At 37.2% G+C, this 144,179-nt stretch overlaps 2 protein-coding genes across 2 annotated transcripts; one reads left to right on the forward strand and one right to left on the reverse strand.

The window, feature by feature from the left end:
- Positions 1-13,051: 13,051 nt before the first annotated feature.
- Positions 13,052-114,408, reverse strand: LOC118259865 (translation initiation factor IF-2-like). The gene is made up of 4 exons (XM_050708771.1): positions 114,356-114,408; positions 113,122-113,961; positions 52,687-52,814; positions 13,052-13,466 (listed from the first exon to the last, which is right to left on the reverse strand). Exons 1-4 carry the CDS (start codon positions 114,406-114,408, stop codon positions 13,393-13,395), a joined length of 1,095 nt encoding a protein of 364 aa, XP_050564728.1. The 3' UTR covers positions 13,052-13,392.
- DSEL (dermatan sulfate epimerase like) lies at positions 113,438-119,103 on the forward strand. Its single transcript, XM_035569704.2, has 2 exons — positions 113,438-113,584; positions 114,262-119,103. Exon 2 carries the CDS (start codon positions 115,245-115,247, stop codon positions 118,893-118,895), a length of 3,651 nt encoding a protein of 1,216 aa, XP_035425597.1. The 5' UTR covers positions 113,438-113,584; positions 114,262-115,244; the 3' UTR covers positions 118,896-119,103.
- Positions 119,104-144,179: the final 25,076 nt, after the last annotated feature.

Here is a 144,179-nt window from a genome sequence, read left to right on the forward strand (position 1 = left end):
ACAAAGCTGTTTGCAGGAAAGTTTAAGTGAGGATGATAATATAGTTGGGACTGGTGAGAAAAAAACACTCCCTAAAAATAAATACTTGTTCATAGGTATTCTACAGAAAATTATGTAGCTTTTATTTGTTGATTAATTGCATTATTACTAATTATATGACGTTGCATGACATTTAACAAGTTCAGTAAAAATGCAGTATTATTGAATGTGATTATGTTATTTCATAGTTATAAAACAAGGACAACTTTATTACAAAAAAATATAGGTCCCCACTATCTTTCCAACATCTGTGTTAAAAAATGTTTGTCTCTACAGAGAAAACAAAGATTGCTATCAGGATACAAGAAATTATTGTAGTAATTTTAATCTTGAAAGTGATGTCTCTAGCATCAGAATACTTTCCATATATTATCAATGATTCTTTTGATCGCGCTCCATATACCATGGTGAGCTATAACCAGTAGTATATGGTTTGGGAAGACTGATAATTTTATCAATGTGTAGTTTCATGCTTTTTCATAGTCTATACCTGAGATTTCCAATCTATCATCAGTTGTACTGATATATCTATACTGCACAGAGAAGCCTTATTTGGAATCATAATTTCAGGCATTAACAAAAAATCTATAATTTGAACACTTCTTGACGTAAACATTGCTGTAAATATATATTTTATGAACATTTATCTGATCTTCAAAGAATGCTTATATAACAAGGAAAAGATGCTCATTGCACTATTATTGATGAGCTGAGATTTAAAATTAAACTCTAGGCACTACACCAACTATCATGAAATAATGGTAGAATATCAACCAGTGTATTCATGCAAGAAATAAAGACTTAAAAGTGAAAGTTATTTTGGAAAATCATTTTTTTTTCTTTGTGTATTTTAAAGATATGTGAAGTTAAAGCATATATGTAGATATACAAATTTTAATCTATGGGGGTGCATATCATATCTGTTTTTTAAAGAAAGTACTGCTCAATCAAAATAATCAGTGAATGTGTTTTATGCAGTAAGATTTCATTCACATTACAAGGAATATATATATATATATTCATCGGATTAAGTATCTGTTTATAGGGAAAGCATGAGTTCTGGAAGCATCTTAATTCTGCCAGAAAGCAACATAAACTAGAAAATGAAAAATGGAAAAAGTCACAAAAACCTTCTGTTTTAAAAGTGCTGTGAAATATAAGTGTCCTGCTACCAAGAGAGAAAAAGGCATCACAGTATAATAAGAAAAATAAGCTCTATCTCATTCTCTAATACCAAGGGAGGACTAAAAATCTCAGATTTATCCTGAAATAAATTTTTTAGTGACAGTGAAATGACCCTAAAAATATGATGGTGGTATGAATGCATTTTTACTCATTCTCTTACCTCTTGTGCTGTTACTTCTGTCCCTACTCCTGAGAGCTTTCATGCCTGTTTTCTCTCTATTTCTCATTATAACCCCTCAACAATTTCTGACAGAATGTATTCAGAGGCTTGATAATCTATTATGATGCAAATGCAATAATGTTGTAATAGTATTGCTAACAGCTGAACTGTCTGTGGAGTAACTGTTACGTAAGTTCGACTTGTAGTTATTAGCAGCTTACCAGGTATATCCCATCTTAGGGTTTGTCTGCTGTAACTTATAATTATCACACATACGACATTCAGGGTATCATCTGAAAAGCTTTTTAAGCAAACATTTAGACACTTCCAGCAGGTAGTTAATACAGTGAGCAGTGAGGACAGTGAACCCATGTATGGCAACTTCCATTGCCCCTGAAAATAATTTCCATTACTATGCTGTTTGGTTGCATTAAGTGGATGAAAGGCAGAATAAAAATAAGTTTCATGAGATATTAAAATATCACGTCCACCTATAAGGTAGAACAGTTGGTTTATATTGGTTCTTGATATCAGAAACAAATGTTTTAGTATTAAAAACTGGGCTTACAGATGCCAGTCACATCTCCGGGAAATAACTGAGAATATGCAGCCAGAGAGAGCAAAATCACAGTAATTTTATTATGGAGAAAAACAAACAAACAAACAAACAAAAAGACATTAACAAAATATAATAGTAATAATTCATGCATAAAGCTTAGAAATCATCAATTCGCAATGTTCTCAGTAGTTAATATTAAGCAAGGAAGGCTGAGTATGGTCTCAGAACTAAGATACTTCTAGCAATATCAAGAACAGATCATCAGTAGGCACTTAGAGAAGGAGCATGAGAACTGAATGTTTTCTTCACAGATGGCAGTGTCTCCCTGTACATGTGCCAAACTGCTTATATGATATATATAGAAGGTTCTAGAACAGTTACAACCTACAATTGTCTTTATATGACCATATATGACCATATCCTTTTCATTTTTCTTCTACAAAGAAGTGTAAGACAGTTTTTGTTACAATTTTCTTAATCTGATATATAATCAAGATTTGAATCTCATGGATTTTAGGTGCTGCATTATTCTACTTAGGCCTTCTTATAGGTGCTGTTGAATTCTCTTCAGTTTTGCATCTCAGCGCTTGTAGACGACATTTTTGTATAACACAGGTCATCAAGTAACACACATTTTCCCTGGCATTTAGTCCAATATCATGCAAAAAAAGCACATTCCAGAAAGGTATCAGTCTTGCTTTGAAGGAACTTCTCTTTAAAAAATGGAGTTCATAATACTTCCTTAGTAGTGGGTGTTTTGTTTTTTTTTTGTTTGTTTGTTTTCCTATAGATAAATCTCTCAGTTTAAAAGAAATGTATGGTTATTTCCTATTTGAGTTCACCTAGTTTTATCTTCCAGACATTGGTTCTTACTATGGCTTATCTGCTAGGCTGAAGAGCTCTCTACTAGTTGGCATTTTCTCCTCATGAAGGCAGTTAGAAGCTGCAGTGTAGTCACCTCTCACTCTTCTTTTTCATAAACTAGATCTACTGAGCACTATTAAAAAGAAAAAGAAATAATACTAAGGTGGAGATTCAAGCTGTTGTATTTCAAGTTTGATGTTAGTGGCAATCTAAAACAGTTTTTTTCTAACAGGAAGTGTCAAACTACCTTATCAGTTCTGCTTATAATTCGACAAATAGCAAAGTACAATTGATGTCCTCTAGAAATCATTTTTCCATTGATGGTCACAAGTGAATTGGGTTAATACTGAACTTGAACATTGGGAATTTAATTTCCTGACTTTCATGCATTTAATTTCCAGAACAATTATGCTTAGTTATATGCTTCTTTTTGTATATGTCTTTTCATTCTAGTACTAAAGAATAAATTTTGTATAAAAATAGAAACAAGCTCACAAAGGCTGAAGTAGCAATATATATCTATTGTTCCCATTTGAATGGTTACTAATAAAATGGTGGTGTGGGATGGGGAACTACAATTCTTATCACTGACCTGGGAATGCTCCAATGTAATGTTTCTGTAATGAAAGTAAGAGAATGCCTGAAAATGGTGTATTCAAATAACTTTTAAAAATAAGGCATTTTGCAGAGGTGGTTGCAATCACAGCATAAATAGGGAAGGAATGAATTTCTATTGCATTGTCTGGTCAGATGAATTTTTGAAGGTAAAATGGAAATGTTTAGGGCTCTTGTTCTGAAAACTCCATGCTTCTATTTCCTACCAGAAAATAGGATTTGGATGTTAACATCAGCGCTACTTTGATCTACAGCTACGAATGGATATATTTTGTTTCTTCTTTACTCTATAAAACTATATGAGACCAAAAAAAAAAAAAAAGAGAGTAATATTTTTCGATCTCATTGAGTCATCATTAAGTTATGATTATTACTGATCTGAAAGTGTTTGTAGTTTCCACATTCTTCTTTTGTTTTTAGTTATGGTATTTGCACCTATGCAAGAAGTCAGGCCCTAATATTCCAGTTTATAATGATAAATCATGATTCCTGCACAACTGCTACAATTAAAATGGTATTTGTTACAGCTATCAGCCCCAAAGTGAATGAGTTGATTGAGCAAATCATAGACATGCTTAAAAATTGTGGCAGAGAGAAGGCCACCTACATACTGAGGCTAGTTCAGATGGTTCATTATAAATTTCTGTAATGCTCTGGGGAGAATATGTCTTTCAGAATGGTCTTATTTAATTGGAACAGGCAGATTCCAAGTGATTCGCAATGGGAACTGATTATGATAGTTCTCATTGGGTATGGATGTAATTTTACAGTAATACCGCAAGCAGCACTGATTGCAAAGACTCAAGTCCCTATTCTTTGAAGTAAAATCAAGTAGTTATAAATAGCGCTAGTTTTGAAGGTGATATTTCACAGGGGACAGCTATTTTTATGATTCTCATTTGGATATGGTGTTTTTTTAGTTCTGTCATGTTTTTAATTGACATTTTAATGTGACTGACAATTAGCAAGCATGGTTTAGAGTTTACAATTTTATGTCTTATTAAAGAAAACAATGCAAACTTAATTCTGCATTATTTGAAAACCCAGAATTCCATTTAGTGCTCTGTGACTGGCCAAGTGATTTTTTAAGGGCTAGTCCTGACAGTGGGACATAACCTTTTTGTGTTTGATGATTGATTGGTTGGTTTTTGCTTTTGAATGTGTTTTGTTTTGAAGTGCTATTAAAAAAATAAAAAATAAAAAATCCTTTATAGCAATTAAAACTTTCAGGAAAGGGATCACTAACTACTAATCTGTTTTCCTGGATATTTTTCTCCCCAAAATCCTTCCAGGGCTTTAGGCTTTTTTTATTTAGAAGGACAATTTCCAATGAATTTTATCAGGTGGTCCACTTTTTGGACTTGTCTTACCAAATGCTCCATGTAGAAAGAGGGCAATTATCCTCAGAGGATTGCTCTACCTGGTGTCTTTCATGTACATTTAACTAATAAATAAGGCTATTTTTCCTGTTTGCTGTTTGCTTTTATTTTTGTTTGGCTGCTCTTGTTAACAATCATGGAGCAGGGCTTTTTTTGCAATACTCACTTAGCTGGTTTAAAATATAGTACAGATTTACTTCATCACATCTTGTGCTACTTTGTGGCTTAAGAGAAGGCTGTATTTCTTAAAAAAAAGGCTGGGAAATAAACCTTCCTAAAACCACCAGGCTTACAGACTTATTTCTTCTGTCATCAATGCAGAAAGCACTAGGTTATTAAGCTTTGCTCTGGTTTGTGCCCTCCTGTTGATATGATTGTGTCAGGTTTAAAATTCCTTCCTGTCATCTTGTAATACTTGATGCTGCCAGCCAGTGGCTTGTGTAGAGTTTAGGTAAGATATGTTATTACTTCATTTTGTTATATCACCGAAAGTGCATTTTTTCACACCGAAAGGAAGTTGGAGTAAATGTGAAATACCTCTAAAATTAATAGCAATCTTAATTTCAAGGAGACCTAAGATTTTTTTCTTGCATATTGATGTGTTCAGTGATGTTTATTTCTATTCACATTCAGATTTTTTTCTTTTCAATTGTTTTCAATTTTGATTTTAAATTTTAAATTTTCTTTTCTGTTATGTAGCTGTGAAGTCATCTACTGTGAAGTCTGAGTGTCAATTACTGATCATGTATGCATGAGTTAAATAACACTCTATAACATTTGTATGTAGTTGGTTGCAGTTCTTGCTAAAGTGTACAAGACTTGTCACTTTTAAGTTAATTTTTGTGAGTATATATTAATTATATATTATATATATAATTATTTATATATATATTATATATAACTATATTTATTTAGGAGAAAAAATGAAATTTAATAGCCAATTTAACACCAATAATTATCTGAATCAGATACTGAAAGTGTAGCACCTAAATTCAAATTCTCTTGACTGCTAATTTGTAGAATAGGAAGAAATAACTGTTTGTCTAGCCAGGTAACTTTTTGGTGCAGTGATTTTTATTCATGAAAAAGATAAAAATATATATATCAGAAATCAATTTTCTCTTTCTTCATCAAGTAATGTTGGTATCTATAAAAGTAAAGAAGGTAGAGAATACTTGGAGGAATAATTGAATCGGTAAAAATCCTTCAATATGAAGGAAGGACTTTAACTCGTGTTCTATTTCTAAATGTCAGAGGAAGTGTTGAGAACTCAGCTCTCTTATTTTAGGTGGAAAGTCTTCCTGTTTTCCACACTATAAAGTCCTAGAATGTAATGTCAATGAAAAAAGTCTAGATACAGCACACACTAATGGCATAGCTTTTGCAATTGCCCTTAGGCATACCCAAAAGGTTCATATAATGAAAAACATCTTAAACATTCAGTCATAAGGCCTTGGGCAGCAAGAGGAAGACAGCATGGAGTCTCAAATCAGATGTTGCCATTACACATTTATGTTCCTGTTCTTATAGCTTGTGATTACAGAAAAATTCTTCGTATTAGATTTGCATAGAAATCATTTTGTACAGTTTTTCATAAGTATTTACTGTGATAATTTTTTTACTTCATTTTGTACTGCTAAAAATCTCATGATATTGAATTGCACATGAAATTGCAACTTTCATCTGAAAATAAGAACTGCCTTACAATATCCATTGGATATTATGCACCAGTGGAGATAACAATTAAAAATTGATTATCTTGTTACAGCGTTGCAAAAGTGCAGTCATTTATGTTAAGATATGCAACCTTAACTTAATAAAATTACAAAATTACACAACAGTTCAAGTTGGAATGTACCTCTGGATACCATCTAGTTCACCCAGTCCTGTTCAGAGAAAGATCAATAAGAGCAGGTTGTTCAGGGCTACCTCAAATCAGGTTCTGAATACCTCAAAGGATGGATACTCCAATGTTTCTCAGGACAACCTGTTCCAGTGTGCAATCACTCTCAAAGTGACAAAAAAATGCTTCTTTTGTTGAAATTAAATTTCCTCCTTTGTGCTCATTGCCTCTTGTCCTGTTGCTGGACAGGCTCAGAGAGGTTGTCCTGTTGCTGAAGGGCTCTCTCAGCCTTTCATCATATGACAGATGTTCCAGGACCTTAATCCTCGTCATGAACCTTCACTGGTCCATGTCTCTCTTGTTCTCGGGAAGTCAGAACTGGAGCTAGGGCTCCATACAAGTGTCATCAGTGCTGAGAAGAGGGGAAAAATCACCTCCCTCAATCTCCTGGCAATGGTCTTCCTATTTCAGACCAGGGTGTTGCTAGCCCCAGTGCTGTAAGGCTGTTCAGCTCTTGTTCAACTTAGCACCCCAGGATCATTTCTGCCAAGTTGCTTTCCAGTCATTTGCTCCCCAATCTGTTCTGGTGCATGGTGTTGTTGCTACCTTGGAGCAGGACTTGATATTTACATCTGTTGAACTTCATGAGATTCCTCTCTGCTATTTTTTAGCCTGTTGAGGTCTCTCTGAATGGTAGCACAAACATCTGGTCAAGAAGTGACTAGTAAATCCCCACTTCCCCTGTTTTGGATCATCTGCAAACTGTATTCTGTCCTATTGTCAAGGTCATTATGTTTCCCACAGCACTCTCCTCAAGAAACTGGCTGCTCAAGGCTTGGACTGGCGTACGCTTCATTGGGTTAAAAACTGGCTGGGTAGCCGGGCCCAAAGAGTTGTGGTGAATGGAGTTAAATCCAGTTGGAGGCCGGTCACTAGTGGAGTCCCCCAGAGCTCAGTACTGGGGCCAGTCCTCTTTAATATCTTTATCGATGATCTGGATGAGAGGATCGAGTGCACCCTCAGTAAGTTTGCAGATAACACCAAGTTAGGTGCGTGTGTCAATCTGCTCGAGGGCAGGAAGGCTCTGCAGGAGGATCTGGATAGGCTGGACCGATGGGCTGAGGCCAACTGTATGAAGTTCAACAAGGCCAAGTGTTGAGTCCTGCACCTGGGGCGCAACAACCCCAAGCAGCGCTACAGGCTGGGAGATGAGTGGTTAGAAAGCTGCCTGGCAGAGAAGGACCTGGGAATACTGGTTGGTAGTCAGATGAATATGAGCCAGCAGGGTGCTCAGGTGGCCAAGAAGGCCAACAGCATCCTGGCTTGTATAAGAAGCAGCGTGGCCAGCAGGTCTAGGGAGGTGATTGTCCCCCTGTACTCGGCTCTGGTGAGGTCGCACCTCGAGTACTGTGTTCAGTTTTGGGCCCCTCCCTCCAAGAAGGACATTGAGGTGCTTGAGAGAGGCCAGAGAAGGGCAACGAAACTGGTGAGGGGTCTGGAGAACAAGTCTTATGAGGAGCGGCTGAGGGAGCTGGGATTGTTCAGCCTGGAGAAGAGGAGGCTCAGGGGTGACTTTATTGCACTCTACAGGTACCTTAAAGGAGGCTGTAGCGAGGTGGGGGTTGGTCTATTCTCCCACGTGCCTGGTGACAGGACGAGGGGGAATGGGCTAAAGTTGTGCCAGGGGAGGTTTAGGTTGGATATTAGGAGGAACTTCTTTACTGAAAGGGTTGTTAGGCATTGGAATGGGCTGTCCAGGGAAGTGGTTGAGTTACTATCCCTGGAGGTCTTTAAAAGACGTTTAGATGTAGAGCTTAGTGATATGGTTTAGTGGAGGACTTATCAGTGTTAGGTCAGAGGTTGGACTAAGTGATCTTGGAGGTCTCTTCCAACATAGATGATTCTGTGATTCTGTGATTAATGAAGATGTTAAACATTACTGTTCCCTGTATTGACCCTGGGGTACACCTGTAATGACTGTACTCCAGATGGGTTTAAGTACAACCCTCTGAGCCTGGCTTTTCAATCCACTTATCTAGTCTATCATTTTGTCTATCAGAATGCTATGAGAGAGCAGAGCTCAGTGCCTGCCCCTCCACTCCCCTCATGAGGAGGCTGCAGGTCGCCAGGTGGTCTCTCCTCAGTCTGCTCTTATCTAGGCTGAACAAACCAAGCAACTTCAGCTTCTCTTTATATGTCTTACCCTCTAGATGCTTCATCATATTTGTACCTGTTCTTTGGACACTCTCTAATAGTTCTTCCTGTTTGTTCCCCATGCTGTATGCACTGGAGTGCAGTACTTTATTTGGGCACCACTCAATGATTTTCTAGAAAAAGCATGTTCCTTACTTGAGAGCTTCCCCTGTTAAGGCTTTCCTCTTGAAAAGTCCTTATTTGTGTGCACACACTTGTGGTGGGCCCTATGCTACCTTCTTTTGTTATTGAACAAAGATGTACCATCTAATAATACATAAATGAACACAAAAAGCCAATGAATTACAGTCTCCAGAAGCATCAGCTTTTTTTTTTTTTTAATCTTTTTTTTTTTTTTTTTTTTTGCTTAAATATTAGAAGCTAGCTCCAGGGCAACTGAATTGGATTTTAAAATGTAAACCATATGTATCTGAATATTTTAATTTAGAGTTTGAAGTAATCTCTGCTAATAAAAAAAAAATAAATCTATCTAGGCTATGAAATAACATAGGAGCATATCAGGGTTTAAGGATATTATATACATATAAATTTATATAAAGGTATATGGGTATATACACATACATACAAGTACAGAACATGAGAGTTTGTCAAGCTGCGTTAAGCAGTCTGTCTGCTGAATAATTTATAAATACCAGACATAGCAGATCTGTTCAGTCAGAGAAATCAGACAAAACTAACCAGAGTGAGGTGGTGGTCTTCTGGCTGATATTGTATGCAGCTATAAGACAGTTCTTTTTCATGAGCTCTTTGACTTGAAGGTTTCAGAGCTTTTGTTCTCCAAGTAGATTATCAATGCCACCAACACAAAGATTATTATGTCATTTCAATACCCACAGACTCTGCAGAGTTCTTTCTTTTTCTACAGCATAATCTTTTGTGAAGTCATTGAATTAGATTGTGCAAATGAAATGTAAGACCTTCTGGACCTTTATTTAATAGCAGGTTTTAGTGTTACTAGGGTTATGGATGCTTTTCTCTCCATTGTAAATGGAATGGTCAAACAAACAAACAAACAAAAAAAAAAAAAAAAGAGATTTTTAAACTACATAATCTGGTGACATCAGGCTCATTATAAAGGAAGAAGTTCTTACAAAAATAGAGAACATACATTTAAAATATTCATTTTGTAACTGCTCAGACACTAATTGACAGGAAAATTGTTTAAAAAATGACTAAAATAATTAATCTAAAATAATATATATGTCAAAGTTTTTGCTGTTGGCTTTCAATACAATTTGTTACAGGTTTAAAACTGTTAAATGGGAATTTTGCAAGCAAGATAATTATGATTTTGATATGCTTCAATAGTTTTCATCTTTTAAAACAGGTACCCATACATAAAACATTTCTTCCCTCTTCTCTGCTCCTGGAAGAATGTTTTTTAGGTAAAGATTTATTTATTTTATTTTATTTTATTTTATTTTACTTTATTTTATTTTACTTTATTTTTGTCTTAATATAGTTGCTCATGATCTGTGAATACAGCTGGATGGTCTCAGTCAAATAGTTCATGGAATCATAGAACATTCCACATTGGAAGGGACCCATGAGGACCAAAGAGTCCAGCTCCTGCCTCCTGGCTCCGATCCACACCAGACCACCCAAAAATCAAACCATATGTCTGAGTATTGTCCAAATGCTTCTTGAACTCTGACAGGCTTGGGGATGTGACCACCTCCCTGAGGAGCCTGTTCCAGTGCCTGACCACCCTTTCAGTAAAGAACCCTTTTCTAACATGCAATCTGAACCTTCCCCTGTGCGGCTTTGTGCCATTCCCTCAGGTCCTATTCCTGTAGTTCCTTTATAGCGTGCCTGAAACGGAGGATGTTACCCTATCTACCACTCTAGGTAGTGTAGCCTGTGAAGTCTTCATCTGGTTTTTCTTCATTCTTATGTAACAGTTTGTACTGCAGCCTATACACGGAGTATTTACTGCACTTAGTTGTGGAGTTACTGACACTGAAACGGGAGAGACAGCTTTAGCCCTACTTTAACTCTCATCTTTTCGTCCATTCAATACTGTCAACACAATCCACAGTCTTCACAGAGAAAATGCAAGCTGTGCTACAACTACAGAAGAAGGTTAATAGCTAAGACATAAAACCTCAGTCTGTGACAGGTACCAGAACTCTTTTGTTCATAGAGGACTGTCTGCTGTTTCTAGAAGTTGGGGTAGGCCTGTAGTGGTCTCAGCCACCTGGAGTAAAAGAGTTGACAGTTATGAAGGTGCATGCTGGAATGACTTGGAATAAATGGTTTAAGAAAATCTGTCCCATTCCCATCATTTACTTTTTAATGAAGAGGGAAAACTAAGTCTTCAAATTAACATTAGTGCTCTATCAGTCCATCAAGGATTTTTCATGCTAGGGGAAGTCACTGATGCAAGATTTTCCTGTATTCCCCTTTTTTTCACCCTACTGTCTGTTTTGAAAATGTAATGGTTCTGAAATGCTTCATTTTAACATGGGCTGTGGAACAGTATGAATTATGAGTGGGGACTGAAGATATTCATTGTTGTGCGTAGACGGTGTTGACAATCAGAGTGCAGTTCACCATAACTGGATTTTTTTAAGTGTCGTTTAGTTTACTTTCCTATCCCCACCCCCCCACCACAGAGTACTACTCTATATTGTTTTTTTGTTGTTGTTGTTGGTTGGTTGGTTGGTTGTTTTTTTGCTTGTAAAAAGGTGTACCTTTGTCATAGTGAAGACATCAGCTAAAAAAAAATGGAAAAAAAAAAAACAACAAAATATTCTGCACTATTTTGCATCCTTTTGTTGGAATGATAGCAGTTTAATGAGAGAAAACTGAATGTGTAATTCTGCAACTATATGAAACCATCTGGTTTATATCATTTTCATTTTGTCAGTGACAAAGGAATCCAGCTGTGTTTAAAATACATTGAGGTCAAATATACTTCCTTCAGAAAATGAAAATTCAGCCATCGTAAAGTAGATCATAGCTAAAGCTATATATATACACACACTAGGTTTTAAAAACAGCTGAGATGAAATTTGAAAAAGCAAACAGCTGAAGATGTGAAAACAAATTTATTGCAACTGTATGAGATGCTGGATGTCTGCATCTGATACAGGAAATAAACTAAGTTGTTTTGCAGATGCCTTCGCTATTTTTTCATCCTATAAATGAGAGTCTTCAATGGTGCTTGTCACTGACAAATTTTCAGTAATAAACCAGGTTGGTGTAACAGTACAGAGGAAACAATGTTTCTAACCAGGGAAGAAAATTCCTCTGTAGGCAGGGTAGTAACAGTAATCTATTTGGTCTACAAATCATCTGTACCACAAACTTTCAAATGCTCCTACATTTCAGTAAAAGTCCCTTGAACAGTCAGAATAAGTAGGAACAAGTAACCTAGATCAGATTATATATGTATATATAATATATATATATATAAACTTTGAAGGACAAAGCAACTTTGTCCAGTCTCAGAGAAATATATAATCAATCTCTACAACATGGTCTGGAAACTGGATATCCACAGGTGGCTGGCATAGTAATCAGGTTTCAATTTCTTGCCCACCAAAGCTAATGGTCTCACTAGTGGGCTCTGCTTAGTCTAAAAAAGCTTTTATTCTTTCCAGCCAACTGGCATATTTTTGCAAAATGCTGATTTGAGACTACCTACCATAGCTATGCAAGAAGGTAGAGAAATAGAGAAAGCTAGTTCAGAGCTGTGGGAAAAAGAAATCAGTCTGAACTGGTAGGTCCTCTAGATACTGAACGGAGATTGTCAAGGGATATTTCTTGTGGAAAATAGATGGTGCCTATGAGCTTCTTGAATTAGGCTGCAGCACAAGAGGACTATCAAAGGTGAGCATTAATTAATTAATTAATCAGAGACTGCAGCATTACTTTCTTTTTCTTTTTCTTTTTCTTTTTCTTTTTCTTTTTCTTTTTCTTTTTCTTTTTCTTTTTCTTTTTCTTTTTCTTTTTCTTTTTCTTTCTTTCTTTTTCTTTTTCTTTTTCTTTTTCTTTTTCTTTTTCTTTTTCTTTTTCTTTTTCTTTTTCTTTTTCTTTTTCTTTTTCTTTTTCTTTTTCTTTTTCTTTTTCTCTTTTCCTTATTTTCTTTTCCTTTTTCTTTTTCTTTTTCTTTTTCTTTTTTTCTTTTTTTTTCTTTTTTTCTTTTTTTCTTTTTCTTTTTCTTTTTCTTCTTTTTCTTTTTCTTTTTCTTTTTCTTTTTTTTTTTCCTTTTCCTTTTCCTTTTCCTTTTCAGTGGTGAAATATAGTTGGCTCTGCAAATCTCATCTCTGAAACAGTGCATGTACCTCTTAAATTAAATAGTTTAGTCTGTTCATACTTGGGTTTAAGTGTATTCCTTGACAAAATAATTTTCATGTGTTTTGTTACATTATAGCAATGCCAGTGCAGATGGATCTTGGGGCAGGGTTCAAAGAGGGAGGAGAGGAAAATACAAGGCAGTTATTATTTGTTTGGCTGCTTGCTTGTGGAGTGGAGGATAAAGTAAAGCTATTCATCTCAAAGAGACGTACTATAGTCAAGGGCCTGTACATCACTGGCACTCTGTGATGAGGGAGTGTTCCCAACACCTCTTGCACCCATGTAATAATGCACAGCACCCCAGTCCTGCAGGGTGCAAACAGAAACAAACAGCTTTAAGAAATTACTCAACCTAACTGATTAAAATCATTACAATAAACCAAAAGCAGTTGTGTCCGACCTATTTTGGATGTTTTTTGCTCTTCTGTCAGAAGTAATGAACATGTTATGTCGACAACCACTATGACTTTCAAAAGGCATTGGCTGGCGTAAGAACAGATATCCTCTCTCCCTGAAGATCCCTCTCTATAAAGTAACAATGGTCCTAGTTTTTGCCTTTTTTATCTGTAGGGCCCTGCGGAAATCATTGCAGTGACATTACCGAAAATCAGAATTACGGAAGAAATGCACTCAGTCCCACCCCCACTTTTTCTTTTCCTCCCAGTTTGTCTCAGCCTCTGCAGAAACACAAGTGAGCCCACTGTATCTGCAGGATAGTTCTTTATTCCCATCCACAACTACTAATTCCCTGTGCAGTATTCAAGTTTCTGTCAATGGCAGTTCTGCAGGTGGGCAATGAGAGCAAAACATTCAAGAAGCTTCTAAAGTAGATCAGAGAAAAGAAGAAATTACCTATGGAATTAATTAAAATTTTGCACCTGCACTCTGAGAAGTATTTTTGTAGAAAAATGCTAGGTCTTCAGTTGTACAAATTTTTAATGCTAGGAAATTTCAAAATTGTATGATTTGCACAGAGTTAAGGTTATACCCCACCTGCTCAAGGTGATGCAAGTCATTTCCCTTTGTCCAAGATTCAGTTCACTATCCTGAAGGAAGCAAAAGTAATATTCTACATGTGCTAGTCTCTCTGTTTACTGTCAACTGAAAGAAAGAGGTGGTATCTTTAGAGAGTGATTCAAGTCTTAGATCCTTAGATCTGTTTAAATCTCCATGGATATAAAGTGATCCTTAATATGGTAAATCCAACCTGGGAATATGTTTCAATATAGTATTGAGGAACTACTGAAAATCACAGCTGATTTCTCCACGTAGGAATACTGCCCCATGTAAATTAGAGGGACTGTATTGGAGGTTTATATTATAGCTTGGCAGTTTCAATTACGTTTTTTTCCCATTGAGGAAAAGGTTAAAATACCTTAAAATCATATTGGTAATTACTTAATTATTCAAAATAAATATTTAGTTTTAATATGTTACAAAGTGTAAATTGGTATTTCTATGGTGAGATATTAATGTGTTGGTTGAAATTCAACATTTCAGAAGTAACAAATAGAAAATAAGCATTAAATGATATCCTACGGAATCATTTGTCATTAAAAATATTCCTTTCTCTCCCACTTTTAAATTTGGAAACTTATCAAAAACATCAAATTCATTTTAAACAAATCAATATTTATAGTGGAAAAATATGTTAATTATACAATTTATAATTATCCTTGTTTATTTTCACCTCATTAGCTGCCAGCAGACTACTTTGCTGCTTGAGGGAAAAAAAGAACCTTGACCAAATGACATGAAGGCTGAAACAATTCCATAATTAAGTGTTTGTGCTCACATACAAATCTATTTGTTCTGGCTTGATTTGTTTGGTTTTCTTTCAAGTATGACAGATAAACAAAAATATCTTCCTATTTAATTATGTCTGTCAAAACTGAATTTTATTTATGTTCTAAAATAAATCCATGGCATTAGGTTCAGGCTACAGAAGTACATTTTCATTTACTGAGCTCAATGTAAAATTAATGTAATTCCAGTGCTGTGGAATTTACTACATGCAGTCTGAGCTCATACATCTATCCTGGAGACAGAATACTGTTGTATGGTTTACTAGAAGTATTTTCATAAGTATTTTCATAAGCATTCTATTTTAGACCTTTCTAGGCTTTTTCTAGTCATTGGACCAAGAAAAATAACTGTTTCCTAGACATGGGAGGTAAGTTCTAGTCTTAAACATACATTTGATTTAGAAAATCCATTTACAGTTAACAGATAGATTTGGGATAAAATGATTCCTACTCAATGACATGCTGATTTATATCTAGCCAAAGACTGAAAGAGGCAAGGCAAGGTAATTAAATTGTATAAATACAGGTAGGAAAAACTGCTAATCTGTAAGAGTAAACTAGACAGTAAAGCTACAGAAATTATTGCTACCAATATTCAGCACAAACAGACACTGACTATTAAATATGGCTAATGGGAAGAAAAGCCTGAAAAAGTAACTAGTGTAATTGAAATGCACGGCTTTGAGTCCATGGAAAATACAGAGACTCAATCATTGATTTCCTAAGTCTGCATGAACTGACGTGAAAAAACAGGCTTTTTCTTTCTTTTTTTCCTTCTTTCTTTCTTTCTTTCTTTCTTTCTTTCTTTCTTTCTTTCTTTTATTTGTCAAATCAGGAGTAATAACGTCAGATTGGAAAATAAAAATATATGCAAAGAGTAAGGTAGATACAGAGTTATTAGTCTGAACTTATTTGTATAAAGACACCTAGAGAGAAAAACAACAAACAACAACAAAAAATGGTGTGAGAATAATTAAAATGACAAAGTTAATAGATGCTGAACTAAAATGCATTATGGTTTGCTGAAAAATAATTGTACTGGACTAATCTGTTATATATCTTTGACAAGATAATTCATTGTTTTTAGACAAACAAGGCTGGCTCCTTTCAGATATGGAATGAAGTAGTGGCTTTAATATACCACAATATAAGAAGCTATCTGTAGGCCCGGAAAAGATGTGGAAGATGTAGATACATGTGGGCAGGGATCTGTGAAATGAGAATTCCCCTAGCAATATGAGAATACTATGTAGGAAACTAGTATGGGAAATCTTCAAGTATTTGTCTTGGGCTTGTACGTACTATTTTGAGACCAGTGAGACTCTACAAAGTAAAAGTATAGTTATTAATAAATACCACTGATACTAAACTGGAATGTACTGTTAGTATGAAATAAAAGAATTTAACTTGACTAGATTACCTTAAAGATTAATATTAAGGAGAAGAGGAAAAGCTATACGAGCCTAGGGAAACTTTAAGGAGAGGAAATATATGGATAAACTGATTGATGACATCATAAATCTGATCTAATAAAATGAAGTAATCATAAAAATAGCTACTGTACACAGGAAAAAACAATAAAAAATTATTTTCAAGTAAGCCTATTTTGACCTAGAATAATGTCAAAAAGTTCTGGTAGGATGCTGAGAGTAAGGAAGAATCCATCATAAAATGTGCAACAGACTAAAAAACGTTGAGCTGATCAGTATGTTAAAACAAAGGCAGAAAACATCTATGATTATTCTTTATAAATGTTTATGAAAGCTAAACTGCAGAAAGTAAGAATGGATATTTAAGCTAATGGACAACATTGGCATAAAAATAAATATATATGAGCCATCTTGCAGTTATTTAAAATGGAGATTAAGAGATTCATGACTATCAGAGCAGAAGGACTAGTTCATATGAGAAAGAGATTCTGAAATACGAATGTCCAGTTTGGGATATTTGATGTGATTGAGAGGCCACTCTCTATAATCTTTACTCAACTGTGGCAACTGGGAAAAGTGCCCCAAGACTGGAGAAAAACAAATGTCACTCCTGTTTTCAAAAAAGTGCAAGAAGGAGGGGGACTACAGGCTGGTCAGCCTCACTTCAAGCCCAAGGAAGCTGGCAGGAACAGCTAATCCTGGAAAACATTTCCAGGCATATGAAAGAGAATAAAATCATCAGGAGTAGTCAGTATAGATTCATCAAGGGTATGTTATGCCTTACCAGCCTGATAAGCATCTGTCATGAAATCATCAGCTTGATGGATAAATGAAGAGTAGTGAATATCATTTTCCTGGACTACAGTAAGGCTGCATGACTACATAGTGAGGTTGATTGAAAAATGGCTGAATGGCCAGATTCAGAGGGTAGAAGTCAGTGCTGTAAACCATAGTTGAAGGCCTGTAAAGAGTGGAGTACCCCAGGGATCAATACTGGGTACAGTCGTGTTTAACATCTTCATTCATGATCTGGATGTTGTGGTGGAATCATAGAATATCTGGAATTGGAAAGGACCTGCAAGGATCATCGAGTCCAAATCATTGGTCTGCACAGGACCACCCCAAATCAGACAATACGTCTGAAAGCATTGTCCAAAAGCTTTTCGCATTCCTGTTCCAGTGCCCAACCATGCTCCCAGTGAAGAACCTTTTCCTAATATCCAGCCACCCCTGTCACAGCTTCTTGCCATTCCCTTAGTTTCTATGGCTGGTCACCAGAAAGCAGAGCTCAGCGCCTGCTCCCCTGCCCCCCTTCATGAGGAAGCTGTAGGCCACCATGAGTCTCCTCTTCTCTAGGCTGAACAAACCAAGTGACTTTAACAACTCCTCATATGTCTTCCCCTTTAGACTCTAGACCATCTTTGTAATCCTCCTTTGGACACTCTCTAAAAGTTTTATGTCATTTTTATGCTATGGTGCCCAAAAACTGCACACAGTACTCGAGGTAAGGCCACACCAGTGCAAAATAGAGTGGGACAATCACTTCCTTTGACTGGCTGACAACGCCGTGCTTGATGTACCCCAGGATACGGTTGGCCCTCCTGACTTCCAGGGCACACTGTAGGCTCATAACCAATATGCTATCTACCAAAACCCCAAGTTCCCTTTCTACAGGGCTGCTCTACAGCCTCTTGTCCCCCAGTCTGTACGTATATCCAGGGCTTCCCCTTCCCAGGTGTAGAATCTGACACTTGATCTTGTTAAACTTCATACAGTTGGTGATTGCCCAGCCTCTAATTTTCAAGATCTCTCTGCAAGGCCTCTCCACCCTCGAGGGAGTCGATAGCTCTTCCCAATTTAGTATCATCTGCAAACCTACTCAAAACACCTTCTAGTCCTACATCCAAGACATTTATGAAAAACTCATAGAGTGAACCCTCAGTAAATTTATGGATGACAAGAAACTGGCTGGATGAATAGAAGGATTGGACCAGATGACTTTCAGAGGTCCATTCCAGCTTTAACAATTCTATGATTCTAAAACTGAAGTTTGATCATCACCCATATTTTTGAAGCCCACACAAAGCTGAGGTACATGTGGCAATGAAATATTTTGCTTTTTACTTTCTAATTTTTGGGGGGAGACAGTTTAAAGGGAAGTAGACGTCTTATTGCACCACAGTCTGAAAGTGCAATGTTATCTTAAGACAAAGAATAAGATAAATCTATTGGCCCAGATTGTGAATCAGGAAAATCAACACAGCTCTACTGAAATCTGCTTGTATCAGTAGTGGAATCAGTTTGTATCGGCCTTTTTGGTATCCTTGATTTCATTTAAGGTTAAGTAAATAAAATAATAATAGAAAATCATATGGAATGAAAATATATGGTTATTCTTTTTTTCAACTATATAACAGCATGGTATGTGATAGACATCAATCACTACTGAAGGATGTCGTAATAAAGATAAGGGTATGAAGAACAAGGTTCAACATAACAGAACTTGGACAAATGCCTGTAATATAATAAGCTAAGCTAAAATTTTTAAGCTAAGAAACTGTCCTTAGGGACAAAGGAGTTGAGCAGAGCTGGCAGCTCTTTAAGGATGTTTTCCTTAGAGTGCAAGAACTCTCCATCCCCTTTTGTAAAAAAGCAGGCAGGGAGTGCAGACAACTGGGATGCCTGTGCAAGGACCTGCTGATCAAACTGAGGTGCAAGAAGGAAATGCACAGGCAGTGGAAGCAGGGACACATGGCCTGGGAAGAGTACAGGGATACAGTCCAGATGTTCAGGGATGGGATAAGGAAAGCCAAAGCACAGATGGAACTGAGCTTGGCAAGGGATGCAAAGAATAACAGGAAGGTATTCTATAGATACATTGCTCAGAAAAGAAAGGCCAAAGAGAGTGTCCCCAGTCTATGGATGAGAAGGGTGAACTGGTAACAACAGACATGGAGAAAGCTGAGACACTCAACAACTTCTTTGCCTATGTCTTCACTGACAGTCAGACTAGCCAAGTCTTCCGTTTCCCTGAACCCATAGATGGAGGCTGGGGGAGCAAAGTCCCACCCACTGTAAGTGAAGAGCACGTTTGAACCACCTGATGAGATTAAACAGATACAAGTCTACGGGACCTGAAGACATGCATCCCAGGGTCTTGAGGGAACTGGCTGACACAGTTGCCAAGACACTCTCCATCATATTCGAAAAGTCCTGGCAGTCAGGTGAAGTCCCTTGTGACTGGAAAAAGGGAACCATCATTTTTAAACAGGGTAGAAAGGAGGACCCGGAGAATAACAAACCTGTGAGCCTCACTTCTGTGCCTGGCAAGATCATGGAAAAGATCCTCCTGGAAGCAATGTTGAGGCACATGCAAGACAAAAAGGTGATTCAAGACAGCCAGCATGGCTTCACCAAGGGTAAATCATGCCTGACCAGTCTGGTGGCTTTCTACAGTGGGGTGGCTGCACCAGTTGACAGAGGAAGACCAACCGATGTCATTTACCAGGACTTCTGCAAGGCCTTTGACACAGTCCCACATGACATCCTGGTCTCCAAATTGGAGAGGATGGATTTGATCGGTGGACCCTTCAGTGGATAAGGAATTGGCTTGAAGGTCACACCCAGAGAGTGGTGGTCAATGGCTCTATGTCCAAGCGGACACCGGTGACGAGTGGTGTACCTCAGGGGTCTGTCCTGGGACCAGTACTGCTTAGTATCTTTAGCAGTGACCTAGACAGTGGGATAGAGTGTGCCCTCAGCAAATTTGTAGATGGCACCAAGCTGAGTGGTGTGGTTGGTACTTTAGAAGGAAGAGGTGTCATGCAAAGGGACCTGGACAAGCTTGAGAAGTGGGCCCACGTGAACCTAATGAAGTTCAACAAGTCCAAGTGCAAGGCGCTGCATCTGCACTGGAGCAATCCCAGACATGAGTACAGACTGGATGAAGAACTCATTGAGAGCAGCCCTGCAGAGAAGGACTTGGGGCTTCTGATGGGTCAAAAGGTCAACATGAGCTGGCAGTGTGCACTTGCAGCCCAGAAGGCCAAATGTGTCCTGGGCTGCACTAAAAGAGGACTGTCCAGCAGGTTGAGGGAGGTAATTGTCCCCCTCTACTCTGCTCTTGTGAGGTCCCACTTGGAGTACTGCGTCGAAGTCTGGAGTCCCCAGCACAAGAAGGATGTGGATCTGTTACAACGGGTCCAGAGGAGGGCCACAAAGATGATCAAGGTGTTGGAACACCTCTACGTAGAAAGGCTAAGAGAGCTGGAGCTGTTCATCCTACAGAAGAGAAGGCTCCACAGTGACCTCATTGCAACCTTTCAGTACTTGAAGAGAACTTATAAAAGAGATGGGGAGCAACTCTTTGCTCAATTGGAAAATGTCAGAACGAGGGGGAATGGTTTTAAACTAAAAGAGGGGAGATTGAGATTAGAGGTTAGGAGGAAATTCTTCACTCAGAGGGTGGTGAGGCACTGGAAGGTGTTGCCCAGAGAGGTTGTGGATGCCCCATCCTTGGAGGTGTTCAAGAACAGGTTAGATGAGGCCCTGAGCAACCTGATCTAGTGGGTGGTATCCCTTCCTATGGCAGGGGGGGGTTGGAAATAGATGATCTATGAGATATCTTCTAACCCAAGCCATTCTATGATTCTGTGATAGGTCTTACAGTTTAAATACATGAAGTGACAGCTTAAAACAATAAAATAATATGCAGTTTAATGGAGAAGATACAGGAGTACAAATTTTATACTCAGAGCTTTGAATGGGTGTTTTCTTGAAATTTTCAATAAACACAAAAAAAAAAAAAAGCAGCAGAAATTCAAACACTGAAGCTAGGAGGAATATTTTAATTGTTTAAATCTATTTTCTCAACTAATTAAAAAATCCAGTTTAACAGAAGTACTTAAAAGCTGTAGAAATTGATCTGGAAATAAACTATCTACTTAAAGACACAGTTTTTAACTTAAAACAAATAAAAAGACAAAGATAAAAATTGAAAATAGTTTGGTTCCTATGTTGATCAAAGGCAGTAAAATCAAACCCTCCTGTTTTTCTGGTGAGGTGTTTATGGCATTGTAGTCTCTGTTATAATGCCTCGTTTGTGGCTTCTTCAGTCACTGGGTCAATCCAGAAAACAAGAGCTAACTAGTGCAAACCATTCTATGATTCTATATATGAGTCATAGAATGGTTTGGGTTGGAAGTATGTTGTTCTTTTTCACAGAATCATAGCATGGTTATGTTTGGAAGGGAACTCTGGAGGTCATCTGGTCCAACTGTCCTGCTCAACCAGGGACACCTAGAGCAGGTGGTCCAGGACAATATCCAGATGACTTTTGAAGACCTCTAGGATCTCTAGAATCTCTAGACTTTTGAAGATCTCTAAGATCTTCAAAAGAGAGACTCTGCAGCCTCTCTGGGAAACCTGTTCCAGTGCTCTGTCATCTGCATAAGAACCACAGGTCCTTTTCTGCCAAGCTGCTTTCCAGCTAGGTTGTTCCCAGTGTGTACTGGTGCCTGAGTTTTTTCTTCCCCAGATGAAAGACTGCACTGCACCTTCCTGAACTTCTTGATTTTTGTCAGCTCAGCTCTTCAGCCCATCAAGGTCCCCTGGATGGCAGCAAAAACCCATCAACAAATTGTATCAGCCACTTCTCCCACTTTCGTATAATTTGCAACCTTGCTGAGGGTACACACTACTCCATCACTCAGGTCATGAATGAAGATGTTAAACAGAACTGAACCCAGTATTATTCCCTGGGATACATTGCTAGTTATTGGCTTCTGAAAGATCAACAGCCTTTGGGCCTAGCTGTTCAGCTAGTTTTCAATATACCTCACTGGTCATGCAACCTACAATTCATCGGCTTCTCTATGAGAATATTTAGTGGAAATTTCAGTCAAGTGAAAGTTTGTTGTCTGAGCTCGATTGAGCAAGGTTATCATTTGGTACATCTGCAGACCACTGTATGAATGCATATCGTTTACAAAATTTCCATTTCTCTGTTTTTGAAGTATGCCTTTAAATTATATTTTTTCAAGATCTCAGGTAACTTAAACTACCATCACATAAAATATGGAAATATATTCATCTGGGATCACACAGCATATGTTGAACGCTGCCTTAATAGATAAATTAAGAAAGTTGGGAATTAATCCCTTAGGCATGTTAATGTGTTTTTTGTTTTGTTTTTTGTTTGTTTGTTTGTTTGTTTCTTTGTGTGTTTGACAACAGTTATTAATTCAAGCAAGATATTTAAATTGCAGATATCCTGATGACTGAATATTTAAAAGGTACTTGACAGCCAATCGCCAGGGTCCCAGATGCATTTTCCTGTTACAATTTCCTGTGATTTTAACTTCAGGATAGTTTATTCAATCTTTAGTGTCTTGACATCAGAGATATTTTAACTCTCTGCAGAAGTCATAGCAGTTATATCTATAGCAGTTATATCACTAGTAATTTTTTTTTTTTCCAGATCATTTGTTTTGGAAGCCATAGAGCTCAGCATAGGTCCGTTTGGTTATATTGGTCTGTAGACAATTATACAGCAAACATAAATGCATATTATTTGTTTCTTACTTCTTATTTAGTTTTCAGACCATGAAAGAACCTTCCTAGGACAGCTCAAGTTATTTTAGGAATCACTAATTGGAAAACTTATGAAAAAATCTTTAAAAGTACAAAGACACTTGCAGCTACCATTAGCTATGCGAGTGACTAGTTTTGTCAAACATTGTTATTATGTTGGTGGGGAATTATCCTTTAAAATACAATATAGGCACTTCTACATTAGATCGTATAGCTGTATGTCTATTTGTTTGATCCTGTACATTTCTTTGTTTAATGTATTTTCAACTAATTGATTGATACTGAAATCTGACCCCCAAGTTTGTGGTTTGAATTCTTCACAAATCTGTTTTTGGTAACATCTTTCACTTTTTCCATTAGCAATTAATTTTAGTGATAGTTGGGCAATAGTCTGTACTTGAGTCTGTGGTTCAGAAATCTGAATTTTAAACTTGTTTCGAACTTGTTGCTAAAGATTAGATGGTTCTTTTTCGTTTGTTAGTTTTGCCTTGGAAGAGGGTAGGGGAATTCAGATGGTTGTCTTTGTGTAATGCTACCTACTCAAACTTTCTCTAATGCGTTAAAAGCACACAAGTCGTGTCAGTCTTGTTAGATGGGTATCCTGCTTTTTCTACTCATAGGAAATTATTTTTTCAGTTCTGTTGTAAGTTTGCTAGGTCACCTTTTTCAGGATCTTATACAGAAATTTTACATAAGTGAGAACAAATGCCTGGTAGTTCTTTGTGTGTGTGTGTGTGTGTAATTAGAGAAGAGATAATGAGTTTTCAAGCTGAGATCTCCCCTGACAGTTTGTTCATCATCAGTGAAAGGAAAGACAAAGAACTGAGGAATGCATGAAGAAAGACTGGGACTCTTATAGGGCATTAGCAATAATTTACTGATTCTGAAAGCTCTCCACTCTAGAACTGAAATATGGTGTGAAAGAAGTACATGGGCTCAATATGTACTCATGAAGTACATGGTCCAATAACATTCATCCTGCTACTGAAATTGTTTTAGTTAGGACACATCACTAAAGTCCACCTCTGCAGACTTCGTTTTTTTTTAACCGATTGTTTAAAAAATATATATTTCACTTTGAATAATAACCTTTCTGTTTATTTAAAATGCAGTGATATGTTTATAATTTATATATATAATATATAATTATAATTTAATATTGAAATATAAATATAATTTATATATATAAATGCAGTGATATGTTTATAACTTAGCCTTGGCAAGTGGAGAACGAAAAAGCAAATATTTGTGGTAGTAAAAGATAATCTGTACGCATCAGACAAAGATGATGTAGAAGGAAGGCTTTATGACTACTTCCTTTATGATTTTCAGAAAATGGATCTGTCCCTTTAATACATATATATTTTTGGCTGCCCTTCTTTTTGATCCCTAAAGAGAGAACTTTTATTTGGATTTCCCTATTATTTAGAGCATTTCTCTTTTGTCCAGTCACAGACTGCCCTTTTACTTAAAATTTTACTTAATCTTTTTCTGTCTCCTTACGTGGAAAATTAGAATGCAACATATGAAATATGTTTTATGAAATTTTATTAATAGCTGCAATGATGTTGGTCATTGACGGAGATATATGTGTATGTTTATTTATTCATTAATTTATTTGGAAAAACTATCAATGTGTATTATACCTTGTAAGCTATATGACAATTGTTTGTGCTCTCACAGATCTGTTGAAGTTAATTTAATTAATGATATTAAAACAATGGATAGTCTAAATTATACATCTTCCCTAACATAAAAATCTTGATTAAGGTTAGTGCTCTGCATTTATTAAGAGTACAAAATCATTCATACTGTTTCTGCTGCAAAGCTTTTATGGAGGGAGTAAAGAAAAGCTGACATGTCAATGACACTTGAAATTCATTTTGGGCATGTCTTAAACTAGGACAGCATGCTGTCATACGTTAAAGCTCGGGGACCAAATGAAATTGTCTTGCAGCTCACTGTATAGAAAAGCAGTGCATTGTCCCTTAAATAAATTTTGTATATACAGAGTAGTTTACTAGAATCATGATTAATAAAAGCAAACACAGAAAACAGATGTTGAATATTAAGTTGATTATCCTTTACTTGTGACAGAATGAGCTCTGAAACATCATAGAACCAAAGCCAAATCAAGTTAAAACCTCATTTTAAAGTTCAGGATATTAGGCAGCTGACATAAAGAAAGAAAGAAAGAAACAACAACAACAACAAAAACAACTCCTTAGTTTCAAATGAATATAATATTTGTATGAGGCTGAGCACTGCTAAGGTCACATATGGTTTTATAAAAACTGCTAAATACGTTCACAAACACAGCTTTCTCTAAAGAGAATGAGACATAATTTGTTAACATTAATATTTTTATTTTGGTTTTAAAGACTGAAAAATGTGATCCTCAAATCCAAAAAGCTCATTCATTAAGTTGTGCCAGACAGTTTTAGTGTTGCAGTTAAATGCATATCATTTCAATAGTAGCCTAGCTCCTTAGAACAAGAGACACATGAAAAGTTAGCTTCAGATAAAAGTTGATATTTATTGAATCAACCAGACCTCTTTAGTTTTCAAGTCAGAGTATTAATTTGATTGTAACTCGTTTTTTCTCATCGGCCTCCTGAAATCCTATATGAGAAATATTTTCAGCTTGATCCCTACAATAACCTAGAAAAAGGGTGAGAAAGACAATGGCAGTATGCAAGAGGTAACTGTTTTCACTAGTCTTGCAATGACGACTGACAGAAGTTACCAGAAGTTCCGATTTCCCTTTATGAGTGTTCATTAGTGAGCTGAACTACAAAGAAATGAAGTTCAGTATCTGACAGTTTTGCTGAGATAGATGAACTCCAGCAATTTTATGATGTGACCCCACAGCAAAATTCCTGACAAAACAAAACTTGTATTTTATTGGTCTACCAGCTTGCTAATTTATAGGAGGAAGGAAGCTGTTGAAACCAAACCATTACTAATGTAGCCTTGTTGACTAATCTATAAATATCATAATGTCTGTAAGTATTACTTTGTGAGGTATGTTCTGACTGTCATTCCAATAAATAGATACTCTACCGAATGATTACCTTCCTAGGGAGAAGATGAAAATATTTACTAGGCTATTTTGCCAGAGAGAGTATTTTTCTCATCTTAGGGAAATGACCAGCATACAGAAAGGCCCCTAAGCCATAGTTTATACCTACATTCTGGGGGAAGATAGAAGAGGAAGGTGTGTTAGAACATCACATCCCTTTTTGGCACATCAGGTAATAAAACAGGTATTTTATTGTTGGTGGTGGTGGCTATCATTGTCCCTCTCTTGAATTTTAGAAGAAGAAAGAAGATCCAGAATAAGCTTTTGCATAACAACTATTTTTTCATTTATTTTTCTTTTATATATTTTTTATTTCTTTTCCCGACCGTTTGGAATTCTGTTTGTAGGAAGGAACAGTCTGGTACTCTTGTTACTATTGTTTTGAATGTTTGTACCTATTCTCTTCTGTTATGCCCACAGTTACAGTTGTATAAGTAGGGGGAAATTTTACAGACCATATTTTTTATTGTTATATGTCATAAATAGTTAATATTATTTGTACTTGGACTGTTTAAACAAATCAACTCAATAATATAATGACAGCACTGCACTAAAATCACTGTCTAATATTTATGGTTTAGTTTCTGTTTTCCATTTTGCTTTGTTCAAGATCAACTAAATATGCTAAAATCATAAACTTTCTATGAATGTGATAAAAAGAAGTTTGCAGTATTGAAACACTATAATGAAACAGTAGCTGCATATGCAGGTTTGAAACAATCAGGTCAGGGTTACAGAGTTCTTGAAAGCAATAGAAAACTCCTTCACCATTTTTACAAAACTAAAAAAGTGTAGAAAAAAAGAGTGGCTTCAAAGCTGGTGAGTCTATGAAAGCACAATTAAAGTTGTTTTTGTGATCTTGGTTTAATATATCTGTAACTTAAAGCTCCAAGCTTAGCACAAATAGGCTTTTTTTTTTTTTTTTCCTGATTTTATAAAACATTTGTTTGTTCTGAAGTGCATTTTTATAAGCCTTTTTTTTCTTTGTTGCTGCGTGCATGCTCTGTTTCAAATAAAATTTTGTCTAGAGATATATATTTTGCAGAATTTTTAATATAACATAGTTCACCATATACTAGCATTGTATTTTTGTTGGGTTTGTGGTTCACTGCCCTCTTGTATCATTACAGAAAGCTCAAGTCTCTGACTAATAACTCTGTCTCCTTCCAACGCCCCTCAGAGATACCGATTTTAGATAAACTCATTCTTCTTGTTTTATTTGTTGGCTTAAATTTGACTCTTCTGACTCATCTGGCTTCTTGGACAAAAAGTAAAGATGAATTCATTAAATAAATATGGTAACTACTATTTCAGATGCTAATTGGGCAGTCTGAAGGATCACAGTTTCAATCTGTAAACACAATTTACAAAAGGACAATTGCTCTCCTATTCATAATCTCACAAAGCTTTTTTACATAAGTTAGCTTCCAATTTTCTCTCTTGAACACAAAAACAAACAAACAAACAAAAAACATATTTCATGGAAATTTGTACTCATAAAACATGGTATAGTAACAATGTAAAGGCTGCTTTCTGTCACGTAATGGCCCAGAAGCATATTTATTTCATACACTATGGCTATGTTGCAACATTATTTCAAATATACTTACTGCATGTTGTTCAGCTGCTTTGAAAAATGAACCACTGACCTGTAAAGGTCAAGCTGTTTTGATACATTTGAATAAGCCAAGCAATTTGTGCTGCTGCAATAAATTAAAATTGCATTTCACACTTGTGCACTATTTATTTTTAAACAGTATTTATACAATGATTTCTTTTTTCCATGTTGGTCTTTTTTTTTTTTTTTTTTTTGTGTGTGTTGCCAAATACAATACAGCTTCCATATTTTGCTTGATAGCAGGGATATTGGGCTATCATATAAGACACATAAGAGAGAGTTCAATCAGGAGCTAACCAGCCACAGAAAGACTTCCTATTTTTGAGAATCTGTAGTCAGGCATGTAAATCTTCTACACTAACTTTTTTCCTGACCTTATCTAAAGCTTGAGGCAAAATAGCCCCCTTGAGTTCTGTCTTCACAATGTTTTTGAAATCAGTGATTAATCCTTGGTCTGGTTTTACACAAACCCTAATGACACAATAATTCACAATCCATTTCAGTTACTGTGTACCTTCTTAGTCAATATTTAACACAGTCAAATAATTTTCCATAGTATAAGGCCTTTCAACAAAATAAATTGTTGATAAAAATCTGCTAGGCAATAAATCTTTTTTTTTTTTTAATTATTATTATTGTATTTATTTTGATTATCTGCTTAATTTTTGTTATGACATACCATTCAAACATATATGTCTTCAGTCTTTACAATTTTGGTAATAGGAATTCTCCAATTCTTCAATTCTCCAATTCAGCTTTTGGTTTGTCTTTCATTTATTTCACAGATTTTCTCTCTATCTAAAACATCTGCAGTCTCTCCACAGCTAACAGCAGTCACTAGGGTAATGATAACTAATACTTAGTCATCATTAGCACTTGTATATATGGTGTTTTATCTTGCTGGGCAGATGAACTCCACCACAACCTCTCTTTCACTCCCCCTCCTCAGAAGAGGAGGGGAAGAAGAAAAGGAAAGAAACAACTCACGGGTTGAGATAAGGATAATTTAAATAAGGGAAAAATAATTATTAAGGGAAAGTTGTTATTAATTAAATAATTTAATTAAAGGGAAAAAGGAAAGGGAAAAAGGGAAAAAAAAAAAAGGCTGTGTGGAAGCACAGAGGAAAAAATTTACTCTCTACTTCCCACCAACGTGCGATGCTTGACCATGTCCCTGAAGCAGGGCCTCAATGCATGTAGCCTTTGTTCAGGAGGACAGATGTTTTCACGAGAGCTCCCCCCTCCCCTGTCCTTCCTTTTTCCACCTTTTATTGCTGAGTGTGACATCATATGGTATGGAATATCCCTTTGGTTGGTTTAGGTCAGCTGTCTGTTCCCTCCTCACCTCTTGCCCACCCCCAGCCTGCTGGCTCTGGGGAGGTTGGAGGGAGTCATGATGCGGTGCCAGTATTGCTCAGCAGTAGACAAAACACTACTGTGACACCAGTGCTCTTCTAGCTACAAGTGCAGAACACAGCACTGTATGGGCTGCTTCAGGGAAAGTTAACTCCATCCCAGCTAGACCTAGTACAACCTATAAGCAAAAGTGCTAACGCTTGGGAACTAGATAGTATACTTATTTAAATCAGGGTATAAAACTATCTGAATGCTTTTGAGCAAATGTCTATACTGTCTCTTTAATTAGGTGTGCTACTGTCTTTTCTGCAAGTTTACCTGGAAGTTGGTTATGTGTTCCTCTCTGAAGGAGATACTTTCTACATTGATAGCTTCCTTCTTAAGTACACAAAATGATTTAAATGCTAAGACAGTTCTTGCATCACACAAATTCCCAGACCAAATTTCACAGGCGTGTCTTCAACAGCTCTGTTTGTGACCTGTTTCCTGAAACAGGGTGGTACAATTCATAAATGGAAAAAATGTTAAGACTTGCAAACTCCTTTCCTACAAAGAAAAATGCCTCTAATATCAAAATATGAACAAGGTAATAAGACAGACAGTAACTGTCAGATCTATTTTGAGAACCCAACATAGTACCCTGTCTTGTTTGTATGCATAAAGAGAAGTAATTCTCTATAGTTTCTTTGTAATGTTTTCAACCAAATATTGAAAAAAAAAATCAAATATTACTCCATGACCTGCATTTTCATACTAACTAGGCAATGATAAAATAACATCTTTGATAATAGTTAAATACCATTGAAACAATAGAAGTTTTAGGTTTTTATTTTTTGTTTGTTTGTTTAATTAATTAATTACTACAGTAAATCCAGTAAAAGCCTTCCTTGGAGACCACATATGCTATCATATAAGCTCCATATTTATTACCACAGTATCAGGTGATAAAGTAGATTACCAGTGAAGATAAGCTTTTTTTGAGAAAACAACTGTAGCCTTTAGAAAAAAATCATCATGATCGGTCTATAAGCAGGTGATGGATAGAGGACAATTCAGGTTTAGTTAATCCTACAAAATGCAATATAAATATAAAATTGCTAATAAATAGAAAAATACTAATTAAATAATAAAAGCAAACATGGAAACATTGACAACATGCTTTAACATACATTTGAAGTGGTGAGTAGGGTCAAATACATAAAGAAGATTTCTCCCACTGACTTGATTTTCCTGATTATTACTAGTTGGTAACTAGTGGTTTATGTAAAAGCTGAGAGCAAATTTAACTGTATATTTGCTCTCAGAAGGAAGTATTATATAAATGGAACAAAGTCATGTAAAGAAATCTTAAACCTTTGCTTTTCCTCCTGTTTTTTTTCAAGGACTGATAAGCACTGGCCATATGTTTTGGTTGTATGGAAGGGAAAAACATGAAAGGCTGCTTCTAGGAAACTGCAACTTATAAGAAAGGAGTTAGTTAGCCTATGTCTAGACTTTCTCAGTTGACAAGTTCAAGGGCTATGCCATTGACTGATCTATAGCCAACTAGAGCAGTCAGGGAAACTGAGATATGCCATTTATTTTCAGGGAAACAGAGCCTGTTGCTGAAGTTACTGTTGATTTATGATTTTTGTGGTCTGGATTTCTTCCTGATGAAAAATGTAACCACCATAGAAGCAGATTTTTCTGCACTTCTATTCTTTTTTCTCATTATATGAAAAATGAGAGCATTGCAAGAGTTAATTTTTTTTTTTTTAGACAAGAACTTTGTTTAGTTTAATTTAATTCTGTTCAACAGAAAATGTGTCTCAGTTGTCAGTCCTTGGAATGTCCTACTGCATATGGCAACAAAGTTCTTGTGTACATCTGGGGAATTTCTATCCTTCCTGTTTCCCACAGCTTTTCCTTAAAATAATTGTTCCCATTGGGAGACAGTCTGTTGAACCTATTCTCTTTGGGCTGCACTTACTTTATGACTTTATGCATTTTTGCTGCATAGCTGAAGAAAGGACAGATATAGATATAACAATGCAAAGAAATTGAGAGCTATAAGAGAAGGAACCGTATATTTTCTTCAAATATGCCCAAAGAAGACATACCTAAGGCAATACTTTTTTTACTATGTTTCTGTGTTATGTTGCTTTTTTGACAAAAAGAACAGATCTATGGCAGAGTCTAACTCTGAATTATTATAACTTAACTTAATACTTTCACAATTGGCTTCTACTAAGTGTTATATTTTTTGCATTGTTTAATTTCCAAACAATCCCTATCAGAAGGTAATTTCTACTTAGAATTCCATTATGACATAACAAAATTACATAGCTGCCAAAGTCAGATTTGATGTCAGGATAGTAATTTAAAGCTGAAATTCTGTGCTTCTATAGTCTCTCCTTAGCTAGCTGATTAAGATAGCACAGCTAGTGAAAAGATTCTAAAATCTGTGCGGGAATAGATTCCTTTGTGGGATCAAAGTTATATGAGTGCATTAAACCCAATCACCATTGCAATCTTTAAATAAATATTTAAACATTAAATAAACCATAATCACTTTAAACTGACAATAATTAAATATCTTAGGTACAGAAAACTATAAAGCAGCTGTATTCTATATAGCAATGCTAAAACAGGTTTTATTATCTTCCTCACATTCTGATACTTGGATATCATTAATACATGTACAAACGGATTTATCAGTGCTTTGAAGATATATTAAATCTAGCTATTGGTCTCTTTCTTTCTCTTCTGGTACCTTGACAAATAAGAAAGTGTTATATGTTTAATATGAGGAACTACAAGAATTACCAGCCTGGAATGTTATTTTTCTTCATCTCCAGTTTCATGAGTAAATCTTTTCATTCTTTTCTAACAGGAACTATCAAAGATTCAGAGGAAAGCTCATTAGTCTTCCTTCTTTACTGAAATGTCTTATTTTTACAAATTATAACTAATATTAAAAAGTGATATGCACTTAGATTTAATTAAACTGAAGCCATGTGCTCAGTTCTTTGCTTCACAAAAAACATGCAATTGAATAGAGGCTAGGATCTTGTTAATTTTTTAATTGTTATTATAGTTATTCATGAAAAAGGTTTTTAACATATATTGACTTTTTCAAGATAAGGCAAGGGCTTTGTGAAGTACTGCAAAGACAAAAGCAGATGAAATTCTCATCATAATGAGAGACTGAAATGGGAAAAGAAAGAAGAATAAGTGAAATTGCTATCAAACCTTTTTGGTATTTGCCTAAATACATTATATATTTTCTTCCATGTTTAAAAGTCTTTGGAAGAGGAGCTGTTTTACTTGCTCTTTTATTTATCTAAAAGTCATGCATGCTGTGTCACATAGAAAAACATGATCAGTGAAGAATGGAAGAGAGCAGAAAAGCTGGAAGCTTGAAGAAGAGCAGTGGGTTGTTTTCTTGCAGGCTGAGCTTTCACAGATGAGCAGAAGGCAGGAATCTGTAGGGTCCTGACAACAATTTAGAGAGGTAGGGTGAGAGGAAAAGGTTGTTGAAAGAGAGAGCAGAGTAAGTATTTTATCAGATGATTTAAGGTGTAATCCTCTTTCACATACCAAGGGTAAATAAATACTCTTGCTACCTCACTGTTTAGGAGTGACTGCTGCCTCTTTTCTTGTTACTTCTCTATACTGTGGCCTTGTGCTTGAGGATAACCTTTATTCCTCACTACTCTAACAATAAGCTGTGAAATTCTGTGAGCATTTTATTGTCCAAGCAGCAAGAAAATATTTTTTTTTCTGTGAACTTACAATGAAATTCTGCTTTTTCACTATTGTGACTATTGAAAAAATTGCATAGGTATCTTTCCAAATACTTGTTTGATGTGTATATGAGAAATATTCCTTCCTTGAAACATATATAGCACAAAGACATATTTTAAACACAGAAACTGAGCAACTTTGATAGATCTCCTAACAGAAAAAAAAGTAAAGTTTTCTGTTGGTAGAAACTGAAAATCTACTTTTTCTTTTATTTCAGTCTTCAAAGATACAAGTTATGAAAAAGATGAAGGCCATTAAAATATTTTGGTTTCCTTATTCTCCTACTGTCATCTTGAAATAGAGGAAATGGACAAGTTAAGACAACATTATAGGCACTGAAGCATAGATTACCTTTAGTTTGTAATTACATTGATATCCATTCACTCTTTTTTTTTTTTTTTTATAAATTGCTCTTTAAGTGAGGTTGAACAGAAAGTAAGAAGATATTTTTATTTGCCTTTTTTTTTTTTTGTCAGAGAGCTGACAAGTATGTAGCATGCACCACTTTAAATATTTAATATGCCCTAATCTTAACAGTGGCCAAGGAAAAAAACTATTATCTCAGAGTACTCTACCTGTATAATTATGTGGCAAAACCTGTGGGAGAGACATCCTGATAATAATGTCTCAATTTCATGTGAGAGGCTAGGGATAAAATAGCATTCATAGTTAGGAGGTAAGGGTTGTGTACTTATTACACAAATTTGGGTCTGAAGTGCATGAGATAACATTTTCACTTTTATTTACGGAACAAGATGTAATGATTGATGCGTCTCCTACTGTGAACAAGGTTGTGACTAGCCTGAAGAAGAAAAAACAAAACAAAAAAAACTATAGAGCTGTATTCTTTAACAACAGAGGAAAGTGTTGAGTTCAGAATAACTCTGGGAATGCTGTTCTGAGTATAGTTTCTGTGCCTTAAAATTTTCCATGTAAGATACACGCTCTGTTCTCATTACCATGAGCTATTATTCTTTTGGCAGGGGCAGTGGTGTTTTAAATTCTTGTCTATAATGCGCTTATTAGGAATATAATCAATCTAGTTACAGGCCCTCCACTATACATTAAAATAACTTTTTTTTTTTTTTTTTTTTTACCAAGTATTTCCATGTTTGGTGAATTGTTGAAAGTTTGGAAGTTTCTACAGAAAATCTAAGTCTTATAAAAATTAAGATTGCAATATTTAACTAAAAAAAATATACTAGATGTCTAATCAAATGTATTGACTAGATGTATATGTACACAGCATACTTTCAGTTTGCACTAACACATTTCAAAGGCAAAGAGGTAAACCTCAAAAAATAGTCAATGTTTAATACTACTTTCTTCTAAGACCATAATACGGTAAATAGATGACATCAAATACTAAGGGTCATATTCTTTGCTTCATTGATTACCTGCAGTTTTTAAAGTATGCAAACTAGATGGAACCTAAGAACAAAATTAAGAAGATTAATGCAAAAGATTACAGTTACAATTACATTTCACAGAATGTGAAAATGGTTAGAAGACCAGACACATATTCAGACTAACAGAATTTTGAAAATCCTACATTTGAATGAGTACCACAACTAAATTATTATAATATTGCTTATTTCAATAAATTTATTTTAAGGCAGTTAAGCTGTTATTCTACTTAGCAAATAAGGAATAGCATATACTGACCCCGTTAAATGTTTTATTCAAATATGTTGGCCTCAGGAGTGGTACTACTTAAGAAATTGGTATTCTCCTATGCCCACCAATTTGTTTCTATTTTCACCCCAATCTCCACATATGAAGATCTGAGTGTGGAGGAATGATCAATGAAAAAGTCCAATTTTGTGTTATTCTCAAAAAAATAAAATAAAAATAAAAAAGGGGAAAGGGAGGTGAAGGAAGCTGTAGGCAAATAAGGAAGGTAGTGCTTCTCAAGTTGTCTTTACCCTGGAATCAGTGCAACACAAATCTACACGTGAATAAACATTTCCTAGAAGGCATATATTTTTTCCAGAGAAAACATTTTGGTCATTCAAATGCCAATTAAAGATCACCTCAAAGGGATATTCAGTTTTGATGAAAAGAGAATAGGACTCTGTAATAATTTCTTACAATGATAATATCTCACAGATTGCTATTTATTATGCCTAGAGTGTTCTGCCTCTCTTAACTACTGAAATTCATTGTCTGCCAACTGGAAGTTATGACACCTTCAGCATCTTCTAATAAAAACTGCAGTAAGTACAAGCTGGAACTAGCTTATAGTGCTACAAAAAATTGTAAGTAGCTGCCTGTCTTCTTTAATACTTCTCCCATGAAACAAGATTTAGACTTTCTCTATTCTTTATGCTTAGTCTACATGTGTGTCCTAATTTGCTGCTTGTTATTCATCAACCTGTTCTGTATTGCCCTCTGATTTGTGACTTCAGACTTCAGCTTATTGGAAAAAAGGAGGGATGAAGGTTGTAGGAGACGTTCAGCCTTATATTAGCTTCCAATTCCCATTTAATCAGCATGATGTTGGAAATCAACGTTTCCAAAACATTTCCACATTTCCTCTTTGAGTCTTCAATCATGAATACCTGTTCATGACCTAGGAACCTGATTCTTAATGGTATATTATACATGTATGCCTCGTTCTGCTATACCTGACCTTGCTTATATACTGGGGGGACAGATTATGAAAAGTGGTACAATAAACCATTGCTTCCACCAGTTCTGTGAAAGCTTCTCCTACCCTTGAGTATAAAGCCAGGCAAGTTATTTCAAACCACAGATACTGGGTCTCTCCTTTTCAACTTCAAACTTTACACTGCAGACGTTAGTTTCTGTTTTGAGACACGAAAGCAGAGCTCTCTGTCTAACATGGAAACAGTGACTGAGCAGTCATATATCCTCATCTGTGTTGTTACACCCTCAACAAATAGAAGTCAGTGGTTTCATTTAAGGACCCAGGTATTTTGGATTTACAGATCAATTTGTACAGTGCTCCCAAGGCTATGTGAGGATATCTGTGCAGAAATTTAACATCTGTTTTTGGGACTCTGTTTCTTCTGAAACAGCTGCCAAACTAGTTTTGCTTTTAAAAAGGAGAAGATGTGAGTTTCATTCCTTTGAGCCTATTGAGAATAATACATCTTTAAAACAGTAATAGTGACCATTTAGTTGCAATGGAAAAAGGATATAATCAAAGTAAGGGTTTGTAGGAAGAGGCCTCTTTTATGATAGTGTATATTTTTTGGTGACTGTTATTTTAGATTTGTCAAATAAAAGGTCAGAGTTAAATTTGCTTTATAAAGTAATTTATTTTGCAATTCATGAGCTTTATCATAAGAAATATTACAGATAAGAGGTGCCACAAAATAAATAAGCTTTTCGGGTTGAAGTTTTGTTTTTCAGATGGGTAGTTTTATGAATCTTTTGTAAGATTAAGAAGGTGTGGAAAAATAAGAAAAATTAGTTTCAATTCTATTGAATAGCTTTAGTTATTTGAAGAAGGTGTCATATATACACTATTCATCAAATTGTCACTCATAACTATATAATTATAAAAAGCCTTCTCAGAGTCGTAACACCATATCCCACTTAAAGTCACCAATAACTTCTTTGTAAAATAAGTCAGGCTATTAAAATCTTGGCAAAACAGCACTGTGCTCTTAAATTTTCCTATCAGTTTAGGCAGCTGATCAGTTTAGAAAGAATAAAAAATGGTAAGCTTTAAATCAACAGGTATAATGGTATTAAAATATGCACTGCAATTCTGAATGAGCACCAAGATTATTGTTTTATTATGCAAATTAATTTATAACCTTCTTTATTACCATGAGATGTACTTGGAGGTTGATTTAAAAGCTGATATGAAAATGAAATATGTTCACTGAAGCATATCAAGGACATCTAACTGAAAGCTATACTATTTTAGTACCATTGGTGACAGTATCTTCCTGATGTTTCAATACTAATCCCATTAATTTTCAAAGTAACTGTCTAAGGACAATTTAATATGGATTATTGTTATGAAGGTATGATGACATGTTAGGGAAATTATTCTACTGGCTTTATGCTCCTCACTGAGATGGGAAAAAGAAGAAATATATATATATATATATTTCATCCTTTATATTGGTTCATTGAAGATATTAGCTTGATTATATGTATTCATTATTCTTCAAAGTTTTAAGTGTATATTTCATGGAATTTTGGTGTGGAGAAAAAGTCATTTAAGTTTTTTAAGACCTACTATTCTCACTTGGTAAATCTTCTAATTTATACTTTGCTGTCTTTGAGTCAAGGATGTCTTATAATGTATTAAGGACAAAGAACTTTAATCACACATGGAAATCCATGACAATGATAGATACAGATACAGACACTCTAGGTTGGAAGAGACCTCAAGATCATCGAGTCCAACCTCCGACCTAACACTAAGTACTCCACTAAACCATATCACTAAGCTCTACATCTAAACGTCTTTTAAAGACCTCCAGGGATGGCGACTCCACCACCTCCCTGGGCAGCCCGTTCCAATGCTTAATAACCCTTTCGGTAAAGAAGTTCTTCCTAACATCCAACCTAAAACTCCCCTGGCGCAACTTTCGCCCATTCCCCCTCGTCCTGTCACCAGGCACGTGGGAGAACAGACCAACCCCCACCTCACTACAGCTTCCTTTAAGGTAACTGTAGAGAGCGATAAGGTCGCCCCTGAGCCTCCTCTTCTCCAGGCTGAACAATCCCAGCTCCCTCAGCCGCTCCTCGTAAGACTTGTTCTCCAGACCCCTCACCAGCTTGGTCGCCCTTCTCTGGACTCGCTCGAGCACGTCCATGTCCTTCCTGTAGCGAGGGGCCCAAAACTGAACACAGTACTCGAGGTGCGGCCTCACCAGAGCCGAGTACAGGGGGACAATCACCTCCCTAGACCTGCTGGCCACACTGTTTCTTATACAGGCCAGGATGCTGTTGGCCTTCTTGGCCACCTGAGCACACTGCTGGCTCATATTCAGCCGACTATCAACCAATACTCCCAGGTCCTTCTCGGCCAGGCAGCTTTCCAACCACTCATCTCCCAGTCTGTAGCTCTGCTTGGGGTTGTTGCGCCCCAGGTGCAGGACCCGGCACTTGGCCTTGTTGAACTTCATACAGTTGACCTCAGCCCATCGCTCCAGCCTATCCAGATCCTCCTGCAGAGCCTTCCTGCCCTCGAGCAGATCGACACACGCACTTAGCTTGGTGTCATCTGCAAACTTACTGAGGGTGCACTGGACGCCCTCATCCAGGTCATCGATAAAGATATTAAAGAGGACCGGCCCCAGTACTGAGCCCTGGGGGACACCACTTGTGACCAGCCTCCAACCAGATTTGACTCCATTCACCACAACTCTCTGGGCCCGGCTATCCAGCCAGTTTCTAACCCAGCGAAGCGTACGCCAGTCCAAGCCCCGAGCAGCCAGTTTCTTGAGGAGAATGTTGTGGGGAACGGTGTCAAAAGCCTTACTGAGGTCAAGGTAAACCACATCCACAGCCCTTCCCTCATCCACCAAGCGCGTCACTTTGTCATAGAAGGAGATCAGGTTCGTCAAGCAGGACCTGCCTTTCATAAACCCATGCTGACTGGGCCTGATTGCCTGCTCGCCCTGCAAGTGCCGCGTGATGACCCTCAAGATAATCTGCTCCATGAGCTTTCCTGGCACTGAGGTCAAACTGACAGGCCTATAGTTCCCCGGGTCTGCCCTCCGGCCCTTCTTATAGATGGGCGTCACATTGGCTAGCTGCCAGTCAACTGGGACCTCCCCCGATAGCCAGGACTGCCGATAAATGATGGAAAGCGGCTCGGCCAGCTCCTCCGCCAGTTCTTTCAGTACCCTCGGGTGCATCCCATCCGGCCCCATCGACTTGCGCACATCCAAGCTTCTTAGCAGGTCGCCAACCATTTCCTCATGAATAGCAAAGGCCACATCCTGCTCCCCATCCCCTTCCACCAGCTCAGGGCACTGGGTATCCAGAGAACAACCGGTATTGCCGCTAAAGACTGAGGCAAAGGCGGCATTAAGCACCTCAGCCTTTTCTTCATCCTTAGTAACTAGGTTTCCCCTCGCATCCAGTAAAGGATGGAGATTCTCCTTAGTCCTCCGTTTCGCATTGATATATTTGTAAAAGGATTTTTTGTTGTCTTTAACGGCAGTAGCCAGGTTGAGCTCCAGATGAGCTTTGGCCTTTCTAATTTTCTCCCTGCACAGCCTCGCTACATCCTTGTAGTCCTCCTCAGCGGCCCGCCCTTTTTTCCAAAGATTATAAACCCTCTTTTTTCTGCTAAGCACAAGCCGCAACTCTCTGTTGAGCCAGGCCGGTCTTCTTCCACGCCGGCTCGTCTTTGGGCACGTGGGGACGGACCGCTCCTGTGCCGTTAAGATTTCCTTCTTGAGGAGCGCCCAGCCTTCCTGGACTCCTCTGCCCTTCAGAACCGCCTCCCAAGGGACTCGGCCAACCAGCGTCCTGAGCAGCTCAAAGTCAGCCCTCCGGAAGTCCAATACAGCAGTTTTACTGGTCCCCTTCCTGGCCTCGCCAAGAATAGAGAACTCTACCATTTCGTGGTCACTCTGTCCAAGACAGTTTCCGACCACCACATCTCCCACCAGTCCTTCTCTGTTTGTGAAGAGAAGGTCTAGCGGGGCACCACTCCTGGTGGGTTCACTGACCAGCTGCGTCAGGAAGCTATCTCCCACGCTCTCCAGAAACCTCCTAGACTGCTTTCTCCGTGCCGTGTTGTGTTTCCAGGATATATCCGGGAAGTTGAAGTCCCCCACGAGGACAAGCGCCGACGATTTTGCAACTTCTGTCAGTTGCCTATAAAACTCCTCATCCGTCTCCTCATCCTGGTTCGGCGGTCTATAACAGACCCCGACCAGGACGCTAGCCTTGCCGGCCTTCCCGCGGATCCTAACCCACAGGGATTCAACCTTATCATTCCCAGCCTGGAGTTCCACAACATCAAAAGATTCTCTAATGTAGAGAGCCACGCCACCACCCCCTCTGTGCTGCCTGTCCCTCCTGAAGAGCCGATAGCCAGGCATTGCAGCACTCCAGTCATGGGAGCGGTCCCACCACGTCTCCGTGATGGCAACCAAGTCGTAGCCTTCCTGCTGGACGATGGCTTCCAGCTCCTCCTGTTTGTTACCCATGCTGCGTGCATTAGTGTAGATGCACTTCAGCTGGGCCATCGCCTTCTTCCCCAGCCTAGCCATTGTTTCCCCCGGCACGGCTCCAACAAGCCTTGTTTGAGCCCCGTCCCCCTTCTCGCCTAGTTTAAAGCTCTCTCTATGAGCCCCGCCAGCTCCTGGCCTAGGATCCGTTTTCCCCTTGGAGATAGGGACCCATCTGAGGCCATCAGGCCGGGTGCCGAGTAAAGCTCCCCATGGTGAAAAAACCCAAAATTTCTGTGCTGGCACCAGCCTCTGAGCCACCTATTAACCACGTGAGCTTTCCATGTCCTCTCCGTGCCTCTCCCTCCCCCCGTAGGGATAGACGAAAACACCACCTGCACTCCCGCTCCCTCCACCAATCGTCCCAGCCCCCTATAGTCCTGTTTGATAGCCTTGAGGCTTCTCTTTTCAAGATCATCACTGCCAGCCTGGACTATCAAAAGCGGGTAATAGTCAGAGGGGCGAACCAGGTTTGGAAGCTTCCTGGTAACGTCTCTGACCCTGGCCCCAGGGAGGCAGCAGACTTCCCTATGCGTGGGGTCAGGCCGACAAATAGGGCCCTCCGTTCCCCTGAGGAGGGAGTCGCCCACAACAATCACCCTTCTTTCTTTCTTGGTGGAGGCAGTCCTGAGGCATGGAGTCAACTTCCTCACCTCAGGCATCCTCCTGGGCAGGCTTCCTACATCGTCCTCACCCACCGGTCTCTCAAGCTCCAGGGCCTCAAACCTATTGTTCAAGGGCACCTGGGAAGGCAGCGCCGGAAGGGGAGGGCATCTCCTGCGAGGTCGAGAGGGGACCCATCTCCATTCCTCCTCAACTAGCAGGTCCCCTCCCTCTGCCCGATGGCAACAGGGCAGGGGGTCCACCCCCCTTTGGGGCGTCTCACCCCGGTCCCTCTCCCTCCGGTCCTGCAGGGAGTCACTCCCTGATAGATAGATATCTATGAGATAGATAGATAGATATCTAGATAGATATCTATGAGTCTTTAAGTAAATGTACTCTCATCCACATGAGAAAAACAAAACAAAACAAAACAAAACAACACTGCACTCTAAAAGTGAAACTCTTGAATATAGCACCATGGAGTTTAACAGTGAAAATACTCATGTGCAATGTCTATACTGTCATACAAGTGTGTATACTATCATACCAGTTGATAAATATAGAAAATGATTCCAAATTGACAGAGTATAATTCACAATTTTGTGAGCTCAGTGAGCAGATGATATTTTCACTCAATATTTGTGTTTTCAATGTCTTTTAAAAAGTTGGAACATCACCGGAGTAAGACTACAGAAAGGTCTAGTACTGTTGAAGGTCTGGGTGTTAGACTCTCCTTTGGCGTTATCTGCAACTACATATGAATCAAAAGTTCTAGGAACTATTATAGATTTAAATGTAACTTAAATAGCATGAGCTTTAGGTTTAATTCATATACTTGTGTTAATTTCATCCAAAGTAGTATAACTTTTCTCATAAAATAAAATAGAAAAATAAAAAATAAATTCTATATTGTTCCCCTCAATGTGGTTATAAAATCATAGAGTGGTTTGAGTTGAAAGGGACCTTAAAGATAGAGAACAAAATGAGAAGAGGAAGAGAAAATGAGAGGAGAGGAGAGGAGAGGAGAGGAGAGGAGAGGAGAGGAGAGGAGAGGAGAGGAGAGGAGAGGAGAGGAGAGGAGAGGAGAGGAGAGGAGAGGAGAGGAGAGGAGAGGAGAGGAGAGGGGAGGGGAGGGGAGGGGAGGGGAGGGGAGGGGAGGATGTTCGGTTGGAAGGGACCTTCAAACATCACCTACTGCTTGAGAACTTCAGGGCTAACCAAAAGTTAAAGCATATTATTGAGTGTATTATCCAAATGTCTCTTGAAGTATCACCTATCTCCAACCTTCCTGCCATGGGTAGAGATACCTTCCATTAGACCATGTTGCCAGGTTGCCAAAGCCACATCCAGCCTGGCCTTGAACACTTCCAGGGAGGGGGCATCCATAACTGGATCTCCAGGCAACCAGTTCCAGTGCCTCACCAACCTCATAATGAAGAATTCCTTCCTTATATCTAATCTAAATCTATACTCATAATTTAAAACCGCTACCCCTTGTCCTATCACTGTACTTCCTGATAAAGAGCCCCTCTCTATCTTTCTTATACTAGAAGGACACTATAAAGTCTCCCTGGAGCCTTCTCTTCTCTAGACTGAACAACCCCAACTCTCTCAGCTTTTCTTCATTGGAGAGGTGCTCCAGCCCTTTGATCATCTTCATGGCCTTCTTCTGGACTCGCTCTAACAGGTCCATGTCTTTCTTATGTTGGGGGTCCCAGAGCTTAACGCAGTACTCCAAGTGGGGTCTCACAAGGGCAGAGTAAATGAGTAGAATCACCTCTCTTGCACTGCTAGCTATGGTTCTTTTAATGCAGCCCAGGATACAATTGGCTTTCTGGGCTGCAAGCACACATTGCCGGCTCATGTTCCGTTTTGCATCCACCAACACCCCGAAGTCCTTCTCTGCAGTACTGTTCTCTACCCACTCATTGCCCAGCTTGTATTCATGTTTGAGATTGACCTGACCCATGTGCAGGGCCTTGCAATTGGTCTTGTTGAACTTCTTGAGGTTCACATGTGCCCACCTCTCAAGCCTGTCCAGCTCCCTCTGGATGGCATCCCTTCCCTTCAATCTATCAGCCACTCCACACAGTTTAGTGTTGTCCACAAACTTGCTGACTCAATCCCACTGTCCATGTCACTGACAATGATGATAAATAATAGAAGTCCCAATACTGATACCTGAGAAACATCGCTTGTCACTGATCTCCAGCTGGACATTGAACCATTGACCACAACTGTTCGAATGCAACCATCCAGACAATTCATTATGCAGTTATGTTAATTGCATTTAGCATCCAAGACCTGGACTTCAACAGAGAAGTGAATTTCCCCACAAGTGATCATTTAGTTCATGAATGTTCTGTCCCATTAAAATACATATATTTCCAATTTATTTGATGGAAAAAATATTGATAGCTCATTTTTTTATTTTAAAGTCTTTCATGATTTTACCAAGCAAATTAAATTATATCATTATGATTCATACAGTTTCATTAACACCTAATATATCTAGCTTTTGACACAGAAATATATTATGCTGCCTCAATCACAAATGACAAGTCTATTATGGAATTAGGTAATTTAAGTGATATAAAAGATGGAAGATTATTGTTGATTACTTTTTGTTAGATGATGGTATAACTGGAGGTATTAAGAAAACTATAAGAAAAAAACTACTGTAGGCAGAAGAATAATGATTTTACTAAATATTTCTGGGCTTTGTTGTTATTGGAATTCTCACTGTGGTCAAGGATTATGCAAACATTTTCTAAGAGCTAATTTGGACAAAAAATCCTGAATAGGCTTTTAAACTTGTTTCTCACACTTAATCATTGAACTGAAGATATCATTTTGCATTCAATTCCCATCCAGAATAATATATATGTATAATCTAGTATATTTTAAACTCTTTTATGAAGGATGTAATAGGGGAAGGTGGACGCAAAATTCCAAAAGCAAATTGACTTTCAATAGAGATAGCACAGATTTAGTATTTAATGAAATACAACCTGCCAAGCAATTGCTCTAGAGAAGTCTGTCTTAATTTTTTATGACATTTTTAATTTCTCATTTTGATATCACTACATGCACATATTAGCTTAGACGCAAAATTTCAACACTGTACTCTCTAGGGGGAGAAAAAAAAATCATGCTTGATTTAAGTTTAGACGTCTCCAAGCAAATTAATATTTTAAAAAATCTACTAAGAAAATACATGCAAATGTTGCAATGACCTGCCTTTTCAAGCACAATCTGATTTAATATTTCAATTCTGTAGAAGTGTGTTGGTATTTATCGCCTAATCTGCCATCAGCAGCCTTAAAGACAATCTGTTTAGAAAATGATGCCCCATATGAGTCATTCTGATGGCAAACTGTGATCTTAAAAGTACCTATATTCAAATAAATATAAAAAATCTTGCTGATATAAACACTAAAAGATTAATCACTTAGAGTTAGATCTTTTTCTTTTTATTTCTGTGATATATTCCTGGTAGCTTTGATTTTTTTTATTATTATTATTATTTTTTAATAGACAAAGAATAAGGTTCTCTATTAGTTTTTTTAAATAACTTTTATTTTAAATAAAAATAAATATTTTTATATGATTACATGATATTAGTACTATACCTATGTTACATTTTTTTCCTCTGAAAGAGTGTCTAATAGAGAATATCAAGAGTATAGCCTTCAGGTGATTTTTTCATGATATCATACACATGTTAAAAGGAACCTGTTGTACAGAGCAACTTTTTCCTCAATATCTATCATAAGTTCTTTTGCAGTTCTGCAGAAGAAGAGATACTGAATCATGTCATGGTTCTCTTCCAACCTTCAGGTTTCCTTTCTCTTTTCTCAGAAAGCAGATTGGCGCTTCAGGTAAGGAAGATGGTGTGCATCCAGAATATGTGTGCACCCAGAGAAGGACTTGGGAGTACCAGAGAAGGACCTGGGAGTACTGGTTGATAGTCAGCTGAATATGAGCCAGCAGGGTGCTCAGGTGGCCAAGAAGGCCAACAGCATCCTGGCTTGTATAAGAAGCAGCGTGGCCAGCAGGTCTAGGGTAGTGATCGTCCCCCTGTACTCAGCTCTGGTGAGGCCACACCTCGAGTACTGTGTTCAGTTTTGGGCCCCTCGCTACAAGAAGGACATGGAGGTGCTCAAGAGAGTCCAGAGAAGGGCGACGAAGCTGGTGAGGGGTCTGAAGAACAAGGCTTACGAGGAGCGGCTGAGGGAGCTGGGATTGTTTAGCCTGGAGAAGAGGAGGCTCAGGGGTGACCTTATCGCTCTCTATAGGTACCTTAAAGGAGGCTGTAGCGAGGTAGGGGTTGGTCTATTCCTCCACATGCCCAGTGATAGGATGAGGGCGAATGGGCTAAAGTTGCGCCAGGGGAGGTTTAAGTTGGATATTAGGAAGAACTTCTTTACTGAAAGGGTTGTTAGGCATTGGAATGGGCTGCCCAGGGAAGTGGTTGAGTCACCTTCCTTAGAGGTCTTGAGCTTAGTGATATGGTTTAGTGGAGGACTTGTTAGTGTTAGGTCAGAGGTTGGACTAGATGATCTTGGAGGTCTCTTCCAACCTAGACGATTCTGTGATTCTGTGATTCTGTGATCAATTCACCCTAAAATCAAATCAACAAAACACTAGAAGGCCTGCTCCAGAAGTCTCAGAAGCACCCTGACTTCTACAGTGTTGAATAACACTAGAATAGACTAAATAGACAATATTTAAACATATGCATAAAAACAAACAAACAAACAAAAAATATGTTGGCCTGGAATTAGATAGTTATGTCTTATACTATAGATCAATCCATGTCTTGGTTCTGCTGGATTTGTCTTTTATTTTTTGCCTTTTCAGGATTTTCTTACATCACAATGATGGAATCCATAGCAAATCTTCTATTTCAAAAAAAGCACATCTTTTGATTCATAGAATAATAGAATGATATAATCATTTAGGTTGGAAAAGACTTCTCAGATAATCTAGTCCAACCTTTAACCTAGCACTGATCATCACTGATCATCAAGTCCAACCATTACTCAGGAAGGAATACTTTTTTTTTTCCTTTTTTCCCCTGAGTTACCTGTCTGTAGGAAGAGCACATATACATCACCATTAAAATAATTCTAGCACCAAATTAAAATAGGTTGAAAAAGAACTTCCATGGTTTTTTTTTTTAGATTACATTATTTTTGTGGTGAAATTGAGAAATATTTCAGCCCCAGGGTCCCACAGTTCTTTGCTGTTCAGATTGTATATACTACATCCAAGCACTAAATTCTCTCATGAAAAATACAGATACAATTTTTAAGGATCACATATGAACACAAACTGAGAATAGAGAAAGACACATAACAGTCTTTCCAGTTGGAAACACATCTTGCCAAACACCGAGTCAGTTACCCCATCCATCATCTGTCATTTGTGATAATCAAGAAAGACCTAAAAACCTATTGCAAAGGCAAACTTTGTAACTAAAGTTCACCCACCAAAGAACGTTGACTATATAAAGCTATGAATTTATCACAGAATATATTTTCCTCCCACTACTCATGACTCACAACCTAGAGACCACATCTCTCTTCCCAGAGAAAGTTCCTATCACCCTTCACTGCCCTCATTCTAAACTCATATCAACTTTCATATATGCCTTAGATACCAAATCTCTTTTTCTCTATATACCCAATTAAGGTCAGAAAAGTTACTCTTGTATTTAGTTTTAGAAGTTTTTTTCTTGGTTTCAGTTTCAGAACAGAAGATCTGGTATGTCCAAAAAGATTTCTATGCTTTCCAACTATAATAGTATTTTTAATAAAAAAGATTACTTTTATGTAAAAACCTTCCTTCCCTGGAACAGTTGTGCTGTTATATTTTCATTACCTGGATGTGTGGGTACCTGGCTATATTTCTCAGTCTGAAAAAACTAAGATATTTTGCAGCAGTTTTTCTGCTCGGATCAATCATAAGCCCAAGTTATTCTAATTTTCATCTCATCTAAAGGACTCTGAAAAGATTTTGTTTGTAGTTTTTGGGCAACCAAGGGACACGAGAACATGAAATATGGATAAGGTTCTCATGGATGCTTTTCAGTTGGGACATTTTCTGCAGTAATTTTAGAGATTCAGTAGACATGCAGAGTGCTGGGATAATGGAAATGTTGATATGAATACTGGCTAAAAATAAGTGAGAAGTATTGTTCTTGCACAATAAAATAGTAACTAGGATTTTCTATTCACCTATAGATCATATCCTTTGCATTTTCTTTTACTGAGAGTAAAAGCTGCTAATTTTTTTTAAACAATCTAAATATTTAAAATATGACATGCAGTAGAAAAACAAAGTTTCACTTCTATAACCTTTAAAATTATAGATAATAATGAAAAATATAATTAAATTTTACATAAACATATATTATTTGTACATGGATTCATTGTATACCAACTATTTGTTTTCCTTTTCCTGCCCTCAGGAACTATGAAAAATCTAAACAGGTCAAGTCCAGCATTACTGAGTTAAAATTTAATTTATCTTCCATTCCCAATTGAAAACGTGATATTATGGAATATTTTTCACTATTACCTCCCAAATTGCTTCTATTCTGTATAGTGTATTAAATGCAATGAAAATATATGAATTTAAGATTTCAATTGACTTCTCATTTTGTATTCCAACATAGAATAACAGATGGAGCATGGCATATTTTAAGTTAGACATAGGACTTGTGTGATGGGAAACTAAAGATTTAAATCACATAGAAACTATGAACAGATCTCATTATTTCATTTAGCCCAATATTTTCTTTATGTTTTGATCTTTAGGAATCCATGCTATATAAAAGCACACAAAATTGAGTCTAATTTCAGGAGGCAGTGTTCATTTTTTTTATGGACTGGTACTATATAAGAGAAATATCAGACTGCAATGAGAAAGGCTTAATTCCTCCAAGACTGAATATCTTCAACGAATAGTTTTGAACCTATAGGTATTATTGTATCATGATCATAACTAATATAATGAATTCAGAATGTTTTAACACAATAATTCAAGTTCTAATATTAGCTTTGTTAAATATATTAACATTACTATGAAAGATAACCTAGTTAGACTTCTTTTCTTTTTTCTTTTTTTTATCAGATATTACATTTCCTCAATAATTTAAAATAATGATCTGCATTGCAGCTGTTATATAAGCTTCCAAAATATTCTGAGAAATCTCAAATTTAAGTTTTATTTGAAGAGAATTGACAAGATCTGTTCTTATGAGTATAAAGCTGTTATTGCAGGAAAGATCCAAGTTTTGACATTCGGTGGTGCAGGAAGTTTGCCAAAATGGGAGGGAGAAGAGGAAGAATAGTTTTCTATGAGGTACTTAATCTGCATATAGATAAGCTTCTTCACTCTGTGAATCATAGATATCAATCATTCATGTTCATCAGTGTCTCATACATATTCATTAGAACAAACTGTTATGCATGATTAAAGCTGTTATAAAATGACAATACTGTGTTTTGTTTTTATCTCAGGTCTCTGTGTACTGAAAACTCCACTGGCTGTTTCCATCTTGTGATCTGAGAACACTTTCTGCTATCTATAAAGAACCAAAACTCCATATGAGCTTGCATGGATTTACAGTCTGCATTCAAACCACTTAGCATTTTTTAAGCAGTTATAAAGGAATCATGAAGGTTTTCTACTTTCTGAGCAAAGATTTCAGCAGTGTTCAAATGCAAGTTATAAGTTTTTAGGGATTAACAAGAAATAAGTGTATTTAATGTGTTTGCATGCAGATACGGGGAGGAATATTGCTAGATAGGAAAATGCAGGTACATATTTATATTTCCCCTAAATTTATTTTGTGATTTTGTAGCTGTTCTAATGCTTTCTGAGAGTCCATTTGGACTCACAGACTGACACTAGATTTGGTATAGGACTGGCATGAAGCAGGGACACAAAAACTAGCCCCTTTCTTTCATAAACTCATATTCTAGCACCTTGAACTGTCATTTATTTTCTACATTTGTGTCGAATATGAAGCTTTATTGATTCTACTAGAATTACAGCTAGGAAAGACAAGTCTAAAAAATACATGTGAAGTAGGTTTGTGAAACATTCAAAATATATTGTCCATATATGCTTAATCTTGAAAGATTAAAACACATTTGTTTAGTACCCAAATTTCTTCTGCTATACTATTTCTTCAAAAGATCATAGTACTTTCGTTGTCATCTGAAAATAGTAAGCACTTCAGCTTTTGGCTTGGAAACAAATGGTTTAAGGAACATGCTGGCTCTAAATATTCTCAAACATAAGAACTGGTAATCCTGATAAAATTAGAATTGAAATGTAGGTTTTTATTATTTCACTTAAATGAATGAAGAATACATCAATGAGTGACAGGTATTTCCTTGAGATAAAGACATGTCCCAGTTTTTGCCATTAGAAATCATTTTAACTCCCAGTTTTCATTTAATGATGACAACTTGCTCAGTGAGTTAGTGAGCCTAAATAGTGTGACTTGCACTAAACTGAATCCCAGATCAGAGATGTATTTATTTGGTTAATACTCCAGAATTAAAGTGGAAGAACATGCTTTTCCCTGAATTTCTAACCTACGAAACAGGAACATGAATAGAAAAAAATAAACATATAGAAGACTATGAAATATTATGGCAAAACAGTGAGTTGGTCAAGGAAGGATCATGTGACATTATCAACACACATAACCACATCTGGCTATTTGAATTTTCTACTCAGCCTAAGGAATCATAGTTTTCTACTCTGCCTAAGGAATCACCCAACTTGCAACAATAGTTTGAAAGCTTTTTCTCATATCTTATCTAAATTTCCCTGTCTACAATTTAAGGCCATACTTTCTTGAACTATCAGTTGAGTACATGAAGAACAACTTATGACCTAGAACTAAAAAGCCTCAATTCACTCTCACTAGACTTAATAAGTTTAAGTCCTTCAAGCTTTCCTTAAACCTATTTATAACCTATAGGTATGCCATAGCTTTTCTCACTGTATTCTAAATCTTCTTGGAAAGATGACACCTTGAACAGTACTTCACAGTCACATTACTCCAGTTCCTTCTTTACTTGTGAAGATCAACATTTTAAGATTATTTTGCGTGTTTTACAAATAAAGGATCATTCTGCATATCTTAGCATCTTGTTTGTCTTCTTCATAACAGCATGGTACTGTGATCTCATACTGAACCATTAAGTTTGTTATGATCTGCATGTAATTCTCTGCAAAACTGTTAAATTAATGATCCTCCATCTTGCATTTATTTGTATAAGTGTAAGAAACTGAATCTTTTTCTAATTATATTTTGTATATTATTTTTCCAATATATATATAATTATGAAGCCTAGTCCTGTCTGCCACTAGACCTACATGGATTTGCTTTCATCTGCAGATTTAACATATATTTTACTAATTCATCAAAAGTTTTAATGATATTTTGATTGGTATCAGATTTTAATCCCAGAATTCCACCTTCAGTATCCTTTCAGTTTGTCAGAGAAAAATAATGGTAACTATTCTGGACTTGTTTTTCAAACTTCTGCCTATTCAGTTATAGATTCAATAGTCCATGTGCCTGTAAAATGCTTGTGGAATCATATGAGATAGTTTCAAAAGCATTGCTATGGACAGTCCATATAAGACTAGATATTTCAATGTATCTGATATCATAGAATCATAGATTCATACAATCATTAAGGTTGGAAAAGACCTTCAAGATCATCTGGTCCAACCATCATCCTACCACCAATATCACCCACTAAAGCATGTCCCTAAGCACCAGGTCCAGACTTTCCTTGAACACCGCCAGGGATGGTGACTCCACCAATTCCCTGGGCAACCCATTCCAATGCCTGACTACTCTTTCTGAGTAGAGATGTCTCCTAATTTCAAATTTAAACCTCTTCTGGTGCAACTTGAGGCCATTCCCTCTAGTCTTATCACTAGTTATCTGCAAGACGCCGACCCCCAGCTCCCCACACCTTCCTTTCAGGTAGTTGTAGAGAGCATTCAGGTCTCCCCTGAGCCTCCTCTTCTCCAGACAAAACAACCCCAGTTCCCTCAGCCACTCCTCATAGGACTTGTGTTCCAGCACCTTCACCAGCTCTGTAGCCCTTCTCTGGACATGTTCCAGTGCCTCAATGTCCTCCTTGCACTGACGAGCCCAAAGCTGAACACAGTACTCGAGGTGCGGCCTCACCAGAGCAGAATACAGGGGGACGATCACCTCCCTGGTCCTGTTGGCTGCACAATTCCTGATCCAAGCCAGGATGCCTTTGGCCTTCTTGGTCACCTGTGCACACTGCTGGCTCATGTTCAGGTGAGCATCAATCAGCACCCCCAGATTCTTTTCCTCTCCCCAGCTTTCTAGCCACTCTGCCCCCAAGCCTGTAGCGCTGCATGAGGTTGTTGTGACCAAAGTGCAGGACCCAGCACTTAGCCATGTTGAACCTCATCCCATTGGCCTCTGCCCATCGACCCATCCAGTCCAGGTCCCTCTGCAGGACCTTCCTACCCTCCAGCAGATAAACACTTCCCCCCAACTTGGTGTCATCTGCCGACTTACTGAGGCTGCACTCAGTTCCCTCATCCAAGTCGTCAGTAAAGATATTGAAGATGATGGGCCCCAACACCGATCCCTGGGGAACACCACTGGTGACTGGTCGCCAAATGGATTTCACTCCATTCACCACTACTCTCTGGGCCCAGCCGTCCAGACAGTTTTTTAACCCAGCAAAGTGTACCTGTCCAAGCCATGGGCTGCCAGCTTCTCCAGGAGAATACTGTGGGAGACCGTGTCAAAGGCCTTGCTGACGTGTAGGTAGACTACGTCAACAGGCTTCACCTCATCCACCAGAGGGGTCACCCGGTCATAGAAGGAGATGAGGTTGGTCAGGCAGGACTTGCCTTCCATGAACCCATGCTGTCTGGGCCTGATCCCCCGGTTGTCCTGCATATGCTGTGTGATTGCATTCAACATGACCTGTTCTATTACCTTTTCTGGCACCGTGGTCAGGCTACCAGGTCTGTAGTTCCCTGGGTCCTCCTTATGACCCTTCTTATAGACGGGCGTCATATTAACAAGTCTCCGGTCATCTGGGACCTCTTTAGGTGACCATGACCGCTGACAGATGATGGAAAGAAGCCCAGCAATCACATCTGCCAACTTCCTCAGCACCCTCGGGTGGATCCCATCTGGCCCCATGGACTTGTGACAGTCCAGGTGGAACAACAGGTCTCTAACTGTTTCCACCTGAACTGTGGGTGGGTTCTTCTGTTCCTCGTCCCAGACTTCTAGTTCAAGAGGCTGAGTACCCCGAGGATAAGTGGTCTGGCAGGTAAAGATAGATACAAAGAAGGCAATAAGAACCTCAACCTTTTTCTTATCCTCTGTAGTCATGCTCTTCCCTGGGGGGAATAATTTTAATCTATATTTTTTAAATATGCATTAGTAGATAGAAGTTTTGACAATGTTAAAGAGCAATATGTATTTAATTTGAAGAGGAAAAAAAAACACACAACAAAACAGTGAGGACATTAAAAAGGTAGAGGAGGTAGTGATAGATGAAAAAAACGTAATGGAGAAGAAGGAGACATGGTCTGCTCTGGACAAATATTGGTAGTATGTGACTATGGCTACCAAATCTTTACGTAACTCAGTGCCAGCAAATGATACAATTATTCAGTGAATTATTAATTAGAGGTGGATAAATCAACCAATTAATTGTATAAACACAATTAAGTGAGAAAATCATGTAGGTGCAGAGTCAATTAGGTTGCAGAACTCATTATAATTAAAATACACAGGCAATGGAGTGGTATTAAACAGGCAAAGTTTAAGGATTAATAATTAGCTAAACAAAATAAATAAGTGAACAATCAACAAAGCAGTGAATCAGTCAAGCAGGATAAAAAGTAATTTCATTATAAAATAAGACATCAATGAATCAATAAATTAATTCTCCAGAGAATGATGTGATCAGTAAGTAAGGACAAACATTGCAATTATGACTAGTAGGCAGTTAAATGAGCATGAGAACACCTACCTGGAGAAGGTTTAGTGGGTGTTCTGGGTACCATCAGCAGCCACAGTGAGAGTAGGCTCCAGAAATAAGCCTTTCTTACTGTATTTGTCACTGCAGCATTCTCAGCATTCTCTGTGTTAGGAATCATACTATATTTATGGAAAAAAAAATCCTTTTTAGAAAAAAAATATATATATAGGTAAGACCATTATACTGGCAATAGCTCTTTACATATTTTAAATAGTATGTAACCTACAACATCCCTTATTTTTGTAATGAACAAACTTACTCGATATTGAAATTATAATATGACAATTCTGCTTAGTTGATAACATCATGATTAATAATAAATTAAAACAATAATTAATTAATTAATAAGCAATTAATTATTAATAATAAATTAAAACAATAAAACTCATGATTGTTTTAGGAATACTTGCATTAGGTTTTCAAGTCTTTTTATTATAAAAATCAGATTTGTTGTTTCTACTATCTTATGAGTCACCAGAATGTCTTTTGCAATTACATCTGTGGACATTAAAATCATAATAAAAAGTTTTATGTGAGCTACTAAGACCATAGTTGCTTTTACTTGTGTACAACTATTTAAAATTTGTTTAAATATTACTACCTTTTTTTTTTTTTTACAAGAATGGCCTTGTTAACAGAGGTAAATAAGTTGCATATTCTAAATGTACTATTTTGCATTGTGTCTTTATATAAAAGTTATGTAAAATTTTGAAGTAAACTAAGTACACTGTATATTTCATGACAGCATTAAGCAATAAAGGTCTCAAATGACTGGGAAGGGCTATACAAATTCCACCACATATCTCCTCCACTTGATTTAATTGCCTGACTTTCAAAACTCTTGTTATTCTCTTTGCTCAAAAAAATAAATAAATAAATAAATAAAAATCCAATGAATTGACCTACTTTCTAAGGAAGTGAAAATCTGCCATATTACTGTATATTGCGGCTCACATAATTTCAAAGCTTTAAAATACCATGAACCAGGAATTAAATCCTCGAGTACGTACTTAAAAGTTAGGTTTAGAAATATTGCAAAAGTGTTGCAATATGCCTCAAAACAAGCTTTGCAAAACTGTGAAATTCAGAGCTAAGGTTAAAGTGAAAAATAATATAGTAACATTAATCTGAAGAAATATTGAGCTAAAGTATAATCTTTGCCTTGCAATGATACCTCTAGCAGCTGGTAGTCAGAATATATATAATCCTCTGGGTATTGCATGGAATCACTACAGAAACACTACCTTGCTTCATGAATGTCAAAAAGCAGTGAAAATGCTAGCATACTGCCCTGAAAGTGTAAGAAGGACACCAGAATAAATAAGCAGGAAGAGATCTAATAAGGAACTTTCTGACAGATTTTCTTTTTAGGAAAGTTTCATCAGAAAATGCTTTCTTGTTGAACCTAAAATGTTTCAGTTACTATACTCCAGGTTCTTCCTGCATCCGAAACGGGTTTTGTGCATCTAGAAAGCTGTGACTCTTATGGTATGGAAGGGTTTCTCTAGGACAGTGCACCTATCAGCTCTGGCCACAAACTGCAAAGCAAGGACCACATAAGCTTCCTTGTCTGCAAGGTAACCCAGAGGATCAGGACTCCCAAACAGTCTGTAGGAACATGAAGTCTTAAATGTACAGTCAGAACCTGGTGAATGATGACTGTCGACATACCACATAATTTTGCATTTGCACAATTACAAATCAAATAAGACAATGACAAATGTTATCTAATATTTTTTATAATATCAAGACACAAATAGATATTGTTTCAAGTATATTAAAATAAATAAATAAATAAATTACTCATCTTGTGATTTCTTAATGTCCTGGATTGAAAGTTCAAATATATGTGCTCTATTTAAAATTTATATTTTTTCTCAACTTTCCAGAAATGCTTGTTTCATCATAATTGTAATTATATAATGTATTTTAAATACCAATAAATATCTCCAGAAATATGACAGAGTAAAAAATTATCATATGCTTGGCTATATAAAAATATATGTGTATGTCTATGTAAAACGTTTAGATTATAAGTGTCTTAAAAAAATGTAAATAGTTGCTGCAGAATAATAATAGCTCAAAGTTTTGTTATGAATCACAGGAAATGTAGCTCAATGATTCACTATGATCCACAGAGCATGTACTTAATTTTTTGAATATTTTAGGTGTCCACAGGTAATTTAAAAGATAGAATCAGCTTTAGCAATTTGTAGGTCTTCTCAGAGGATTATGGTTGCATCAGCTGGTGTTTGACATATTAAATTCTAATTTTTGTTCCACAATATTATTAATTATGAATCACAAACAGTTTGAAAATTACATGCAATATGTTTCAGTATACAGTTGTTCCAATTAAGGATTGAGACATCAGTAAAGAAACAAAAATTAAGTAGAAACCACCATAATCCCCTCTAGGTTTTACACAGCACTCTCCTCTGCTACCAGCACATCTTGTACATTATGTTCTACAGGATTAATTCCTACATTTTTGACAAAATGTAGCACACCATTGTTTTTAACATCTGCTAATTCCAAACAGATATGGTGCAGAAAAAATATATATAACTCAACATTATACTCAGTATGCATAATGTATTTACATATATATTTACTTGGCATATATAATTCAGCATATATAATACTCTGCTTCTGAAGAAAGAATATTTTAAAAATAATTGGTGTTTATAACTTCATATCTGTTCATTCTGACAGTTACCAGCTCCATCTGTTTTATTCCTCCTTCAGTCACTGAGGTGGGCTAACAAACACTTTGGTCCATGACAGTGCCTTCAAATTTTATATATGGAGTCATTTATAAAATGTTAAAAGTTAGTAAAAATATAAATTGTTCTGGAGTAACAATATTACTTGGATATACATTTCATGCTACATCTAAGAGACAAAAGTAAAAGCAATGTATTGGAAGATAAAACAAGGACTCTGAAAGGGAAGGTTTGTTTCTACAGAATCATTGGTCTTCTGTAAACACAAGTATATATGTTAAAATATGTGTGTAGCTAGGTATTTAAACAATGACAATTTACCCACTCAAGTAAAGATACTATACTGCCAAACACAGCAATTCTATCACCCAAAGGCAGACTCTCAGCTTGTATAAGATGCCTTAATTCTCTCAGCATATTTTCCACCAATGCATTTGATATTCTCTGTATTTTATTTTGACTGAATATATTGAGATCTTTGTATGTTATATTACATAAAATATATCAGTTTGTAGTTGTGTAATGTTTTTGGCTGGAACAGAGTTAATTTTCTTCATAGAGGCTCACAAAATGTTGTGTTTTGAATTTTTGATTAAAATAATGGTGGTAACACACTGATGTTTCAGTTGTTGCAGAGTAGTGCTCGCACAGAGCCCAGACCTTTCTGCTCCTCGTGCTGCCCTGCCAGCAAGGAGGCTGGGGGTGCACCAGGGGTTGGGAGGGGACACAGCCAGGACAGCTGGCACATGCTGGCCAAGGGGATGTCCCACCCTGTATGGGTCATGCTCAGCAATAGCAGCTGGAGTAAAGAAGGCGGGGGGGGGGGGGGCGGGGACGGACGTTCGGGGTGATGGTGTTTGTCTTCCCAAGAAGCCCTTACATGTTCTGAACCCTGTTTTCCTGGGAGTTAATAATAATAATAATCATCATAATAATCATCATAATATATTTCCTGGGATTATACTACTAATAATAATAATCTGTATATAAACACAAACATATTTCTGCATACAATTAAAAAAGATCAACAATAAAAAAAACTTTATATTAACCATACGAACTTATTGTTTTATTATACTAATGTAATACAAAGAGTACAGTAATTAGCTTATTTAGCTTTTTATTTTACCATTTGCATTCTGATATCAAAGTAATTAAAGATGACTAATTATGTTGGAGGGGATGTTATACTTTGCATTAAATGGAAACTCAGCCAGTTGGAGAGGTTAAATTGATTTGACTAATGCTTTCTAATGTATTAATTATTTTATGTCTTCAGAATGGATTCTGTCAGAGTATTTATACGTTATTCTACAACCACTTATTAGCATGCATATATTTGAAATAGCTGTGGACCAGGACTAAGAAAGACAACTTTTCTCATATAGATAAAATATGCCTGTCTCACCGCAGTCTGAAAATATAAAATATTTACTTATTTAACACAGCTTACATACATATTGTAAAGAAGTCTTTGCTCTTTAAAGCATACCTTGGTATACTTAAAATATACCAAGAAAACCTTAACTGCAACTTCAAGAAAATCAGGAAAGAAGATCCAGAAAACTAGAAGTGGTCAGCCATATCTCAGTCCTCAGGAAGATAATGTAAAAAAAATCCTTCTGGAAGCTATGTGCAAGTACCTGAAGGAAGAGAAACAATTAAGAGAATTCAGCACAGAGTTACTAAAGGCAGTTTGTGTCTAAGCAACATGATAACCTACAAAGAAATGACTGCCTCTGTGGATGGGGGAAGAGTTGTGAATGTTGTTTGCCTTGACTTCAACTGTGACATATTCACCTACTCTGTCCTTACAGCTAGAGAGATATGGTTTGGGTATGTTGGCTATAAGATGCATTAAAAATGGGCTGTTGGGTTCAAAGGATTGAGGTCAGTAATATAAAGTCCAACTTATGGCCAGTTACTGGTGGTGTTTTCCAGGGGACAGTACTGAGGTTAACACTGTTAAATTGCTTTTTGAAATATGCAGATGTTGAGATAGACTGCACTCTCAGCATATTTTGGGGATGGTACCAAACAGCATGTGGGGTGGAGAGCAGCAGGAAGAGTGACTGACATTCAGTAGGGCAGAGCCTCTGCAGGCCAACCTTGACACCCTGGAAAAATGGGCTGATAGACACCTCCTAAAGTTCCACAAAGGCAAACTTCTGCACCTAATATGGATTAACTGCATAAAACTGTTTAGGCTGAGTCCTGTCTGGAGTACCTCTGCTGAGACTTGCAAAGACTTTTGCTAGACTTGAAGGACCTGATAAACAATGAGCTGAATGTGAAGAGTATCCAGAGTACCATGCTCAGCTTAAAGCTCCCCCGTACAAGAAAGAAACTGTCAAACTGAAATGAGTTTCAGTTAGCAGCCCACCATGATGACTACAGCAGAGGCTCCTGTAGTGTAAGGAGAGGCAGGGAGAAATGGAGTTTGCACAGCGTGGAGAGGAGGAGACTGAATCAAGTTAGAACACAGGAAAATTTTGATTGAACTTCAGAATTTTACCATGAGGATGGTGCAGCACTCAGAAAGGCCATGAAACCTCCATCTTTGGAGACGTTGTGATTTAACCCATCACGCAGCTAAGCACCACACAACTGTTCACTGTGTTCTGGTGGAATGGGGGACAGAATCAGGGGAAAAAAAATTAAAAGCTCATGTGTTGAGATAAAGACAGTTTAATAGGACAGAAAAGGAAGGTTAATAATAATAATAATAATAATAAATAGTTATATGATAATAATAATATGTACAAAGCAAATGATGCACAATACAATTGCTTACTGCCTGCTGACTGATGCCCAGCACGTCCCCAAGCAGCTGATCACCCCACCAGCCCACCCCAGTCAGTCACCCCATCTTAAATGTTTAGCATGATATCATATGGTGTGGAATATCCCTTTGACTGTTTTGGGTCAGCTGTTCTGGCTGTGTCCCCTCCCAGCTTTTGGTGCACCCCCAGCCTCCTAGCTGCAGGGCAGTATGAGAAGCCAAAAAGTCTTTGACAGTGTAAGCACTGCTCAGCAACAACTAAAACATCAGTGTCTTATCAGCATTATTCTCATACTAGATCCAAAACACAGCACCACACCAACTTCTAGGAAGAAAATTAACTCTATCCTAGCTGAAACCATGACAGGAAATATTTAAAACAGCCTGAGAATGCCCTGAGCAACTTGGTCTATTTGGCCCAGCTGGAACGTCAAGGTCCTTTCTAAGTTCATTCTGTGATTCTATGTTGTCCATTTGTTTATTTGTTTGTTTTATAAAACCAAAAATTTATAAAACCTTTGCCTTTATGCAGAGCAAAGATCCTGAAATACTATCTTACAGACCTACTCCAATGAAAGAACAAATGGACTGTCACTGAATGAACAGCTCAAACTAAAAAGGTACCTGTGTTCTTTGTTATCAGTTAACTTTCTTGAGCTCTATTAATTTTTGCAAAGATTTACTTGAAAATTACCTATTTTCAAACTGTCATTAGGTAGGTGTTATTTTCATGTTTAAAATACTTGCAATAGAAACAGCATAAAAAACAGCGTGTGACTACACACAAAACCAGTATTATACATATCCTAACAGTTTGTCTAACACTAAAAATATTTAAATTCCTGTGTGACAAGTTGTTTGTCTTGTACACTTGTACAGACAAGATAGGCCAGTATATTCCAGTATATTGAGTCCTCTTTCCTTTTTTTTTTTTTTTTTTTTTTTAATCTCTTCCCCTTTCCCAAAATATTTATGGAATACAGTTATAACAATTCTGAAAGTGTCAGCAGGACATTCTTTGTAAACAGTCCACTTTGTAGTTATCCTTCCTCAGCTATGGTTATATCATGATCAGGTGAAAAATCAAACATAAAAAATAAATATGCCATATAGATTTAGAGAAAAAAGTCCTTAAATGCAGTGAAGTTCAACATCCACACAAATGCATAGAAAGTGCTATAAGATTTAGTGTAAAAGAAGATACCCATCCTTCATCTGTATTCTAAAAATTATATTTCTATGTTCCTACCCTCAGCTGTCCTATGCTAATGAACAAGACTTCGTCTACTCTTTCCACATGCTTTTTTCCAGACCACTCCACCCACTGATGCACAGCCAACTGCTGGTCTTCCTTTTTTTTCCTTTTTTTTTTTTTTCTTGCAAGTCATTTATAAGGACCTCAAAACTGCAATTCAGATTCTTCCTGCACAGTTAGGTTGTGCCCTATGTCTATACAAAGAAGAGCTCCAAGGAAGATTGCCTGCTAATCAATTTCATTTTCACCTGCCTTCTGTGAATGAGGACCCACTGGAGAATTCTCAGAGAACCTTATAAGTGATCACTTATTTATCGAGGAATTTACTCTATGCTCATTCAATTCAATTTCCTATGGTAAATTACAATTTATTTATTTTTTTCCATGTCTTAGAATGTTATTTAAACACATCCATTTTTTCTCTCCTGAGCACAGTTTTGTAATAAGACTGAAGTGCAGTTATGGGCTTATCTCAATTATGAGAAAAATACCTTTCACAGTATAATTATTTCACATTTAAAGTCCAATTATTTGGGTTGTGTCCCAAAGTGCTCAAGTACTATTTCTTGTTTAAAGAGTGCAGCTAGACTGTGGAATGTATTAACTTTGAATCATCTGTTGATGTTAAACTTATTGATTTGTAGGAAACGTCATCAGGGCAAATCATTACATTTCATTACACAAAATACAAGAAATTAGTCATAGCATTAGGATATCCAAACAGCAATGCCAAACATCTAATTTTTCCTTACAGTCCTGCAGTAGACTCTTTCCAAAGTAATCTTTTCATGTCAGTTTCCAAAGAAATCAATACAGTGTAAGTAATGAACATCAAACAAAAGCTGCAGCTAAAATTTTAATTTAGGCAATGTAACTGACAATAGTCCAAAGTGTAAAATTTAAGAACATGGATGAACATTCTTTCTCTGAACAACACTGATTAGTATGAGGTGATGTGGCAAGATGCAAACAATTTCCACACCATTGTCAAATGCTGTCCTACCTCAATTTTATGAAAAATATTTCTGCTGAGAAAAAAAAAATCAAAGCATTTATATACTGTTGCACCCGTTTGCCTAAAAGTTTTTGTCATTACATATACATCAGAAATACATTCATAACATGCATTTATAATGATCCAACCATACATACACCTTTCAGAAACCGTCCCTGACTTGCACAGATTTCAGTGTTATTTTTCAGATAGAGAAAACTATTTAAACTCTACCTGGATGACTGAAGGAGAAAGTCACTGAAGCATAAAAAGAAGACTGGGTGTGTGAAGAAGAAAAGAGCTCCAGTGGAAAAAGTGCATGTAGCCCTACTTAACAAATCTTAGTTGTTCTGTAATAGTGAATTCTTTCAAGTTTTATTTCCCTCAAAAACAAGAAAAAACATGTAAGACAAACCTTAACTCCCTTGAAAATGTGGGTTTTAATTGGAAAAGAAGAAAGAGTCTGAGACGTTGAGATAGCTAAGGCTCATATCACTCCTTCTATTGCTGTTACTGAATTACAAGTGTCTGCAGAGAACCATCTTGTTAAAGAAAATATGCTTGAAGAGTGGTGTGAAACTGATGTTGAAGTCAACCTTAAGAAAATTTTCCTATTGAAAAACATCACTACTAACAGGGAGCTCTTCCTACTCTGCTCCATTTCCTTGCTGAAAACTACAAAAGGTTTAAGGAAGAATAATCCAAGTAATTTGTTGCCTTTTATTGTCAAATCAAACATCATTTTATATGGAGAAGAATAAAGCATAACTCAGTCATGACCAGCAACATAAAAGGTACTATGATTTTCTTTTCTGGCCACATATCCACTGTTATAGCAGACAATAATGAGTACTTTTAGATTAAGGCAGAAATTCTGCTTTTTTTCCACTTAATAATGGTTGATTTTAAAATTGTGAACAATTTTTAAATCTTCTTTACTCATTTTTCCAAATAGGAATATATCAAGTATACGCTAGCCCTCCAAATTTCAAATGACCATGTCAGGTAGATTTGATAATTTGCTTTTGACATGTCATATACCAGTTTCTTCAGGTTGAACGAGGCAGTAAAGAAAAAAAAATCACTTTAAATTTTTGAAACATAGTTTAATATCATGTATTACGTACATCTTGAAAGTTTTTTATCTAACAGGGATTTATCTATGAAAGTATTTGGTTTGTTCACTAAGTCAAATATAAATGCTCTTTCATCAAATTATTTACTTACAAATCTGTTAGTATGATGTTTTCTTTTAAAATTTTTAATGATATATAATATTGTTAGAAAGTGTTCAATTTTAATTGATTAGTTATGTAGATACAGTTGTCTAATATTTATAAACTTCTCAACTACTTAATATTCTGTTTATTTTTCTGCTTTAAAGTTATTTTTATCTATTCAAAATATTTGTTCAAACAAGATTGTTATGCTTTTGTTAATTTAGTCTTAGTAGAGGAAAATATGCCACTTTTAAGTAAGTGTTTGGGAAGATAAATAATTTTTGTAATGAGAAAGTTAAAATAACACTATCATTATTTTCAATATTATTATTAATAAATTTAAATATTTTACTAAATATTCATAAAACCTGAGACCAATATTTAGGTATTTTCTCTAAATATTTTTTAGCAAAAGGAATGATCAATATTTTACAAAATATGATCTATGAGGAAATATAGAAAGGAGAATATGGGGTATATTATTTATGTGTGCATGTGAGTGATAGAAAAGGGGAAACCACATCACCACAGTTCTCAGTTGCAAGAAATTAAAAAGAAGGAATATCTCTTGTCATTCATATTGGAGAGATGTAATGTTCTCAAACAGTAACAAGTAAGATTAGATTGATTGGAAAAACATAAGCCATAGTAAAGGACTATTTTTTACATTTGAAATGACTGTCTGAGAAGATGGGAGATCACTGAAAACCTTCAAGAATATGCTGGATAAATGTACCAGGAAAGATAACTGTACAGCTGACAGGAAAGGGAACTAGATGGACACTGTATAAAATCTTTCCAGAACTATTTGTCTGAAGTTTTGAATGCTGCTGAACCACAAGAAGTACCTGAATTACCTTTGAACATTGTCTTTTTATAACTACAGAACAAAAATCACATTTTATATTATATGTGCACATGGGCCGTAAACAATATCTACTTTCAGTTGATATACAAACTAATCGTTCTGATCTCTGAGTAAAATAACCTATTCTAAAGGATAATTTTATCTTGATAGAAATCATCCTCTGAAAGTAATCAGAAACACATGAGCCACAAAAGACATTTTCACAGTCCAAGAACATTTGCTCTGATCATTGAAATATCAGTGAGTCCCCAACTACTGCATATAGCAATGAACTAAAAGCCATTAGTTTAACTTAATCAACTTCTTGCTATCAGGCATTCAGGGATAATATATATTTGGCTTTTATGGTAGCTCAAAGACAAAAAGGATATTTGTGCCAACCTAAACACGAATGAGTACCTTAAAGTTCCTATACAGGGTTAGCTCTGCAAAAGAGGAAGAGGCAGACACATAGACACACCCCTATTAACAGCTGAAAATCACTTGAGTGTAAAAGTGTGAAATATCCCTAATGTGCTAACGAGTTGGCAGAGACAGTGTGCATGACAGTGCTTTGTTTGTCATGGGGCAGCGCATCATTTTCCTTCTCCCCAGCTATCCTGATTGCCCTAGGCAGCTCTGTACATTAACACAGACAGAACTCTATGGTCACCTCATCTGAGTCTGTAGTGCCTGCTCTTACTTTGTGGGAGAAGATGAAAGATGTCCATTAAACTTAGTCAAAGTACATAAAAAAAAAAAAAAAGCAACTCATCTCCTATCTCCTTGTTCTTTGCATCTGCATCATTTATTGATTATTGATGATTATTGATAATCATCATATTTCTTCTTGATAATCATCATAGGTCTTAAATTACCATCAAAAATTTATGAGATTGCAAATTCCAGTCTCAGAAGTAAACCTCTTGCAGAGGTTTGTTAATAATGTTAATAATTTGTTAATAATGTTAACTATTGCAGCACCGGTACTCAGAACTATTATTAGGGAGAGAAAATACAGAAGGAGACGACTACATAATAATGTCAGGAAAGACACAGAGTCTTTCAAATATGGTATTTTTTAGAGTACAATATCACTTCTCCTTTCATGTTCTTTTATTTTCTTCTCTTCTTCTTCCTTTTTTTTTTTCCTCTTCTACCAAGAAAGAAAAAGAGGATGTTTCAGAAATGTATATATGTATATGATAGCATTTTTTTTTTTTATTCCTTTAAGTCTGGTAAAGATGCAGAAACAGTTCTCTAGTCCTGTGAACTTCTATGGGACAATTACAAAAGTGAAGATTGAACATTTCACCTAAAATCTTTTCACTGCTACATTATTGATATTATTTGAGTACAAAAGGTGTTACAAAATTTAAATAGATGCAAATTTCCTATTTAATTCACTGTTTACAAATTATTAGTTTAATACTTTTTCATAAAAAGCTATGAAATAAAAATGAGACTTTTAAATCATTTTTAAAACTTCAAACTTTTTCTTTTTTTTTTTTTTAACCATAGATTCTGAATGTCTGTTTTTATTTCCAGAACTAATTTTACCACTTAAGACATTTAAATTTTATTTCTATCCTGAATTGTTTAAGAATGTTATGATCATGTCCAGATGAATGATTCACTTAACTTGTATTCTGTCCTCCTTCACAGTTAGGTGTTTTAATTAAAATTATAGATGTATTTTCTAGGGAAAAAAAAAAAAATTAAGATCATAGCCACCTTTCAGTCTTTTGAGATTTTGAGATGTACCTAAGCTTTTAATATATCCAGCTGTTCAACAAAGAAACATATTACATACAGACAAGTTCAATGTCTGACTAGAAATATTTCATACTTTCAAAGGAAAGAAAGATATGAATTTTGTACCTATACTGGCATTAAAACATTTAGGATTTTTTTCCTATCTGAGTTTTATTATTTCTCTATTAGATGATCAACTTTTTTTCCCGTATTTGTTGAACTTTTGTTAATATTTTTTACTCCTCTATTTTTATACTTGCAATTATTATTTAAAAAAAAATAAAAAAGGAAACACAAAACAAAATAAAAGAGCAACAACAGGAAAAAAAAAAACACCACCAATAAACAGAGTGTAGAGTGTAGTTCTTCCTAGCAGCCTGAACATCCAGTTGTAATATGATAGATCTGGCAGAACAATGATTCTTCTTCGTGATATTGATACAATAGACATATCCCTGCAGTGACATTCTTTTCTGACTCTATGCCAAATCAGCTGGATTCCAGGTTATGGTTTCCAAATTCTATTACACTTCCTACATTTGAATAAGTTTGAACCCCTTTAATTGAGAGTACCCGTTCCCCATTTCAGAGTAATTTCAAAATACAAGGTCTGAGCACGGGTGAAGAGACATTAAATGCCTCATTCTGCTACTTATTAAACTCTTTGCTGCAGAACAAGTGCATGATACTACCAAAAGACACCCAGTGAGGTCCAAGACAAAGATGGTGTCACTGAGCTGAGTTGTTCCCTGCACACTCAAGAAGGATTGATTCACGAAAGGGAGAACAATCTTTCTTGTGTAAATAAGACTGTGGTATCACAAACAAGATAATCACAAGAGAATAGGCATGGCACTGAAAAGCTATTAGAATAAAACTTTTATTTGAGTACTAGTGGCTGAAAGACAGTGAAAGAACTGACTAGTTCATAAAAACACATTTTTTCTCAGCTATATTAAAAATATCTTTTATAATTGTATGTTTTTAAGGGAAGAAAATATTTGTCCTGCTTGTATTCAGCTTACACTCATTTGTACTTGATTATGATTTCTTGCAGAATGACTTAAACAGATACTAATGGCACCAAAACATTTGTGATAAAAAGCAGATTAATATAAAATCGCAATTTTCAGTATGTTGCCATTTTATTTTCACACTGCCAATTATGAAGACCCCAGCAGTATGAACTTCATTTCTAAGTGTGATTTATTAAGTGAAACATACTCTCTTATTTACATTCTTCAGGACAATCAATGGTCTAGAAGATTCTGAGTTGTGGAAAGAGGAGAACCAGATTAACTTATTTTACATTCAGTATTACTGGTATTTTTTATGGGATTGTATTGATTATTATTTAATAATAAGGGCAGTTGACAAAAAATAAAATAAAAATAACCTATCATTTGTAGCAGAAGAATAATGTTGTTAGGGTTATACATGTACTTTCAGTTACTACCATGTTGCAACTATACCTTTTAATGTGACTTTTTTCCTTAGGAGAGGTAAGTCCTTATGTTGATTCAGCTGTATTTTCTCAGCATATGAAAAGATTCAATAATGTTTACACTAGTCAGGAGTTATTGTCATTCAGAACACAGATAATGCTGCTAATGTAGATCTGTGTAAGAATAAAAATTTTCTTATGGGTATGTCATAGCTCAAACTAAACAAACAAACAAAAAGAAACAACAACAAAATAACACAAGAGTTTGTACGCCTAAGCTGGCAGAAAGGGAGGAACCACATTTATCTTCAGTTTTTCTTGAACTGAATGTATTCATGTGAAAGTGACATCAGAAATGTTTGTTATTAATGGGCTATGAGAAAGAAAATAGTGAAGGACTTTCTTTTCAAAAATTAATGATGTGTAGCAAACACCAATGCATAACAAAATAATATTGGCTTTATGTTTATTATATATTACAATATATTATATTTAATTTCAATGCAGTGAACACAAAGTCAGTAGGTTGTATACAGGAATGTTCCCTATATAATGTATAATGTTCTAATGTTCTTTATAGTAAATTTTTTTTTTGTTTTGTTTTGGTTTGTTTGTTTGTTTTTCAGCCAGTGATGGAAATAGTTTTGCCAAGATTCCACTGACTATATAGTTTTCAGCACAGTCTATTTAGGTGATGATAATGCAGAATGGTAGTTTCTCTAATAACTCATATTTGAGGGTTAGAGGAACTCATAAATGAGAGATAAGCAGACACACACAACCTCATTGTTCTTTACGTCACTATAGTACAAACCTTTGACCCCGGTGGAAGACATGAGACATTGCTTTGATACATTACTTTTTAACAGAATTACTTGCTTTTCCTCCTTGGGAGGGGGTCGGGAGGAGGGGACAAAAAGAATGAAATTGTGGCATAAAATCTTTTCAAGACATTGAACTAATAGAGAGCTGGAGAATAGCCTGACTTTTGACCCTACAAGATGAAATTCATTCTTTAATATGTTTTTTTCTTTCTTTCTGTACTCAGAACGTGGCAAAAAAAATGTGCTTCATTATATCTCAATAGTACTGTCTTTCTGATCTTTCTAAATTCGAAGATTTTGACCAATATTTTCATGTACTTCAGTTTTGCTTTTACATCCCAAACAGGATTGTGTGGTAAAGCATATGGGTATTTTTGTTCTAATATTTGTAGGGCACAAGATTGTTGCACTATTATTTAGTTTCATTGTACAGCAGAAGCTGCAGTCCAGTTCTGGTACTTGCTGCATAAGGTTCCTGATTTTTCTCACTGTTTCTATTTGTCCAATATTTAAAATAAAAGGCACAAAATGAAAGAAGGAGAGGCCTGGGATCCAGATTCAAATTCATGACTCAGACCAATTTCCCTTATCATTCACATTCTCAGCTTGTGTTATGTGGATTAAGCCAAATGACTCTCCAATGCAGAAAAACTCTTTTGGATATAGTGAAAGCTTGGTTCATGTTTGAACTCTGCTTGTTTAGGTAATATAGAAACAGCTTGCCTGAGACTCTTTTTTTCTCAAAATCAGGCCCACAGTCAGGCCAAAGCACAAAGTAAGATATGGTGTTGCTCAAAGTTCAAAAAGAAATGGACAGGTTTAAACTTGTTTTGGTTGGCTTGGGGAAAAGAAATGACACAGTTCTTTGAAGGCTGGTTAAATATTAGGTGTGCGTAATGACAAAGTGAAACAGAAGGTGTTTTTTTTTTTTTTTCCTGAAAGAGATGCAAGGGTATTACAGGCTTCTAAAATATGTTTAGCTTGCTCTTTTTCTATTTTTTTCAATTCATTCATGTTGTTTGTCACAATCATTGAAGCTGCAGTATGAAAATGTAGGCTCAGTTGCACCTGATTTAACAAAAAATATATATATTTATAGACTAGTGCTCCCAGGTTTTCTCACTTTTTCCTTCTTCACTGATCAATGTTGTTTGCTGAAGTGGGGCCAGGAACTTGAAACAGTGGGCTAAAAACAAACAAACAAACAAACAAAAACAAACAAACAATCAAACAAAAAAACTAACTCAAAATTAACTGGAAATTTAGGAAAGGAGAAAAAGGGAGGGAAAGAAAAGAGAGAGAGAAATGAAGGAACAAGGAAATTTTGCAATGTACTTTTCAGGTTTTTGCCAACACTTTTTTTTTTTTTTTTGTAGGCAAAGACCTACAAAAACTCCCATCTGTCATACCTTTAATCAGGACTAACAAAAACAGCAATTAGTTTTAATGTTTTAAAATAATTCTTGTGTGAATACCAGTCCAGCTCTGGGATCTACAAGACCAAGCGCAGTAACCAATTTAAAATTCCCAGAGTCAAAATATGTTGATGTCTACTCTTGACCTGATGAACAAAGAATCAGCTTGAAAACTTTTATCAGTGTGGTCTCAGGCAAAGCAAAAAATCTGGTCTGAAAAATGGGCAATTTGCTTTCATTTAGGACTCAACAATGCATATTTCTTACAAAATGTATCATCAGACAATGAGTTTCACAGTACATTTCTATTTCCTGATGCAAGAAAAATATTAAACGTCAATCTGCTCTAAGATTTTCTCCCTAAATTTTCTACTTCTTTTACTTTCTTTCTTTTCCTGATCTAAGACTTCTGATATTTTGTTTCTGTTGCCCTAAAACATTCCTGATATATACAGTATAGGTTATATGTACAGTATAAACGTTTTAATTTTCTTAACAATTTCACCATATTAATTTATTATTTCTTATATTCCATTCAACAACAATATAAAGACCTGAGAATTCTCTTTAGTAGTGCCAGCAAACCAGTAAATGGAAAAATCAAATGCTAATCTCCTTAAGAGATCTCATAAATTTAAACTATGTAGGACGATTTTATAGGTGACTGTTCAGTCAACTCCTTTTCATCAGCATGTAACTGATCCAGAACAAATTCTAGTGTGTTACTGCTCAGAGAACAGCTAGGAAATTAACTAGTAAACAACGTGCTTCTGGTAGTTTCTGTATGTCTTCCAATAGACTTGTTCCCTCAATTGTTTCTGTGAAAGATATAAAGGAAAGTGTGATGAATACACATCCAATTTGGAAAGCTATGACTTTAAAAATAACATTAGGAACCTTGTTTGATAATTCATCTGCTTAATTATTAGGTCATTTTCATAAAATAAATGAGATTTATCTTCTTTCAGGAAGCACTAATGATGTTGGAAAGTTGCTTTGAATACCTTTCTCAGTCAGCACTACCGATAATCACTTATTAATCTGAAACCTGGTCATGGCATTGTTTTTTTCTGTGTGTTGCTTTCTTTTTCACTTTTTTTTTTTTTTTAATAGAACCTGTAACTGCATAGTATTTTAATTATTAGCTGTTGGACTAGTATTGTTACTGGGCTACTTTGAAGTCTTTCCAATCTAATATTTTATAAGGATGTGAATCTCTGTTGACAATATAGAATTTCCCCTTCTAAACACATTCATTTTTGTATGATTGAAGAACTATATATATATATATTAGGTTTATTGTCTCATTAATAAAAGCTTGGAGAAAATGTCTTAGTTTTAGACAGTTTTAACTTTTGGTATTTTTTGGAGTAACACATAGTTCTGCTATTGATTCATGCCAGTGTATTATTCAGTTCCCTTTAAAACTTCATGCTCTCACAACATTTATATTTTATGATAAAAATACACAAATTACAAAGATAATAAATATTTATCTTTATGTAAATTATTATTATTTATATTGCTATTTATATTTATATGATTCATTATTTATATGAAGTTATAGCAAGTTAGTTCTATTAATAAGTTCTCACTTTGCTAATGTTAGAAATTTTGTAACTAATTATTTTATTGAGGGATTTTTTTCTAACACTTTTTATTCTAATATTTACAACAGTTGTTACATTGACCTTAATTTTCCATTTATCTAATCATGATATTTTTTATTTCTCTAAACATGAGAATATTGTTATTTTTTACTTTCTCTTTGTGAACCTGTAGAGTAACTACAGTAAAGGCCACATTAGATCAATTTCTTCAATAGACCTTTTAAGTAGTAATTGAATTTTGACAGTTGAAATCAGAGGAAGATGAAGTCAGAAGAAATCTTGTGGAAGACTACCCATACAGACAGATGTAATTCTGTACAGTATTGAGTGAGAAGAGTCTTGAGAACTATAACAGCTCTGAGTGAAGCTCAGAAATGCTAATTTCCTAATGCAATTATTTCAAGATGACAATATGCCTCGAAGTGGTTTATAATAGTTGAGTGTAAAAGGATTTGGGCTTTTTTAGTTATTTTCTATTTACCAAAAGCTCAGAGAAGTCTTTAGTAAACCTTGAAATCAAGAAAGCACTTAAACATTTGAGTAATCCCAAGGAATCATTTGGATAATAATAGCAGAGAAAACTAAAAGTACACACACATATGTTGGAACTTTCAACAGATTAATGTTGAAATACATTTGGTTTTGGTTTTGATTTTGTTTTTCTTCTCCCCCACTCTGAATTCTTCCAACTATTTTCTTTGTACCTTTAATAATGTGTCATACATGTGATCAAACTGATGCATGGAATGGTGGACATGGATGAGGAGGAATTTTCCAAAGCCATATAAGTATATGCCTTTGGAAGCCATAAGGATAAAGTCCAAGAATAAACAAGTGACCACTGCAACCTTAACTTCTTATATAAGTCTTTGAAAATTAATTTCTACAATACCAGAGACAAGTAGATGTTTTTTGTCCCATTTTGCTTCTATTTTTACATTCAAACTGAATCAGGGGCATTAACTATTTCATATCTGTAAAAATTCAAAGTGTTTATTAAACATTACAAGTAGTTAGCATAAAACCTGTGTGATAAATCTTCACAACAACTGTGTGAAGAATTCCAAGCATTCTGCACATAGGAAAGTTATAGCAGAAAGGGTTATTTGTTTATGTATTATAATATAGATTCTTCCTTTTAGCTTCCATAAAAGGTTTATAATTGTCACTAAATTTCCAATAGCTTTAATTAATCTGTATTTTCCATTTATATAGCTAATAAGACATCTACAACTATGCTAATACTTAGGTAGATTTATCTTAAGTAAAGGTCCAGGAAAAGAAAAATGAAGAGTGAATAATAGTTACAAATCAAAAAATCTGTATGCTACATAGACTTACATTCTAAGTCTAACTTTTTGTTTGTCTTTTTTTTTTTTAATTACATTTATAATTTTAAGATTTTATTTACTTTTACTGGAAAAATAAGAGGTATGTAACGTCACATTTTGCATTCAAGAACTCCATTAAACTTCTAACAGATTTTCTTTAAAACAAAACAAAAACATCATGGCTTTATTTATGACATCTATTAAACAGGTGGACTGGCTTCAAAGAAATTTTATATCTATGCCTGAAAACTTGAAATAAACTGTTAATCTGTTAACAGCAAACTTCCAGAGAGTCATATGAGGTAAGTCATCAAGCATGTGTTGAGTACTATGTTGTTACCCTTTCCCCTGTCTTGGACAACAGTCTGATCAACACACTCTCTGAAGGCAATATTCTAAAAGGCCTTCATGAATGTAAATTGAGTGGACCAAATATTTTGTTTTATTATACTTGTTACTTCCCAGGCCCATCCTAAGTTTTGGAGGACTTTATAGGACTCGTACTGGGGACAAGAATGTGAACATCTCAGCAGTAGTGTGGTTCATATGAAGGGATGTTTTCCCCCTTTTGTTTCTTCATTCAATAGTATCATTTAAAACCTTTCCAATAAGATTTTTTTTATTTTTTATTTTTTTTTGTATTTGACATTCTGTTTTAAGAAGGAGTCATATCCTCAGAGTGAAAATATTACAATGACTATGCTTGTTTAACTGATTGTCCTTTCCCACATACTGCTGTATGCTGTACTTGTAACAATTATTTTAAAGGAATGGGTTTTGTTTCCATTCTAAGTGGATTATCGCTTTATAACAAAGTGTAAGGGAATCTTGGGAATGTATTCTTACTGGAAAATATTTTTTCCTCTGCCTTTTGCTGTTGGAATTTTCAAAATTGATAATGATGTGGCCCTCAAATTTAATATGGTTTTTATCTTATTATTTAAATCTGAAGTGATTTTCATGTGAATACTAACGTTTGACATTTGTAACTTTGTTATCAGTTATTTCCATGGCATCTGGCCTTACTGATACACAAAGTATTTTATCATTGCTTTTACAACACTTAATTATTTCAGATTTTAATTTCATGTATATTTTGGTCTAGGTATAAATTCCCACTCTTTTTGTCTTGGAAACAAAGGGTATTATTTGACTATATTCTTTCCATCATTGATGATTTTGTTCATCAGCACTACAGTTAATTATTCCTCCCTGATAATACTGACACCAAAATAAATAATATTCACCAAAGTCAATATTTTTATTGAAATGGAGAATTAGAGAAAAGTCAGATGTTATTTATGGTGCTACTTGGTCCTGTGATCTCTGACTGCCAAAGAGAATCAAGAAGCAGAAGTATTTTGTCCTTAATACCTCAATCCATGCAGACTGATATAGCCTATTATTATTATACTTATAAATTTCTCAGTAATATTTTTGTATTGAAGCTCTATTAAAAGCATTTGTTATAGTATCTCATAATGTTTCATACTCATCTTCTAGAAAAAAACTCACAGCTAAGCCATTTCTTTCAGTGTCTGGTAATGGATATCTAGATCTCTAGAAAATACATCAATTTATTTTTGTATGGTATAGAAAGCTAAATGGTCTTTGGACTTTTCCTCTTTAGGGAAAATCAAATGCAACAATAAATAACTATAATGTACTGTACATTTAAAGGTAAAATTAGCCCTGTTGGTTATTCTAGTTGAACTAGGACGGAAGTCCCAGTACACACATAGAAGAAATCTACCATGAAGTCTGTTCTGTATAAAGAAAAGTGCTGATGTTAAAGGCTACTATAGTATACTATAATATATATATAGTATATATAGTGTATATAGTGCATATATATATATATATATATACTATTATTGTTTGACTACCGATCCTACCAAGTTGGGAGCACAAAATTTTCCATAGCTTAGCTAAGCCAGAAGTAATCTTCAGTCATATTTCTACCCATTAAAACAGAGACCGAGGTTATGAGAACACAAATAAGTTGACTGGTCTTCAAAAGAGGGAAATTCAAAATGCAGTGGTAATTCCAAATGTCTGTAACATTTATTTAAACTTTGCAGTCAAGAGAAAGCAGTGACCAGAGCCATCTGCCTATACAGATTTCTACACACATACACTTATTCTAGTGGCAGAGCTTTTACATTCTGTGAAGTTACTTTTGATCAAAACCAAAGGGAAGAAAGAAATGGAAACAGAAATGCTTGTCTCTTTCTTGTGCACCTCAGAATCAAGCATTAAACACCTCAATAATAAACAATAAAGGGCATTATATGCAGTACATTCACTGATTTCTCTTTTTTTTTTTTTTTTATATATATATGTCTCAGGTTCATCTACTTATAGTTTGTCTTTATTTCTTTTTTTTTTTTTTTTTATGCAAGAAGTTTCAATCCATAGAAAAGTATAGAATTCTTATTAGTTTTACTTCCAGATTGCATTTCTCAAGCTTTAGCTTTATTTCATTCACAGTATAGGCTTTTCAATTCTTTCTGAAATAAAAGTCAGATTGTGAATGCAAAGCCTCAGATATTTTGGGGTCCCTTTATGATATTTTATACATATATTAATTTGGCTGGATATTTTTTAATGACTTTCTCAAATCTTAAACTTCAGCAAAGCATGCTGCATCTTAAGTGTTCTACAAATAGAATAAATAGCCATTAATGGGAAGCAATGTATTTTATCTACACTGTACTAAAACTTTTGAGAGAAATAGCAAATACAGTGAGAAGTTGGTGGAAAAGGCAATGAGTTTGTTAGTTACATTTATGTATTTCATAGCAGTTATCAGTTGATGAAACAATTATTCACCAAGAACCTTTTTGCCTGACTTGTTTCTTTTTTTGTCTGACAACAAGTCATGAGAGGTGACATGGGTGTCAAAGACACAGGATACAAAGTTAACATTATAGGACACAACTTTAAGATTAAATATTTGATGTGCAAAGGCATGCATGCTCATTATACTCTGAAGAGCAATATAATGTCTAAATAGAAGACTAAATATCTTCAGATCTTTTATCTTTGCTCTATTACCCCTTGTTGAATCTTTTTTCTGTACTCGCCTATGGTTTCTAGTCCCTCAGTATTCTCTCCTATCCTTTTCCTTAAAAAAACTAACTGCTAGCTAGTTTGCTACACAAGACTCCACCTGAAAGTCTCACATTGCCTTAGGTTGCAAGAAACCCAATGGCACATTTCCAAAAGAATGCTTACTCTGATTGCTGTTACTATGAACAAGGTAACAAACCACATGCCAGATGCTTAGATGACCTACATTTTATAAGATTTTTTGTTTACTCTTCACCTTGTTCAGCTGACCTTTTCCTTTATGTCTGCTTTCTGCTAAAGAGCAGAGTCAGTGATTCACCTAAGGACAGCTTCCCTCAGCTTAGCTCCATTCAGCCTCCCTCTGTTTAGGTCAGCCCAAATCTGTCCTCATCAGGAGATGAGTTTCACAGTAGATGTTAAATATCCAGTTAACAAAAATTTTACGTGTATAACATAAATACATTTTCGTATAACTTCTGCTAGAGATGTTGTATAAGTTCCATAAAATCCTGGACTGGATTTGCACTAGCTCATTTTTCTTCCTTTTGTAAATTAACATCTGTTTTGTGTAAATGCACATTTAAGATCATTATGTCCAGTAATATAGTAGACACAGTTAACCTCTGAGGCTGTCAGGTTGCACCATTGTTGCAGTGTTATATCATGACAATCACCATCATGCCAGGCATTCAGACTCACAAGAGCAGTGAAGGTGTGGGTCTGGACACTAGTGGTGATTTAGCAGGATTCTTTCAATGAGTATTATTAACTGTGGAATTTATTTCACTTTATGCCTTCTGAATTTGGTGTTTAGAAGAATACCAAAAAGGCACGTCCCCCTGACACACACACACACACACACACACACACACACACACATACACACACACACACACACAATTTTTATTTTTAGCAGAATTTTGTTGTGGGGTTACGGAACAGGTCAGACTGAATGAGTGACTAGTTTAGAGTTGATTGTTGGTGTGAGAGGACTTTACATATCAACACAGCAAAATTTCATTTTTTTCAGTATAAATAGTATATGTTAAAAATGAATAAATCAATAGCTACACTTTAACAATGCCAGGAAGAGACAGATTAATCACGTCAGCTAAAAGCAAAACACTTGCCTTGCTATGTTAAGGTACAGGTTTTGGCTAACCTGTTATTCACCTTCTTATAGTGATGATTATAAAATATCAGGCATATTTTAACTTAAACTGACAATATCAAGTTTGGTTTTATTATTTTTATTGTTGTTCCATTTCCTTTCATTTCTGCTGCTCCAAGATAGGGAAAAATGGAAATAAAAATAAACTAAATTGTTTTCTAAATGTGTCCACATTTTGTAAGTTTCATCTATCAAAACTGAACTGAAAAGCCACAACTCTGTGAATTCATCTCTCAAGAGGGTATTAAATGGAACAATTATATGATTTCATAATATTTTCAGTAATGCTGATGAAATACAACTTTGTCTCAAAGTTATTGTTTTGTTTTGTTTTGTTTTTCTTTTCTTGCTCAATCCAGCCTACAAAGAGTTTTATTGGAAACATGTTTTATTTTTAATGACCATTTTAAGTTGATGACAATAGTTAAAATATAACCAAAGTTTTTACACTCTATAAGGTCTGTTGGAAACTATTAACAAATTGTGGGTTCTGCAAGGATTTTAAAATGCTTCAAGAACAGACTAATACATGCCAGGCAACAACACAATCCCAGCCAACCCTGACTAGAATATTCCTACTCACGTCATAGAATGTGACTGCCTTCAGAGGCAACAAAAACAATCATAAAAAGAAAAATCCACTTTGAACTGGAGGTAAAATAACTTTTTCATATAAATAGAGCATAAAATCCAGTGAACTGAGGACCTTAAAAGCCACTGGCACAACGCACTCAAGTATTTCATGAGGTAGTATAAAATCTGTCTTCAAACAGCATGGTTGTTGCATGTTCAATAAAAGTAAAATATATTTCAATAAAGAGATTATCTTTGAACTGACTGAAATATCCTCCAGACCTAAAACCATAGAATGAGCTCTAGGAAATCCTAAAGAATAAAGGAAACTAAAAGCTTTAGTACCGATTTCATTCCAGGCTCTCCATCATTCAGTTCAGGGAAAGACTTGCAGCACAGAATCTGCTTTAGAGCCTTAACTGATTCACAGAATCACAGAATCACAGAATCACAGAATAGTTGAGGTTGGAAGGGACCTCTGAAGATCATAGAATCATAGAATGGCCTGGGTTGAAAAGGACCTTAAAGATCATCTAGTTTCAACACCCCTGCTCTGGGCAGAGTTGCCAAGCACTAGAGCAGGCTGCTCAGAGCCACATCCAGCCTGGCCTTGAGTGCCTCCAGGGATGGGGCATCCACAACCTCTCTGGGCAACTTTTACCAGTGCCTCACCACCCTCTGAGTGAAAAAGATCATCTACTCCAACCCCTCCTGCCAAGAAGGATCACCTGGAGCACATTGTACAGTATAGCATCCAGGCAGGTTTTGAATATCTCCAGAGAATAAGACTCCACAACCTCTCTGGGCAAAGTGTTCCAGTTCTCTGTCACCCTCACAGTAAAGAAATGCCCCCTCATATTCAATCGGAACTTCCTGTGCTTCAGTTTGTGCCCGTTGCCTCTCGTCCTCTCGGTGGGCACATCTGAACAGAGCCTGGTTCCATCCTCCTGACACCCTCCCTTCAGATATTTACATGTATTGATGAGATTCAAGTGTGTTTAACTCCTTAGCTAGTGTATTTTTGTTTGTTTGTTTGTTTGTTTTCTCTTGTAACTCCCATTTAAGCTTTCTATAAAATGAGAAAAAGACAGAATAATGACAAGGAAAGGGTGAGAGAGACCTGGAAGTTGTTCCTCAGTGACTACATATATAGATTTTTCTGAAAGGAAAAACAAATATCATAGGGGGAATTATAAGTTAATCACTTACCCTTGCTGACCTGAAATAGATTATTTTGCTGTTGTTGTTGTTGTTGTTAGTTAACTTGAGACTTTAAATTTAACCCTAGAACATGAGATTTGACAACAGATTGTTATCTCTTGAAAAAAGTTAATTGTCTATTACATATATATTCTGCCATTTTGTTAAACTAATTTGAGTTGCAACAAAGACAATTTGCACTCTACTCACCATTTTTTTTTCTAAATATATTTTTTCTTGTAATGTATAGGCATAAATTCTGAAATTATATAACCTAAACCATGCTAGCTTTACTATGAGTCTAGCCCATCAGTTCATCTTCCAAGCAAGCATACAGAATCTAGAAACAAAGATGACAAGCTGAGAGCAAACCTTTGCCTTTCTGTATACTTTTCCATATGCCTAGATAGCTGACTCTGCAGAGTCTTACAGGGGGGTCATGGTTTGGGCTGGGATAGAGTTATTTTTAATTCATAATGGCTTGTGCGCTGCAGTGCTTTGGATTTGTGGTGAAAATAGTGTTGATAACACAGTGATGTTTTGAGTTGTTGCAGAACAGTGTTTACACAGAACCAAGGGCTTTTAATCTCATACCAGCCTGCCAGCGAGCAGGCTAGGGATGCCCAAGAAGTTAACAGGGAACACAGAGAGAACAGCTGACCCAAACATACCAAAGGGTCATTCCACACCATATGACTGTCACACTGAACAGTAAAAGCTGGGGTAAAGGAGGAGGAAGGAGGGTATGTTTGGAGTGATGGTGTTTGTCTGCACAATGAGCCCTGCTCTCCTGGAAATGGCAAAATATCCACCTGATGATGGGAAGCAGTGAATAAATTCCTTGTTTTGCTTTGCTTCTGTGTGCAGCTTTTGCTTTACCTAGTTAATCTAGATAGATAGTCCTTATCCGAAATCATGAGTTCTCGCACTTTTACCTTTCTGATTCTCTCCCCCATCCTGCTGTGGGGGAGTGAGCAAGTGGCTGTGTGATGCTTAGCTGCCTGCCAGGTTAAATCACATGTTAAAAACGTATTATACAAGTATACGGACTTTACACTCTTTGATAACTTTCAGTTGCAGCAGTCTAAACACAATCAAAAGTTCAGAAAATTACTGTCTATTGCTGCAAAAAGAAAGGCTATACTAAGAAAAGAATTACCTTCTGTACTGCCTCTTTATTATATATTTTTTTTCCTAAGCATCTGCTTCCCAGCTGGTATGAGACACAATACTGTGGGATGGATGGGGCTCTGTCTGTTGCCAAATATCACAGTCAGTACAAAGTTGTTCTTCTATTCTAAACACACTATTAACATGTCATCTTAATGTGACTGAAAACTTACTTCTGTCTTCTACAAAGGTAAAAACAAAACAAAACAAAACAACAAGAAAATATAGAATATAGCTATTAAAATATGTCTAACAAAGCCTACTCTGTTGCAAAATGTTCTGGTACTTAATATAATACTTCTGATGCTTCATACTTCCCCAGAGAGGAAAGTAGAAATAGCCTAGGCAAAGACAGAATTAATTAGATAAGAACTCATTTCAAACATGAATTACATACATATATTTTTATTGGATTACTTAAATTACAGGGAGGAATAAAATAACATTAAGTAATTTGTAGTGAAATTTCACATCACAAGTGAATTTCACTTGTTATGTCTTTTTATTTGTTTGTTTAGTATATGGATGCACATATCAAAATCTCAGTTTCTCTCTCAGAAGCTTCTAAGAATAATACATTTCCAGGGGCAAATTTTAAAATAAAACTATTTTCCAAAAATTGTCGAACTTTCCCTGAGCTTCCTGGCAACACATGGGTCCTGTGCTGAGGGTAGTTCCATCATGCGAAGTTCCCTACTGCTGTTATCCTGCTTCAGAATGGCTGGCTCTGAAAAAATGGAAAAATCTTAAATGTCGATTAGTCACAGGGGAAGAGATCAGGCTTTCACTGATCAGAAAGCTTCTTCCAGGCATTAGGAAACAAAGAAACAAAAACAAGAATTTCTGTAAAAAGGAATGGGAAAAATAAGAAGAATTAGGAGACAAATCCATAATTTTCTTCATTGATTGACAATCTTGGCCTTAACGTGGCCAAGATTGACCTTTCAATTTAAACTCTTCACATAAACTCTTCCTAAACCCATGGACATAGGCATAAAATCACTGTGTAAAATCACCTTAACAGAAACCTTTGAGCTTATGCATCAGCAGGTCTCATTTTCTTAAATATCCAAAAAGTTGTTTTCCTTTCTCTGTGTTATTCAGGTGGCTTGAAGGATACAAATACCTTCAGTAGCCCCATTTGGTAAGTGTGAGGAAGACCTATACCACCCCGAGACAGACTGACACCTCACCCAGGAAGAACTCTCTGCTTATAGCTGTTAAGAAACAAGACGCTCAATGGAAGCAATAGCTGTAGTCAGCCTGTATGTTCTGCAACATTTGATGGCACTTGTGTCCAAAAAGACTTAAAAAAAAAAAAAAAAAACACCTTTCTTAGTTAGGATTACTACAAAAATTATAGTTATGTTTGAAAAAACACAGCAAAACAATGTCCCTCGGAGAACGGGTCATCCTAACTGCAGGTGCAGCTTGCACTGGTAAAGTGCAGGAATTTTTCAATATAGGCAGGGATGAAGGATTGTATTTCTATTATTATATCTTTTCTTTGTAATAAACACTTCAGCAAGTAAGTTCCTATAAAGTGAAAACTCTGCGTTTTCCCATATTCTAATTACACTGGAATGTTTGTTTATGTACACATAGACATATCTAGGAAAGAGAGCAATATATTTTAATATAACTATAAACATATAGATTTATATGTGTTGTATTTATGCAATGTTTCATTAGATGTATTACATTTTTGAAATATTGGAGATTTTAATTTGTCACAGGTATGGAAGTTCTGGGTGATCAATCTAAACTTGGCATATTTTATCTATTCATATTTAATATATTAATTTTCATTAAAATATTTTAACTACATCAATTACTTGTCTAGGGCATACTTCCTCCAGACTGCAAAAACCATTTATTCAAATTTACCCCACTACTTTAGAATCATACTATTATTGCCATATATCATTATATTTTAATTTTGTATTCATTTATTGAGTTAAAATAATTCTGTCCAGTTCCAGACTTTCTGAATTCAGAAAAATCACATAGTTCTTTTTCTTTTTGGATAAGTGTGTTTGCCATAATGACTTTAGGTAACAGGGCTGCTCTTACATATTTAATCTGCAACAGCATTTCCACAATTTAATTTGCTTATGTCAAATTAAGTTTCATACACAAATTTCCCTTCATCTGTCTATGAAAAATAGAATGTCTTAATAACGTCAACGAATGGTTTTCAAAAATGTAGAAAAAACTGGCAGCATGGCTAAAGAAAATAAATTTGTTTGAGTACAAGACCAGTTAAGCCTAAAATGATACCTCAAAGGCAGTTGCATGGACAGTTTATTTCAACACTGGAAGCCTTACTAGCTGCTGAATAAAACAATTTTTATTTTATTTTATTTTATTTTATTTTATTTTATTTTATTATTTTATTTTATTTATTTTATTTTATTTTATTTTGTTTTATTTTATTTTATTTTATTTATTTTATTTTTTATATATAAAATAAAAGTCTCATACTGTTTCAGTTTGGATCACCTGTGTAAGATCACTGCTTTCAGTACGAAATAAAAATAAAAATAAAATAAAATAAAATAAATAAAATAATAAAATAAAATAAAAATCGTTGTTATGGTTGTTCTGCTTTGGAGTAATTTTCCACTTAAAACTCACATATGAAGTTTTTTAAAGTGATTGAGTGAGAACTGGTTTTATAGCCATATGTTATTGTTATTTAATGTTTTGTTACAACCAGGGAATGGAAATTCAGTTTCCAGATGACCCTATGACGGGTAGTTTGGAACCAGAAAACAGCTATTTGTGACTGGATGTTCTCTGGCCATGACAACAATTTTCCTCTCGAGAATAATTTCCAGTGGAATAAGTCTGAATCTTGCCTCTCTTTCTGGCTTGAGTGAATATTTACCTTCCCAATCAACTGGAATTTCCACAAATGTTTGGTGAATCAGAGATTCCTGATGATATATCTTTGACCTTTACCAGTCATTATATCCTTAAATTGTGACAAAGCAAAATATTTGGAAAGCAAATTCTCCGTAAATTCTCCCACCTCTTTCTTAGAAGTCTGTTGTTGCATCTTACTCTTCATATCTTACTGGTAGGAGACCCATATTATCTTTAATCAGCTTCTTTTTTTGTTGTTGTTTTTAAGTATTATGAAAAAAACATAATGATTTTATTTTTAATTTTGTCGATATCTTAGCATTTCAAATATATTTAGGACTGTGTAAATATGTAGCAAAAATTTTTTTTAATAAAATAATTTTAGTATTATGTTTTATATAAAGAATACATTTTCATTCCAAGTGTAAACAACAGAGTATACTTACTGGCTTACTTTCTGTGGACATTTATCTTGTACACTCTTGGTTCCAGTACTATTGAGATTTTATTGAATCTTTCTCAAGTATTAATTGGATCAAGAAAGAAAGAGAGAAAGAGAGAAAGAGAAAGAGAAAGAGAAAGAGAAAGAGAAAGAGAAAGAGAAAGAGAAAGAGAAAGAGAAAGAGAAAGAGAAAGAGAAAGAGAAAGAGAGAGGAAAAAAAGAAAGAAAGAAAGAAAGAAAGAAAGAAAGAAAGAAAGAAAGAAAGAAAGAAAAAGAAAAAAGAAAAAGAAAGAAGGAAGGAAGGAAGGAAGGAAGGAAGGAAGGAAGGAAGGAAGGAAGGAAAAGGAAGGAAGGAAGGAAGGAAGGAAGGAAGGAAGGAAGGAAGGAAGGAAGGAAGGAAGGAAGAAGGTAGAGCTATACTTGTGTCTGGAAAAACAACTATAACTGCTATTTTTTATTTATTTTTTTTTAGTAAATGAAAAAGGTAATCATTTTTAATTTAAAATAGGCCAGATCAGACATCTACTGCTGCATTGTACTGTTATTAATATGCTAGTTAAATTGTCTTACAACTGTTTTTAGTGTTTAGGAGTTTCAGAATGAACTTTTGGTTGTAGTTTGGATTCCTGTGGGAAGCTTGTCTTTGTTGGCTACGTAACTGAATCCTATGGTGCTTTAGCTCCTAATATTTAGAATATGTTGTTACGTATTTCTGCTCAGGATATACTATTTCCTCACAGCACAGATATTAAAGAAAATGCAGTTTTTAATTTTAATCTATATCTTTGTTCAAATCTATAAAGGAATTCCTTTTCTTGATTGACTTTGTCATGATTTTGATTTTCTAAAAGAAAAATTGCTAACTAACTCTAACTCTCTAACTAAATATTAGTTTTGGGGGATTATTTTGTTTGAAGGTAATTTTTATTTTATTGAAATACTTGTCTTTTTTATTTCCAGAAATTGAAGTTTTCTATTTTTATTGAACCTTTCCTGATATTATTACTTTCAAAAATATAAACTACAAATAATGTATCTTCCCACTAAAATATATAATTTGACTAAATAGATAAGAAAAAAATTTTGAATAAAAAAATAAACAAATTAAAAAGCAACATTTTTCATGGATTTGTCACAGCAAAATAGAGTTTCTACTTGTCATAATAGGTTAAAAAAATAACAAGATTTAGACGTTTTAGAGGTAACCAAAGAAGCAAGGGCTTGCAATGAATAAATTAAACTTCAAGACTTCATCATTTAGTATATTTTATAATCAGGCAATGAAAAAGCATATGAATCAAGTACAGTTTTGAAAGAGAGGGTGTCATACTGCATTTTTGCCTGTTCTTTCCTCGGTGCTCCAATTTGCTGTTCTTTGGTTGTAGGTAGGTCAGAATGTTTTGAAACTGTTATGTGACTTCTGAGCTTTTTAAAACCTTTATTATTATTATTATTATTTTTAATTATTTAATATTTTCCCATTTACCCAATCCTTCTTACAGAAGAACTGACAAAATATCTGGGACAAGAGCAAATCCTGGTACTTTAATAAGAATAATTTCCAGAGCAGGGAAGGGTGAAATTTTCTTGTGCCAGTATCAAGTTAAAACCAGGAAATCAGAATTATGGCCTCAGGCCAACTGCATGAAACAATGCAGAGTTTTGCTTGGCTATTTTTTCCATTTTATTTGTGTGTTCACTACATAAACCACCACAAAATGAACTGCAGTCCCACAAAATGACCCTCAACCCATGCAGTTTCTCTTCATTACCACACTTTAAAGTGATCTCACTTGCAGCACTAGAGCTGTCTGGCCACAGCAGTCCACCTGACTAGTGGAGGGGCATGACCCACAGGGCAAATGGCCTGGGAGGCTGCTTGGAGAAGGATAGGACTTCTGCTGGAAGATGGGGTGGATATCTCTCCATCATATAACCTGTCTCAGTTGTGCCAGACAACCACCTGACCGTTACATTCCTTTCCCCCAGTGATGCTTTTGTAAGCATCAGTTATTTCTGTGTTGGAAACTCCAGCCCCGCCCTGCTTTCCACCTCTTCTACCAGAACTCCAGACTTCTCCATCACCCTCCAGACTGACCCCTAGTTGTGCCAGTAAGCTGGAGGTCTCACTGATGTGAACTCGCCAGGACAGATATAACTTTAAACATAACACTACATTTCGTAAAATTAAACCAAATTCTCTGTGAAAATTTCCCACTTCTTTTTCTTGTTTTTCCCTTTTTACTTTTTTCTTTTTCATTTTTTCTTTTTTTCTCCTTTTCCCTTTTCTTTTAATTTCATTATATCTGTAATCACAATCCTGTGTGTATATGTATATGTATATGTATATATATATTTATATACACAACTGTTCTGTATTTTTAACTTGTTTGTTTCTTATGTTGCTAATGGATAAATATTCTGTTTTGTTTACTGTCTATTTGCAAAATCAAGGGTCAAATTCTTTTCCCCATTAGTTAGAGCTAATGAGAGTTAGCCAGTTTATAACCAAGATTTTGTTAAGAAATGCAATTTCAGTAGTCTGGACAACCAGATAAATCCTGCGCAGGTTTTGTCTGTTCTGTTTTGTTGTTGTTGTTGTTTTGTTTGTTTGTTTGTTTTGTTTTGTTTTGTTTTCCCTCAGTGCAGAGTAACACAGATGGTAGTGCTAGTACTGTCAGGACTGAGGAAAAAGTTATTTTCTCTCAATAATTTCAACTTCTGCTAGGACTTAATGGCATGTAAGTGATGATTCCTCTGTTTGTTTTTGGACTGTACTTGCAGAAAGTGGGATGGTGTACTCCATAAAAAAATGTGTAAAAGATTATTACATTGGGTTTTACACTAATTAGCAAAACTCTGTTCCTTAAAGTTTACATTTACGTGATGCCAATTGCCTTAAATAATTTTTTACTAAAAAAAAAAAAAAAAAAGTTAAGATTTTCTGATTCACTCGAAGGAAACACTGACCTTTTCACTACTGGGCACATTCATCTAAGAGAATTTTTTGGTTCTTCAAGACTTGTTCTGAATAGAAAGAAGTAAAAAAAATATTTTGGAAGTATATATTTGGAAATATATATTTGGAATTTTTTTTTCCAGATCTCTTGGAGTACCTTTTTGTGTTGTGCAAGACAATTTTCCAATGGTATAAAAAAATAAAATAAAATTGCTTTGAATTTTTCTTAGTGAATAAAAGACAGTCCAAAGTCAAACTATTTGGACCTGGAGAATAATTTACGGGGGAGTAGTTTAAATAGAATGTTGAATACAATTTTTTTTCTATTATGACTACATTTGTCTTGTTACAGGTTGTTGTTACCTCATTGCTGAATAATTCTTACCGAAAATAAAATAAAATAATATGCAAGTTCAGTTTTCTAAACATAAATGACTGTCTTTTGTAGAGCAATTTGAGTTTATCTGTTCAGAATAAGGGCTTAAATTTTTAAGGGTCTAACAGAAAGTTTACTCTGTGGGTTCTTTGAAAAATACTTCCCAGTAATCTAGAATCTGGGGACACGAAGAAGAAAAAGAAGCACATATGGATTGTTCTAACATTTTTTAGACTTGTAGTGACAGTCCACCAAAAGTGTGTGTATATATATATATATACAAACAGCGCGTATATATATATATATACTTTCTATATATATATATGCTATTTGTTACTTTTTGATAGTATACCAAATGTATATAATGCAAATATTATTAACACTTTTTAGGTATGGTTCATGGATGGACTAAATCACCATATGTATATTGCCGTGCCGAAATTCATACGGTTTAACAGAAAACAATGTGTTCCTGACAGGTTTTCCTTGTAGTTTATTTACTTACTTTTTACTAATATTTTATTTTCAGCATGTTCTGACAAAATATTCTGAAGGTTTTGTTTCAGACTGATTATCCTAACCCTTAAAAATTATTCGCGTTCTCATTTACTGAAGTCCAACAATAGTAATATACAAATACTTGGTTTTGAATGATGTTACAAAAGCTCCTGCAAGTATGAAACAACAACTGAGCATCTTTGTTCTTTTGTTTAATGATTGACATATTCATCATCAGGTTGAGCCTGAATGAAATTGAATGCAAATATTTAAACGTTCTCTTTTCCTTTTAAAAACAAGCATAATGATGATTCTCAAAAAAGCGCAACATCCGGTAGAAAAAGAACATTCTAATAGAAAGCCCCCAAACACTCCTGAATCTTTATATTAATTGGTATTGTATTCTCCTTTGTGGTTTGTTATTTTTCAGCTTTTTACCCCTAGCATATTAAATTGTTTAGCATTCAGTATAAATTTTGTGATAGAATTTGCAACATATAGTCACAGATTACAAAGATGAATTTACTTCAGGTTGAAATATTTCTTGTGTGAAACTTGATGATTCTGTACCTTCAGATATTTGGCCTATTTAGCCTCACCACTGTCCACAGAATTTTCCATCTCATTGCCTCTTCTGAATAAACCTCACTTCCTCAACGTAAAACTACAGATTAAGAAAACCGGTTCAAACCTACTGAGTCTCCAAAGTCCCATCCTGAATGTTTAAATGGGACAAGCTTTTTTTTCTCTACTCTGATTTCCATATAATCTTTGCTCAGAATTCTGGCCAGCACACCATGCTGAAGTTGGCTCTGATTTTCAGTATTTCTTTCTCTTTCTTTCTAATTATACTTGCACACTGTAGGAAGAAAAAAAAAAAACAAAAAACAAAAAAACAAACAAACAAAACAACAACAACAATAATAATAATAAAAAAAAAACAGGATAAGAAGCCTATGTATATTATACTGTTATTCAGTTCACCAAGAAATATTAGATCAATGTTGACATGCCGTGATTTCCCATTATACTAATCTACAGTAACTTCCTAAAATATGCTTAACACTTCATGAATCTTAACCAATTATTCTTCTCATTTCATCTAGATTTCATTTCCACTTTCTAGTGGTAACTGGGGTCTTTCTGTCAGTAAGAAATTATGGAATAAACTTTATCTACAATGCTCCAGGTAGGAATGGTTCTTCTACGATGGCTCAGGAACAACACTTTTAATCCTAAAAAGCACTGCTAAAGGTCTGATGGTCTGAGTTTAGGGGGAAAAGGAGGGGAAGAAAGTGTGTATAATATCATATATCTATGTATGTGTAATTTGGATATATACACACACAATATTAGATACTTTAATTTGCTATATATAGATATATATATACATTATACATTATAAAAATAATAATCTTAAAACACTGATAATATATGTCTGCTCAGCTTACATAACTACCCAAAGAAGCAGATTTCAATCTTAGTTTGGGAATAGCTTATGCTCAAAGAAAATCAGGAAGGGGAAAAGAGCAAGGATTTCTATTTTGTATATCAAGTTCCCTTGAGAACCTCCATCTCATAATTGAAACATAGCTGGTAGGACCCATCTGGCAGATGAGAAGATCAGCTGGTTCTTTGAAACAGTGCTCAGTATGCTAGTAGGAGTATTGTTTTTCACTTTTCACCCTATCCTGTGTATTCTCTCTCTTTTTATTTTTATCTTACTAGTGCAGCCAGGTAAAATGTACTTTAATATTAGTCTTTGACTAGGAAGGATCAAAAGCCTAAACAGGGACAAAAAAGACTTTTTTTTTTTTTTTGGATGTATTATTTATGTTTCAGCAAAGAATGTGAAGCTCAGATAGATTACTTACTGAACAGTAGTAATCTGTGACAGACTGTCCTCTTCAATAATGCTCAAGCAAGCAGTTAAAAATGAAAGATGGTGCACTAAGAGCAGTGCAAAGAGTTTTACTCTCCTAATCTCCCATCTAAATGCCAATAGACATAATTAACATACTCTGAACAAATGCCAGTTGGCTGTATTTTGCAAACAGATTTTAAAATACTCAAAGTGTATACCTTAAGGCATCACCAGCATATTTTTAAAGCATCATGTAGAGTTAAAATAAGTTCAAATTCCCCCTTTTTTTTTTTTTCTTTTTTTTTTTTTCAGTTGGGTAGTTTGACCATGTACTTAGCATTTTAAGAACAGAAACACATATTTCCTAATAAATAGACTGATCTAACTTTTTTCCACTAGAAATTATCAACTTCCATTTCAAGAATAAAGGTCAATGAAACGTCTCTTGAGAACTATTGTTCTTCCATTTGATCTGGTGTTTCTGACTTTTTCTCTGTTGTTGTTGCTCTTGTTGTTTTGTTTTATTTGTTATTTGTTTGTTTGTTTGTTTTTCTTTTATGTTTTTCACTTCAGTTTGTGTAAATGGAAAAAGTAAATGCCAGAAGAAAAATGTCCAATAAATAAGAGGGATGCACTTGACTTTTTTAAAGAAATACTTGGAAAGAATTTTTTGAACTTTCTATGAAGGAAGGTCCTCACACCTAGAAAACTGGAGAGAAGGACTACCATTTTGATAGAAAATAAGAGTATCATATTGAGATTTTTGCCCTATCCCCATACATAGAATTGAAAGAAGAAAAGTGTTTAATTGCCTTATTTTCAGTCATACACAGCATGACTGTAATCCTGTAAGTGGAGAAAGGGAATAAATATGAAAAACAAAAAGGGGAAAAGTGCCTGGACGTTAGATATGATCATTTTCCATACTCACATGTTGTCCTTTAGATTTTAATCCACATTTCAAGTTTAGGTAGATACGATAATAAAGTAGATTGAAACCTGCTGAATACTGATTGAATAGGATAAAACAATCGATTTCTTAGTGAAACTAAGTGAAAGAAACTAAGAAACTTTAGTTCAGCATTGGAACAGGTTGCCCATGGAGGTGGTGGAGTCACTGTCCCTGGGGGTGTTTAAGGAAAGGTTGGACATAGCGCTTAGGGACATGGTTTAGTGGGTGATATTGGTGGTAGGAGGATGGTTGGACTAGATGACCTTGGAGGTCTTCTTCAACCTTTATGATTCTATGATTCTATGAAACATTGTCAATAAAGCAAATACATTACAGCAATATGTATACACTTGCTGATAGATAAAATTGTTGGCAGTCTTAGAAACAAGGTCAGGTCTGAATACACCAGACTGACTGATCTGTACAGAGAAAAAAAGGAAAAGGTGCAGGGTGAATCTCAACAACTCAGCATAACCAACCAGTTTCTGAAGAAGTGAACTTATATTTAGGTGCCAAAGGAAAATAATTAAATAAATAATTGTATGAGAGTTTAAGAGTAACCTGTAAAAAATTCTAAATTTGATTAGGAAAATTTTTATTTATTTTATTATTTTATTTTATTTTATTTTATTTTTGATAATATGACCCCAGGAAGAGTGCCAAGTGAACTAAATGTTGAAATGTAGTCACAGGAAAAATAATTTGCAAGAAGTTGAGCTACGCTATGTCATCAGTGCCCAACACATTTGGGAGTAAAGCTGTTCTAGTCCTTAGATGTTCTCACTTCAATATATTAGTCTGTAGATTTTTTTATATTTCTGTAACTCCTATATGGATAGAGGAGTGTTAGTCAGCAATCATCTAAAGTATTTTTAAGCAAACAAACACAAGGTGACTTTAATCACAATCTCTTTATCAAATGTGATAACTGATTCTTTTAAGATTTTTTTTTCCTGCTTATAGGCAAAATAGCATGGCTACAATATATTGTTTTATTTCTAATTTATCATTTCTATTTTCCTTTAGGTCTAACTAGGAAAGAGAATAGGAAGGTCAAAATTAAATGAAAACAAAATGTTTTCATTGAAGTGCGCCTTCCTTCACTTGCTGAAGCAAGTAAAAAGAAGGCTGACTGAAATACTGATTACCTGTATTATTTTATAATAATATTTTATCTGCCCCCCCCCCCAAAAAAAAAAAAAAAAAAAGATTAGTGTAACTTTATTGTTGCCATAATATTTGTTCTAATTTAATTAAAAGAAAATATTTAGGTAGGACATGACTCTGTAAAGGGAGCTCCTAGTTTCTTCTAGAAATAGGAACAGTAATCTACACCAATACTGCCAAAATATCATTTGAAAGAGAGATCCCTTATCTTAAAGACCCAGTGGTATAAAGCAATTCATGTCCTCACTCCCCATCTGGACATCCATAGCTGTCAAGGGTGTTCTCATTGCATAGCTTGTGGTCTAGGCTTACAGACTTACATGTGGTACTCTTGCTTCTGTAAGAGATGTTTTTTTTGTCTGATTGATTTTTTCATCTAATTCACAGTGTCTGAAATAAAGTGTAGTCCTACCCAGAGCAACATTTTAAGCCCATGAAGCTTAGGATATTTGATGGCTTTCTGGACCTTTGTGTGGGTAGCATGAAGGGCATAGCCTCTGATAGGACTGTGAAGGATGACTTGATATGTAGGCAGCCATAACTTGTGGGATCATGTTTAAAATACCTCTCAGGATTTCTCCATAAAGAAAGCTCTTCCTAGAACTACCTCTTCATCAAGTGAAACTAGTTGCATCACTCCAAAAGAGAGCCTATGTACAGACTTTAGGTAAAAATGGCATAGGGACCAGGAACTAGGAATGAAATAGTAAACTAATTTTTATTTATTTATTTATTTATTTATTTTAATTTTAGGAGTACACAAGGAAAAATAGTTGGAACCCACTATAGTTAGTATTTAACTTTATAAGAGTTAATATGATTCCAGTAATCAGTAGTTCTCTAATGCCTGGAGTTTTCTGAAATTATTCTGAAATGATGGAAAGTTCTTTGGAGTTCCCAGACTGATAATTTATTGATATCTTACTAAGAACAGAAAAGACTAAAATAAAGTGGGTTAATTAAATGCATATTTCCTACACAGGTACTATGGAGAATGGCTTAAATGGAAAGATGAGAAAAAATTGAGATAGTCAATTATTTTTTAAAATTCTAATTAGTGTGATCATTGTTCTATGCTGGGTAGGAGAAGAAAAGCTCTAAATGGAATTTCTACAGAGAGACAAGAAAATATATTGAAATTTACACTAAAATATGACATCTTCTAAAGTTAAAAATAAACTTAAGCATTGATTTTTGTCAAGGAAAAAGAACTCAGACACCAAGGAATATATATTAGCCTGAAGGTCCCATTTGCCTTGGTACCGTATTTCTGGTACTTTAACCCTTGTTGAGCATTCTCATATCCCTGAGTCTTCTGAAAAACAAAGTTCTTATTTTTACATGAAAAATTTTGAAGTAATAAAAATCCTCAATATAAAGAATTGTCTCATTCTTGAAAGTAATGAGGAACTCAGTCTCTAAACTGATGTCTGAGTGCTCCCATGATCTAGACCTTTTTCCTTATGCATTGCTAGATCTGTTAGTTATGCATGGAGTGTGCATATGAAAAAATAGCTCTCGTTGGGATTTCAAAGTGTATGTGCTCTGTCAGGTTGAAAAAATCCTAATTTGCCTTTGCAGATTATTTCCTTGATATTGATAAATTCTTCAGTACTGAAGATGAGAATCCGTAAGAACATGCCTGGTATGTTGACTCATAGAAGGGTTTGGATTGGAATGGACCTTAAAGATCATTTAGTTCCAACCCCCTCCCACCCCCCACGCACCCCCATCCCCACCCCCGCCATGGACAGAGACACTTCCTACTACACTGGGTTGCTCAAAGCCCCATCCAACCTGTCCTTGAACACTTGCAGGGGTGGAGTACCCACAGCTTCTCTGGACAACCTGTTTCAGTGCCTCACCACCCTAATGATAAAGAATTGTTTCCTAATATCTTATCTGAACGTACCCTCTTTAGTTTAAGGACATCACCCCTTGTCCTGTCACCACACTCCCTGATAAAGAGCCCCTATACAGCTTTCTTGCAGGCCCCCTTCAGGTACTGCAAGGACACTACAAGGTCTCCCCAGAGCCTTCTCCAAGCTGAACAACCCCAACTCCTTTAGCCAATCTTCATAGGCGAGGTGCTCCAGCCCTCATCTTTGTGGCCCTCCCCTGGACTTGCTTCAACACGTCCTTCTTGTGCTTTTGAACATAGTATTCTATGTGGGGTCTCATGAGAGCAGAGTAGAGGGGGAGAATTACCTCCCTCAACCTGCTGGCCGTGCTTCTTTTGATGCAGTATTTTTGATACGGTTGGTTTCCTGGGCTGCAAGCGCACCTTGCTGGCTCATGTTAAGCTTCTCATCAATCAACACCCCCATGTTCTTCTCCACAGCGCTGCTCTCAATCCATTCTTCACCCAGCCTGTATTTGTGCTTGGGATTGCCCCAACTCAGGTCCAGGATCTTGCACTTGGCCTTGTTGAAACTCATAAGGTTCTCACAGGCCCACCTCTCAAGCCTGTCCAGATCCCTCTTAATGGCATCCCTTCTCTCCAGCAGGTCAATACCACCACACAGTTTGGTGTAATTGGCAAACTTGATGAGGGTGCACTCAAACCAAAATTATTATAAAAAGGGAAAAAAATAATGAAGTGTATAGGAGGGGAAATTGCACAGCGAAATTGTCTTTAGTTTTGTGAAATTTGCATGGTAACCATCCAAAGTTCAGCACTGTAAGACTATGATAACAGCATTTGAGATGCTGCTACTGAGCCTTTTTCCTAAGGATATACTTTCCATCAGAATTCATCAGGGATTTGGGCAGGATATCATGGATCCAAAAGGACAGCCTATTCTCAGACTTGATTTGAGATCGTTGAGGTGTTTTCCTAATGCAATGTTCTTATATTTCAAGATAAGAAACCATTTCTTTGACCAGATGTCAAACTAGACTCTCCAGAATTTAAAGTTCAGTCAGTGCCTTGCTTTTGTTCTAGATGTAGATGTAAGTTTCTCTATTCAAGGGCAAATTTCTTAACTATTAAATTAGAGAGGTATTCTTTCTCCTCCTCTTTCTTAAAAATGTCTTATGAAACTTGAACAGGAGGGCTTGAGAGCCCCAGCCCTTATTGATTAGGATATTCTCCTGAGAGGAGAGTACAGACGTATCTATTTAGACAGAGAAAATAACTAAGGTCAATATTTGCAACATTGCGGATGAGTGCTTTTACTTTCTGAAAAGAAAGCCATATCGCCATGATATTTTGAAAGAAAGCAGGACTCTCCACCTCTTGCCAAAAGTAGTCAAGTTTCAAGATTCCAAATGGTCTGTAAGTCTTTACTGAACCTTACACCCTCGGACACATCACGAAATGAGACACTTCTGTCTTCATGAAAGGATAATCTCCATTTAAAATAAACCCTTCTCTTCAGAGATTCTACACAGCTGGCTATATGTTGTGATATACTTTTATTTCTGCAGTTGTTTCTTAGGCAAGTACAGCCACAGGCTGTAAAAGGAATATTGAAAAATTAAAACAATCAAACAAAACAAAACGAAATCAAAATCACACACACACACACACACACACACACAAAGGCGAAAACAAGCAACTAAACAATTAAAAAGCCCTTCTCTTTGTAGGAGAAAATGCAGAGGAGAAGAAGTCATACTAATATTGCTTTGTAATGCACAGGGAGTTAGAAACCTACTTTAGGAATACTGATTTCATAACTGCAGTCAGTTAGGATTGGCAATGTTTTACTTGTTAAGCAAATTTAACCTTACTTTATACATGAAACCATAAATTTCACTTAGTTTTGTGCTTCTATACACCTGCAGTATTTTAAATGGCCTAATTGGTTTTGAGTTACTTAGACATTTCAATAGGTAATTAAAGTCTTTCAAAAACTTTGGATCCCTGTTTCTAGAAAACTGTTGTAAATCTTCAGTATGTGGGGCAAATGCAAGAAAACATAAATAAAGGAAACCAGGATGCTTTAATGAATACCTAAAAATAAGATTCTAAATCTATACCAGGGGCAGTAAAATATTTTGATTTTCAAAGTGCTGAAACCCAAGAATTCCTTTGTCTGTCCATGGAAGTGTCAGGTCAGATCTTACATTTTGTTCTGGGCAAAAATAAAGTTCTGCAAATAATTGCAGTATCTGTCTGTTGTAAACAGTACTATACTGCCTGTTGAGAAGCATATGTTCAACACAGTGCAGAGTTCTATTAATGCAACTGCAATGTCAGAGATTTGGCTGCTTCCCAGAATCAAATGACAGCATTGTCTGGACTCTGTATATTTAATATATTCTCTCCACACTCTGTGGAATTTGTGATTTGAAGTGATTTGAGAGAAGGAGCTACTACAAATCTCAATGCCCAGCCTTCCAACAATAAAGGAAAAACAAGTTATTATGCATATCTGGAACAATAAGATTCATTCATTTAAATGGACTGCCATAGCAAGGTACAAAATATTGAAATTTTAGTTAACTCACAAATTCAGATTCTTGGTGTCCACCATCAACTGGAATGTTCTTTCTACTACTGTTGCCTGCAGCTATGTATATTTTTGTGTTTTGCAGGTATCAACTTTTCTTGTTTATTTTGCTTAATTGTATCTTGCTGGGATTGGCATTCATGGTATTTCCTATTGTAAATGTTTTAGAAAAAAACATAAATGTTACAAAGACATACAGAAGGCAGAATTTCTTTTTCTTTTTCTTCTTGAGGATTTATTTAATACTCTGTTCCATTATACACTGCAGCTTCAGAGTCTGAATATTTTTTTTTTCCCAGACAAGCAGCTGATGCTTTTCAAAAAGACAAAATAAATATCTTCAGTTTCTTAATGAGGGACTTTGGCTTATCTCATAGTTTACAGATATTCACTGATGGGCAACTGTAGACTAAAGGAAAGTATAATCCTTGTGTATGCCATTTCTGTCAATCATTTGGAATTGATATATTGTAAGAATTTTAATTTTGCTGTTTTATTTACCCTGATGCATTAAAAATCTAGCACAAATAGGATCTAGAGGCATTCTTGACACCAGGTTTTGTACCTAGAAACAAATGATTCCCCACCACTATCTCTAAAATAATGGTTTAATGAAAAGCATTGACAGTTCTTTAAAGTCAAACAACAAGATCATTATAATAATTAAATGAAGCTTGAGACAACACCTTTAGTTGGCAAGAAACACTAACAGTTATAAAAATATTATCTAAAGACCTCTTCTGAGGAAATCAGCATATCTATTCCATCTGATATGAGAGAGAGAGAGTTTCCCTGAGGCAAATAGGATCTTTTTTTCACCTAAAGACAATTTGCTTGATATGAACGGTGGAAGCTTGTTAGAGCCATTCTCTCACTTGCCTTTATCCCAAACATTTTTGCAGATATGAAAATAATAACGAAACATACCCACCCAAAGGTCAGGACTATCCTGCAGACCAACATAGCTGTAGCAGTGCATTGTCCTAAGAAAAGACAGGAGCCATGGAACAATGATGTGAAAGAATCAGCTCGCTGCCTGTGGCTTAAACAACATTTATCTCCTGTGACAGTATATGGATGTCAACTAATGCAGTTACTCATGTATCTTATATGATAAAAGCCTGCATTATAAACCTACAAGCTTGTGGTTTGATCCTTATACAATATGATGGAGATTATTCAGCTGCTATTTTTATTTTCTTAGTAAATTGAATGCTATTTATATCAGACAGTATTTACATCAGAATTGGCTCCCAACTTCAGGAACAATCAAGTGTTTCAGAAGTGTCACAGCCCCCTCACGTTCTGCTTTCCAGGGCTGGTCTAAGTGACTCAGAGAGATTTTGTCATACCAGAGTTTCCTTCACCATTCCTTCCAGTGGTAATGGAAGCAGCAGTATTCTGTGTCCCTGGGGAGGGTTATATGCAGGACTATTCGACTTTTTGCACAGTATTTCTCTAACAGCCACTTTCCCTTCTGTGGCGAAAAGCCACAGATGGAAAGCATTTATGGGTTTATGTAAGAGCATGATGCACTACTTAGATCGCTTTAACTCAGGCTGCAACAGAGGCATGTGAATTTCAGAAATAATGGATTTCATATTCCTTACACAAGCTGAATCTACCTATCTGGGTGCACTTTAAGTGCATTATGCACTTTCTGTTGACATGATTCCTCAGGATATTTTTTAATTGGAACCCGTGAAGTACTAAGTACAAAAGACAGGATGCAAATGGAGACTGCGGAAGCAAAAATCAAATAGCATTTTATAATTTTGTGGTTAAATGTAAATATAAAGAATATAAAGTTCTTTCAACTTTTTTTGTTGCTGTTGATGTTGTTTTTTGCATTTTTTTAAATATAGTATAAAGATTTGAAGTAAGCAATCCATAATGCCATACCAAAATAGTGGTTTGAAGAATTTCTAGTTTAATTATTTCTATTTCGAACTTTTTTTAAAAAAGTTATCAGTGCTCATTCTTGTTTCTGTTCATTTTATTTCTAAGGAAAGCTTTGGGGAAAAAAAAAAAAAGTATAATGGGAAAAGTTAAGTAGAAAAGATGTGTTGAACAATATGCATACAATAAAATATGATAGGAACCTATTGGGTCCTCACCCAATCTGCAGTCAGCATATAGCTGGACATCATAGATGCAGAGACACAAGATACAAACAAAACAGAAAGCACTGAGTGATTAGAAGAAAATGTTTCTGCATGTAAGCCCAGAAAGTAAACATGGGTGGACATACAATCTCTGACAAAAATATTGTCAAAAAAAAAGAAAAAGATATATCTGAGAAAAAAATATTAATACACTATTATTTGACTTTAGGGAGATTTATCTCTTGGTCGAATATGTAAAATAATAATTTTATGACCCAAACAGTAAATATATATAGATTCTTATGGGATAAATAATTAATAATAAAAAAAGAAAAAAAAAAGATGAAATTGTGATTGTATAATTCTGCTACTATACATACCGATCATTGGCAAAGGGCAGCGAGGAAATGGTAATGATTTGTTTGTACAGAAAGCGTCTTTGTTTGGATCTGGATGTCATTGAAGTAGAATATCTGACAGTTTCCCTTTGCTTGTCAGAGCATAATAGTACCTTGCAGAAATAAAGCCTTGCCTGTAAAGAAACTTGGAATCACAGTATAGGAAGCTTGCATGTAAAATAAAGATGAAGAAAAACCAGCAAAGGTGGGAGACTCTCCACAGTATTTTAATACTGTGTTTGAATTTCATGCTCCATTACCAGGATCTTTCTGAAGCCAAAATAATTCGTCCTTAGTGGAAAATGCTCAGGAGATCTGAGCTCTGTCTTTTTTTTTTTTTTTTGACATACTCAGATATTAAGAACCGATTTCATATTCTTGGAAAGGTCTTTTGACAAACACAAATGAGAACAAAGAGGAACAACACACATGACAGCAGAGCACCAAATGCAATGACACCGACTACAATCAAAACAATTTGTCCACTCTCCACTATTGTTCATATTTTATTATTTTTGCTGAAATTGTCTGCTAGTTGAACAATTATTGGATAGGCATGAATATTGTAACAACATCAGTTTCACATAAAATATTACCTTCCCTGAAATGTTGATGCTCACTGTTATCAGCAGAATCTGAATAACACTGAATTTTGTTACCTAATAAAACAGGTATTGAGAAGTCTGCATTTGGGAGCAGTAGATGATGCAGAGTTCTCAGATTGTGACCATCCCAGCTTGTATATTCATGCAGAGTACTACAGGGTCTGTGAAGACAGACCAACTCAGAGGGAAACATTCAGAGGGCTTTGTCTGTGTGGTCTTATGCCTGAGCTAACAAATGCTGTGTTACAAATTCCATTTTTTTTGTTCTTCAATGCAGATAGCACAGAGGGGCTCAGATATCCCTGCTGTTATTATATAGACATAGCCACATAGCCAAAAAACATCAAAGGAGAAAAGACAGGTCTGAAGTCATGAGTAACTACAGAAGAAAACAATTGAGTAGATTTATATCCAGAAATGAATGGGAAGTTACTAAAGTGACAATATAAAGTTCCATGTAATGATTAGTTGGGGAAAAAAAAAAAAAAGCCTATATAATTGTTTTCACTTTTCAAGTAGGATTCAAAAACATTGTGATGATTATAGGTATCGGAACTTTGTGAAAATTAACAAGTTAGCTTTTTACCTAAGAAAGGAAGGTAAAATCAAAACTGGGGAGACCACTAGGTGTAAAGAGTGGTATCTTAGACATATGTTTAACAGATTGGTCATTTTTGGATGATGTACACTCCTTTGCCTTCCTTGCCATTCAATATAGATTCCTGACAGTGGACTTCCCCAGATGAACAAAGGTCTCAATAAAGGTCTCAGCTTTAAATTCATTGATTCAGTGAAGAAAAAATTATAATTGATTTTCATTATAAGTTTGCAGGATAGCAACGGAAAAAAAAAAAAAAAAGATTGGGAGAGCTTGCTTGGTGGGTTTTGCTTGTTTGTTTTAAAAGATGACAATTTTGTTAATTGAACTATGAGTTTTTAGCTTTTCAAGTTATTACTATCTATTAAAAAGTCAAGACGTTTTATTGCAACATATGCAAGAGAAGATTTTTACTCCCCGCCCCCCCCCCCCCCCCCCGGAGTTAGTAGGAAGAAGAAAGTTGTGTGAATTTATATTTATGAAAACAAAAGTGAATGTAACAATATATCTGTGTAATTGTTTTCCTACCTTTTTAAATATCTACTGTTACAACAAGTAACATGGCTTAAAGAGAGAGCATGTTAGCTTTGTAGAAATGTTGCAGAATAGAAAAAAAGCATAAGATGTTTGTTGAGATTACAACTTATTTTTATACAAGTGACCTATCAGTAATGACCTTGACTCAGGAACATTTCCCAGAAAATTAACAACTAAATGGAATAAATGACCTGTAGAATAGCCTTGGGCCACCAACTGTCCCAGCTGGCCATTAATCCCCCAAAAGTGCTGCAGGTCTTGATTATTATGGCTTAATTAATGTAATAATATGATGTGTAAATGCTGAACTGCATTTTCTTTTTGTATAATTAACCTTTTGGGAATATTTTATGAATGGAGAAAGGTAATATATGTTTGCGAGAGAGATGCTGCGTTATTACTTTCATTCACAGTAAACAAATAAATTATGGAAAGCTCTTCATGTGTTTGTACATTTCACACTTCTGAGAGCTTTTGACTATTGCAAGTGAAGGGCAAGGCCATGATTAGAAAGACTCATTACATACTGGTTCAATACTTTGGTGTAATCATTCATGAATGTGTTTTAGCTCTCAGACAAAGCAGCTTATGAATTCTCAGAAGGGGCAGGCAAAATTAAATTTTGCTGCTTCTGCCACAGGGAAGCTAAAGGGCAGAGAAAGAGAGCAGAACTAAGGTCTGCTCAGATCTGAGATCTGGGAAAAGATCCTTCGAGTCTCGAGCTTACTTTTCCCGTAGCCACTTGGGAATGGATTACTAAGGATGCTGTCATGAATATTGGCAATGATTGCCATGGGAGTGGTAAATGCTGCTACTGGTGTGGTTGCCTGTCTGCAGCAGAAGCTCCTTACACTCATTTCCTCTATGGCAATCACAGGAATAATACCAGCTTTCCAGAGCTCTTAAGGAAACTGAGATATATAGTTAAAAACAACTGTCATAAATATTAATTACCTGCCAGCATGATACGGTGCTGGTCATCATAATTTAAACTTCTTTGGACGATAAAACTGGTCTTGCAATTTCTAAAGCTCATTAGGGACTGTAGTCATTCGCCTTCAATTAGAGAGTTCCTGACTGCCTTATTAGGTAGATTTTGAAAATTTTATCATTTGGTTACATCCGACTCATTACCAATTAAGTTGTATTACTCAAAGGATGGATGAAGACACTTCATTTCTAGCTGACTATTATATCAATATTTATGTTCCTAAAGAGATCATGTAAAAATTTGTCATGGTTTAAATAGTATTTTGTCTATTTTATGCCTATATATTCTCGTAGTTTTCAGATGAATAACCAGAATACATTTTGAGCATCCATCTACCAAAGTACAAATATACATATTGAAATATAAATATGATATACTGTTTACATATAGACTATTCTAATTTTACCACTATTAAGAACTTCCATTTTTCCCTTAATAAATAAATAAATAAATAAATAAAATCATAACTTGTTACATAAATTCTCAGCTACTTTCTTCTTATCCTGTAAAGGATTTCCAAGAAGTTCTCAAATTCTTAAAGAAACCTTTCTGCCATAAAATGCATTGATTGCCAGTTTATTTCATGTTTACCATCTTCTTTTTATTTAGGAACACAAATTTAAAAAGAAAATAAATCTGAAAATTTTGCTTTGTTAGATATGTATTTACTTAGGAACAAGGGACATAATATACAGCAAGGTTAATGGAAGAGAAGGAAGAAAGCTAATTAAATACTTTTGCATTGATCTATCTTGCAATATTCTGCCTAATACCATTTACTAAATAATGGATTAAATACATTCATGTTATTTGCACTTACATGTGCAAAAATTGCATGAGAACTTGATATTGTAAAATAAGTCACAAAAAATTACTTGTCACAAACCCCCATACACTGAAAAACAGTCTGAAATAGCATTTATTCTTCCATTAGACATTATAAGGTAGAAAGTAATGACCTTAAAATGGGTAAAAGTTTTTCTATAGCTCCTTGGGAACAGTTATTTTTGTTTGTTTGTTTTTGTCTCTTATAAGGAAATGGGAGAATCTTGTGGTGATTTTTCTGTAAATTTGTGTTTTTCCTGTATGGGGACCAGCCAGCTTTTTGACCAGCTGTTATTCTCTTGCACCCACATTTAAAAACAAACAAAACCAAACAAGAATGAAACAGATCCCAGCTTTATCCTTACAGCTATTGAAGTTGGATGACCCCAAACTAAGATGTAATTTAATTTGTGGGAAAAGAATAGTTACATCCCCACTGTATTTAAATTTTGTGAGGTTACAGTCTGTAAGACTATATTCACATTTGTTTATAACCACTGAACTTAAACCGCAACACTGAAAGGTGTCTATGTCAAGTGCCTGCCTCAAGCTGAGCCTTTTGGGTGAATATTAATCTAAAATAGTATTATTTTTTTTTAAATAAAAGCTGCTAAAAAAAATAAAAATCAAATAATCAATTGTAAAACTCTCACTTCCTTTCTTGTAAGCAAAGGAAAGAAATTAATCAGGGCTGAAACACTGATGTCTCTAGTATTGAGAGTGTGTGACTTGCACTTCACATGGAAGTTAAAAACTTGGGCCAAATCTACAGGGAGAAGCATTAAAAAAAAATAAATAAATGTGAAAGAACCACTGTCAAAAGATACATTTTTTTAACATATTGAGTTAAAACTGCATAGCGTTTGGCTTCTGTAGTAAGTTTGTCATAACAACGTAATAGGATAGGGAAGTTTGTCAGGCAGAAGTTTGTCTCTGACGCCAAGTAAAAATAAAAATTATGAATGAGGATTTTCTGTCTTCTGCTTAACTTGCACTTTCCCCTGCCAATGTCCTGGTGAGGGGGAAGAAGTGGAATGGAAATAAGTGAATAGCCTGGAGGGAAAGAGGGAAAATGCAAGGTCAAGAAACAAAAAGCAGATGTTACGATGTTGGAAAATAGGACCCTTGAGGAACAGGAGACAAAAAGGTAAGGTAAAAGCTATGAAATTGCAATAAAATCTGCTTTATCTCTTCAGCATTCCTCAACATTGTTTCCCTCTAGTGTCAGGAAAAACAAAGAGAGAGAAAGAGAGAGAAAGAGAAAGAGGGAAAGAGAGAAAGAGAGAAGAGAAGGAGAAGGAGAAGGAGAAGGAGAAGGAGAAGGAGAAGGAGAAGGAGAAGGAGAAGGAGAAGGAGAAGGAGAAGGAGAAGGAGAAAGGGAAAGGGAAAGGGAAAGGGAAAGGGAAAGGGAAAGGGAAAGGGAAAGGGAAAGGGAAAGGGAAAGGGAAAGGGAAAGGGAAAGGGAAAGGGAAAGGGAAATAGAAGAAAGAGAAAGAGAAAGAGAAAGAAAGAGAGAGAAAGAGAGAGAGAAAGAGAAAGAGAAAGAGAAAGAAAGAGAAAGAGAAAGAGAAAGAGAAAGAGAAAGAGAGAGAAAGAGAAAGAGAAAGAGAAAGAGAAAGAGAAAGAGAAAGAGAAAGAGAAAGAGAAAGAGAAAGAGAGAGGAAAAAAAGAAAAAGAAAAAGAAAGAAAGAAAGAAAGAAAGAAAGAAAGAAAGAAAGAAAAAGAAAGAAAAAGAAAGAAAAGAAAGAGAGAGAAAGAAAAAGAAAGAAAGAGAAAGAAAAGAGAAAGAAAGAAAGAAAGAAAGAAAGAAAGAAAGAAAGAAAGAAAGAAAGAAAGAAAGAAAAAGATAAAGTTATTCAGGTTTGTTGTTGTATAACACAATGTATAACAAGTTCTTAATATATTATCTCCTACAGTTCAGCATTTAATTAATGAATCCTTTTGAACATTTTTTGCTCTCTCCCTTCTGCTTTTCCTGCCTCTTCCCTACACATATTTATAGGGTTGTCAATGGTAGATACATAGCTAATGGTATTCACAACCCCTATTTAGGGATTTGAAAATAGTGATTATGTTTGTTGTATATTACTTCATCACAATACTTACTATTAAAATCGCAGTATCATATTATTGTTGAAATGAAAATAAACTACTTTTATAGCAGGGTATTTCTTTAAATGTACCATTTTTAAAATAAATTTGCTGCAGGATTTCAAGAAAGTTTTTAAATTATTGAACAGTGTATGGCTGATGTACAAATATTTCATCCAATATTTGATGTTATGTAAGCCTCACTGCTATGGGCTAGCTTGTATCTTTCACACAAATTTTCTTAAAGGGTATGTCGTACATCACAAATTGCAATATTTCAAGATTGAAACAGACATTGATTTGCTTTAATGTTAATGACATAGTGGTTGATTTAATGTTTGAGAAGTAGTCAATAAAATCTTCTTCACTTCACATGATACTGGCCAGACATTCGATTCATCTCCATCTATGCTGGCATATCTAAACCAGTCACCAGTATTTTGTTTTGTTATCTAGACTTCTTACCTTGCTGGGAGAAAAAGAGATGTTTAGTGGACACAGTTTAACTTAATATAAATTAGGTAATTTAGGATACATACCTAATTTTATATGAGAAGGTCAAATGAGTGATCTTTGAGCACCTCTTGCCAATGCTTGCTTTCCTAATTACTTTTCTCTTTTCTCTCGTTCTTTTCCTCCCTCTCTCTCTCTCTCTTTAATCTCTTTTAGGGGCGTGGGGTGAGTAGCCCCAGTCTCCCTTGTAGACCATCATTAGATCTGGAAGGAAATTTTAAACTATTGGGGTTTGGGAACTTAGGCCAGTTTAAAACAAAAGATGAATTGTTTTGAAATACTTAGCTAGTTTAATGTTTTAAATATATTTTTAAATTGTTTATACTTTAAACTTTCTTCTGTTGACTGTTCTGTCTTACCGATTGAAAGCAAATCTTTTTATTTTTAACTTTTCTTAATAATAGATGTTTTAATTATGGAAATAAAACATTTTACCTCTTTTGTTCTATTTCTCCTGTTTGATATTCTCAAGCTAATATGCTGATGCTTTGCTTAAAGAAAAGCTTCACTTTTTGCTTGTACAAAGAACAACAGTTTGAACAGGTTTATGTTATTTTCTAGTATATTCAAAGCAGTCATGTTAATTTAGTAGCAGACTGAAAGTTCTTAAATTTTTTATTCATTACATTGCTGTGGTGTCAGAGGTCAAGAGGCAGCTACCTAGAGAAAGCTGGACACCTGGTTCCTGACAGATGAACTGCCAAGGTATGAGGAATCTAGAAATGTGAGCAGATAAGATGACTAGAAATTTTCTCATGTATTGTCAGCTTCAAGAGATTTCATATGCTTGATCCCATCAATCAGTAATATCAATGTCATTTATTTTTAGAGAACTGTCAGAAAACAAACAAACAAACCAAACCAAACAACCAAAACAAAACAAAACAAAACAAAACAAAACCCTCTGAGCAATTCTCTGAAATTTCTTTGTTACTTTTAGCACAGTATTCTCAGAATTCTAACGAGCTCTGAGCTAACATAACTGGAACTTGGACAGTTTTCTGGGTATATTGCAAAACTGTGTGGATTTGAGAGAATGAAGGAGGAGTGCAGAGCTTACTAGGGACACCTTTCTGTCTTCTTGGCTGTCAGAGGTAATTCTATGTTTGTGAGGTCAGAACAGACAATTGAAGTCTTTTTTTTTTTCTTTTTCTTTTTGTGGTCTTTTTTCTTGTATTTGTCTGGTGCTGTTGCCATTGTGAATATATTACAAAGGATGTAGAGATGGAGGGAGATTTATTGTGTGTGGTAGAAAAGTGGAACAAAATACTTAAAAGCCAAAGTTCTATGTTTATTGACAATTAGAATACAGAGCTATCAATTGCCATGTTTTCTGGAAAGGAAAAAATCCCAAAATATGCTAACTGCTTAACTGTTCTCTGAAGCACTTTTGATAGCATGGATTAATATTTTTGTTCTTATGTCTATTACCTTTCAGTAGTAATATTTAAAAAGTACAGTTGAGTGAATTTGCATTTTTGTGAATACATCATTCCTATGAATCAAAATAATACTTTTCATGTGTGCCAAGGATATCCATTGTATGTATGTGTACATGAAAAATATGTATTTATCATTGATATACAACACCTCTGTAAAGGTATCTATGACTTCTTAAAGCCTCATAAGCAAGACAAAGTCTTTCATACCATATATTAACTGTTGTTTTAAAATGGCCTCGTAATGGTTACTCAGGTGGGATTCTGAACTCCACAATAGTTTAATGAATCGCTAGTGCAATCAGGGCCAACTCCAGGCATAGGCAGAAGATGTAGTTGCCTAGGTAGAAAACTGCAATGGGAAGCTTAACTATCTTCCCCTAGCTATGCCATATTGCTGGAAAGCCAGTCTAGTTGGCTAATATTACTGGGTGTATGAACTAGGAGTTATGGCTGTGTGGAACTAGGGGAGGGAAAAGAGGCAGTAAATTTGGCATGAAATTCTGCCATCCTAGTTCATCTCTACCTCATCCCTCTATGGCTTCTTTTATTGCTGAAGGAACAGCCTTACCTCCCCAGACTTGGAATGGCAACATTTTTTTTTTTTTTTGTCTATGTTGGTGAGGGGTCTTGAGCTGGTTCCAAAAACAGTTATGTTAGAAGAACAGAGAGCAATTCAATTGCCATTATAAGAAACCTATTTATATGACCTTTGTAAATGTTCGTTGTGTTTTTCCTTTTTTCTAGATGAATGAATGCCATGTCTGATGTGATGAAAAATTCATAGAGTTTAAGACTTTTGAATTTACCCTGATGACTCTTGTATTATCAAGTTTGATAATATCTTTTGAGAGGTATATCCAATCTCAATTAAAGATTTCAAATTACAGAGAATCCATCATATTCTTTGAAAAACTCTTCCAGTCTTAATTACTACCACTGTTAATAATGTAGAACTTATATATCATTAAATTTTGAGCTTCATGTTCCAACTGTTTGATCATTTTATACCTCTTGCTGTTAATTTATGAACCCTCCAGTATAACCTCTCTGTGTAATGAACTATAGACTGACCAATTTGCATCCTAACTTTATTCCCCAAAATTTAAATAGAGCCTTCTCTTTAACGTGGATCAGCTAAGAACTATCCACTGTCTTGAAGTAATATTCAGGCTAATTTTGAATGTATTGATTTAGGTTCCAGAAGGAGCAGTTTCCTTAGAGCATGTTATCTATTTCATTAGAGCATTTATCTATTCCAGTTAGCTAAGTTTGTTACAGCCAGCTTGTAACAGCAGGCTACATGCTACCTGCATGTGGTGCTACACTGTGTTGTGTAGACACAATCTCTCTGGCAACATTTACAAGTAAAAGATAATGACGACAAAAGCACTCAGAATAACAAAGTATAGATGGAGAAGATATTTTAAAAAGAAACCTGTTGGCAAAAACAAATTACCATGAAAAGCTGTAATAAAAGTGGAATCTTTCCAAAATTTAGCCCTTGAAAAATCAGGGTTAAATCCAAAAGAATTTAATACAAATCCCATATTCCAGTCTGCGAGGTAACACAGTTCACTGTGTTGTCTGTAAACCAGCCTAAATCAATTGCAACTTGGTGGTATATTGTTATAACCTTAATATTTCTGCACCACTTTTCTCACATGAATTAAAGGAGATCAGTGACAATGTATTTAACATTTAGCAAAGTAATTGTTAAAATTAGTCTCTTACCATTAGTGCTTGGGACTAATTTTAAAATATAACATTGACAAAATTGGGCAACAATGAACTCGTACTTTAAAAAGACTTGATATCCTATACTTTTGACACTTTTAGATGCCTAACTCTCAAATTGTTAAGGCTTACTTAAATAGTTAAAAATATTTGGGATTCTAGACCTCTTCTGTTTCAAAACAAAATAGGAGAATTAGGTGTGGAAGGATTCAGTCAGCTTTACAAAGGCTGTTTACCTTAAGGTAGTCTCAAAAAGAAGTGTTTTTTACCAGTCCCTGCCTCAAGATTGTACCATTTCCTTACACCAGGTGAACTAAACTGAGGGAAAATATCTAGCTGGAAACTAATCTTTATTTTATCGGGTGAGATGCTGTGATTTTGTGTTCATCAGTTGTGATAAACCCTTATCCTGGAAAAAGGAGGAGATGGGAATACGCAACTAGATATGAGAAGAGCAGTAGATCAGTCCTTTCCAAGTAGCCCTCATTAATGTTAGTTTAAAGTACTTGTAGAACCATACCTCTCCATGAAGTAGTACTTCCTAGTAATTTTATTAAATCTAATAGGGCTGTACAAAGCAAGATATCCCACTAAGTTGGATGAATGTGGCTTTTATTGACAGCAAATCGTTTAGGATGCTTAGGTAGAATGGGATAAGTATTATGTAAATTCAAAGCATTGTGCTACAAACTGTGATATTCCACTTTAACCTGAGAATTTGACTGTTTCACTGTTATGAGTGAACTAAAACATGTTACTCCTGCCCACACTCCTTTTAATGCAGTATTCTTTGCTCAAGTAAGTGCAGTGTTTGAATTCTTTGTGATGTAAATCATCTTAATAGCTGTCTTAAATATTGTTTGGTTTATAAAAAGCAAAAACAGGAGATACTATTAATCACTGCTGCCAACCTCAGCACACCCATATGGGTTGTAATCTGTAGCTTTACAGGTTTTTTAACACTTCTAAAGCTACTAAATATAAACCTGTACATTAGTATGATGAATAGAAATACAAAAAAATATGCTTAGTTAAGATTTGTAGTTGTACTCTTTCACTATAATGTCTAATTTAGTATCTCCTTAATCATATAATTTGGAGACAATGGTGTAGATCATAACAGTTTTTATTTTCAGTCTTATGATTTAATTGCTATCCCTGTAGGTTCTGCTTATCCAGCATGAACATTTCACATATATATTCCTCATGGGATGTGCAACATATTTAAAAATCTCTTTAAGCTAATTTTAATTTATTGGTGCTAACAAATAAGCATACTGTATTCATAACTGATGGAAGGTGACCAGTAATGGTATTGGGATTTAGGCCCAAATCCAAGGTTTATGAAGACAATAGAAAGAACAAAATAGGCACGCACTTGATTGAATTCACAACAGTGAATTTACATTAGTATTGCAAAGTTACAGCTGATATACCTCTGCAAAAAAGGAATCATATGTTGGTTGCTGGCTCAAAATTTAATGCCTACTTGTTGTTGTTGTTGTTGTTGTTGTTATTGTTTTCTGGGAGGGGGAGAAGATATTTATTTCAATAGTTTCTTAGACTTCCAATACACAAGGAAAATACTCAGCAAGGAAAAGAAAAGCCCTTCCTCTTTCACTTTTCTGGTTTTGTTATGATTAACTTGTCAACCTACTCTATTTAATAAAGCGTCATTTAGGGATAGGTCACAAAACAGCTAAAATGCAAACAGCAAGCCTTGAATACTTAAATGCTTCCATAAATACAACACCATTAGCATTAATTTCTACAACTAGTAACAAGTTTCCATGGTGAAAAATGTGCACTGGTGTAGCTCTGCACAGGTGTTGTTCCACTGAATTTGATATTCTTAAAATTTTGTAGTGCATTGTGTTGACCTGCTGCTGAGAATCATCCTGAGATCTCACTGCTGTACACAACATCATCACTGACATATTTAAAACACTTCCACTGAAGACTGTTTGATAAATTGCTTCCAAAGTAAGAATGAACTGTTCCATTTGCTTCATTTGCAGTGTCTGAGATAGTCACGAATGGACTTAAAATTACCCCTCTATACAGCTGGCATTTGTAAGATGCAGTTTCACAATCTACTTAAGCTGGCCTGAAACTGTGCTGCCCCGTTGTGTCTGCACGAACAATTATGTAGCAATGAGACTGCCAACTGCTCCAACACAAAGGGGCTGGCAGGAGCACGCAGCCGGGATACAGAGTGCAGCACTGCGGCTTTTGGCAGTAGCACCATCCTACATCTCTCTGCTGACAGTGACACCAGGCACTTTTCAGCCTGTGAGCACTCCAGTCTTGCAGTGCTGGAGAACTCCACTAGAAAGAAGAGTCTTTGCAATACGGAAAAACAACAACAAAACACCACCAAGAAAAGTTGTTACCTTCTTTTTGTTTTCTACTCCGCTTGTGCAGTCTGATAAACATAGTTATTTTATTTTCATGTGTAATAAAATCAGAATGTTCTTATTTGCTTGTTTGTGTTTTGTTGCTATTGCTTTTAATTGGTTGCAATTCTTAAATACTTCTTAATATAAATAGAAATAAGAAATATAAGACCTGTAAGAACAGTACCACCACATGCTGTTTCACTCTTTTCTGGGTAATCTACAATCCATTTCCCCTGTACTCACTCAACCCCCAAAACATTGAAACTTCGAGCTGACAGTTGTTTATATAGTTTACATTTGTCAAATTTTCTTCAGCAGCATCAGATTTCTCCCTCCAAAACTAGTTGATTAGTTAACAGTGTAACATTTGTGGTCCACTCACATGTGGTTACACAGAGAGGAAGTGGACTTGGATATGGTAAAACGTTAGTGTAACAGTCAGATGGAGATTTGAAGAAATGGCCCCTGACCTGAGAAGGCAGTATACACTTTATTCTGGTACTAGTTTATTCTAAAATGCGTCAGCTATTATTGGATGGCTGAGGGTCCAACTCCTTATTTCTAATACAATTAATTAATGTGTGTGGTTATATTATGAAAAGTAACATGATTTCACATACTTATTTTTTAACAAAAATACATTGTATACTGAAGCAGACGAGGGATTAGGTCATTTAAGAGTTAAGAGTTTTTCGTTAGCATCCTTTAAAGGAGAAAAGACCATTGTGCCTATGTCTTCTGTGTGAAAGGTGGGTGCTACTGACCAACAAATGATATAGAAGAGGATCCATCAGACCACTGCATTCTCCTCCAACGTTTTTGTTGTTTTGTCTCTTGAAAAAGGAGCTATGCATGATGTATATTTGAAGAAATCACAGTGAGTTAGATCTATGGGTGGATTTAGATTGAGAAACATGTATCTTTCTGGCCACAGTTAGGTTTAGTCTGAGGTAAGATATCAGTCCTGCCAGCACGAAGAGATTTTTGAGTGGTCAGAACTCTATCCCAGACTCGTAATGCCTCTGAAATGAAACCTCTACTTTAAATTTAGGAGCTTATGTACTTTCGCTACTTGAGGAATTAGGCAGAAGGTCCAAGAGTCCATCATTACTGGATACCTCATTACCTCAGTCCAGATCCTACCTAAAATACCTGGCTCTTTTCATGTATATAAAACTGTGTCTCATATTTGATAGCAGCATCTCATTCATTTATGAACTTTGTATTATCGTTATGCTCTTTGACACTGGCAAATACTTTGTTGCAGTCCAGCCGATTATCCTCTCTTCACTTCCATCTGTTAACACTTGGCCTGTACTCAAGCAGGATAACACTGCTAGCATTTTCAAGATCATTCAGATGGCTGATTTTGGTATTAATGCAGAATGCTATCTCTCAAGTGGTACACCAGAGCATATCTCCAACAATGACCCACTCTCATATTTAAAACCTGAAGTGACAGAGAGGTCGCTTCCCCATGTGTCAAATTCATTTTCTTGGTAGATATTTTACAGCACCTTTTTTCCTCCTGAAAGCCAAACAGCCTTGTTTTTCAGCTATTCATAGTTATGAACAATATTTGAAACTTCAACAATATAATGCAATTTGGTGCCAGATGCTCAGTGCTTCTATAAATAATAAATAAATAATAAAAAAAACAACTTTATTTTACTTTCACAATTACTGACCACTCCTCAAACAACATTATGCAATCAACTATGACAAAATGGCACTTTAGGCTCATCTCATGAAAAAAAGCATTGGTTACAACCCACGGTCACTATTTCTAATTACTGTATTAGGTTAATGTGGCAAGGTTTTGGTAGCGGGGGCTGCAAGGGTGGCTTCTGTGAACAGAGCCCAGCAGCTGCCCCCTATCAGATCAGAGCCAGCTCCAGCTGGTTCCTAAAGGGATCAGCCGCTGGCCAGAGCTGAGCTAGGGAGTGATGCTGGTTGAGCCTCTGGGAGAGCAGATTGAAGGAAGGGGGAAAAAAAATGCTGTGCAACAGCAGCTGGGAGAAAGGAATAAAAAAATGGGAGACAGCCCTGCAGACATCAAGGTCAGTGCAGCAGGAGGTGCTCCAGGTACGAGAGTAGAAGTTCCCCTGTGGCCTGTGGAGAGGCCCCTGGTGGAGCAGGCTGTCCCCCTGCAGCCCATGGGTCCCACATGGAGCAGATCTCCACACTGCAGCCCGTGGAGGAGCCCCTGGTGGAGCAGGTGGATGTGGCCTGGAGGAGGCTGCGGCCCATGGAGAGCCCCCGCAGGAGCAGGCCCCGGGCCGGAGCTGCAGCCCGTGGAGAGGAGCCCACGCGAGAGCAGGGGGTCTGGGGGGAGCTGCTGCCTGTGGGGAACCCTGTGCTGGAGCAGTTTGCTCCTGGGGGATGGATAGACCCCGTGGTACAGACTCATGTTGGAGCAGTTTGCTTCTGACAGATGGACCCTGTGGTACGCAACCATGTTAGAGAAGTTCTTGAAGAGCTGCTGCCTGTGGGAAGCCCATGTAGGATCAGTTTGGGAACGATGGCATCCCGTGGGAGGGACCACACGTTGGAGCAGGGGCAGAGAGTGACCGTGAAGGAGCAGTGGAGATGAAGTGTCAGGGACTGACCACAGCCCCCATTCTCCATTCCCCTGAACTGTTCAAGAGGAAGGAGGTGGAAGAGGGTGGATGGTGTGAAGGTGTTTTTAGTTTGCTTTTAGTTTTTCACTGTTCTAGTCTGTTAGCAATAGGCAATAAATTATATTAATCTCTCTATGCTGAGTCTATTTTGCCTGTCACAATAACTGTTGAGTGGTCTCCCTGTCGTTATCTCAGCCCTTGAGCCCTTTCCGTTATATCTTCTCCCCCTTTTCCTTTGAGGAGGGGGAGTGAGAGAAAGGCTGTAGTGGAGCTCAGCTGTGTAGCAGGATAAAATTCCCATAATTACATAAATTAATTCCTCTGAAGTTTGGTTCACTTAATTGCTTCTCCTGGATGCCAGTTGGATCCATGAGATTGTTTGCTTCTTTTCAGTTGTAGTATAGTAACTGTGGGTCTCTGCTGGCTATTGGAAATTGCTAATTGAAAAAAAAAATAATTGAATGTTAGTTGCAGCACTATTCTTATTTTTTCAAACTATTTCCCTATCCTTGACTATTTTAGCCTCCAAGCACCTGCTCAACAAAGCTGGGAGTTTCTTCTTTTTCAGTTAGACATTCCCACAAAACATCTAGTGCCTACTGGAGATTCTTCATTTAGTGTTGCTCCCAAGCCCTCAGTGACATACTCCAAAACGTATGAATGACACTGCTTGCCACCAACTTCAGTGAAAGCTGAACTCCGAAAATGAAAATAATAGTCATAATATATATATATATTCTCTTTATATAACAAGCCAATGACTATTGGAGTCTTCTGCAAATTTATCAGGCAAGTGTGCTTTACAGCTGCTCCTAGAGAAGCAGGAGAACTGGTCTTTTTTTATACTTCTCACTGAAACATAATGATGTAAAAATGGCAGAAAGTAAGGAGCCTAAACTAGGTGAAATTATACATGGTTAAAGACACTCCTGCTTTGCCATTTGCTTAGCAGAAAATTAGTCTTACTTATTCTGCCAGTACAACATCTCTGATGTTGTGAAAGAGCTTCTCCTACAGGAAAAGCAAAATCTTCTCACAGAGTGAGAAGGTATCTTGGAAGAGCTTTACTCTTGCTTTCAACCTTACAAAGGTCCTCCACATGTTCTGTTCTTTGGGGTTAGCTAAAAACTTATGGAAGAAGTCATTCTCTGAGATTACAGTATGTTCCAGAATTGGTCGGCCTTGGGAAAATAATAATACTAATAAATAATAATAAAAATACCCACACCCACATAAAAGGTACAATGTAAGGCATAATGGGAACAAAAGGAAAAAGGGTTGGGAGGTTTCCATTTGTAGTTTGCCCCACTGTTTCTATTAATTTAAATAGGAAAGCAGCCTGTATTGTTGCTTTACTTTTCCCCTTCCTCTCCTCCTGTAATAACCTCCTCAGTAGCATGAAATAGCAAAATCTTTATAGTTTCAAGGTCAGGGAAATATATGCTGATCTTTGGCGATTATGCAAATTTCTTCTGATAGGAGGATAAGATCCAGGCAATAATCAGTAGTTTTTCCTCCTATGCTAAGTGTGTAGGTCACATATAAAAAATTAGGATGGTACCAGATGTAGTTTATCATTGATTGCGCATAATTAATAATCTAATACTGCTAAGGTGTTCTCCATAGCACAAAGAAACAGAATCAGTATCCATTAACTATGGCCATTACACATTCTTTTCAATATAGTTATAAACTGGGTAGATTAAGAAATGCTTAAACTTGCAACTGTATTTTCTAAGATATTCGGGGGAAAAAATGTAAAGTTAAGATGAATATAGGCTAAGCCTGGGAAGAAGTGGTGACTCATGCTCTCGGGTTGATTAAAGCCTACATCCTTTGAAGTAGGGTTTATAAACACGGTAGTTGGTAACATTTCAAAAAACTCACACTCCTTCCCTAGAAAGTACTTACTACCGAAGAATAGCTTGGTAACACATCAGGCAGGTTACATAACCAGCCTCGGAAAACCGTCACCAGCAATGCAAACTGCGATTCAGAACCGAGAATGGCGTTGTGCCTCTTGAATGTAGCGGGAGGACCACGGGGCACCCGGCGGGCGAGCCAGCAGCACCTGGCGACCCTTCACCGCATCGCTGACCGTGAACGAGTCCAGGGGTAATGTTTTGCACGTCTCATTACGGTTTTATATTTTACTTCAGAAGCCTTCAGCTGAAGCTGAAGGAGAGCCATTTTAACGCCTCGCATAAACTAAAGTGCCCGTGCAGGAAGGCGGTTACAGAAAACGGGACCCCTCCAGCGAGCAGATGCTCGCGGCTTGGGAGCTGCGGGCGCTTTCACCTCTTCAATCCTCCCTCGTAAACTTGCGAGCCCCAGACCAGACGGCTGCTGCCGCCCTACCCGACCCCCGCCGCACCTCCTCTCCCACGGAGCCCTCTCCCACCTGCCTGCTGCTGCTGCTGCTGCTGCCCGCACACCACCGCCTCCCCGGCCACCCCCGGACCCTCACCGCGGCATCGGGGCGGCCGCCACCGCTGGAGCTGCCCGGCCCCGCCTCCTCCTCGCCCGTCCCCCCTCCCCCCCATCCGCCGCCGCTCCCAGCCTCGGCCCCCCCCCAGGCTCCGGCCCCGGCCCTACCCCCGGGCGTGCCCGCCGCGCTCAGCTGGCAGCCGGCTGCCGAGGCGCAGGGGCGGCGGTGCCATCCGCTGCGGGAGCACGGCACGGCACGGCTCGGCGAGCGGCTCACGCAGTCGCAGGGAAGAGGAGCAGCCGGGAGCGCGGCTTCCGCGGAGGACCGGCACGTCCCTGTTCCCGTCCCTGTTCCGCGGGGAGGGCTCCGCCGATCCGCCGCCCCCTCCTCCGGGAGCCGCTGTGGGAGGGCTCGGACACGAAGTTGCAGCCAGCCCGGGGGAAAAGTAGCGGCAAGGCGGAAAGGGCCGGAGCCAAGCCCAGCCGAGCCGAGCCGAGAGGGGCCGGCGCAGCGCGCCGCCGCCCCCCCGGACGGGGCTGGCCCCGCGCTCCAGGCCGCGCTCACCGGGACCCTCGCCTCGCCCCGGAGCCAGCACCGGGGGAGGGGGGACGCTGCCGGACACCGCTGCGGGTAAGACGGGGGTGAAGCCGCGGGGAACACGGCATGGAGAAGCCGGGGAGGCGGGCGGGGGGCCGCGGCGTGCGGGGCGAGGCACGGAAACTTGCTCAACTTGTGCGGCCCCGGGCGGCGGGGAGGGGGCAGGCGGGGGCCGAGCCGGCGGCGGGCGCCCTCTGGTGGTCGTGGGGGCGGCCTCGCCGTGCCCCCCGCCGCCGCTGGAGGGGCCGGGGGCGTCCCGCTGGGCGGCGGCGCGGCGGAGGGAGGGGTGCTCCTGGCCCCCGCCGCTGCCCCCTTCTTTCCCATCGGGGGTAGAGCCGCACGGGTGGCGTGCTCGGTGCCCTTCTGATGGGAAGGAGCTCCATCCGGCTGCGGGGGCGCGTTGGGGATGTCTGCCCGGGGGTAGCTCGCCGTAGTGCCAGGAAAATTTGCCTCAAGAGCCGGGAGTCGCTTGGGTCAAGGTGAAATAAAGAGAATCTATGTAGCCAATCCGACTTTCCGTTTTGCCAGAGTTTTGTGGAACTTTGAAAATGTTCCTTTTTTGTTTAATTTCTTGGGGGGGGGGGGGAGAAAAAAAAAGTGTATTAACCCTCATCTTTCCTAAAAGCATTGGCAATTCCTCATGACTAAATACTCTGAATATGTTCCGGCACCTGTACGGCTTCAGAGAACTTTTCTTTGTGTTTTCACAGAAAGAACCATCATGCAAAGTGGAAGGAAAACCGAAACTGCTCTTTTAGCAAAAAAATATTGGCTTTCAGCCCCTTTCATATGTTTTCATTTTACTTCATAATGGGAGGAGCACGATTCTCTGAATCATTGAGGCAAAATTTGGGCATCATTGGCTGAAGATAAGGTGAAAGAAGACTTGAAAATGTGTCGATACTCTATGACTATTAATTCAGACAAACCTTTCACAAAGGGGAATAGTGGTTAAAAGCCCCACAGTCTCATCTAAAGGAGCTAATGAAGGATTTCTCTTCATTTTTTCTTTCTTCCCTTTCTCCCATGAGTCTAAAAAGAGAAAGATGGAAAGAGTGTATATAGAAATCGAAATAAGAAGAAGGCTGAAGAAAGTAGCTTCAGTTTTTAAGTGTGTTTTCCAAGTGCTGTAAATTCCCTAAATAATCAAATTCAACCCATTGTTTTGAATAAATTATATCTTTTTGTGATCAGTGAAGGTTTTTTTTTTTTTTTTTTTTTTTGGTCAGCTCTAGGAGTGGAATTTGACCTGATTGAAAGTATTAACACAGAAAACGTATGGCTCTGATTCCTGTTTTCAAATCAAAGTTTACAAGTTATCAAAGAATAGTGTTTTGGTTTCTTTCAGTTTCTGACTGTGTATTGTCAACCTGCATTTTGTATGTTTATCTCGGAGACTTTACTTTCTCCCTATTTTAGTGTTTATACTGTAGTGTTGTATTTGAGAAAAATGTGAACAGACAAGGCACCTGAGATTTAACTTCTCAACAGCCTTGCTATTTCAATGTTCTAGCTCAAATTACAAGTAATCTGAGTATCTGTTAGAATGTGCAGTAAACACTAAGTCTTTTCTTCGAAGAAAAAAATGCCTTAAGATGCTCATGCTTGTGCTAACTGGATCAAAGCTTGATATCTGAACATTGTGTTTTGTTAGGAAGTGCGTGCCTGGGGAAGAGGAGCTGCCTAATGGATCATGGCTCTGATGCTTACAGGGCATACCTTATTTCTAGCATTAATGATGTTTGCTGTCTTCACTTTTGAAGAATCTGTAAGCAATTACTCTGATTGGGTGACTTTCATGGAAAATGTAGGTCAATATGAGAAACAGAAACTTGAAGGTCTTGGTGCTGAGCAGAAGCTGAAAAAAACAGTTCTTCATCCAAGTTTGTATTTCGATGCTGAAGATGTCCATGCACTGAGGCAGAAAGCTCACACAAGCCACTCACATCTATTTAGAACTATCAGAAGTGCAGTGATAGTTATGCTATCCAACCCATTATACTACCTACCTCCACCCAAGCATGTTGATTTTGCTGCAAAGTGGAATGAGGTTTATGGTAACAATCTGCCACCACTAGCATTTTATTGTTTGCTGTGCCCTGAAGATAAAGCTGCATTTGATTTTGCCCTAGAATATATGGACAGAATGGCTGGTTACAAAAACTGGTTGGTGGAGAGTGCACCTGGTGATGAAGTGCCACTGGGACACTCCCTAACTGGATTTGCCACTGCTTACGACTTCTTGTATAATTCACTGGAAAATGTGAGAAGACAAAAATACCTGGAGAAGATACGGTCTGCAAGTGAGGAAATGTATGAGTACTCAAAGGTTCGTTCCTGGGGAAAGCAGCTTCTCCATAATCACCAGGCAACCAATATGCTTGCTTTGCTCACTGGAGCTTTAGTTACGGGGGTGGACAATGGATCTCAGGCAAATATTTGGAAACACACAGTTGTTGATGTGATGGAGAAAACAATGTTTCTGCTCAATCATATTGTAGATGGGTCTCTGGATGAGGGAGTAGCTTATGGGAGTTACACAGCTAAGTCCATAACCCAGTACGTTTTCCTGGCCCAGCGTCATTTTGGTATTAATAACTTGGAAAATAATTGGCTCAAAATGCACTTTTGGTTTTACTATGCCACCCTATTACCAGGCTTTCAAAGGACTGTGGGCATAGCAGATTCTAATTACAACTGGTTTTATGGTCCTGAGAGCCAACTGGTTTTCTTGGATAAGTTTATCATGAAGAATGGAGCTGGCAACTGGTTGGCACAGCAAATTAGAAAACACAGACCCAAAGATGGACCAATGGTGCCATCCACCGCACAGAGGTGGAGCACATTGCATACCGAGTTTATATGGTATGCTGCTGAAATCACTCCTCAACCACCTCCTGACTACGGCACTGCTAAATTGCATGTGTTTCCTAACTGGGGAGTTGTTACTTATGGGGCTGGATTGCCAAACAGCCAGACAAACACCTTTGTGTCCTTCAAGTCTGGAAAACTCGGTGGACGTGCTGTCTATGATATTGTCCACTTTCAACCATATGCCTGGATTGATGGGTGGAGAAGTTTCAATCCGGGACATGAACATCCTGATCAGAACTCTTTCACTTTTGCTCCCAATGGACAGGTGTTTGTATCTGAGGCTCTCTATGGACCTAAACTCAGCCACCTGAACAATGTCTTGGTGTTTGCCCCATCTCCTACTAGCCAGTGCAACCAGCCTTGGGAGGGACAGCTTGGTGAGTGTGCCCAGTGGCTGAAGTGGATTGGTCATGAGGTTGGAGACTCAACTGGAGAAATTATAACAGCCTCCCAGTCCGGGGACATGATGTTTGTGAGTGGTGAGGCAGTCTCTGCTTACACATCAGCAATGAAATTGAAAAGTGTATATCGCATTTTGTTGCTCTTAAATTCTCAGACATTGTTAGTTGTAGACCATATCGAGAAGGAGGAAGACTCTCCTGTTAATTCTGTCAGTGCCTTTTTTCATAATCTTGACATTGATTTTAAATACATACCCTATAAATTTAAGAACAAATACAACGGAGCTATGATGGATGTGTGGGATGCCCACTACAAGATGTTTTGGTTTGATCATCATGGGAGTAGTCCTGTTGCTAGGATACAAGAGGCAGAACAAGCTGCTGAATTCAAAAAACGATGGACTCAGTTTGTAAATGTTACCTTTCCAATGAAAAGCATGCTTGCAAGGATTGTTTACCTTTTCTATGGCCCATATGTCAATGTTTCTAACTGCAGGCTCATTGATAATGCAAAGTCTGGATTTCAGATTTCACTCAGTGTCAACAACACTGAAAATACGGTCTTTGTTGTGACTGAACATCAGAATTTAAAGACCAGGTTGGATTACTTGGGATTTGGTGGTTTTGCCAAAGTAGTTCATGAAAACAAAGTAACCAAGTTTGGTCTAGGTACTGAATCTGTGGAAAAACGAATTAAAAATAATAGGGTAGTTTTCCCATTTGGATTCAAAGTGAACATAATCGCAGGGTTAATTTTGGGTGTTAGTTTGGTCATACTGGCTTTTCAGTGGCAGTTTTACATATCCTTCAGTAAAATGTTGCGTTGGATCCTCATACTAGTTATCACATTGTGGCTTATTGAATTGGTGGATGTGTGGAGCATGTGTACCCAGCCCATCTGTGCGAAATGGAGCAGTGACTTGACAAGGCTAGAACATGATAAAGGCAATAAAGCCAAACAATTAGAAGGGAACCCCGTTGTTTTGCCAGATGTTATAATTACTTCGCTTCCTGCCTCTGGTGCAGAAATTTTAAAACAGGTGTTTTTCAATAGCAGTGACTTCTTATATATGAGGATACCTACAGCCTATCTAGAAATTCCTGAGAGTGAATTTGAAATTGATTCCTTTGTAGATCCATGTGAATGGAAGGCTTCTGATGTCCAGAATGGTCATTTTCATCTTCTCAGAGGGTGGCTCCAGTCTTTAGTCCGAGACACAAAATTACATTTACAAAACATTCATTTATATGAAGCCAGCAGAAGTAAAATTACTCAGCATTCTGCTATAAGCAAGGACAAAAAGAAGAGATCGAAAAAGAGAGAATCTCCATCAGAGCAAAGAAGCAGGGCAAGAGCAAGTCAAGATAAAGATGCTGAATATATTAGGGAATTGAGAAGACACCTTGTCCATTATCCTAATGCACGACCTGTGCTTAGTTTAAGTAGTGGGAGCTGGACATTAAAGCTTCCCTTCTTTCAGGAAGTCCTAGGACCATCAATGAGAGCATTATATATAGTAAGAGACCCACGGGCATGGATTTATTCAATGTTGTACAAAAATAAGCCAAGTCTTTACTCCTTGAAAAAAGTTCCACAACGCTTGGTTGCAATGTTCAAATGGGAAAATCATAAAGGAAAATGTAGTCTAAGTGAAGGCTATGCCTTTGAATATGAATCATTAAGAAAAGAACTTTCAAAATCTAATTCAAATGCTGTTTCTGTGTTGTCCTATTTATGGCTTGCAAACACAGCAGCAGCGGTGAGAATAAATGGCGATTTGCTGCCAACAAATTATCAGATGGTCAAGTTTGAAGATATTGTGAGATTTCCTCAGAAGATGGCTGAAACAATTTTTGCCTTTCTTGGTATTCCTCTTTCTCCTGCTAGCTTAAACCAAATATTATTTGCCACCTCCACCAGTCTTTTCTATCTTCCTTATGAGGGGGAAATTTCACCAAGTAGCATTCATGCCTGGAAACAAAACATGCCCAAGGAAGAAATTAGACTGATTGAAGATATTTGTTTTTCTTTAATGGACCACTTAGGATACCCAAAGTTTGTAGAATAAATGCTGCTGGTCAGCAGAAATTTGCACTAATCATCTCTGACTCCCAATTTGTGGATAAATATTACAGAACTTTGTTTATTCTTGTAAAATGTGTACAGTCTGCTACTTTCAGAGAAATTATTTTAAGAAAAAGATAGTTGTTCTTGCAGGTGTTTTTTGTTGTTTCTTTTTTCTTTTTTTAATAATAAATAAAAACAACTTGTAACTACTTTTGCTGCCTTTGGAAAAAACAAACAAAAAAACTGTGTGAACCTTTATGGAACTACCAGCTGAGGGCTCTATAGCTCAGGGGATTAGTAATGGAATATGGAGCTTTTCACCTCCTGCTCACCAGTTTGACCACAGTCCAGGTGCTTAGTTCCCAAAAGTAGTTACTATCTGATGATTGTATGAAGGTTTACATGAAATTAATCTGGTGGCATTGGCCCAGTTCCCAGTGGTGATAATTTACTCCCTTGGACAGGTTTTCTGAGACATTCTGTCTCACTGGTCAGTACGGTGGTGCAAAATAAACACAAGCTGAGGTTTAAGGCTGTTCAGCATCCCTTCAGTAGGTGAAAACAGCCACAATATTTGAGTGAATCTAGTTCCTTACTTACAGCCTCAACAGGCCCAGGACTGAAATGGATATTGAATATCACTGTATGATATGGTTCCTTCAGTTCAGAGACATGGCACTTACGTTGGGTTTGTCCTTTGACTTCATTCTCCATGGCTGACAACATCACCTTTTGCGAGCCTGAAGTAAACTATCTGAAGAAAAAGAAATGGGATAAAATTTAAGAAACCAAGATATCCCAAACTAACAGTTAAATATGGTGGATTTTTTGTAGCTTTGACCTGCCTCCCTCAACCTGTCTTAATTTTGAAGGTTGTTAACATCTTGATTCCTCACTCTGCTTTATCATACACCTCTAATCTAAGAGGTTCTGGAAGAATCTTTTCTTTTTGAGTGAGACTTTTCCATCTTTCTTTGTTGTAAAACATTTCTCTGCTGATTCTTGTGCATAAGTTCACCAAGGCCAGTGCAAATATTTGATGTCAATGTTAGTGGTCTATTGTTGATATCTGCATAAAATGAAAGTCTAAGATTTAGAAGATCTTAAATTAATCTCCAGGTCTGTGTTCCTGAGGGAGGTTTTGTTTTTCTGTATGGTGTATTTCTGAAGGACAACCATTGCTTACCTCAGATCTCCTCTCAGAGAGTGGAGAAATCTGAAACTCGCTCTACTCTCAGCCACTTCATGTTTGAGTAATTCCCCACAGTAAAGTATCTCCAAACTTGTCATTTTTATCTGCTATCATGTTTTTATCATGACTAGCATTTCTTTAACATGATGCTGTAATATGATATTGATTTCAAAACAGATAAGTTTGATAGGATAGATATGTCTTTGTCGTAGCTTGTTTTCTTTTTGAGTCACAGTTTTGCACATGCCCATTAAGCAAAAAGGTTTCCTAATTTAACTTGCTGAGTATTCTTTGGAAATGCATGCATACTGTAAATGTCTGCAGATGTGTAAATCTGATCACAAAGAGGCATCTGTTTCCTTTACGATCTGTTTTTTATTACAAATGGAATTGTCTTGAAATATACTTCCTTTGGTTTGTGGGAGCTGGGGTTGGAGTTTGGGGTTATTATATTGAAATATATGTGTAATTTTTGTTTATTTGGGTAATAAGCATTAGGCAATATCAAAAGTGTAGTGAGTCTCTTCATACAGATTATAGGTACCATTCCTGATTTCTAATATAAAGGAGTTCTTGCTTTTCCTTCCAATCTTACTACTCGTCCCTGTCTTAATCCCTCTGTCTTGTCCTTCTCATATACACGTTTCATATCCTTTGGAGCACATTGTCATGTCTCATCATGACCTAGATAAAAGTAGCTCTTTCTCTACCAGTCATTTGTATATCAAAATGGGCCTCTAGTATGATAAACCCATTGATATTTTACAGACTCACTTACCAAAATTTAACTGCTGTTTACTAGCAGCAGCAATTTTTTTCCTCCTTCTATCCTAAGTCTCACCCCTGGCTGGGTGGAATGTCATATTAAAGGAAATATTAAACAGGCTAATAAACACTGACATGGTAGTGAAAGTTCAGTTTGCAGCTATCATCCTTTCAAATTAGTTTCTCTCTTAAGCCATTTTTTATCATACGTTTAAAAAAAAAAAAAAAAGTATTCATGTCTGTACAATTTTCTGTAGTTGACAGAATACGTTTCAACATTTGCCTTCTGTTTCCAGGATTTATACTCTGGAATCAGAACAAATAAAATGGCTTTTTCTCTGTCAGATGTTTTAGGGCAACTGAAGGTAAGAATGAAGACTGACTATATATTTGTGGAAGTAGACACCTTTAAATCCCTTCCTGAAAGTGCTGTATGGAATGCTGTAATAGCCTATAAACCAACTTTGTTTTTGAGGAGTTAAGGTGTACAGGATGATCTGTCAAGAGGGTTATCCGTGCTTCTTTTGGCATACAGCTTATCTCATGCATTTATGTTTGGAATACATGCCGTTCCTGTCACTTCTTATATTCCAGATTTAGGAGCTATTTCTTTTCTGTACTGTACTCTCCAGGGTCTAAGAATGCATAATCTATTATTCAGATTTGGATGCACTCTGTGTTCGTAGTACAAATTTAATAAGATAAAAAAGATCTCTTTTCTTATTTTTGGTTCTTGTTGTGAGGGCAAACACTTTAACATCATTACAGTAAAATATGTAGAGGGAAAGGCAGTGTCTTTGAAAACAACAGGGTAGGAATACTTAAGGTATGACAACTCTAATTTTTCATCAAGTAATTGCTTTGTTTGGATTTAGATGATGAATTACTTGACCACTTGACTGAAGTTAGTACCAGACAGGAGTTATCCCAGCCATGGAGTTGACTGAGTTTGTATTTAAACTGTGGCCTTGTACCTGCATGAACAGCAACCCAAGACACAGTGGGAACATGCATGTGATTGCCCATCCAAATCTGAGACTTTGTAGAATAACTTCCAGTCGCACCATCCATTTTATTTACGAATAAATTTCACAGCTGTGATGTGGAAAAGCAGCAATACTGTGAAGGTCTGGTAGTAAAAAAAAATAAACAAACTTGTCTTTCTCTATTAAAGGCTAAATTATAATTTATATCAGGTGATCTTGAGCCAGATTGGTCATTACACTTTATTTTTTTCATGTGCAAATGTTCCCATTGAGACTACTGTCGCTCTGTGCATGAAGAACATGTGTGTAATTTTATAATATGTAATTATTTTGTGTGTGTACAGTTACCATCGAAATTCTTTTCAATCACTTGCATCCAGAGGAGGAATGGACACAGACTTTAACCTTATCTTTCTCCATGTAGTAATGTTTCAGAATGTCAGTAACATTTGAGAATGTTAGAGATTGTTGTTTTTTTTTGAAAAGCGTATATATTTAGGTATGTTGATTGAAGAGTGTTCTAGCACTTTCAATTATACTTCAGAAAGATGCTCATGAAAACTAGTCTCATATTTTATCTTAATTTTGCTTCCTCTTTCTCCTTGTGTTAAATGTTAATAATAGTTTGTACTACATTGAACATTGTACTATATTTGAACTCTCCTATTATGAGAGCAAAGATTTTGACACATTTTAGAAAAGAAATCTTTATTTAAATGCTTATCTCAGAATCATATTTGGAAGCCTAAGGAAAATAAACACCAAGGAACACATTTCAGTTATTTACTTACTTTGTAACTAAATGATATTGGCTCTGGGACCTATGCACTTGGGTCTTGGCATTCAGAGTTCTATCAGATGGCATGAATCTATAGTCTCTGAGCACATTTACATGCTTTTATTTCCCCAGTAAGACTTTTTTCCATGGGCAACATCAGTGATGATGAGCCACAGTATCATGGTCACATGGGTTCCCTTCTCCCTCTTAGCATGCAATTGACATACAACTCTTATCGGAATTTATGTTTGAACAGTGAATTTGCAGGATCCAGGAGTGAATTTCTGGACAAGATCCTCAGTTATATGTAAAATATATGATACAACTCATTTGACGCCAAAATACTATTTTAATAGTGTTAAAATGCAAAGCAAACAACAACAACAAAAATGTTCGGGTTTTATAAAGTTATCAATAACTATTTTGTAAAGCTCCCATTATGGATTAGATTTATCTATCTATTTATTTATTTATTTATTTAACCATTAAAATGGTTTCACTTGCTCTTCAGACTTCATGATCTGACTGCTAGGGGATTCTTGTCTCTGCCTGACAGTAAGTTATTTCCATTATTAGTCTTCGCTAGTTTGAGGAACATGATTATACAAAGTCTGGAATATAATAGTGCATTTACTCAAAAAAATTGAAGTGCACAGTTCATGATTAAGGATAAAAATATGGCCCATATGTTGGGGTCCATATTTTGGTGTATACTATAATTAGTATCTGTGGTATTTTTAGGAGAGTTAGAGGTAAAAATATTTTTTTTTTTTTTAAATTACACAAAATCATTTTCTCCAAGAGAATTAAGTACTGGATTTTAACACTTCTACAATCAGGATATCATATAATTCCTTTCTTTATCTGGCCTCCGTTTTAGTTTTGGTTCAGACTAAAACTTTTATGTTTTATTATGAATGGGCTGTTTTCTGAGTTAAGACTCTGTCTGGAGACTTCAGAGTTATGATTCTGTCTGGAGATTCCATTTCATTGAATTTCTGTGACGAATATCATGTACTACAAGTTTAAATCCCTAAATTGTGAGCTGTTCAGATTTGGGCCAAAAATAGAATTATGCCTTGCTGACCTCAAAGAATGTTTTGCCATTGACTTCAACAGGTCGTAAAATACTAACCCAAATATTTCTTTCTTGGAAGGAGCTATGCAAAATTTGTGAACTAAATACAAGTCTCTAGATCATTCTTTATTAATCAGAGACAACATTAGCTGGTTTCTAAAATGTAAAAACTGATTTGTCTTTGGATTTTTTCTCTCTTCTGTAAACGTTACCTTCTAGAGAATTGCTATCTACCTAGCTTGAATATTTCTAAACAGCAGAAATTACAGGAAATAAATTCCTCAAATGGTCAATCAAGATTAATGTTCCTAATATTAGAAGAGAGAATTAAATGCATTTCAATAATGTGAAAAATATAAATTGTGCAGTAGCCATAATTAAAGCTATCTGTAGACTGGTAAATTTATAAACCAAATGTAGGTATAGGAACAAAAATATTCAAAGTAATGTATGAAGTACGGTTTCAAATGTCAGGACTTTGATTTTATTTAGTGAGGAGAAATTTGTTGATACATAATCTGCACCATTTTCATAAAGTATATGAATGGGTAATCTTGTGCTGTCTCAGAAAATAATAATGGGAAAACACACGTTACTGAGTTGATACTGTTTTAAATTAAACTATACATCTCTTAGAGCTGACAATATGCTGGGATTTATATGTGATGTAAGAAAACAAAATCTGGTTTCATTCACACTTGTCTAAACATATAATAATTTCTGAAAGATTCTTCATTTCTGCTGATACAACCTCAACATTTAGTTTATTGTTTTTTACTGAGGAAGATATTATGGTGTTTAAGAACATGACCTAAAGTAATCTAATCTCACATTAGGTAATTTAAGTGTTGTAATTAAATGAGGATCCTTGTCACTCTAGAATCAATGGAAAGTGAGTGTCACCTTCAGAAGGAAATCAGACATAACTCTGTAAATCCTCAAAAGCTGAGGGCGATTAAACTCCTTTAGATGCCAGATGAAAGGTGTCAAATGAAATGGGGTTAATGGGATTAATTTGGCCTTAAATGTGTATGGTCTTACTTCTAAGTAAATTTCTATGTCTAAGCAGTTTTAGTGCATAGAAAATTTTATGTCCATAGAAAATTTTATGAAACATTCCATATAAAATAAAGGTCTTGTTAGAAAAATAACACTTCTGTGTCATCCTTTTTTTTTTTTTTTTTTTTGTCCCTTTTTCATCACTTAGGATATCACAAAATTTTGTGATGTAGTCACAGAATGGTTGAGGTTAAAAGGGACCTCTGGAGGTCACCTACTCCAACCCACCTGCTTAAGCAGGGCCACCTAAAGCCGGTTACCCAGATCTCCAAGGAAGGAGACTCCACAGACTCTCCGGGCAATTTGTGTCAATCCTTGGTCACCTGCACAGTAAAAAAGTGTTTCCTGATGTTCACAGGGAACCTCCTGCCTTTTCGGTTGTGTCAATTACTTCTTGTCCTTTCACTGGCTGCCACTACGAAGAGTCTGCCACTGTCTCCCTTAGACACTGCCTTCAGGTATTTATATGCCTTGATAATACTCCCCCTGAGCCTTGTCTTCTCTAGGCTAAACAATCCCAACTCTCAGCCTTTCCTTATAGGAGAGATGCTCCAGTCCCTTAATCATCTTCATGGCCCTTCACTAGACTCTTTCTTGTTTTCTAGTATGTTCATGTGTCTCTTGTACTGAGGAACCCAGAACTGGACACAGCAGTCCACATGTGGCCTAACCAGTGCTGAGTAGAGGGGAAGGATCATCTCAGTTAACCTGCTGGCAACACTAATCCAGCCAAGATTACCATTAGTCTTTGCCATAAGGGTACATTGAAGGCTCATGTTTAACTTGGTGTCCACAAGGACTCCCTGGTTCTTTTCTGCAAAGCTGCTTTCCATCTGGGTGGCCCCCAACAGGTACTGGTGCCTGGGATTGTTTCTTCCCAGGTGCACGACTTTGCACTTCTCCTTGCTGAACTTCATGAGGATCCTATCATTCCATTCCTCCTGATGAGGTCTGTCTGGGTGGCAACACAACCTTCTGTTTTGGCAGCCTCTCATCGCAGTTGTGTATTGTCAGCACACTTGCTGAGGGCAAGCAATACCCCATCATCTAGGTCATTTATGAAGATGTTGAATAGGACTGGACCCAGTATTGACCCTGGTGTACTGTCAATGTATACATTTAATTTAAATACATATACATGGAGAGAGAGAGAGAATAATAGAATCATAGAATGGTTTAGTTTGTAGGAATCTTTAAAGTACATCTATTTTGAACCCCCCTTGCCATGGGTAGGGATGCCTTCCACTGGATCAGGTTTTCAAGGTCCCATCCAACTTGACCTTGAACACTTCCAGGGACAGGACATCCACAATCTCTCTGGGCAACTTGTTCCAGTATCTAACCACCCTCGTAGTGAAGAATTTCTTCCTAATATCTCATCTGAATCTACCCTCCTTCTGTTTGAAACCATTACCCGTTTTCCTATCACTACACACCCTAGTGAAGTGTCTCTCCCCATCTTTCTGGTATTGGAAGGCTTCTACAAGCCTTCTACTCCCTCTTGAGTCTTCTTTTCCTGAGGCTAAACATCTACAACTCTCTCAGTTTTCCTCACAGGAGATGTGCTCCAGCTCTCTGATCATCTTTGTGGCTCTCCTTTGGGCCTTCTCTAGCAGGCCCATTTCTCTCTTGTTCTGGGGGCCCCAGAGCAGGATTCAGTACTCCAGGTGGGGTGTTAGGAGAGCAGAGCAGAGTGGGAGAATCACCTCCCTCGATCTGCTGGCCATGGTTCTTTTGAGATAGCCCAAGATGCAATTATCTTTCTGGACTGCAAGCGTATGTTGCTGGACGATGTCACGTTTTTCATCCACGAGTACCCCCAAGTTGCCATTCTATAATTCTATGATTCTATGATTAAATATCTCGTATCTCTCTTCTGACCCCTTATCCACAAGTCATTTTAGCAGCTGAAAATTCCCCTTCCTGAGGTTTGGGATCCTGACTATACTTCTTGCCCAGCCTATATCCCACAAACAATATATATGGCTGGTTTTGTTTGTTTTGTTTAGGGGAGCTGCTGTTACTAATGTAACAGGATGTTACATGGTGTATTGATGGCAGAAACTAATTTTGTCTGTCTTTGGATGAACACTAAGTATATGCCGTGTTAAGTTAAGGTTACAGAAAATGTATATTCTTAGGAAAACAATAAAAATAAAGGAGGGGGGTGATTCCCCCTTCAGTTCTCTAAACTGGACAGCTGGTGCAAGCCATGCACCACAAACCACTGCAAACCAACTGGTGCAATTTTGAAGTATCTTAGACTATATACTCTCTATATAGTGTATATGCAAACTGTGTATTTAGAATGATGTGTCTTCTAATTCCTGAACTGTATCCAGGAGTTTTTTCAGAAAGCGGTAGTTGGCCTAGAGACCTAACAATTCTAACAATTTAACATTATAGGTAAGTAAGCTCCAACACCCATGAGTGTTCTCATGTGCTTAATTAAATATAAAAAATAATGAGAATAAATAAACAAATAAATAAAGGACATAATCAAGTTAATTGGAATAACTGAGATTAAAGACATCACTGGATCTTATTAAATGTGGTACAGGTTGTTGTGGTTTAGCCCGGCTGGCAGCCAAACACCACACAGCCGTTCGCTCACCCTCCCCCCTCCCTCTCCGGGATGGGGGAGAGAAACGGGAAAGTGAAGCCTGTGAGTTGAGATGAAGACAGTTTATTAAGACAGGGAAAAGAATAACAATAATAATAATAATAATAATAGTATTAATAGTAATAATGTGTACGAAATAAGTGATGCACAATGCAATTGCTCACCACCCGTTGACCGATGCCCAGCCTATCCCCGAGCAGCCGGCCCCCCCCCCCCCCCGGCTAGCCACCCCTATATATTGTTCAGCATGACGTCAGATGGTATGGAATACCCCTTTGGCCACTTTGGGTCAGCTGTCCTGGCTCTGTCCCCTCCCAGCTCCTGCTGCATCCCTAGCCTGCTCGCTAGCAGGACAGAGCGAGAAGCTGAAAAGTCCTTGGCTTGGTGTAAGCACTGCTCTACAACAATTAAAACATCAGCATGTTATCAGCGCTCTTCTCATCCTAATCCAAAACATAGCACCCCGCCAGCTACTAGGAGGAAAATTAACTCTGTCCTACCTGAAACCAGGACAGATATCCACCCCTTATTCCATACCATTTATGTCATGCTCAGGTTACACTCTTTCCAATACCTTCAAATTAATCACCATTTTCATCTATGATATATAGCAACCATGGTAGTGATGACATACAGTGTTATATGATAATTAACATACTACAATTCAACTCATGGGCTATTCTCACCCAGTATTAGGTCCCCTTGAGGTACACACCAGACCTCCCCATTCTTTTGCGTTACCCACCAAGTGCATCCAGGTCCCTGGGCAAAAGCAATCCCACGATTGGGCTTGCCTTTTCCTGAGGCAGGAGTAGCCCAGACTGTCTTACCCAGCATGTTTCTTACGTGCACTACAGGAACTTTATCCCCTTCTACAGTGCGTAACAGGTTTGATTGGGCAGGTCCAGCTCGGTTGGCAGATCCTTTGGTATTGACTAACCAGGTGGCCTTTGCCAAACGTGTTTCCCAATTTTTGAATGTCCCAGCACCCACTGCTTTCAGTGTAGTCTTTAACAGTCCATTGCATCGTTCAACTTTCCCGGAGGCTGGTGCATGATAGGGGATGTGATACACCCACTCAATACCATGTTCTTTGGCCCAAGTGTCTATAAGGTTGTTTGGGAAATGAGTCCCATTGTCTGACTCAATTCTTTCTGGGGTGCCATGTCGCCATAGGACTTGCTTTTCAAGGCCCAGGATAGTGTTCCGGGCGGTGGCATGGGGCACAGGATATGTTTCCAGCCATCCGGTGGTTGCTTCCACCATTGTAAGTACGTGGCGCTTGCCGTTGCGGGTTTGGGGGAGTGTGATGTGATCAATCTGCCAGGCCTCTCCATATTTGTATTTCAGCCATCGTCCTCCATACCAGAGAGGCTTTGACCGTTTGGCTTGTTTAATTGCAGCACATGTTTCACAATCATGAATAACCTGTGCTATAGTGTCCATGGTCAGGTCCACCCCTCGGTCACGAGCCCATCTGTATGTTGCATCTCTACCTTGATGGCCTGAGGTGTCATGGGCCCATCGGGCTATAAATAATTCACCTTTATGTTGCCAGTCCAGGTCCACCTGAGCCACTTCAATCTTAGCAGCCTGATCCACCCGCTGGTTGTTTTGATGTTCTTCAGTAGCCCGATTCTTGGGCACATGAGCATCTACATGGCGTACCTTTACAACCAGGTTCTCTACCTGGGCAGCAATATCTTGCCACAATGCAGCAGCCCAGATGGGTTTGCCCCGGCATTCCCAGTTGTTCTGCTTCCATTGCTGTAACCACCCCCGCAGGGCATTTGCTACCATCCATGAATCAGTATAGAGATAGAGAACTGGCCACTTTTCTCGTTCAGCAATATCTAAGGCCAGCTGAACGGCTTTCACTTCTGCAAACTGACTCGATTCACCTTCTCCATCAGCAGCTTCTGCAACTCGTCGTGTAGGACTCCATACAGCAGCTTTCCATCTCCGATGCTTTCCCACAATACGACAGGACCCATCAGTGAACAGGGCATATTTCTTCTCATTTTCTGGTAGCTTGTTGTACAGTGGGGCTTCTTCAGCACGGACCACCTCCTCCTCTGATGATATCCCAAAGTACTTGCCTTCTGGCCAGTCCATAATCACTTCCAAGATTCCTGGGCGACTGGGGTTTCCTATTCGAGCCCGCTGAGTAATCAGTGCAACCCACTTGCTCCATGTAGCATCAGTTGCATGATGTGTAGAGGGGACCCTTCCTTTGAACATCCAACCCAGTACCGGCAGTCGGGGTGCCAGGAGGAGCTGCGCTTCAGTACCGACCACTTCCAAAGCAGATCGAACTCCCTCATATGCTGCCAATATCTCCTTTTCGGTTGGAGTATAGCGGGCCTCAGATCCTCTGTATCCCCGACTCCAAAACCCCAGGGGTCGACCTCGAGTTTCCCCAGGTTCTTTCTGCCAGAGGCTCCAGGTGGGGCCATTCTCCCCGGCTGCGGTGTAGAGCACATTCTTTACATCTGGTCCTGTTCGGACTGGCCCAAGGGCTACTGCATGAACTATTGCCTGCTTAATTTGTTCAAAGGCTTGTCGTTGCTCAGGGCCCCATTCAAAAGCATTCTTCTTACGAGTTACTTGGTAGAGCGGGTTTACAATCAGACGGTAATTTGGAATATGCATTCTACCAGTTTTTTAGGATTTTGCAGTTGTTCAGGGGTGAATGTCCAAAACACTGGAGGTGCCCACTGCTCTAGAAGCCTGCCCATATCCTCCCACACTCCCTGCCACTCGCAACTATCCCGCCTCAAGACAGATCTCCAGATGAGATTCCTAAGTAGTTGTTTAACCTTAAACAGAACCTGAAGCGCATTCAGGAGACATAACAACAAGAACATGCTGGTCTGAGTATCCCAAGGATATTCAACATCTTGGAGAGCTACCGTAACTAGCTCGGGGGATAAGAGGGTGGTGAAGGAGGAAGGGAGAGTGAACAGGTAGGAAAAAATATCTTCCCCTGTCCCCTCCACAGATTGACTCCCTGATGAAAAAAGGCAATAGGTGTAATTGCTAATAGTTTCTGAGATATGGTTTCCGAAGTATAGAGTCGACGACAGTGCTGAGTACAAATACCTGGTTAGAGTCATGACCAGAAATCTCATCATTTCATAAGCCATCGTTACACCACACAGTACCATAACAATCTTAAACCAGGGCCCGGAAAGGATAAACAGCACGACAGGGAGCACATACAGAAAGTAACTTGCTATAAAACTCAATTTGGGAAACAGGCACAGCAGACTTGAGATTAAGGCAATCAACATTGTGACTAGCAACTATTAAGCAGGTCGAATACTTATACCAATTTTAGTTTAACACACTCTGGTCAAATCTGTCGATATCTCAACCCTTCGTGCCCCACGTTGGGCGCCAAATGGACTGTTGTGGTTTAGCCCGGCTGGCAGCCAAACACCACACAGCCGTTCGCTCACCCTCCCCCCTCCCTCTCCGGGATGGGGGAGAGAAACGGGAAAGTGAAGCCTGTGAGTTGAGATAAAGACAGTTTATTAAGACAGGAAAAGTAATAACAATAACAATAATAATAATAATAATAATAGTATGAATAGTAATAATGTGTACGAAATAAGTGATGCACAATGCAATTGCTCACCACCCGTTGACCGATGCCCAGCCTATCCCCGAGCAGCCGGCCCCCCCTCCACCCCGGCTAGCCACCCCTATATATTGTTCAGCATGACGTCAGATGGTATGGAATACCCCTTTGGCCAGTTTGGGTCAGCTGTCCTGGGTCTGTCCCCTCCCAGCTCCTGCTGCATCCCTAGCCTGCTCGCTAGCAGGACAGAGCGAGAAGCTGAAAAGTCCTTGGCTTGGTGTAAGCACTGCTCTACAACAATTAAAACATCAGCATGTTATCAGCGCTCTTCTCATCCTAATCCAAAACATAGCACCCTGCCAGCTACTAGGAGGAAAATTATCTCTGTCCTACCTGAAACCAGGACACAGGTGCAGATGGTATCTACTAGATCAAGACACAGTTCATCATCCTTACTACTGCAGAGGTCTAGAATGCACTGCAGATTCCTCTGAGTGGCACCTGGTTTCCTGCAACACAGTTTTGTAGGTTTAATTAACTGTTTTTTTTGTTGTTCATATATTATAGAAGAAGGTGTTTGGGATATATCTTAAACATAGGAACAAGAATAAGCCCTGATTCTATCTCTCCTGTGAATACGAGCACATGGTAAAGCGAAGGTTTGCATATTTTGAAGTCTTAATGTAGTTATATTTAGATGTGAAGTTGGTTTAATATGCTTTTTTTTTTTTTTTGGCTGCTGATTTTTTTTTTTATTTTATTTTTAATTTGGTGGGTGGTATGTTCTTAACCTTTGTAGCTGATTGTAGTTCTTGTTGCTGTACTTTCACAAGTATTTTATTTGTTTATTTTTACCTTCTGAATCTTGAACCCAGTTTTGGCTTTTTGGAGGAGCTGCATGGAAAGTGCCTATTATGTTTTGAGGTGTATTAAGTATTATACATTGAGGTGTGATACAAGCAAATATTTCTGTCTGTTCCAAATTCTTTGACAATATTTGACTTCATCTATTTTCTAAAAGGTCACTCAAAGTGAATAAATCCAACATACAGAGCTCTGAGGAAACTAATATTATCATAAAAGGCAGGCTGTCAGAGATAATAAATGTCCACTTATTTTTGTGAAAACCATTAATATTTTCCCTCTTAATTGCTTTTCTAAGAGGGAACTAGGTTATATATTTTTTTTCCCTTTCCCTTTCCCTTTCCTTTTCCCTTTCCCTTGTATTTCCATCCTATATTATTGCCTGGAAATATATTTTGTCATCATTGTGGTTTTTTGTTTTGTTTTGTTTTGTTTGTTTGTTTTCTGAATTTTGGTTTGAAATGTTCATTTGGTTTTACATTTTCTTGAAGATTCTGTTGTGTTTCAGGATGTTCCAGTCTGTTCTTTCCATAACTTACATCCTACAGATGCCACTTGAGTTCAAGAAAAATAATTTCAGATTTGGGAGGGCTGTGATAGGCACACAAAAATTAACTGAAGAACAGGAGAAACAAAATGTTATGCTGCTGAAAAGAATAGGAAAGTGCGTGCAGGAATATTTAGGTCGTAATGAGCTGCCATATTGTGCCTGAATAAGCAGCTTTGTTATTCACTGATCAGCTGAACATTGTTTCATATCACCATAGCAGTACTGAAGGAAAACTAACGTGAAAGGAACTTCTGTTTGGGTGTATTTATATCTATATTTTTATTATTTTTCCCTAAAGCAATGATCTTCTTTTGTATTCCCAACCTGTGTTAATTTGTAACCGAATAGTTATTACCCAGTGTATCTTTGTAATAACGTTGGCACAAAAGTATGCTTTCCAGTGAGATTGTGCAGCTTTATCTGCTGGGTATGGATTAAATATTGATGGTTTCTCAACTGCTAGCATCCTTCGGTGAAGCATTTGAAAGAAAGCATTGACTTCTGTAATAAAGAATTGTTTCATGTTAATCATAGAATCATAGAATCATTAAGGTTGGAAAAGACCTTCAAGATCATCTGGTCCAACCATCACCCTACTACCAATGTCACTCACTAAACCGTGTCCCTTAGCACCAGGTCCAACCTCTCCTTGAACACCGCCAGGGATGGTGACTCCACCAATTCCCTGGGCAACCCATTCCAATGCCTGACTACTCTTTCTGAGAAGAAATGTCTTCTAATTTCCAACCTAAACTTCCCCTGGCGCAACTTGAGGCCATTCCCTCTAGTCCTATCACTAGTTATCTGCAAGAAGAGGCCAACCCTCATCTCCCCACACCTTCCTTTCAGGTAGCTGTAGAGAGCATTCAGGTCTCCCCTGAGCCTCCTCTTCTCCAGACTAAACAACCCCAGTTCCCTCAGCCGCTCCTCATAGGACTTGTGTTCCAGCACCTTCACCAGCTTCATAGCCCTTCTCTGGACACGTTCTAGGGCCTCTATGTCCTTCTTGTACTGAAGGGCCCAAAACTGACCACAGTACTTGTTGTGCATCCTCACCAGAGCAGAGTATAGGGGGATGATCACCTCCCTGGTCCTGCTGGCTGCACAGTTCCTGATACAAGCTGGGCTGCCATTGGCCTTCTTGGCCACCTGGGCACACTGCTGGCTCATGTTCAGGTGAGCATCAATCAGCACCCCCAGATTCTTTTCCTCTCCCCAGCTTTCTAGCCACTCTGCCCCCAAGCCTGTAGCGCTGCATGAGGTTGTTGTGACCAAAGTGCAGGACCCAGCACTTAGCCATGTTGAACCTCATCCCATTGGCCTCTGCCCATCGACCCATCCAGTCCAGGTCCCTCTGCAGGGCCTTCCTACCCTCCAGCAGATAAACACTTCCCCCCAACTTGGTGTCATCTGCAGACTTACTGAGGCTGCACTCAATTCCCTCATCCAAGTCGTCAGTAAAGATATTGAAGATGATGGGCCCCAACACCGACCCCTGGGGAACACCACTGGCGACTGGTCGCCAAATGGATTTCACTCCATTCACCACTACTCTCTGGGCCCAGCCGTCCAGACAGTTTTTTAACCCAGCAAAGAGTGTACCTGTCCAAGCCATGGGCTGCCAGCTTCTCCAGGAGAATACTGTGGGAGACCGTGTCAAAGGCCTTGCTGATGTGTAGGCAAACTACATTAACAGCTTTTCCCTCATCCACCAGAGGGGTCACCCGGTCATAGAAGGAGATGAGGTTGGTCAGGCAGGACTTGCCTTTCATGAACCCATGCTGTCTGTGCCTGATCCCCTGGTTGTCCTACATACATTGCATGATTGCATTTAAGATGACCTGTTCCATCACCTTTCCTGGCACCGAGGTCAGGCTAACAGGCCTGTAGTTCCCTGGGTCCTCCTTGCGACCCTTTGTCCTGGTTTCAGGTAGGACAGAGATAATTTTCCTCCTAGTAGCTGGCAGGGTGCTATGTTTTGGATTAGGATGAGAAGAGTGCTGATAACATGCTGATGTTTTAATTGTTGTAGAGCAGTGCTTTACACCAAGCCAAGGACTTTTCAGCTTCTCGCTCTGTCCTGCTAGCGAGCAGGCTAGGGATGCAGCAGGAGCTGGGAGGGGACAGAGCCAGGACAGCTGACCCAAACTGGCTAAAGGGATATTCCATACCATAGGGTGTCATGCTGAACAATTAATATGGGTGGCTGGCCGGCATGGGAAGGCCAGCTGCTCGGGGATAGGCTGGTCATTTGTCAGCGGGTGGTGAGCAATTGCATTGTGCATCACTTGTTTTGTACACGTTATTACTATTCATACTATTATTATTATTATTATTATTATTATTGTTATTACTTTTCCTGTCTTAATAAACTGTCTTTATCTCAACTCACAGACTTCACTTTCCCGTTTCTCTCCCCCATCCCGGAGAGGGAGGGGGGAGGGTGAGCGAACGGCTGTGTGGTGTTTGGCTGCCAGCCGGGCTAAACCACAACAGTCCATTTGGCGCCCAACGTGGGGCACGAAGGGTTGAGATATCGACAGATTTGACCAGAGTGTGTTAAACTAAAATTGGTATAAGTATTCGACCTGCTTAATAGTTGCTAGTCACAATGTTGATTGCCTTAATCTCAAGTCTGCTGTGCCTGTTTCCCAAATTGAGTTTTATAGCAAGTTACTTTCTGTATGTGCTCCCTGTCGTGCTGTTTATCCTTTCCGGGCCCTGGTTTAAGATTGTTATGGTACTGTGTGGTGTAACGATGGCTTATGAAATGATGAGATTTCTGGTCATGACTCTAACCAGGTATTTGTACTCAGCACTGTCGTCGACTCTATACTTCGGAAACCATATCTCAGAAACTATTAGCAATTACACCTATTGCCTTTTTTCATCAGGGAGTCAATCTGTGGAGGGGACAGGGGAAGATATTTTTTCCTACCTGTTCACTCTCCCTTCCTCCTTCACCACCCTCTTATCCCCCGAGCTAGTTACGGTAGCTCTCCAAGATGTTGAATATCCTTGGGATACTCAGACCAGCATGTTCTTGTTGTTATGTCTCCTGAATGCGCTTCAGGTTCTGTTTAAGGTTAAACAACTACTTAGGAATCTCATCTGGAGATCTGTCTTGAGGCGGGATAGTTGCGAGTGGCAGGGAGTGTGGGAGGATATGGGCAGGCTTCTAGAGCAGTGGGCACCTCCAGTGTTTTGGACATTCACCCCTGAACAACTGCAAAATCCTAAAAAACTGGTAGAATGCATATTCCAAATTACCGTCTGATTGTAAACCCGCTCTACCAAGTAACTCGTAAGAAGAATGCTTTTGAATGGGGCCCTGAGCAACGACAAGCCTTTGAACAAATTAAGCAGGCAATAGTTCATGCAGTAGCCCTTGGGCCAGTCCGAACAGGACCAGATGTAAAGAATGTGCTCTACACCGCAGCCGGGGAGAATGGCCCCACCTGGAGCCTCTGGCAGAAAGAACCTGGGGAAACTCGAGGTCGACCCCTGGGGTTTTGGAGTCGGGGATACAGAGGATCTGAGGCCCGCTATACTCCAACCGAAAAGGAGATATTGGCAGCATATGAGGGAGTTCGATCTGCTTTGGAAGTGGTCGGTACTGAAGCGCAGCTCCTCCTGGCACCCCGACTGCCGGTACTGGGTTGGATGTTCAAAGGAAGGGTCCCCTCTACACATCATGCAACTGATGCTACATGGAGCAAGTGGGTTGCACTGATTACTCAGCGGGCTCGAATAGGAAACCCCAGTCGCCCAGGAATCTTGGAAGTGATTATGGACTGGCCAGAAGGCAAGTACTTTGGGATATCATCAGAGGAGGAGGTGGTCCGTGCTGAAGAAGCCCCACTGTACAACAAGCTACCAGAAAATGAGAAGAAATATGCCCTGTTCACTGATGGGTCCTGTCGTATTGTGGGAAAGCATCGGAGATGGAAAGCTGCTGTATGGAGTCCTACACGACGAGTTGCAGAAGCTGCTGATGGAGAAGGTGAATCGAGTCAGTTTGCAGAAGTGAAAGCCGTTCAGCTGGCCTTAGATATTGCTGAACGAGAAAAGTGGCCAGTTCTCTATCTCTATACTGATTCATGGATGGTAGCAAATGCCCTGCGGGGGTGGTTACAGCAATGGAAGCAGAACAACTGGGAATGCCGGGGCAAACCCATCTGGGCTGCTGCATTGTGGCAAGATATTGCTGCCCAGGTAGAGAACCTGGTTGTAAAGGTACGCCATGTAGATGCTCATGTGCCCAAGAATCGGGCTACTGAAGAACATCAAAACAACCAGCGGGTGGATCAGGCTGCTAAGATTGAAGTGGCTCAGGTGGACCTGGACTGGCAACATAAAGGTGAATTATTTATAGCCCGATGGGCCCATGACACCTCAGGCCATCAAGGTAGAGATGCAACATACAGATGGGCTCGTGACCGAGGGGTGGACCTGACCATGGACACTATAGCACAGGTTATTCATGATTGTGAAACATGTGCTGCAATTAAACAAGCCAAACGGTCAAAGCCTCTCTGGTATGGAGGACGATGGCTGAAATACAAATATGGAGAGGCCTGGCAGATTGATCACATCACACTCCCCCAAACCCGCAACGGCAAGCGCCACGTACTTACAATGGTGGAAGCAACCACCGGATGGCTGGAAACATATCCTGTGCCCCATGCCACCGCCCGGAACACTATCCTGGGCCTTGAAAAGCAAGTCCTATGGCGACATGGCACCCCAGAAAGAATTGAGTCAGACAATGGGACTCATTTCCCAAACAACCTTATAGACACTTGGGCCAAAGAACATGGTATTGAGTGGGTGTATCACATCCCCTATCATGCACCAGCCTCCGGGAAAGTTGAACGATACAATGGACTGTTAAAGACTACACTGAAAGCAGTGGGTGCTGGGACATTCAAAAATTGGGAAACACGTTTGGCAAAGGCCACCTGGTTAGTCAATACCAAAGGATCTGCCAACCGAGCTGGACCTGCCCAATCAAACCTGTTACGCACTGTAGAAGGGGATAAAGTTCCTGTAGTGCACGTAAGAAACATGCTGGGTAAGACAGTCTGGGCTACTCCTGCCTCAGGAAAAGGCAAGCCCAATCGTGGGATTGCTTTTGCCCAGGGACCTGGATGCACTTGGTGGGTAACGCAAAAGAATGGGGAGGTCTGGTGTGTACCTCAAGGGGACCTAATACTGGGTGAGAATAGCCCATGAGTTGAATTGTAGTATGTTAATTATCATATAACACTGTATGTCATCACTACCATGGTTGCTATATATCATAGATGAAAATGGTGATTAATTTGAAGGTATTGGAAAGAGTGTAACCTGAGCATGACATAAATGGTATGGAATAAGGGGTGGATATCTGTCCTGGTTTCAGGTAGGACAGAGTTAATTTTCCTCCTAGTAGCTGGCGGGGTGCTATGTTTTGGATTAGGATGAGAAGAGCGCTGATAACATGCTGATGTTTTAATTGTTGTAGAGCAGTGCTTACACCAAGCCAAGGACTTTTCAGCTTCTCGCTCTGTCCTGCTAGCGAGCAGGCTAGGGATGCAGCAGGAGCTGGGAGGGGACAGACCCAGGACAGCTGACCCAAACTGGCCAAAGGGGTATTCCATACCATCTGACGTCATGCTGAACAATATATAGGGGTGGCTAGCCGGCGTGGGGGGGGGGGCGGCTGCTCGGGGATAGGCTGGGCATCGGTCAACGGGTGGTGAGCAATTGCATTGTTAATCACTTATTTCGTACACATTATTACTATTAATACTATTATTATTATTATTATTGTTATTGTTATTACTTTTCCTGTCTTAATAAACTGTCTTCATCTCAACTCACAGACTTCACTTTCCCGTTTCTCTCCCCCATCCCGGAGAGGGAGGGGGGAGGGTGAGCGAACGGCTGTGTGGTGTTTGGCTGCCAGCCGGGCTAAACCACAACACCCTTCTTATAGATGGGTGTCACATTAGCAAGTCTCCAGTCATCCAGGACCTCTCTGGATGACCATGACCGCTGATAGATGATGGAAAGCAGCCCAGCAATCACATCTGCCAACTCCCTCAGCACCCTCGGGTGGATCCCATCTGGACCCATGCACTTGTGACAGGCCAGGTGGAGTAGCAGTCTTAACTGTTTCCACCTGAACTGTGGGGTTTCTTCTGTTCCTCGTCCCAGACTTCCAGGTTGGGAGGCTGAGTTCCCCGAGGATAAGTGGTCTGGCTAGTAAAGACATGCAAAGAAGGCATTAATGAATGGACCACGCTGTTGCTGAGCGTAACAGAGCTGATGTGAATACGTGCATATTACAGATGATCAGAATACCGTTAATTAGTCTTGATTAATCCAGTCTCATGATCAGATGTTTAAAAGTATGGATGTAGCTGTCATCCATTCCTCATCCTGCTTACTACTCTTTTTAACTTTTAACTAGTAGACTAGTCTAAGCTGAATTTCCTTGCTGAAAGAGCAAGAATACATGAAGGTACCATGACTTTGTTGATGCACTAGGATTTTTTTAAACTACTGTCATTTGAGTGTATGCTGTTGCCTCTAAATTGCCCCATGGTGAATTTGCAAATTTTATTCATGAATGAACCTGTTGATTTTAGTCTATGGGAATGTACCTGTTTGTATTCCATGTTTGTTTGATAATAGACACATATTAGTATTGCTAACACATCAAGTGACTGGTTAGTAAGGAGACATCTTAGGCAATAAAGAGCAAGCTCTGATGTTTGGTGTTCACAGACTGACAAAAGCATTTGCCAGCAGTCTGCTTCATCTGCATTTAGTTCATCTGGCTGTGAGTAGCAACAGACTCATAGCCATCCTCCGCAGAATCTCTTTTGAGAAGTTTAGAGCTTAAAGGTAGTTTCCAATAGATAATATCTAGAACTGCCTTAGTACCTCATAAATTAATCTGGGTGTGATTTTTGTTTTTGATTTAAACGTGACAGGAAAATGAAAGGAGAAAAAAAAATAGTTACTCAGTTCCCTTTAAAGTGTAAACAAACAACCAAAACCTATTGACATTCAGGCAATATAGTTTAAAGAAAAAGTAGGGTCAGTTTAGCAGAGCTGCTGTTAGGTATGTTACTCAATTATTACCATCCATGCTATATAATTTATCCTGCAAACCAAGTATATGACCAATCCAGGTTTGTTGGATTTGTGAAACAGAATCAACTACAACTTTTAGTTGAAAAGAGATGTAAAAATCATGAAAAGTAGCCTTACCCATATCTAGGCACCTTTCATTTACTCTTGTACTGTATGCAGTAAAAGAGAAAATGTATGCAGTGAAGTATGGATTTTAAGATGTTGAAGACTCTTGGAAGGTATGGTGAAATTGTTCTGAATTTAGAACTTAAAACAGACTCTGGTATGTGAAACTTACTGGCAAGTACTTAGGTTGTGGCTTGCATTTTGCTTGCAAATGAAACACTATTTTTCAGCTGAAAGTATTCTGAGACTGATGATCTTTTGTTCCTCTTCTTTCTTTTTTATGCTGTGTAGTTTCCTTCTAAGACATATTTATCTGTTTTAGAAAGATACATTTGTTTATAGAGAGTGAATTTGACAAAATGTTTCATTACTTTTTCTTTCTGTTGCTTTAAAAAGAGAAATCATACTTTCAGGCGTTTTGTGAAGGAATTTATCAAAATTTCTTCAAGTCACAAATTAGCCAGAATATAGCTGTGGCTGCAAAATACAGCTATTACCTCAAAATTTATTCTTGCATTAAAGAAAATAAGCATAAGATTTAATAAGATTTAATCTTATTTTCTTGGCAGCAAATTTATTGATATAATTATATCATTTATAGAATCATAGAATCATTAAGGTTGGAAAAGACTTCCAATATCATCTGGTCCAACCATCCCCTACCACCAACATTATTCACTAAACCATGTCCCTGAGTACCACACACCCATTCTTATTTAAAAATAATAATTAAACTCCAGTAAAAATACAACACCTTCATAAAAACAAATACAGTTTATACCAATATCATTGTTATTATTAATTATTATTATTTTGATGAATAGCTCTGAACTGGTTTTCTGTGGTAGACCATATCTTCTGCAATATCTCTTGCGACCCTTGTGATTTCAACTAAGGCAACTGTGGCCAACAACTTAATAGTTTTTTTTGCTCTAAGGCAAAATCTGTGCACAGCACTTTAGAAAGCTGCCAACGACAGGAAACAATTTAATATTTTATTATATTTTATTCTTACAGGTCTTCGTAGTTGAAGGTGGAATATTCTGATTTTATCTTGATAGAAAAATACGCTCATCTAAATATCCTCATCTGTAAATTAGCTTAGCTGTACCCTTGCAAAATTTGCCGACAGACAGATTTCTAATACAGCTACTCCTTTCTTATTTCAGCAAAGTTTAAATTCAGTTAATTGAATTTTAATCAGTCTAAATTCTAATTGAATTTTAAACTAGTCTAAATGTCTTTAGCATATGGCCTGTACTGGTTACATGTGTTTTGATTTGAGTTACAGGTGCACTTCTTTGAAAAGAAATCCTTTGTGATACCTCAAATCTATGTCCTTTTAATCCTGGTAGACAGAAACATTTCCTGTGTTATAGACATTATAGAGATCCTTCTGAAAATCGAATGGATTTTACATTAGTGCATCATATTAAACATCAATTCTGAACTCAAGAGTTCTCCTTATATTTTGCTTTCAGCACCGAGAATATACATATTAGTTTAACAACAATGCACCATTGAATTCATACCACCGAATGGCTGTAAAAGTGGCCTAAAATCTTTACTCAGAAGATTAGCATAGCATTCTTTTTAAAAAATTTTCATTTTAAAATGAGAACTGACTCTCAGACCAGGGTTATCAAGGCATAATACAACATCTCATACTGTTATTATGCGGATGTCTTGTTCAGTGGGTTGTGTATATCTAACTGAGCTCAATATCTGCTGGCAGTAGGAAAACATGATGACATGCCGGCTTGTATTATGCATTGAGAGATGAGGTAGTCAACAAAGAGCAGACTATAGCCTAGAGCTTTTCACTGGTTGCATTTTAGTATTGCCAAAAAGTACACTGTAAATAGATTATTTTTATTGTGCTCACAGGGCATACTTCAAGCTGTGGAAAGAGTCAACTCTTTCTTCATCAGAAGACTTTGCAGAGATTTTTGTGCTGTCTTTCCCTGCTGCCAGCACAGCAGAGCAAAAAGGACAGATATATATCTTCTCTGGAAGAGAAGGTATATGACAATGTCCATGCAATGTGATGACCCTCAGGAGTGTCACATTTGCTGTGCAGCCACAAATATAAATTAGACTAAACCTATTTCTTCCTTGGACATGGAGAAAGTCTTGGAAGTCTCTTACCTGTGTTCATCCTGCAGACTCAGAAATGACATGATTAAAAAAGCAAACAAACACACAAAAAAAAACAGCCAATCAATGAACCAAAAAAAAAATAATCTTTAATCTCATGACATATGAGGTAATCACATGACTTCCATGACCTTAACTGATTGAAATTGCCCAGGTCTGGGATAAAGTCCTGTAACAGAAAAGTTCATTTTCTGGAATATAAGAAACACAATGTTTCAGCTCATCAGGCTATAAGTACAAGACAGCACAACTCAAAAATAGAGAAATAAATTGATATAGTGGATTTCTGCACAGCTTTCGGTGCTGGTTCAGAGTGATAGCTGTGGCTAGGGTTAGCCCCAGGGATAGGTGCTGATTAAGGTACTGAGTGAGAGGAATGATGTTGTGTGGTCTCTTAAGGAGGCTGTAGGCTCCACTTTTAATTTCCCATGCTGGTGAAAGCTGTCATTGTAGGTCTTGGATACATTGGTTCTAAGCTAGTGAAGTATGCCAATATATGTGCAAAATATGGCATGTACAAGGCCAAATTCAGGACTTATGCTGACAGTGGCAATGAGAAGTGGGAAGTACGTAGTGTGAATGAGGAGGCAGTGGCAGCTTGGGATGAACAGCCGTAAGGAAAAGGGATGAGATACATATAACTTGTACAGGACTGGGTATTCCAGGCATCTGCAAACAGGCAAAAGTGAAGCATGTTAAATCTGCAGTAATGCTTATAATGATACCACTTCTCTAAATTAGGTACTGTGTAATACGACTATTCTTTCAGGTTTTTATGAAGGAGAACAGCATGATTGGTTCTGTGAAGAAGCCTCATTTGATTTTGTAATGATATTTAAGCAGTTTTTGAAAAAATGAAAATGACTAGCAACATATGCTGCTTATTTAACGACAAATTAGATCTTAGAATATTTTTTGGTTCTATTTTTTTAATTATTTTTATTTTAATTACAGGTGTCCATTAGGAATAGGTGAATAAAATATGCACCTTCATGAGCTACTCAGTATAACAGGGAGATGAGAGCTTTGCTAATTCCAAGAAATTCAAATGTACAAACGCCTTGGTTGGAAGTGCCATCATAGGAACTGCTGTATTGGTGTTTTGTTGTTGTTGCATGGTTTTTTGTTGTTGTCTTGTTTAGTTTTGTTTTACATCTACAAAATATTTGAATCCTTAAAAAGCCAGAATCACCTTCTCATTTGAGAAAGGGCTCCAAAAGCAAGCAGGGAGCATAGTTCCTAATTGTCTGACGCTCTACCCCTGTACATTAGCATAGTATCATTGAAGATAGTAAAGCTGAGCAGAGATACAGCAATTGAGAACAAATAGCCTTCTACCTGCAGAATAAATGTCAATATGGGACAGAGACTTCATCATGATGACAGGACGACATAATGTCTGGGAGGTGAGCCAGAAGATAGCTACTGTAAAACTCAGCCTGTGCAATGCCTCATTCCCCCTCTATCCTCCCCAACCCCAATCCTTCTTTTCTTTCAGTAGCAGTAAAAGGAACACTGCCCACAGCCCCATTATGACAGGGAAAAGTGATCTCTTTAAAGATTTTAAATTTTTCATTTTCTCTGTTTTGGCTTCTGTTCATCTTGGTAAATAAATAAAAGTTCTCATTAGTGTTGTGTAATCAGCCTGCAATCAGAAAAACAAGAGAAAATGCTGGCTGGTGCTTGAACTACAGCCTACTTTGTTCTCTTACAAGGCAGAATGGCAGTACCTGTTCTGATAAAAAAGCAAAGAAGGATTTGGATCGTTATTTAAAAGCTATGCAAAAACTAACTATGTGCTTTTGACAACTGAGAAAAAAGTCTTGATATCAAAATAGATCACATAGGTTTAATACATTGAAGGACGGGCCAAGTTATCGCTAAGCTTTAGATTTGTAGGTCTCTGAAGATCTGATTCAAATCATAATGATATGGGATTTTTGTGTAGCATGGCTACTGTGTTTTTGTGACGAAATGGGTATTTTGGACATGTCTGCTCCTATGTGATCAACCACTTGGTAGCATACACCTGGGGCTGGTTTCTATACAGGGTGCATTTGCATGAGCTCTGACTCTACAGGTCCAGGTTTATCTCACGGCTACATCGTGTGCCCAAATCCTGAAAGTTGCTACGTGTCCCAGATCTGATAATGTCATATCCTGAAAAGCCATGCCAACAGGATTTTGTTCTACAGAGTACAACAGCAAAGGATGATACCTACCATTTTTTCCCTCATGCACGTCTTAACACAAATGAGTTAGGGCTGGATGTTTTGTAACTTCATAGCTACCATATTTCCACTGACATCTCTCCTTCAAATTAATAGGTTGGAGATAGAGAAGAAAGAAGAAAAATAGGACCTAAGGAGAAAATGCCTGATTTTCTATCAGTGATTTCT

The sequence above is a fragment of the Cygnus atratus genome, chromosome 2 (genome assembly GCF_013377495.2).
Source record: "Cygnus atratus isolate AKBS03 ecotype Queensland, Australia chromosome 2, CAtr_DNAZoo_HiC_assembly, whole genome shotgun sequence".
NCBI lineage: Eukaryota > Metazoa > Chordata > Aves > Anseriformes > Anatidae > Cygnus > Cygnus atratus.

Bases quoted from the DNA above. Each gene is read 5' to 3' on its own strand.
- LOC118259865 (XM_050708771.1), bottom strand. From the start codon at position 114,408: ATGCCCAAATTTTGCCTCAATGATTCAGAGAATCGTGCTCCTCCCATT. The intron at 113,962-114,355 runs GTAAAATGAAAA...ACCCCCGGGCAG, and splicing joins CGTGCTCCTCCCATTATGAA to ACATCCCCAACGCGCCCCCG. The intron at 52,815-113,121 runs GTAGGGCCGGGG...CCATAAATATAG, and splicing joins CGCGGCGGGCACGCCCGGGG to TATGATTCCTAACACAGAGA.
- DSEL (XM_035569704.2), top strand. From the start codon at position 115,245: ATGGCTCTGATGCTTACAGGGCATACCTTATTTCTAGCATTAATGATG.